The 112,197-nt window shown below is 36.3% G+C and overlaps 1 protein-coding gene and 1 pseudogene across 1 annotated transcript; both read right to left on the bottom strand.

Moving 5' to 3' along the window:
* Nucleotides 1–17,262: 17,262 nt before the first annotated feature.
* Nucleotides 17,263–17,553, bottom strand: LOC107130809 (small nuclear ribonucleoprotein G pseudogene; annotated as a pseudogene).
* Nucleotides 17,554–17,987: 434 nt separating this feature from the next.
* Nucleotides 17,988–99,917, bottom strand: CCDC172 (coiled-coil domain containing 172). Its single transcript, XM_074000857.1, has 8 exons — nt 99,741–99,917; nt 99,391–99,534; nt 99,094–99,179; nt 83,015–83,131; nt 81,662–81,827; nt 66,284–66,385; nt 65,826–65,928; nt 17,988–18,063 (listed from the first exon to the last, which is right to left on the bottom strand). Exons 2-8 carry the CDS (start codon nt 99,467–99,469, stop codon nt 17,988–17,990), a joined length of 729 nt encoding a protein of 242 aa, XP_073856958.1. The 5' UTR covers nt 99,470–99,534; nt 99,741–99,917.
* Nucleotides 99,918–112,197: the final 12,280 nt, after the last annotated feature.

Genomic DNA, 112,197 nt, shown 5'->3' with positions numbered 1-112,197 from the left:
CTGCATCCCAAGTGACAAGCACAATGTCTGGGACTTAGTAGGTACTTAATAAGCATTTTTAAATTAAAAAGTACAAAGACCTACAATGATAATATAGGCTATTTTTTAAAAGCATGCCCTTTTTCTGTGTTTTTACAGCAATTTGTAATGAATCTCTTGTAACACTTAGGATATTTTATAGAATCACTAGGTATTTACATTTTACTCTCCTCTCCCAGATCGAACTACTCTGAGACAAACTGGGTTTTGTTCATCTCTGGGCCACCAGCACATAGCAATAGGGCTATCGTAGCAGGCACTTGGTCAATACTTGTTGAAAGAAAAAAATAGCATTAGATTTCATTGATCTCATATCATCTAAGGAAATTCTTACCCTAGAGAGATTATCATTCTGGGAGATGAAGACCCATACTTTAACCATTGTATTTAACGAGGATCAGATACTAGTGAATCCATAAATGCTTGCTGCAATCATTGTAGTTCTGCCTGAAAAATGTCACATACAGGAGTTAACAATAGCTTTTAAAAGTTCTTCACAAAATCCATTCTCTTTCCAAAGCTCCTAGCCCAGCATTGCCAATATCTTCCAGGCCTTTCAGATACTTTATCCAAAGCATAAAGTCATCATATCCAAATCTTAAGAAATGCTTTTCTCTCCAAAGAGCTTTTCTTCATGCCTTCCCTGTTCCTGTTATTAGAACTGCTATTATTTGAGTCACAAGCTGGAAACATTCACATCATCTTTGACACCCTTAAGGTCCCTGCCTCCCTCATGGAATGAGGCCCTCTTGATCCTCCCTCAATGGTGTCTCCTTTATTCATTCCCTCCTGTCAGGCTCAGTGTCAACATCCATACTCAGAACTTCCTCTTTTGCCTGAAACATTGTTGCTGGCCCAGGCTTCTCTCTTCCTGATGAGGCATCACAGACATTGTTCCCAGGTAAACCATCTGGAATCGTATCTCTGATCACACTCTCCTCGAATGTCCCTATTGAATAAAGCTCAAAGTACTTAACTTAGATCAAGGACTGTTTGTCTTCTCCTTGGTCTACCATCTGAGCTGTAAAGTCCATGCTCTTCACCCATGTTGCTCCTGTCCCCCTGCTGAGCATTGGGGATGCTGTTTCTTCTACTTTGATGGTCCTTCCACACCTTTATGTATCTACACCCCCCTCATAAATTTCAAGCCCCAGTTCAAATGTGAACAATCTCTTTCTTAAATATTTTTTTCTGATCATCCTCAGTCTGATAAGATTTCTCTAGTTTCTGAACACTCACTGCATTTTATTTTTAATGTTTTGTAACTTAAGTAATGTTACGTTACTTATTTTTTTATCCCCTTTATTAAATTGTAAGCTTGAAAGCCAAGAGTATACATTTGTATGCTTGTTAGTACAGGTTTTTTTCTAAAACACAGATCGGATCATTTTTCTAGGAGATAAAATCTAAACTCCTTAGCATTCCTGCATGGCCTTTAGGAAACTGCCCCCACGCGCTGCTTTTACCACTTCCCCACTTTAAGCACCCTTCAAGCTGAACCACGTAGAACAGCAGTCCCCAACCATTTTGGCACCAGGGATTAGTTTTATGGAAGGCAGTTTTTCCAAGGGATGGGGTGGGAGGATGGCTTTGGGATGATTCAAGCACATTACATTTATTGTGTACTTTATTTATATTATTATTACATTGTAATATATAATGAAATAATTTATTTATTTATTTATTTTTTTGAGATGGAGTCTCACTGTGTCGCCAGGCTGGAGCGTGGTGGTGCAATCTCGGCTCACTGCCAGCTCCGCCTCTCGGGTTCACGCTATTCTCCTGCCTCACCCTGCTGAGTAGCTGGGACTATAGGCACCCGCCACCATGCCCAGCTTTTTTTTGTGTGTGTTACTTTTTAAGTAGAGACGGGGTTTCACCGTGTTAGCCAGGAGGGTCTCGATCTCCTGACCTCGTGATCCACCTGCATTGGCCTCCCAAAGTGCTGGGATTACAGGTGTGAGCCACTGCGCCTGGGCATAATGAAATAATTCTACAACTCGCATTAATTTAGAATCAGTGGGAGCCCTGAGCTTGTTTTCTTGCAACTAGAGGGTCCCATCTAGGGGTAACGGGAAACAGTGACAGATCATCTGGCATTAGATTCTCATAGGATAGGCAACCTAGATCCCTCACATGCGCAGTTCACAGTAGGGTCTGTGCTCCTGTGAAAACCTAACGCGGCCGGTGATCTGACAGGAGGCGGAGATCGGGCAGTAATGCAAGCGATGGGGAGCATCTGTAAATAAAGATGAAGCTTTGCTCGCTCCCCTGCTGTCCACCTCCTGCTATGCAGCCCAGTTCCTAACAGGCTACAGACCAGTACCGGTAGTACAAATGAAGCTTGCGTTCATTTATTACCTACTCCGTCAAATCATCATCCCCAACTCCTAAACTGGAAATTATCACTTACTCTTGGCTCACCCACACTTAAGACATATGTCTCACTCTGACCCTATCGCAAGATAATCAGTCACATGATGGACTGTTCCAAGGAGGATTTGCCTCCTTGAGATTAAGGATCTCATAGTCATGTTTATATTACTTAGTACCAGGTAAGGGGCCTGTCACATGGACATTTTAGTACTTTTTGAACAAATACTGTAACAAATAAATGAGTGGGAGAGAGAAAAGGAAAGAAACCTAAATAAATATTAATAAATAAACATACTGATTTGGTGAAACATTTCAAAATATAAAAGTACTTGTCTGTGAGTCCAAATTTCTATAATACAACCCTTAACGATTCATGGGAAAGGAAGAAGTCATCCTACGAGTTTATTCATTTCATTCTTCATGTTTCTAGTATATCTAGGCACCTTTTAAAAAATTAACTTCAGTCCTGGTCCCTTTTTCTGAACTCCAAGGATTACTATGTATTGTTCTCTCTGATATATTAAAATATTAATATATAATAAATATATAATATACTTTGCATTATATATTATATTCAACTATAATATATTATAATGTAATATAATATACATATTGCATTACCTATTTAATTATGTTAAGTATATATTATGTGTTTAGTATATAACACATTAAAATTTATTATATCCCAATATAATAAATAAATATTCCCATAACAAATAATGCCAAGTATTTAATGTTGGAACTGACAAATATTTACCTTTAATCAGGCCAAATATTGGATTATCTCATCAGCTAGTTCAGTAGTGTTTATTTATGCTTCTGTATTTCCAAAATGGCCAGTTCAATTTAAAAGAATTTAAATTTTCTGAAGAAAAGACTTGAGGGTATGATATGCTTTAGCTGTGTGTCCCCATTCAAATCTCATGTTGAATTACGATCCTCAGTGTTGGAGGAGGCACCTGGTGGGAGGTGATTGGATCATGAGGATAGATTTCCCCCTTGCTCACTCTGATAGTGAGTGAGTTCTCACGAGATCTAGCTGTTTAAAGTGTGTAGCACTTCCTCCTTTGCTTTCTCTCTCTTGTTGCATGTGAATATGGATGTGCTTGTTTCCACGTCGTCCTCCTGACATGATTTTAAGTTTCCTGAGGCCTCCCCAGTCATGTTTCCTGTACAGCCTGTGGAACTGTGAGTCAATTAAACCTAGTTTCTTCATTAATTACCCAGTCTCGGGTAGTTCTTTATAGCAGTGTGGGAATGGACTAACACAGGGTAATTTGAAGACAACTAGGTTTTCTCTTTTCACGAGAGAGGGCTGTAATAGAATGACAAGTTATTGCAGGTTTATTTAATACATATCCTTAAGTTCTTTACATGATAAATCACAAAATACCTTTGAAAGCACTTATTTCCCTCTGGCAGATTTTTATATTTACATTTTACATGACAGGACATGACATAGAAAACACAATCCAATTTGACATCTGAGAAGAGTGGTGTGAGAAAAGAGCCCTGTGGAGATAGAGATAAAGAGAAATAAAGGGTCTTGGGCTCCATTTCTGATACTTCCAGTACTCCCATGATCTAGGACAATACACTATTTTTTAAAGTTTATCTTTAACAGACAGAGTCTCACTATGTTGCCTAGTCTGGACCTGAACTCCTGAACTCCAAAGAGCTCTTCTTCTTCATGCCTTCTCTGTTCCTGTTATTAGAACTGCTATTATTTGAGTCACGAACTGGAAACATTCGCATCATTGTTGACACCCTTAAGGTCCCTGCCGCCCTCGTTCTATGAGTCGAGCCAGGCCCTGTTGATCCTCCCTCAATGGTGTCTCCCTCATTCATTCCCTCCTGTCAGACTCACTGTCAACATCCACACTCAGAACTTCCTCTTTTGCCTGAAACATCATTGCTGGCCCAGGCTTCTCTCTTCCCAATGAGGCATCACAGATGTTGTTCACAGGTCCTCCCGCCTCAGCCTCCTGAGTAGCTGAGACTACAGGTGCATGCCACCATGCCTGGCTTAGAACAAACACTCTGAGTTTTGACTCCCTTGTCTACAAAGTGAGGAAGTGGAAATTGGTGGTATATAGTCTTTCGTGGTTGTCAAACAGTCTATGCTTTAAATTTTAACGATATCTTTCATAGATATTCGAGTAAGCTTTTCTGAGAAAAAGAAATTGGCCATTTTGGCTTCTTACCTCACAATGAGGCTGATGCCATAACCATAAAACTACCCGAAAGTGGGATTATTTCCTGCAACCTGCGCTGTCTCAGTGCTCATCATAGTCAGGTGGCGACTCTTGGAACCACCCAGAAAGAAGTTCCTCTCTCAGAGTAGGATATCCTCAGGCAATTTTAGGAATAGAGACTGACTTGAATTGCAACTAAATTAACTAAAGAATCAGTGTGTCTTGCTGAGTAAAGGGATGATTTATGTTCAGTAAAATCTAAGACCTTGCCGTGTCATGAACATCAGTTATTTTGAAACGATGGAAGCAGATCAGCTCCTTCCCACATTGTGAAAGGGATAATGAAAGCAATACCAAGGAGCCAAAGATTGTAAGCTTCACCTTAAAGGAGGAAGTCCCACCCTTGGGCTGAGAGACTCCTAAGAATGGAATTGGATCCACTGACAGAAGATAAAGGGCTCAATTTAAAAAGAAATCTTCTAATAGCAAGAATGTTCCCAAACTAGAGCTTATTATTTCAGTAATAATATCATAGGGACATCACTGGTTATAAACAGGGCTTTAGGGATTTAAATATAGATTCCTCCCTCAGGGAGACTACAGTCTAGTAGAAGTTGTATGGCACATATTAATAAATAAAGAACTCTAAAGCCAGATAGAAGGTAAAATTTACAAACCAAGTAGAAAGGTAATAAATCCAATGTCATAGGCAATGTTCAAGGAGAGGGTGTATGACTATTTGGGATGATGTAAGAGAGATTTATTCATCAGGTAGAAAGCTAAACTACATGACCTTCAAGATTCAATTCTTCCCAACAAATGCTTTGTGGTTTTATTAAGACTACCACTACAGTAAGGAGTTTTTAAAAAGACTGTCTGATTTTCTCGTTCATTGACATCTCAGTTTAATGTTTGTTTTTTCTTGCAGAAATGTATCTCTATTATATACTATCATTTCCCAACAGTAGTTCTTAGAACAAACACTCTTAATTAATTTGCTTAAAACATGTCTGTGGATTCAATCAGTTAGAAAAAGCCAATAGAGTATATTTAAAATTATTTCTAAAAGGCAGACACAAACATTTTTTTCAATATAATCATGATGGACTTTTTTAAAGGAAATTTGAATTATTAGATGAATATAATAAACTTACATACATCTATAATTTCTATTCACTCTTCACACTGTTTTAGCCTTAAGATTAATTTTTCAGAATCTTATTTCACAGTCACTCAACTTTTATTGACTTCAATATTGACGGACTTGGTACAAGTTATAAAGCCTTATGTGGCATGGTATATAATTAAAATACTTTGTCTCATAACTTATATTAATGGGTGCGTGTCAGTGAATGCCTATTCACCTCTGAGAAGAATGTAAACCCACATTAATTAATTTATTGTGAAAAAGTCTATCAGGGCCATTAACCACTTTGTCTTTGCCTTATCTAGCAAAGCCCTAGCAGCCAAAGGCCAAGGTTGAAAGCATGAGCACTCCAGGCTTGGCCTAATCTGCTCTCATGTAGATGCCTATTAAATATTCAGCTAGCCTACTGGGTAAATTTTTCAAGATGGGATGCCGCTGGATTCGATTAAAATAAAAGAAAAAAAATTCATCAGTAGAAACTATCTTTTCCTTGAATTACCTACTAGCAACTTTGATGAGCACTTTGAAGAGTCCCCAAATTTCTCCAAATGTAATCACCATTGCTTAAGTTAACTTATTTTATTCACATAAAAAAATATTTTTTACTTCCAAAGTAAAAGTAAGAGTAATTTTATTTCTAAATTATTGTAGTAAGGGAGCCTCTCACTATTATTCCCAAATACTCATACATCATTTCAGTTGAACAGTAGTGGGTATGGTCTAACTGTCTTTAGAACACTGAGTTATAAATATAAACAAATAGCAAGATTTCGTCCATTGTTTAGAGGTCAAGATACTTTGTTAGGATGCCCAAGAGTGATAAGGCTCCAGCAACTGATTTAGTTACCCAAACTGATAAGAAGCTGCTACATAAGGCAGAAAGAAAATGTAACAATGTGTAAGGAAAAAATTCGCTTCTGAAGAGACAAGATACTCTGGTGCCCGGTAATTATGGTCTCTCCTAAGGCCAGATCACTAATGTTCCTGTTGCTTGGTGAGTGTCTCATCTGATCAAGGACAGCTAGTTGAATGATATTTATGGTCAATGCTATCAGTCTAGGAAAAGACAATGCATCTCTCTCCACAGTAACAATATCCTTGAGGCCCTTGGTCTGGGTACATTTTTCCTCTAGACAGTGCTGGAGACACTCTGACAAATTCTTGCTCTTTGGACTCTCTATTTATAAAAATCATATAGATTATTCTCTTTAATATAGTCCTTCATCACAGGATGACAGAGCACCATATAGAGGCTTAGGTCAAGGCAGAGGTCATTCATTCAAATGCCTACAGAAGCCAGCCAGTCACGTAAATGAGTGGGGCAGATTAGATGTCAGTCTAGTCAAGTGCCAGAAAACAACCGAAATTACTTTATGATCTGTATGTTCTCATTTATAAATGGCAGCTAAGCTATGAATATGTGAAGACATACAGAGTGGTATAATGGCCCTTGGAGCCTCAGAAGTGGGAGGGTAGGAAGGGAGTATGGGATAAAAGTACTAGATATTGGGTACAATATACACAATCCAGGTGACAGGTACACTAAAATCTCCGAATGCACCATTATATAATTCATGCAACTCAAAACCACTTACCCCAAAAGCTATTGAAATTTTTTAAAATACTGTATGTTTTTTGAATAATGATACACGCATGTAACATAGCACAAACAAACATATATGACAGAGATATTGGAAATGTTAAAGTAAAAACAATATTGAAAAAATAGAAGTATTTCATTATTGAAGTTTTCTTTCACAATTTGTTACTCCTTATTATTGTAATCTATCATTAGACATCAAGGTCAGGCCATGAAACCTAAACCACAAATTATTCAGCTTGGAAGAATAATTTGATTGGCCTAGTTTCATGTGCAAAAACAAAGTAGACTAACATTGATGCTATTTAACATGTATAGACTCTGTTTGTACAATCATCATTATCTAGAGAACATGTATAGACTCTGTTTGTACAATCATCATTATCTAGAGATATATGTTCAATTCTGGCATTTCAACATCAGTGTATTTAGTTTTTAGTTATTCATTGCTTTGCAGTTTAAAAAGTTCAGTTTGTAGCCCATTTGTTCATAGTATCAATAACAAACTAGAAAGGTAAACTTAAGCAACGTTAATGTATTTTCGTAAAGCTGAAAGTCAGAGAAACCTTTTGGAATTTTGTTTTAATCTCTACAGTTTTGGTAATGTAGTTCAGGCTATGACTTTCATTTCAGGAAAATGATTGTAGTATAGGCTAGTGGGCCAAGTTATTTCTTGCCAAATTAGTTTCTCTAAAGGTGTATATTAGTCTGCTCTCACCCGAGACTAGGTAATTTATAAAGAAAAGAGGTTTAATTGACTCACAGTTCCAAATGGCGGGGAAGCCTCAGGAAACTTACGATCATGGTAGAAGGCACCTCTTCACAGGGCAGCAGGAGAGAGAATGAGTGCCAGCAGTGGAAAAGGCAGATGCTTGTAAAACCATCAGATCTCCTGAGAACTCAGTCACTATCATGAGAACAGTAAGGGGGAACTGCCCTCATGATCCAATTGCCTCCCACTGGGTCCCTCGCATGACACATGGGGATTATGGGGCTTACAATTCAAGATGAGATTTGGGTGGGGACACAGCCAAACCGTATCAAAAGGCATTATCTGTTTGTGAATTCAAAGTGCATAGGTTCTAATATCTGCAAAAAATCAAATACTTTGATTCACTTTTCATTGTTAGGGATAGCTTAGGGATTTTCTCTTGAATGATATAAAAGTGCCCAGAAACATCCCACAGCATTCAGCCACAGAAGTTCATGTACTATAACAGGGCAACCATACATGTAATTCATAAAAAGAAGTCCTGGAGTATCTGGATTTCAGCCATGGGATTTTATTCTGTTCACATAGTCAATTACTACACATTCATAGTATATTACCTCTTAAATTCTTTGGCACAAGGCACGTCCTGGAAAATGGCATAATCAGGAGACCTAAATTCTATGTCTCTTGGATAATGGAGGCTTCTTGAATTTAGGTTTTCACATTAACACTGTTCATTGCAGGAGTTGAGTCACAGCGACCGGTTTTGACCAATTTATGTTGCATTTTGCAAAATGTTTCTAGCAACAGAGATAAGTCATTTGCTGAGTTCAGGTTAGGGCCTCTCACTTTCTGACACACAAAAATTCTGGTCAATGTCACCAATTACATATTGCTGACTAGGTGATATTATTTATATCTGTGCTTTCATCATCTGCCATGGAAATGCTGCAACCAATTTAATTGTTTTCATATGACTTGTCTGTAAGTGTTCAGACATAACTTCAATGTACTTGTCAACAGTATTTCCAGTAAGACTGAAATTTACAAATGCTTATCTCAGTGTAAGACACACGATTTCTGGTGTATTCTATGATGCTCTTTCATAAACTTGCTATGTGTTTTTGATATCTGAGGAATTTTTTCACTTAACATATAACCTAATTTATATTAGCATCAGATATTTCATTCATAGTTAAAAACAATTGCTTGCTGAAATTTCAGTCCTTTTTTCAGTCTAAGTTCTTCATTCCCTCATTTTCTCCATATCCTAGACATATTATTATGGTTTAATCACACTGGCCTCTTAAACTGTGGTTCTTTCAGTACAGTCATCTTTTATTTGCATATTACACATGGAGGAATATTCTTTACTTCATCCAAGAAAGATGCCCTTTTCCACTGTGCCTGAATCAAGCTTCTTTTTTCCACATCCAGTAGATATATGAGTATACAGAAACAATTCTCTATTCTAGGAGAAAGAAGTGCAAGGGGCAAGTGAAATCAGCCTCAGCATTAGAGACAATAGGGAGTGATGGTGCTTGTGGCTAAAGAGAGAGCAAATGAACCATCGAAGGGAATAGCTGCTGCTGCTCCACATAAAAGAGATGGCTGATAGTTTCCATGCAGGAATGTAGTTTCAGTACTGTCAGAATTGATTTTTTTAAAAAGAGAAGATAAAAAGTAGTTCAATTAAAAAAAGTGATAGGTCAGGTGCAGTGGCTCACACCTGTAATCCCAGCACTTTGAAAGGCCAAGGCAGGCAGATCACCTGAGGTCAGAAGTTCGAGAGTCACTTGAACCCGGGAGGCGGAGGTTGAAGTGAACTGAGATGGTGCCATTGCACTCCAGCCTGGGCAAAAAGAGCAAAACTCCATCAAAAAACAAAAACAAAAGAAAACAAGCAAACAGAAAACAGTACAGATCAATAGGACAGATTGAACAGGTCGGCAAGTTAGATTAGCCTTATTAGGCAATCAGTATGCACTCTCTGTATTAAAAAATTCCAAAATTTCATAGAATTTTATTTTTCTAAAATTATGCCAATCTATGTATTGCCCAACACTTCAAATATTTGCAAAAATTTTTATAGAAGGCATAACATAAATTTCTTATTTTTATTATCCCAACAGGCTCTCCCTACTGATAGAGATGTCAGTGGCATAACCCTACATCCACTATCATAGAGATGATGTTATGTGGATGCTGCCTTGCCACAGATCTGGGACATATGGATGGGCATATGACCTAGGTCAGGCCAGTCAGAATCCTCCTCAGGTTTTTGTTTAAACACTTGAGGGACACTGTCTTAAGACTCACTACCTGAAAGTACAATGAAGTCTAGAATTGTTCATAGTCATTTTCGCCAACACACGGGAAGAATTTACCTTAAAATGGTGCCAACATGGAGGAAGAGAGCAAAGCCAAAAACCAGAGAAAAAGGTCATAGTAACATTCAAGCTGCACAATCCAGACATTTCTAAAGCCAGAATTTTCCTTGATCTTCCTTGTTACATAAACCAATATATTTTCTTTTTGGCTGAGGCTGCCTGCCCATTAGTCATGTAATAGCCACCTAGATGATCAGGTCTGCTGTCATGGTATCACAGCACTTGTGTTTGAGTAACCTTTAGTGTACTTAATAATGACCCCACATCACAAGATACTATTCTTAATTTGTGGATTAAACTATCTTAGGTGTGTTTGTATAGGAAAAATCATAGTATGCATAAAGTTCACTACTAGCCAAGGTTTCAGGCATCCAGTGGTGGTCTTAGAATATATCCTTGCAGATAAGGGAGTGGCTACTGTATTCAGAAGCACAGAGGGTTCTACTCTACAGGTTGGGTGACCAACTCGTCCAGTTCTATTATTGACATTCTCAGTGAGTAGTCTCAGGCAACTCATTGAACCGCTCATTTTTTTTCACACATAAAATGGAGAAAACATTACCTATCAAACCAATTTCACATTTTTTGAAGTATCACATGAAATAGTGAATATGTAGGGTACATAAGCTCTTAAAATTCCTTAACAAATTTGACACATGATTAATAAAGCTTTTAGTAGTTTTTACAATGATCAATGTTTGGAAGACATTAGTCTACTTAACAAAATAGGCCAAATTTGTTTTAGAAGAGTAATCACTGTAATGGAATTTATCATCTTAAAAATAAACTAGCTTAAAGGATTTCTAGGGGAAAAAAAAACAACTAAAACCACGATAATGTTTATACTATATATTTTCTTAATTGATAGCCTCATAGTGAACTAATTTTAAACAACTAATGCGTGAAAATGAAAAATGATAACATATAAATGTTCATTGTGTGAAGACAAAGGTACTTATTCAATCTAAGCTAAAAAAATATGAAAATTTACACTTTCAGTATGTTCCGCTCTAGAGAAACAGGAGTATTTTTGATTTCTGAACATCTTTTAAAATGATCTTTTTTTCTAATAGGATCTTTTTCCCTTTCATTAACCTCAAGGATAAACTTAGACTTTTAGGTAAAATAAGTACCAAATGAATAAAACAGTGATGTATCATCAATATATAACACACTTATCTTAAATAATAGTATTCTAAAATTTTTAAGTCTTTCATACAACAATGAACAGGTCTGTTTTTCTCAATATCAGTGTGCTCTGTAATATGTTGCTTAGCTACCATTGCCAAGTATTTTTCTATTTTATTTTTCTTGAAAAGGAATATTGTATCATATAATCTTTGGGTTTCTCTTTCCCTATCTTAACTTCTGTTCTGTCTATATAAATCTAAGAATCTACACATATATATTTTTATTTTAAATAAAGAATTATATATGAAAGTGGTTAGAATTTAAATTGATTCAAATGTTTACATTATGTTTCAAATTCTCACAAATGAAAAGTTTGGGTTTATAGCCCATAGTATTCAGTTATCCTCTCCACTTTTGCATTTATGGCTATTTATAAAATGTATAAGTAAAACATGAAATACCAAAGGCTAAGCAAAGGTGATTTCATCATTTAAGAAATACATGATGAAAATATATTCCATTATTTTAAAAATACATGATGAAAATATATCCCATTATTTAAAAAATACAGAACTGTAATAACTTTCCCCATTATCTTCTTCTGACTCTTCAAAATCAAGTGTGGACCTAAAATGGAACAGTCTTTCCTCAACTCTATTACTGTAAAAGAAAATGATTTTCCTCCACTTATTTAAAAAAACAATAATGTGTTCTGGTCACCTCTCAGTTGTTGGCTCCTAAGTGTTAGAAAACAAGGTTGTGCACAAGGCTAACTCCGCTATTACACTATGAGTTCTTCAAGGGCAGGGCCTTGTTTTGCTCATTCTGTTACCTGCAGCACCTAGCACAGTACTTGAGAATGAGGAGGAGGAGCTCAGTAAGATTGTCAAAGGAATTAATGGATGATGAAAGGCCAGTGGTTAAGATTCTATTTGTAGAAAAGGACAGAAATCCTCTAAGAAGGTAAATACAGACACCATCTCATCAGCTAGGACTGCAGTGTAACCCCTAAGGAAAACATAAGAGGAAACATTGTTACCAATTATTTTAAATACAGAAAATAAGTAGTAAAAATCACCCTAAACGCTAAAATGTTCATCCATCTATTGAGATCTCACATGTTGGGTATGTATGACTGACTACAGGATAGGATGAAAGAAATACCATGAGATTAGAAACTAAAAAGAATTTTGCATGTCAAGGACCATTTTGATCAATGTTTGGAATTTTTCTTCCTTTTGAATTCCTGTGTTGTGTATATGGATATTCAATATTTTGGAACACGTTAGGGTTAGAATTGTTTTCTCTCCGGTGAAGGGCTACATGGAAACATAGGCTTATCTTCCATCTGTTTTCCAGAGCCAAAGGTGGGACTGTACTGAAAAGAAAAGTGGGCCAGAAAGGGCGGATAAACTCATTTTCAGTACTCCTGACCTTCGTGCTGGTGCTCACATAGATCCTTTGGTTTAAAATGAGCACTTCAGTGAGTGCTGTGACACACTGATGAGTGTGATGTTGATCAGTATATGTCCCAGGATTTCCCTGACGACTTTCCTTTGTGCAAAAGAAATGGCGGCCCTGAGCAGTTTACAAAACCCACTCATATATTTTAATAAGTAGGCCTTTCATCATCAGTGATGACTGATGACACCATCTATCTATGACTATCACAGCCATAATATCAGACATTGCTGAGAGCATGTTTCTTCAAAAATGGAACCAAGAGCTGTGTTGCTTATGTTAAAGACCTGTATATCTCTTTCAGCATTTCATTTTTTTTTCCATTTCTTAGATGACACAGGGCAAAGTCTGACGTGAAATTACCAATAAAATCTTCCTGACTGAAGTAGTATCCCCAGCCAGTGAAACTGCACAATAACTAATACATCACAATAACAAAGAGAATTGTCATACTGATTTTGTCCATGTTACACCGGCAGACGGCTGTTGCCAACAGTCAGCAGACTGCAGAAAATGTATGCATCAGAATACAAGCAGATGAACCAAATCTGGCTCTGGCTGTGTGGTATCTAAAGTTTTATCTATAAATAAGTGTACAATGTGTACATTTTCTCAGGAACTGCTACTTTAAGTGAAGCTGCCATTAGGGTGAGGACTCAGCAATATTATAATGTCCCTGACTGGATGTGAATATTCATGTGATCTTGCCTATAAAATTATCTTACTCAAGGGGTCTAGGCTTCAGGGTAGCGGAACATTGCAGTAGTCCTCAGAGATGGTCATGCCTGAGCTAGGAATACTACAGTCATTGAGAGTCAGTCAACAGTGAACACTTCCTCACATGGTCTATTGCAATGATCAACACCATAGCTGATATTGTTAGAAATGGTGTAGAGAACAATAGCAACCTAGTCAGAGGGACAGCTTAGAAAAGTGTCTTGGGAAAAAAGTGACTCATACTATTAAGAATCCAGATCCAATAAACTGGTAATAATGCAAGTTCAATAAGCAAGTTGTCAACAAATTTTCTAAAACATAATCTGAGAAACTAGGAGTTTATACGTAGAAGTCAGTCTAATTTTACCTGGATTCAGACGTTACACAGTTTACTTGAAAGCTAGAAAGTGTATGTCTAGTTATAAGGAGAAAAAACTGAAAACCAACCAAAGTAATAAACAAATGAGGGCCTCACACTAGTGGGACAACCCCAGTTGTGCCAACAGCTATGCCAACTCCCTTCAAAAAGGTTCCAAACCTAAAACTGCAGGAACATGTTGAGAGGCCACCAGTGACCCGTCAAATAAGAACCTAAGCACCCATATTTACTGCTTACAAGCTACTCAGTTTTTACTATATTTTTGTCCAATAAATGTGAACTACGGCTGAATTATTTTATAGCTCACTAGAAAAAATTTGTTCCATGATTTTAAATTCACCATCACAGAGATGCCTTCTGGAATATCAAGCAGGTACTGAGTTCTGAATTTGTGCCAGAACATTAAAAACACAAACCACACTTTCTTCTGCTTCACATTAAGAAATCAGTGCTGAGAAAGCAAATACTTATCCTTAAAGGACAATGTCATCTACAAAACATGCAACCCCAAAGGAAGCCCTTGAGTCTATCTTAGAGTCAAGAAATTGTAGATGTGTGTCTATAATTATGTCTGTATAATTTATATTGATTACAATCTTCTTTCTGGACTATAAGAAGGATATACATGTTTTGGACTTATGGACAGAGTGAAGTTATGTGAGAGGTTTAGTCTGAATGGTTGAGCCCAATGGGAAGTAAGAAAAGGGTGACTGGATAGATAGGACTTGACCTTTCTGACAGGAATGGCAAGGAGAACCTCAGTCTTATTCACATGGAATCAGACGCCAGTGCCTTACTGGAAAGGAGGGATCCAGAAGAGAATGTCTAAGTTCAGGGATACATCCCTTAGTGGCCTGGATTTCAGGACAGAACCCAGTGTCCTCCCTCCCCTCAACTAGAGAGGTGACAAGGGAGAGGCAAGAGAACCAAACTCGAGAGATTTACGGGGAAAAACATTAAAAAAACAGCAAACAGAGATATAGCAGTGTAATCCATACCTTCCTACAAGAGTGCAATCCAAAGGTGTGAAAAATAAAATAATTTTCTCTGGCTCTGAGTAATCAGCAACAAAATAGATCTTTATGGCACAATCATACTTGCTTGCAATTGACAGATCACTAGATAAAATAGTTTCTGATGCTGTGTGCTAATGAAAGAATCAGTTTTTCTCACTTGATATTCGGCAGTCAGTGAACTAACAGGTTATCTGAATTGCCCTCGCAATTGCCTCCAGCAGATGGTCAAGCTCAAAGGATGATGCAGACAACAAAGATTATCACGTGGAAGAACACTGGCATTGACACCAGCTTTCTCGTCACTCCACGGGCACATGTGTTCCATATTAAGCATCACAATCTGTCCAGTAAAGGCAAGTGGAATGATGCTTCATTCCTACTTCAGCTCCAAACAAACTTAGAGAATTCACAAGACATTCTGAAGGCTGCTTTGCCTGTAGCTACCCTTCACTCATTTTTAACAAGTTGGTCTTTGAAAAGAAGCCTGGATTGAGACTATATACTCAATGAAACTCCTGGATTGAGACTATATACTCAATGAAACTCCTTTTAAAATACTACCAGGGCTTTTTGTTTTCTGCAACAAATATCGAGGAATTCCACTCTGAAAAACACAATACCATGTGCAGATGGGCAACAGCTCTGAAATGGCCAACTCAAAAATGTCTTTCCCAAGGAACTCAATAATACCAGAACCATTAAGAGTATTTCTCAGCTTTAGCTGACTTCTGGAATTACTTGGGGAGCTTCAGTGCTTTAGCAGCAGTTTTTGGTTGCTTGTTTGTTTTGTTTCATTTTAGCTTTTGTTAAAAATGTACATGAAGATGTTTGAAGATGGAATAAAATATATAAGGATTCAGATCCTTAGAATGCTAACATTCGCCTAACTAGAAATAGACGGGAGCTTCCTCAATTTGATAAAAGGCATTACAAAACAAGCTACAGTTAGCATCATCCTTAATGGTGAAACATTAAATCCTTTCCCTGGGAACAGGGAAAGGATGTTTGCTCTCACCACTTGGGTTCGACAGTGAACTAGAAGCTCTTGCCAGCCCATTTAGGCAAGAAGAAACAAATGGCATCTAAATTGGAAAAGAAGTTGCAAATTTGTCACTATTTACAGATGACGTCAGTGAGTATGTAAAAAAAAATCCTATGGAATCTTTATAAAAATCTAGTAGAATTAGATTTCTACTAGAATTTAGCAAGATCACAAGGTACACAAGCAATATTAAAAATTAAATGTATTTGTATACACTGGCAATGAACAATTATAAAATTAAATTTAAAGTGATACTAAGTATAAAGGCACCAAAATCACAAAATATTTTAGAAAATATCTTACAAAAAAGATCTATAAGACTTCTACAATGAAAAGTACAAAATGTTACTAAAATTAAAAAAACATCTAAATAAATGCAGATATGTATTATGTTCATAGATTGGAATGTCCAGTAATGAATGTTGATTTTTCTCTAGCTTAATCTATATACTCAATGAAACTCCTATTAAAATACTATCAGGGCTTTTTGTGAAGAAATACACACGCAGATTCTAAAATTTATATGAAAATGCAAAGGATTCAGAATAGCCAAAACGGTTTTGAAAGATAGGCAGAGTTGGTAGAATTGCACTGCCTGATTTCAAGGCTTACTCCTTAAAGCTACAGTAATCAAAACACCAAGGTATTGACACAAAGACAGACATATAGAGGCCGGGCACCGTGGCTCACGCCTGTAATCCCAGCACTTCGGGAGGCCGAGATGGGCAGATCACCTGAGGTCAGAAGTTCAAGACAAGCCATGGCGAAACCCCGTCTCTACTAAAAGTACAAAAAGTAGCCGGGCGTGATGGTGGGCGCCTGTAATCCCAGCTGCTCAGGAGGCTGAGGCAGGAGAATTGCTTGAACCTGGGAGACGGAGGTTGCAGTGAGCTGAGATTGTGCCACTGCACTCCAGCCTGGGTGACAAAAGCGAGACTCCATCTCAAAAAAAAAAAAAAAAAAAAAAAAGACATATAGATCACTGGAACAGAAGAAAGAGGCAGGGAATATATATGACTAACTGATTTGTTTTACTATTACAAAACTATATTTAACAAAAAAGCTTAATATAAAAACATACATGACCCAGTTTTTACATAAAAATAAAACAGGCCCCTTGGAGAGGGGGCATGGATTTCCCTGCTGAACAGCCATTGTTTATACTCATCACAAGGCTTCTAACATGATGATACTATTTCCATATTACTACCTTTCCAATTTTGTTCTGTTGACCACTAGTTGCCATCTCCACACATTCATCTATCACAAGATTCGTAAAGTGATCAAATCCCTGCAATATTCCTTTGACATGTCTGCCACCCTTTAATTTCAATAACTTCTTGTCCATAAGTTGTTTCAACTTGGGAGAGTGAGGTTTGCTGACTGATTTTTGACCAAAGCAATCTAATGGAGAACAGGAAAGTCTTTCTTAAAAAAAAAAAATTGCTCAAAAAAATTGGATATTCACATGAAAAAAATAATAAACCCCTTTCTTACTACATACACAAAAATTAATTTTAGATGGATTATAGACCTTGATATAGTTTGGATGTTTGTCCCTCCAAATCTCATGTTGAAAAGTGATTCCCAATATTGGAGCTGGAGCATGGTGGGAGGTGTTGGGGTCATGGAGACAGGTCCCTCATGAATGGCTTGGTGCCATCCTCATGTTAATGAGTAAGATCTCGCTCTGAGTTCACAAGAGATCTGGTTATTTAAAGAACCTGGCACTTCCTGCCTCTCTCACTTCTTCTCTCACCATGTGACATACTGGTTCTGCCTTCATCGTCCACCATGATTGTAAGCTTCCAAACACCCTCGCCAGAAGTAGATGCTGATATCATGCTTCCCATACAGCCTGCAGAAACATGAACCAAAATAAACCACTTTTTAAAAAATAAATTACCCAGCCACAGGTATTTCTTTGACCCATGGGTTATTTAAAAGTGTATTGTTTAAGTATTTGGGGGATTATCTCGATATTTTATTGTTACTTGATTCTAATTCAATACCCTTGTGGTTAGAGAACATACTTTGTATGATTTCAATTCTTTGATAACTCATTGCAATTTGCTTTTATGTCCCATCAAATGTTCTATTCCCTCTGCATTTGAAAATAAAGTGTACTCTGATGTGGTTGGGTGCATAGTTCTACACATTTTTAACCAGATGAAGTTGGTTGAAAGTGTTGATCAAATAATCTATTTCCTACCTGATTTTTGTCTCCTTGTTCTGTCAATCACTGAGATGTTAAAATCTTCAACTATGATTGTAGATTTATCTATTTCCTTCTTTAGTGTCATAAATCAGAAGAGACACATTTGTTTTTAATTCCTCTGATATTATTCTTCGATGGATATACTGCCACTAAGTGACAAGTTTAATTTACAATATTACATTACTTATATATTGAATAACTATTAATACTTAACACATATATGGTATATAATTTTCAAGCTGCATTCAAATACAGCCTCTCAGAGGAAATCACTTTTCAATGTATATACATCCAGACTTTTTTGGATACTTACACAAATATATGTGCATATGTGTGATAGGAAGAGCAATGCTCTCCCCACCAAAAGGTATCTACATCCTAATTCCCAGAACCAGTCAATCTGTTGTTACATCGCCAAGGGGAACTCAGGTTGCAGATGGAATTCAATTTGCTGATCAGTTAATCTTGAGATAACAAGATTATCCTGGGTTTCCATGTGGGCTCAGTGTAATTGCAAGGGTCCTTGCAAATAGAAGAGGGAGGCAAGAGAGGGAGAACCAAAAAGATGGAGCATGAGGACTCAGCCTGACATTACAGGCTTTGCAGATGGAGAAATGGGACACTAGCCAAGACATGCACGCAGCCTTTAGAAGCTGGGAAAGGCCAGGAAATGGATTCTCCCTTGGAGCCTCCAGGAGGGGCACAGCCCTACCAGCACCTGGATTTTAACCCACTGAGGACTATTTCTTACTTCTGCCTGTAGAACTGTAATATATGCGTGTATATGTGTGTTGCTCTAAGCTATTAAGTTTGTGGTAATTTGTCATAATAGCAATAGAAAACTAATATATCATTATCTGGCCATCTATATGTAATATATATGCACACATATACAACTTTCAAATTACAGGTTTTTTTTTTTTTTTTTTTTTTGAGAGGGAGTCTCACTCTGTTGCCCAGGCTGCAGTGCAGTGGCGCGATCTTGGCTCACTGCAAGCTCCACTTCCCAGGTTCATGCCATTCTCCTGCCCCATCCTCCCAAGTAGCTGGGACTACAGGTGCCCGCCACCACACCCAGCTAATTTTTTGTATCAAATTACAGGTTTTAAAAAATGTTATTATTTAAAATGTTAATATATTTTCTAAATTACTTTTTCACATAACAATATATCACAGCCATCTCCCAAAATGGGTAATAGATACTTCTCAATGTTTTGTTTTGTTTTTGAGACAGGATCTCACTCTGTCACCCACACTGGAGTGCAGTGGTGCAATCATAGCTCATTGAAGCCTTGAACTCCTGGGCTCAAACAATCATTCTGCTTCAATCTCTCAAGTAACTGGGACTACAGGCATGAGCCACTGTGCCCACCCTTAATTTTTAATAGTTGCATTATATGCTCCTGGTTCCATATTTAGGCCATTTCCAATTTTTAAAAAAACTACAAATAACGGTACGTTCTTGTTCACAAACATTCATACAACCTATGCTGGTACCTAGTAGTACCTATCAGGTTATAATGTTGATAGAATTTAAAATGTTTATAGAGTTTATGTTTAAAATATTTAAAATGTTGATAGAATCTCTCAAAATGTTGTAACATAAGTGTGCCCTCTTGCCCTAATGTCACCAATGCTGGCATAATCCTTCTGTTTAATTTTTGTCAATTTATAGGAAAGATTGTATCTTGTTTTTATTTGCATTTTTAAATTATAAATGAGTAAGAGCATCTCTTTATATGAATATTAGCCTTTGTACCTTTTTCTATTAATTATTGATATCCCTTGCCCATTTTTTTATTTCCTGTTTTTATTGTTTTTAAAGTTTTCTTTACATTATTAGTGTTAACCTTTCATTTATCACTTGTTGCAAATACATTTTCTCAGTTTTCCATGTGTGGTGCTGGATGAATTTTGTTGTATTAGAATTAGATGAATGTTTGTAAAATATCTGACACAGTGTGCAGCCCCTAGTAGGCATCCAATGCCTGAAGTCATTGTTATCAGTCCTGTCCTGTGGATAAAGGAGGTGGTTGATACTCTGGGCAGGCTCATCTGCCTGTACCTATGAGGTTGTTTAGGGAAAAGAAAATAAAATGCTTTTTTCTTTTTTTTTTTTAAGACAGGATCTTGTTCTGTCATCCAGGCTGGAGTGCAGTGGTGCAATCATGGCTCACTGCATCCTCAACCTCCTAGGTTCAAGCCATCCTCCCACCTCAGTCTCCTCAGTAGCTGGGACTACAGGTGCATGGCACCACACTCAGCTAATTTTTAAATTGCTTTGTAGAGATGGGGTTTGCCATATTGCCTAGGCTGGTCTTGAACTGCTGGGCTCAAGCAATCCTCCCACCTTGACATCCCAATGTACTGGGACTACAGGCCTGAGCCACAGTGTCCAGCCTCATTTTTTGATAGATTTCTGATTTATATGAGACCCTCACTCCCACTACCCCCACTAGTCCTGGAGAGCTACTTCTTAGTCCTATATTCTGTGAACAAAACAGTCAAATTTAAGCCTTCTAAATGAAGTTGCGTTTTAATTAAAGTAATTCACAATAAAACATTATACCATTTTTCATGACAAGCAGCAGAAAATAATATAATGACCCATCCTTGAGAACAAAACTTCCTCAGCCAATGGAACTCCGGTATAACAGGTGCCAGTCAGCCTTGTAGTCATTGTCTCATGCTCCCAAGATGAGAAATAATGAACCGTGGACAAGAAATAAAGATGTTTAATAAAGATTCATTTGACAAATGAATATATGAATGCAGTCAGGTTCTGTGCTGGGGAGTATGGACATGTGTTAGTCCTCACATTTCTTGATGACATTTTAAAGAGTTTGTCCATTCCTTCCTTCTTAAAAGCTGTATTCCCAGAATTATTCCTCAGTGTCATGCTCACCTGTTTTTTCTTCTAATCTCTTTGGGCAATCTGCACAGTTCTTTGATGGCTTTTTTTTTTTCTTTCTTTTTTTTTTTTTTTCGAGACAGAGTTTCACTCTGTCACCCAGGCTGGAGTGCAATGGCACCATCTCAGCTCACTGCAAGCTCCGCCTCCTGGGTTCACGCCATTCTGTTCTCCTGCCTCAGCCTTCCAAGTAGCTGGGACTACAGGCGCCCACCACCACACCTGGCTAGTTTTTTGTATTTTTAGTAGAGATGGGGTTTCACTGTGTTAGCCAGGATGGTCTCGATCTCCTGACATTGTGATCTGCCCACCTTGGCCTCCCAAAGTGCTGGGATTACAGGCATGAGCCACTATGCCCAGCCTTTGCTGGCCCTTTCTCCTCTACTTGACTCTTTGTTTTTGGTTGTTCCTCTGGAGTATGTCGTAGGCCTTCTTCATTCTCTCCAGGCCATTTCATATCCAAGTCTTTAATTAATGTCTACAAGTGGATTAAAAAAAAATCCTTATTTCCAACTCAGGGCTTCATCTTGAATGACAGATCATATATCCAATTACCGTTGGGTTTCTCCATTTGTCTGTCTTGCAGATACCTCATATTCATCATAATGAAATTAGAGCTCATTGCTTCCCCACCTTCACTTCCCTTTGACCTGCCACTGCTTCACAGTACCTGATCTCAAGAAATCATTCTGCTGTGCAATCTAGTGCTATGCAATCTAGTGTTCAAGCTAGAAACCCAGGAGTCATGTTTTATTCCTCAGTCTCTTTCATTTCCCTCTTCCACTTTCTCCCTTCCAATCCATCATGAATTTCTCTTACTTTTAGGGCTTATGTTTTCCCAAATCTGTCTTTTTTTCCCTATCCTCTCCATAGAACCTTGGTCCAAGCCACTACCGATTCTCACTTCTTACTACTGTAGTATCCTCTGGTGTCCCTGCCTTTAATCTTGCTCCTCTTCCATTTCCTTCCCATACTGTACCCAGGATAATCCAAATATAAATATGATCATGTTATTCCCTTATTTAAAACCCTTTGTTCATTGTCCTTAAGGTAAAATCCAAACAGCCTACACAGTTTATAGTGGATTCCAAGGTCTGGCCTATATTTACTGTTTCTGCACTATATGAGATTCAGTTCCTTGAAAACTCTTGGTATCATCTCTTGCCTCAGGGGTTTCACAAAGGCCCTTTTGTTGCAGGAAGTCAGGGACCCCAAACGGAGGGACCAGCTGAATCCATGGCAGAAGAACATAAATTGTGAAGATTTCATGGACATTTATTAGTTCCCCAAATTAATACTTTTATAATTTCTTACACCCGTCTTTACTGCAATCTCTGGACATAAATTGTGAAGATTTCATGGACACTTATCACTTCCCCAATCAATACCCTTGTGATTTCCTATGCCTGTCTTTACTTTAATCTCTTAATCCCATCATCTTTGTAAGCTGAGGAGGATATATGTCACCTCTGGACCCTGTGATGATTGTGTTAACTGCACAAATTGTTTGTAGAGCATATGTGTTTGAACAATATGAAATCTGGGCACCTTGAAAAAAGAACAAGATAACAGCAATGTTCAAGGAAAAAGGCAGATAACCTTAAACTCTGACTGCCGGGAGCCGGGTGGTACAGGGCCATATTTCTCTTCTTTCAAAAGCAAATAGGAGAAACATCGCTGAATTCTTTTTCTCAGCAAGGGACATCCCTGAGAAAGGGAATGTGCCCCTGAGGGTAGGCCTATGAATGGCCCCCCTGCGGGTGGCTGTCTTTTATGGTCTTAGCCAAAGGGAAGAAATAAGCCCCGGTCTCCTGTAGCACTCCCAGGCTTATTAGGACAAGGAAATTCCCACCTAATAAATTTTGGTCAGACAGGTTATGTGCTGGCAAACCCTGTCTCCTGATAAGATGTTATCAATGACAATGCGTGCCCGAAACTTCATTAGCAATTTTAAATTCGCCCCATCCTGTGGTCCTGTGATCTTGCCTTGCCTCCATTTGCTTTGTGATATTTTATTACCTTGTGAAGTATGTGATCTCTGTGACCCACACCCTATTCGTACACTCCCTCCCCTTTTGAAAATCACTAATAAAAACTTGCTGGTTTTACGGCTCAGGGGCATGATGGAACCTGCTGATATGTGATGTCTCCCCCGGACACTCAGCCTTAAATTTCTCTCTTTTGTACTCTTTCCCTTTATTTCCCAAACCAGCCGACACTTAGGGAAATAGAAAAGAACCCACATTAACTATTGGGGGCGGGTTCCCCCAATACCCTTTGTTCTTCCTGAAACAGCCACCACCTACCTCCAGTCCTCCTTCATCATGCTAACTCATTCATTCCTCAGGTGTCAACTTAAACACCACTCCCTTCAGGAATCATTCCATCCCACAGTACCCTTTTAAAATATGTATTATAACATTCAACACACACTTTGTAATTCCTTCTTTATTATCTTCCCCCCTAAAAATAAACCTGTTAGTACACGGACAATGTGTATGTATATTGGACTCTACCTTCTTTCTAGCCTTAGCATAATGACTGGTACATAATAAACACTCAAACACAGTCATCCACTACATAAAGACATTTTGGTCAGTGATGAACCACATGGACAATGATGGTCTCATAAAATCGTAACAGAGCTGAAAAATTTCTATTGCCTAGTGAGGACCTGCCATCATAACATTTTGGTGCAAAGCGTTATTCACATGTTTGTGATGATGTTGGTGTAAACAAACCTACTGCTCTGCCAGTCCTAAAATAGTATAGCACATACAATTAGGTACAATTGCTACACAAAGCAGGTGGCTGGAGTGGGAGTGTGCCAGGAGGTTAAGCCAGAAGAACCAGCCTAGGTACAGTACATAGTACTTGATACTGGTAACAAACATCTCTGTCACTGGTTTATATATTTACTATACTATACTTTTATTGTTATTTTAGAGTACACTCCTTCTACTTGTACATATATGAAAGTTAACTGTAAAACATCCCCAGCCAGGTCCTTCAGAGGATATTCCAGAAGATGTCATTGTTATCATAGCTGATGACATCCATGGTATGTTATTTGTATTTGTAACATCCATGAATGTTATTGCCCCTGAAAACCTTACAAGATGTAGAGGTGGAAGTCAGTGATATTGGTGATTCTGACCCTATGTAGGCCTAGGCTAATGTGTGTGCTTGTGTCTTAGTTTTTAACAGAAAAGGTTAAAACAAATTTAATAGGAAAAAGCTTACAGAATAAGGATATAAAGAAATATTTTTATACAGCTGTACAATGTATTTGTAAGTTAAGGTAAGTGTTATTTAAAAGAGTCCAGAAGTTTCAAGAAGTTAAAAAAGTTTATAAAGTAAAAATGTTACAGCATGCTAAGGTTAATCTATTATGTGAAGAAAGAAAAATATTTTTAAATAAATTGAGTGTGGTCTAAGTGTACAGTGTTTCTAAAGTCTATAGCAGTGTTCAGTCATATCTTACACCTTCACATTCACTCACTACTCACTCACCGACTCATCCAGAGCAACTTCCAGTCCTGCAAGCTCCATTCATGGCAAGTGCCCTATACAGATATACTTTTTAAAATCTTTTATACCAGGCCGGGTGCGGTGGCTCATGCCTGTAATTCCAGCACTTTGGGAGGCCGAGGTGGCTGGATCACGAGGTCAGGAGTTCAACACCGGCCTGGCCAAGATGGTGAAACCCCAGCTCTATGAAAAATACAAAAAAATTAGCCGGGTGTGGTGGCAAGTGCCTGTAGTCCCAGCTACTCGGGAGGCTGAGGCAGAGAATTGCTTGAACTCGGGAGGCAGAGGTTGCAGTGAGCTGAGATTGCGCCACTGCACTCCAGCCTGAGAGACAAAGCGAGACTCCATCTCAAAAAAATTTTTTTTACTTCATGTATTATGTAATTTTTCTATGTTTAGACAAATACTTATCATTTTGTTACCATTGCCTATAGTTTCAGTACAGTAACAAACATATTGCTCCTAGGTTTGTAGCCTAGAAGCAGTAGGCTATACCATATAACCTAGGTATGTAGGATGCTATACCATCAAGGTTTACACTCTACAATGTTTGCACAAAAATGAAATTGCCTAATGGTGAGTTTCTCAGAATGTATCCCTGTCATTAAGTGACCCAAGACAGTATTTGTTAACTAAATGAATGAATAAATGAATTCAAACTTAAATCAAATACTCTTTGCCCTCAAGGAGCCTGAAGGAAACAGAAAGGTGAAATACGATACTGATTATAATAAAAGACGAATGATTTGTTGTAAGACAGATATACTGAAAAGTTAAAACTGAATTAAAAGATTGATTAATGATGTCTGTAGTTGAGTAGGACACAACAAGGCTTTATAGAGAAAATGACCCTTGAACTAAACCTTGAGAGTGCTTGGAATATAGTAAGTACTTTTGCTGGTAATGCCCAACATTCACTCTTCCTTCTGGTGGTCATAGCACTCCCATTTTCTTTTGGAAAAGTATGCCTCCGCTTGCTACACGAGGGTTTTATTAAGCTGGTCTCATTCCTTGCCCCCTCCCCCCGAGCCTGGACTGGCCAATTAGAATCCCAGAGATTGTTCAGGCATAGGCACCTAGTCCAAGGCAGGCCAGTGAAAGCTAGTTCAGATATTTGCTAGAACTATTGAATAAAGGTGCTCTCTTTCCCTGGGGATAGTTAAACTGACACAAGAAAAGCTGCAGCTGCCAGTAGCCATCGTTGCCACTATGTGGGCAGAGTGTGCCTGGAGGTTAAGCCAGAAGAATCAGGCTAGGAGTGGAGAGAGAGACCGGTCTAATGCCTTTGTTTGGATCCAGCTGTGCTTAAGGTCAGGTTACAGGTTAAAGAGTCAAATCATCCTACATTATTCTACAATTCATTTTCCTGTCACGACAGAGTAATTGGCACTGGACTTCTTCTCACACTGGAAACGACAAGGAAATGGACATATGTGAGGCAAGTGTTTTCAAGCACTGAGGGCAGGAAGTGCAGGACTGTGATCCCTAAGACACAGAAGCCATGTGGGGTGGTCCTGGGTCAGTTTTCTTCCCATTGCACAGGGCAGTGAGACCCAGGCTGCCATAGGTGAGACAGGTGTGCTTCCTAAGCAGAGAAGGCAGAAACCCACGTTTCACGAAGCTGAAGCAGCTGGAATTGTGGGGCAGGGACAGAAAAGGGTGATAAAGACTCTCTGCTTTGACTAAGACTGACTAAGTCAGGCTCCTGAGCCCTTTCTGACTAAGCCTATCCTTGGGCTCCCCTCTCTGTCCTTGATGAATGCAGTGTGAGCAAAAATGCTGCTAAATTAAACTAGTGAAAATCTCCACTCTTTGACTCTGACCACCCTCAATCTTTAAGCCCCCTGGCCGGTCTTCAGCAATAATCCTATCAAGTCTGTTTAGCCAGAAACCCCTGTCATTGATAGTTCCTTTCAGTAATTTTCCATCGACTGACTCCCCCCGTTCACCATCACCACTCACACACACTCTGATTCCTCATTATAAATCTCCACCTGTCCTTGTTGGAGTTAAAGTTGATTCTAGTATCTCCCTAAGTACAAGATCTTGTTGCAGTGGTCCCTATACCTATGGCCATGGTAGCCCATGAATAAAGTGTGTCTTACCATCTTTAACAAGTATCATTCATTACTTTTTCTTTAACAAGCGGTTGCTACACAAAGCAGGTGGCTGGGGTGGGAGTAAAGACTTCAGTGGGAGTGGGGAGAGAGGCAGGACTGCAGGTCCTTGCCTGAGGGCTGTACCAGGAGGCCCAGATCACTTGTTGTAGGGCTGAGAGCAGAATGAGAACACCAGAGGCTGTGCTGGGCTGGAATACAGTGGTTCCAGCCCAGCCAGAGTGAAGAGACCTTGCTGAACACGGTAGGCATTTAGCTGAGATTTCCAGAAAGGTCACACCTTAGGATAGGAACTACACCCTAGAGTAAGGACCCTCCCCTAAGACTATGTTCAGAATAAAACCAGAACTGCCCCAACAGAGAATAAAACCAAGACTAACAGGATCAAAAGGATTCTCCAGTAATCTAAATGCCTGTCAGTCCAAAACTAAATGCTCTTTAAAGGAAGGTTGCCTAATCCAAAGTCATTACAAGGTATCCTCCACAATATCCAACATAAAATCATAAACACCGAGGTCTGCACTGAGTGAAATACTCAGCTCAGTCAACTGCTGGTCCACACAACAACACAGGTGGATCTCACAGACATTACATTAGGTGAAAGATGGTAGATTGAAGTGAGTACACCCTGTTTGATTCACTTACATGAAGTTCAAGTACAGGGAAAACTAGTCTACAGTAAAAAAAATCAAAACTGTGGCTACCTGAGGCAGCTGCTCTGGTGAGAGTGGGGAGTGGCTGGACAGAGGCATGGGAAACTTTCTGGAGTAAAGGAAATGTTCTAGTCCTTGGTTTGCATGGTGGTTACATGAGTGTACACTTTTGTCAAAGCTCATCAAACTGTCCACTTAAAAATCTGTGCATTTTATTGTATGTAATTTACATCTCAATAAACATGGTTTACATTTAAAGAAACAAAACACAGAGGACTTTTTAACTAAAAAAAATCCATGTAATAATATTGGAGTTGTCAACCTAAAAGGAAGAAGCATAGGCAAAATTAATATAAGCAGAGTTTATTTGGGCCAAGTTTGAGGGCTGCAACCTGGGAGCATAGATGCAAGTTGCCCTGAATACACACTCTGATTAGCAACAATTACAAGTAGGTTTTTTGTTTTTGTTTTTGAGACAGGGTCTTGCTCTGTTGCCCAGACTGGCATGCAGTGCTGTGATCATAGCTCACTGCAGCCTGGAACTCATGGGTTCAAGTCATCCTCCCACTTCAGCCTTCTGAGTAGCTGGTACTATAGGCACATGGCACCACAGCTGGCTAATCTTTTAATTTTTGTTGTTGTTGTTGAGATGTGGATCTCCCTATGTTGCCCAGGCTGGTCTCGAACTTTTGGACTCAAGTGATCCTTCCACCTCAGCTTCCCAAAGTACTGGGGTTATAGGAGTGAGCCACTGTGCCCAGCCTACAAGTAGACTTTTAAAGGGAAAAAAGAGGCAGTTCCAAAATGGTTTACCAGAAATTCACATTAAAGTAACACAAGCTATTCATCGCCTATATCTTATTCTTTGTATCACAAATTCCAGGAACATGAAGATAATAGGTATAGCAACTAGTCAGGAAAAAAATGACTTTAAATTATTTCCTCCAGGCATGGGAGTAGGGACACAACTAAAGTTCCATACTCATGTCTCTTGGAACCTTGCGATCCAGCTGTTAAACCACTGTTAGCTTGAAACTGGCCATGGCAGGAGTCTTTGTAACACATTACAAATAACGACTTCCCCTGACTCCTTGCTCCAAGAGATGGTTTACTAACATACCACTGGATTTATATTAAAATGAGGACCTGCTTTTTATGTCATGTTTAAAGTTATTGCTAATAAACCAGCAAACATTCCAAAAAGAGTTCTACACAGATTATTTGTATTAATGAACACTATCAGTACCTCCTTTTCTACTCCCCTTTTCTCTCCATCACCCCTACTCCCAAGCAATAATTTCAACCCTTTACCTGTTTATATTTAAATTTGTCTTCATGTCACTAAATAGCATGCTCACGCTACTACTTATTTTTTTCAGTTTTGGCATTATCTACTAATTTCCCATTATGAAAGATAAGAATTTAGTTTCCTTTCCCATAAAACATATGCCACCATCACACACACCTCTCATGCAACTCTATCTTTCCAATATAGTGTTATGCTTTTAGTTAAATCCATAGTCAGTATGCAATATTATGATGATGAAAATGAAATCAGGGGCTAACCTGATTAAGTCCGCCAAACTTAACCTGCCTTGCTTGCTTTTAAGTGCTTACTTCTAGTTGATCTTAAAACCTAGATAGCTAAAAGTCATGTAGCCAAGTAAAACCTAACTAATCTCCCACTAGCTTCCTTACAGATAACAGCTCTGACTGTGGGTCACTATAGTAATGGTTGCTTAAAGTTGTTTTCAGGAACTAGGGGGCAGCTCTTGTCCGGTTCAAACCAGTTGCGACTACCAACCCTCCAATTGGACCTGCGAGGGTGCCTAAAGAAGAGTGACCTTTTGATGCCAGAAACTCCTCCCTCTGATCATGCTGATGTGCCATTATAAAGAGCCATGTAGCTAGATTACACTTGTGCAGAACCCCGACTACCTTACCTTTCCTACACGCTAAGCACCTTTCCCAACGCTTTACACCACTCCTTTATCCCATAAGTCCCCCCAAGCCCTATTTTCAGGGAGGCAGATTTGAAATTTGTTCTTCTATCTCCTTGCTCGGCAGCCTTGTGATTAAAATACTTTCTTTTGCAAACCTGTCATCACAGTGATTGACTTACTGTGCACAGGAAGGAAGAACCTGGTTCGGTATCAAAAAAATTAGCAGCTGAGCCATCCTAATATTAGGATTACTTTTCTTTCCTTGCACAACTTTTTGTTTCCTCTGGAGTTGATATTCTTATTTATTTATTTTTCATTTCCTTAGTTTGCTATGTACTTATAACAGAGTCATACCAAAACGCTATCCCAATTGTTCAAAATTCCTCTCAATAGTTCAAACATATCATGTATTCTAGCTATTTGACCTTCTCAAAAACGTCTCCCTTGAAGCTGCTCTTGTTTGGATTGGTTGCTCTCTAGGCCTGGTGCCAAGCTATGATCCTGGGATTTATCTGCCCCATATCTAGGAGATTCTCATCACCTCCCTTGTGAATTGGTAAACCAATTGTTGGACTGCTCATCCAAGTACTGCTATTGGAAAGACCAAAGCTATTCTGATTCCTGATCCTTTAGAGGTGACCTACTTTCAGACGCTTATAGGATCTTATTGATACAGAAGTGAAGTGCTGGGAAGGGCATGGTCCCTTAAATGATACGGAAGGGGAAGGGAAGGGCGTGGTCCCTGGATAGGGCTCCACTTCCCAGCCTGTGCCCACGGACCTAAGTGAGGACAGGCATTTTTGTTTTCCTGCCCAAATGTTGCATTTCCCAAGACCTCCACTGGCCTGCCACGCCACCATCCTGTGCCCATAAAAGCCCCTGAGATCCTAGCAGGCAGACACACAAGTGGCTGGATATCAAGGGGAATACATCGTCTGAAGAAGACACAAGCGGCTGGATGTGGAGAGGACGTCCAGGGGAGCACACCAGCAGAAGAGCACACAGACAGACTCCTGCAGGCCACTGACCAGGAGAGCAATGCAGTTTGGCGGGGGCAGTCAGAGAGAGTCCAGACGCTGAGCAGCCCGACTCTAGGAGAAAACCATCTCCCTCTGTCTCCCCCATCTGCTGAGAGCTAATCCCACTCAATAAAACCTTGCACTCATTCTCCAAGTCCCGATGTGATCCGATTCTTCTGGTACACCGAGGCAAGAACCTGGGATACGGAAAGTCCTCTGTCCTTGAGGCAAGGTAGAGGGTATGATTGAGCTGGTTAACACAAGTTGCCTATGGACAGTTAAACTAAAAGAGCAACGTGTAACACACGCCCACTGGGGCTTCAGCTGTAAACATTCACCCCTAGACAATGCCATGGGGTCAGAGCCCCACAGCCTGCCCATCTGTATGCTCTTCTAGAGGTTTGAGCAGTGGGGCACTGAAGAAGCGAGTCACATCCCCATCACATGCTCTGAAAGGCGGACGAAGGAACTTTTCCCATTGTCTTCCACATTCTAAAATTGTGTGATGATGTCACTTGGACAGAGGACCAATGCATCAGTGCCACTGGGTCCTTAATGGTTTTTCTGAATCTAAAAACCTCTGTCCTTTAATTCTCGAAAATGTTCTCTTCTCTGCTTTTTCTGCTATATCTTTCTAAACTAGTATTATTCAAACATTGGGCAGAATGAGCTAATTCTTTTATCTTTTTCTCCGATTTTTACTCTTGTCTTTTTGCTCTACTTTGTGGGAGATTCCCTCAACTTTTTAAGTCTTTTACGGATTTTTAAAAAAACTTCTACTAACATATTTTAGTTTATTAACAACCTATAATGGCAAGTACTTTCTGTTATCCTTCTGAGGACATCAATGATTGTTTTTCCAAAGTTTTAATTTCCCTGCAAAATGTCTTTCTTCTAAGTTGCTTCCCCCACCCCGCCTTTTCTTTTGGATAGGTCTTCTTCATGCTAAAGGCATGTCTTATCAATGTTGACTGCCTCTATTTAAGAATGAGGCTAAGTGAAAAGTTCCACATGGATGATACTTGTCAGTTCTGGGCTTCACTCTGGCTGGACTGCTTCATTGAAAACTCCCTTTTCATAAGTCGTTTCTTTTCAGCTTGTGAGCCTCTTCAGAGAAGGGTATGTCTGGAGGGCTTGTTAAAACAGATTGCTGGGCCCTACCCATAGAGTTTCTGATTCCGTAGGTCTTGGATAAGGCCCTAAAATTTGCATTTCTAACTAGTTCCTAGATGATACTAATTTGAGAGGCCTTGAGGATATAAATGTGATTGCCCCAAATGAGACCTGAGTACAGTTGGGATTGCAACATTCAGAATATAAATTTTTCTTAATTTCTCTATTTTCTTACCATCCTCAGCAGTACCTGCTGTTCTCTGTCCAGAGACCTTCTGTTTTATATTCTATGGAAAATAAACATAAAATCTTCTGCCAAGGTTAGGAAGAGGCTGTTCCCCAGCTGGAGTGGGGAATAGGGCCTGAGGATCTGAATGTTTATTTTTATTTTTTCGAGACAGTCTCGCTCTGTCGCCCAGGCTGGAGTGCAGTGGCACGCTCTTGGCTCACTGCAACCTTCGCACCTCCAGGTTTAAGCAATTCTCTGCCTCAGCCTCCGGAGTAGCTGGGATTACAGGTGCGTGCCACCATGCCCGGCTAATTTTTTGTATATTTAGTAGAGACGGGGTTTCACCATCTTGGCCAGTTGGTCTTGAACTCCTGACCTCGTTATCCACCTGCCTCGGCCTCCCAAAGTGCTGGGATTACAAGTGTGAGCCATCTTGCCTGGCCTGAATGTTTCTTAAATTCACATCCAACCAGTCCCTTAGTCTTCATTCCCATCTTCATCTTTACTTCTAGAGGTTCTAGTACTGCCAATTCCTGTAATTTTCAGGGTTCTATAGGGGCAAATCAAAATTTTTTTTCTTTTTCCCTCTGCCAGTTTGGGATCCACATTTTTTTTTTTTTTGAGACAGAATCTCACTCTGTCGCCCAGGCTGGAATGCAGAGGCGCAATCTCGGCTCACTGCAAACTCCGCCTCCCAGGTTCATGCCATTCTTCTGCCTCAGCCTCCCAAGTAGCTGGGACTACAGGCGCCCGCCACCATGCCTGGCTTATTTTTTATATTTTTAGTAGAGACAGGGTTTCACCATGTTACCCAGGATGGTCTCAATCTCCTGACCTTGTGATCCGCCCACCTCGGCCTCCCAAAGTGCTGCGATTACAGGTGTAAGTCACTGCGCCCTGCCTGGGATCCACTTTTTTAAGTTTGCTAAGTCATTCCCCATTCATCCCTCTACTACTCAGCTTTCAAAATTGTATTGCTATCAACTCCTCTATATCATTTTCTCTTTGCACTCTAGGTCTTTAAAATGAAATAATTTTACTACCATAGTGGGCTTTGAGGAAAGGAGTTGAGGTAAAGATTTCTGCCACCTTCAACTAGAATTTAGAAGAGCATCTAGTTTCCAAGAACCCATGTTCCCAGATTCTGATTATATCTCAGAATATAAAACAAATAGGATTGTCTTGAAAGAAAATTGAACCATTTCTAAAAGTTCCTCTAGGCTGGTCAGTTCAGTTGTTTTATGCTTGGCAAAATATGCCAATTATGTTTGCATAGGAAACTCTGTTTCACAGCTGAAGACTGCACCTCCACCACAGCCAAATATATCATGGGTCTAGGAAACAAGCCACACATATGAAATTCTGGTGATTCAAAGCAAGAAATCAAAGTACATGAACTAGTAAGTTCATTTTGTATACAAAGTGCAACACTAAAAAGCTAATAGTATGCTAAGGTACTTTATCTATTCCATACTGTCTTTGCCCAACAATAATTAAAACGGTCATGATTCACCGAGCATATGTACACCTTCAGAATTATGCAACAGCTGTTACAGCCCAACACAATGGGTGTAATTTTATTTTATTTTTTTTGTTAGCCATTAGAAAACTGAAATCCAAGAGTTAAGTAACCAGCCCAAGGCCACACAGGAAAGGCAGAGCCAGAATAGAATTGTATGTCTGCCTCATTCGAAAGCCACCATATGACCATTTTGAATAAGGTGAAGCAAGAGCAAATAAATATATTAACTTTGAATGCAAAACTCAAGATGATTTCATAATACAATCTAAGCTTTTTACAGATATGGACAACTTCTTTCCTCCTCCTCTTCTCCTTCCTTCTCCTTCTTCTTTTCCTCCTCCTCCTTTTTCCCTCCTTCCCCTTCTTCTTCTCCTCCTCCTCTTCTCCTTCCTTCTCCTCCTTTTCTCCTTCCTTCTCTTCTTCTCCTCTTCCTCCTCTTCTCCTTCCTTCTCCTTCTGCTCCCTCTTCTCCTTCTGCTCCCCCTTCTCCTTCTTCTTGTTCCTCCTTTCTCTTCCTCCTCCTCTTCCTTTCTCCTTCCTCCTACTCCTTCCTCTTCCTCCTCTCTTCTCCTTTCTCTTCGCTTCTTCTCCTCCTCCTCCTTTGTCCTCCTCCCTCCTCCTTCTTCTTCCTCCTCCTCTTTCCTCCTCCTCCTTCTTTCCCCTTCTTCCTTCTTCCTCCTCCACTCCCTCCTCCTCCTCTTCCTCCTCCTTCCTCCTCCCCCTCCCTCCTCATGCCTCTTCCAAAGATGTCTACATCCTAATCTCCAAAACTACGAATATGTTATATTGCATGGCAATGAAATTAAAGTTGCAGGTGGAATTACTGTTGCTCATCAGCTGACCTAGAGATGGAGAGAGTGTCCTGGATTAGCTGGGTGGGCTCGATAATTACAAGGGTCCTTGTAAGTGGAAGAGGGAGGCAGAAGATAAAGAATCAGAAAGATGAAACATGGGCAGACTCAGCTCTGGAAATGCATGAAGGAGCATTAAAGAGTGCTTGTAGCCTGCAGAAGCTGGGAAAGGCAAGATACAGATTCTACCCTAGAGCTTCCAGAAGGAATCCAGCCCTGAGAACACCTTGCTTGTAGCCCAGTGAGACCTACCTCAGACTTCTAGCCTTCAGAAGTGTAAGATAACATGTGTTGTTTTAAGCCACTAGGTTTGTGATAACTTGTCATAGCAGCAATAGGAAACTAATACCCTCAGCCAAACGTATGTATTCATAAATTTATTGTTGGTCTTATCTTACTCTTTAAAGCAAGTTATTCACTGAACTAAGTGAATAGTTGAGCCTATTCACTTAAGAGTTCAAATAAAAATAAAGTCATCACACTTTTTTCTTAGAACAAAAACTGATTCAGTTTTCTACTATTTCAAATAAGTATAGTCTCATATTCTCAGTTGAATCTAATGAGGTTTTAGAAAACAGAAATTAAAACTGAATTAAACAAGGATATAATCCATTTAGCACACATCACCACAGTGTTGTTTTAGCCAAGTCAGCTTCTTTCTGCAGTTGCAGGGTGGAGTTAACCAAAGCATCCTTTCATAAGATGACCTAAATGTGTGTATTAATTATTTCATTCTGGCCATCTGTCATCAGCTATTCTTTCTAGACTCTTCTTCCGTTCCTGTTGAAATGTTCTCACACTAGTATTTCCATTTCCCCTTTTAACACTATCAAGATGCTACTGTGAATCTCAAATAGCAAATGGTTGTATTGAGTGCAAATTTGAATTTAAGAAGGGAGTGGAAATCGCCAGAACAAGCATTTGAAGAAGAAATAAAGGCAGGCCCTTGGTCTTCAAAAGTTAATGGGAGTTCGGTTATTTAAATCTTAGAATATACCTCCTCTCACCAGAGGTATTGAAAATAATTAGGTTCCAGGCCAGTCTAGAAAACCTGTTCAACCCATTAAGTATATGATGTGTAAGGGAATCATATTCATGAAGTCTTCTACATTTATTGGGTACCTGCTATGTACAAGGCATTTTGATATAGACTAGAAATGCAAAGATAAATGAGAATTCTTACTCCCTATAGTTCACAATCCAGAGGAGATTAATAATTGTACCACCGCTGGATAATACTACAATGCACATTCTGAAACAGTTCTGCGGGACACAGAAGGCATGATGAATTTGCCTGGTGGTACCAGGAGACACTTGGCACTATGTGTGTAAAATAGGAAAGATGGATATTCCCATTCCAATTATTTACACCTTCCTGATAGGAAGGAGTAAGCAGTGGCTTTCACTTGGGAAGAATGGAGATTAAACATCCCTGGTACCTAGCAAACTTTTCTTTACATCTGTGAAAGAAATGAACTTTCATTGCATTTCTAAACCCAGAGAAATCAGTCCCTAGGTATTCTGAATTGGGAAATATAGCATATATTAGAGAGTACTGAGTTCAGATAATCCTAGTTTCAAATCTACTTTGAAACTGACAGTGTATTATCTTGGTAGTTTCTTAGCCTTACGACCTCTATTTCCTTGGCTACAAAGTAGTCATCAATATTCCCATCTTTTAGGTTAAGGATGAACATATGAGATGATTTACATACAGCACCTAGCATGAGAGACTCAAGGATGGAATTCTGAATTTGGACTGTCTAGTTACAAACATACATGTACTAATAGGTACATAGTGTTCACATGTCAGAAAACACACACAACTTCTCCAGAATCACTGCCAAGTTTAACTGATGCCCTTTGGAAAAATGAAGCCAAATGCAACAAAACTAATCCCACCTCTGGCTTCACTGAAGAATAAATCTAGTACTCTGTGTCTGAATTGTTCTGTCATTTTGCAATTTCTTAACAGTCTTCAGGAAGAATAACGGAATGTTCCATAAGCACAAGAACCATGTCTTAGTCACCTTTGGTCCCATATCACAATTATCATGATATCCTGTTTAGTAGATGCTCATTTTTCACCTTAAAATATAGCGGGCCATAATCAAACAGGGTAAATATAAAAAGATTTTACTTATTTGGACATTATAGAGTTCATAAAAGCACCAAGAGTATGTTCTTACTAATATAGTTTAAAATATTTTATTTGAGAAAGAGGAAAATCACTCAAAGATAAACTATTCATTTAAGAAATGAACTCTTTGAGCACATACTATGGGTAAGGCACTGTTCTAGGCACTAGGGATACAGCAATGAAAAAGATACAAAAATCCCTGCCCTCGTGAAGCTTACATTCTAGTCTGAAAGACAGACAGCAAATATGACAAAACTGATAAATAAGATGAAAGTAATAAGTACTAAGAAGAAAAAGCAGAAAAGGAAGACAGGAAGTATCAGAGGGCCTACCCCAGGGTGGTGGTTCACGACACGATGAGAAGTCCCAGATTCTGCACCTATTTTGAAAGCAGAAACAACAGGATTTGCCGATGGGTTGAACATATGAAGTACGGTCAATTATTCAATGACTAGGAATTCTTAGAGTAAACAGAGTCCCAATTTCCCTTCATCAACATAATTGCCCTAGGAAATAATTCAGCCACTTAACTCATGAAACAATATGAATTCCGCAGATGTTAAGTGATAAAGAGATGGAAATTTTTAAATACAGTTTTAAAGGGAACAAATATCTTGTGATAAAGCTGAGTGGCAAATCACCTATCAAAGATCCTAAGTAGAGTGACTTCACTTCATTTGATGGACCAATAGCTCACGAATGAATCTTCGAAAATTGAAGACTAACACTTAAAAACAAACTGAAAGTCTATTACTTATAGTTTTTATTCAAAAATAAAGGAAAGGTATTGATTAAATCAATTAGGCTCCTTTAAGGTTCTCAAAAGAGGAAACTACTGTAATATTACAAAAATTTCATTTTTAGATCCCTTACACTATATTTCTCTAGGATGCATGTGATATTAATTTGAAAGTTAGCATCATATACATATTTAAAAATTATATATGTACATATATTTGAACAATTGAAAACTATATACAATTATTTAAATTTTATATTTACATAAATGAAGGAAGAAAGGGAGGGAGGAAGGACAGAAGAAGCGAAGGAGGGAGGGAGAGAGAAAGGAAGGAAGGAGGGAAGGAAGGAGGGAAGGAAGGAAGGAAGGGAGGAAGGAAGGAAGGGTGGGTCACATTTTTATAAGGATTTGTCAATCTCTTCAGTGTGGTACCAGAGAAATCCACAAGATGGCACTCATATATTTTTCTACCTATGATGTTGAATTAAAAACAGGATTGCTTACACTTTGTATTTCAGACCAGAAAGACTGAATAAATCACAGAAGAAAACACATTTCAAAATTTTCTGTTACCATGGAGAGATAATGCTTTTAAGGTACTCTAACGCACATTCATAGCTCGCAAGTAACTTACAATTGTCACTTCCTATTCTAGCAGGTGGTGGAAAGTTAGCATTCATAACCATTATCTGCCAATCAACAGTTTGATAATAGAAAGCTGTAAGTGACCATTGAGAGACCTACAAACTTTTCTATGATGGGATGTGGGATCATTACTTGCTTCTGGTTTATTTCCAATGTTTTTATTGTTTGTTCAACATAGAGAGGTTCCGAAATTAGCAAACATAACTACCATTTTTCAGCTAAGTAAACACGCTCAGAAAGAGTAAGAAATAAGACAGGGTAATTCGCCCAAGAAAGATAAACAACGATAAATGAATCCAGTTTCTTTAACTAGAGAATCAATAATTTATACTTAAATCCTTAAGCAATAAATATAGGTTAAATGAACAAGTTATTTCAAGTCATATTTCAACACATATTTATTGGACACTTCCCATATACCACACACTGTTCCAGGCTCTAAGGGATAAGCGATGTGCAAGATAAAGAATATCCTGCTCTCATGGAACTTGTGTTAGTGGTGATGAGTAGAAAAGAAAAACAAGAAAGGTGTCCGAAATTATAAGAAGTATGAAGAGAATTTATAACTAGGATATGTGATAGTGTGACTGCATGACTACTTTACATTGATTGTTTAAAGGAAAGCCTCTCTGAGGAGGTGACATTTCACTTGACATTTGAATGACAGAAGCTGACAACCATACAGCGATCAGGGGGTGGAGTGATCAAGGCAGAGGGAACATAGCTCATGAAATGATCTTAAGACCAGAACAAGTCGGGCCTATTTGGGGGGCAGAAAGATCTGTATGACTGGAGATGAGTCTACAAGGAGGAGAGCGGGTATGGCATGAGTGTCGAGAGGTAGGCATGAGCCAGGATGGATGGAGAGACGGATGAAAGAATGGATAGAAAGAAGAATACAAGGAGAAAGGAAATGAGCAAGAGCGCTAAGTTCAGGTTAATCAGAGATTCTTTTACATGTTGATCTTTCTGGGTGTTTTCTATTAGTCTTCAGTACCTGCCTTAGCAAGTACTGAAGAATGAATATAACCTTTATTATTTGATATTGTAAAAAGGTGCCATTCCTCAGATTATCACTTTAAATATCAATGACCACAGGGTAGTGCTGGAAACAAACAAACAAACAAACACATCTGTAGAAAGTGTAATAAAGCAGGATGAATAGGTGTTACTTTCAAGAGATAGCCAGAAGGTGAATTTTCAATAACACTTGATTTGAGTCTGTTTTATTCTGATGTGCCCCTTTATTCTCAAGGAGTGTAGAAAGATATTCTTAGTTAATTAAAGATTCATATTTGCTGATTCTGATTAATCAATGTTTTCTGGTACCAAAGGGTGATTTAAATAATTCTTAAATTTCTCTTATCTTCTAATATTTACCTGTTGTGTAAGATTTTATTGTAAGCAAGTTTTCAAAAGCAATACATATTTAAGCTATGTTAGAAATGAAACCCAAGCAATTAAACTGTAAATTAAGAGGCCCTCTGCTCTATGTGACCTCACACAAATCAGATCATCAATCAAAACCTCAGTTCCCCCTCTAAAAATGGCATATCTGATTGGTCTACAACTAGAATCTTGACAAAGAGCTTGGATTTTATTGAATAAAAGACTTCTATAAATATAATCTTGATATTTTACTAATGTTAATTGGCTCCAGATTGTAGAGCTGACATTATGCTGACCCTAGGACTACCCTCAGGTCACCCATTCCCAATCAGGAGCTTCTTTGTCTACAAAACTGTTTCAACAACCGCATCACTTAATGGTGGCTTAAATTTGTAAATACTTTCTCTCAGTAATCACAAAGCCATATCCAGAAATATCATTAGTAGCTGTATTTGCATCTATTAAATGTAGATTAAGAGGATTTTATTTTAACAAGGTTTTATTTACCAACTAATTAGAATTACAATTTATTACAAGTATGAAAATAATTAACTTAGAATTATTCAAGTAGTGCAGTTCTTCTGGTTGTAAGATAAAAATAAAATCATTCTCCCACTCAATCAATGGGCCTTGTTTGGAACAGGTACTTATCAGACATTGTTATTAATTTCACATATTCACCTACTCTTTATTTTCCCAGACATTTGAATTCTAGTGCTGTTTATTTCATAAAGGCCTTTTAAAGACAAATTCACTCTGTATCAAAAGCAGTTGTTTAAATCAGCATTCAATTCTGACTGCTTTGCTCTTGATACTTTTCATAGCAGCAGCTGGGAGAGCACTTTACCATCAGTCATGGCTTTTTTTTGTTTGTTTCCTCTAATCAAAGTATATGTTCTACAATAAGCATTGCCCTGCAAATTTTTTTCCTCATGTTTGATAAATGTGATCTACATATAATTAACAACAAACAGATAAAATCCTGTTTCTCCCTTTTAAAGCAGGGGAAAGTTATTACTTGATTTCCGTCGTGTAGCAGTCAATGCTGTCTTGATATTAGTCTTTTGCCAAGTGTCAGTAAAATAACAAATAAAGCTTCTTTACTGCTATGATGATTTGACCATTAGCAAACCAAGAAGAAACTTACTTAACTTGAAAATATAATGTTTAGAAAGCACAACAGAAACTGACTATACATTCCAACCTCAAATGTTTTCAAAGATAACTTCATCCTTTTCATTCTTACATTTAAAAATATCTATTGTCTTAAGATAAAAGAGCCACAAAACCCCAAGATGTAATCCCTGCTTCGGGCTAATGACAAAAAATATTTTTTATTTTTAGTTCACATCCTGAAAAAAATTCCCTTGACAGAAAATGTTCTGAACTAGATTCTGAGAGGCAAACATTTCCTTTACTAAAGTTTTTCCGGATGACAAAAGGAGAGAAGAGGGGTCAAAAAAGAAACATAAAAGTTCACCTAAAATAGATCAGCTTCAAATGTTAAAAAATACTTTTTAGTACATTAAACAGCTTTTAAATTTCAAATTTTATACTATAAATACTTGAATCACAGAACACCTTACCCTGATACACCCGGCATTAAAATAGTCTCATATTTATTTCTAATCATGTCACTGAACTGCTACTGTTTCCTGGGCTGCAAATAAATGATTTATTCATTATAGTGTGACACAGTTATGTATGATTGATTGGTATAAAATAGAAAGGGACTTTGTCCTCCACAGGAGTTTTGAACAGGGCCTGTCCAGTGCATGCTGTCTGTCCATCTGGAGCTACCCAGCTAAATTACTGCTTGCCCTTCTGGTAATGGACTCAGTGGATTTTTCACAGCATAATTTCCATTCTGCAAAAAATTACTAATCCCAATTGATTCTGTTTTAAGGCATTTCTAGATTCCAATTCATTATAATACAACGACCTCTACCTTACCTTAGCCTTTTCAGAATCTCATCACGGTTTTTCAAGTTCCAAGAAAAAAAAGGCAGGCAGGCAATTTTTGTTTGTTTGTTTGTTTCTTTTAAAAAAGAAACTACTACTATTGACAAAACAATGATAGAATAGAAATCATTCTGACTGTAAATACCTTAAAGCTTTTCTTTACTTTTCCTCCCATTTCAATAATTAGGCCAGGGAAGGAAGAAAGGAATTTCTAGGCCAGTGGTCATGCTCCACATCCTATGATTTTGTTGCTGTTTTTCCCTTAGCGTAATAGCTCCATTAATCAGCAGAAAATTTTGCAGCAAACTATCTATACATTTTAATATTATCCTCAGTGGAGTACTGAGAGTTATAAAGTTGCTTCTCAAAGAACTTGAGTTACATTAAAGAACTATGGTGGCAAGCCACAAACCTCAGAGCAGTATCAGTGTTACTTTGGGTTAGTTTGCATTTTGATCATAGTTAAGTATACGGAAAATTTAATGACTTTACTTAATGAATGGACATTCGTTGAAAAATTGCCTTTCTGTATAGCCAAAGTCTTACTTCCAGAGTAACTGAATTCAGTCTGAGACATATTTTTACCCAGATAAGTTCAGTTAATTTTCCTACTTATGAGTTTTATGACTAATTCTTAAAAAAAAACCTAAAAAAAGACTTAATCTACTCCTAATATTTTATCTTGATGTGCAGTTTAGTTTCACACACTGTGATTTCTATCGATTGCTGTATTTCCTTTGTTTCAGATAACTTGTTCCTTTAATTACATTGATTCTAATAGTTCAGTTATTTTGGCTGGTATCATACGGATACTGCTTTCTATTATTCTACTATGCAGTGCTAAAATAATTATTTGATTATACGAAAATGAGTTTAAATCTTAAATTATGCATTTTAAGCATTTTAAAATAATAAATGTACTGAACCTTCAGTTTTATTCTCAAATTCAATGCATTTGAATACTGATTCTGTTACTGAATATTTAATCTAGATATTCTATATGACACACATGTGAAAGAACAGTTGTATCGGTAGCAGTTTATTCTGCATATATGCCATTGTGTTAGTAATTCAAATAGGTGCCCGATCTCTAGTTTGCATTAATATTTTAGCTACGAAACCAATAATGGGCAAAAATTACTGGTAAGTGGAAAAGGCTTTATGTGTAAATTCTGCATATTAAATATATATAACAATAGAGATTCATAGGACTTAGAATGCGGGTAGACAAATAGACTAAAATAAGACAGAACTGAGGTCATGACAAATCCCAATAACCATTTCCCACTCTGTATTTGCATATAAAATAGATTGCAAATTCTCTGCCACCATTCATTTTTTTCTTCCTAAGCAAAAATAATTGATTACTAATTTCAATATTAAAAAAATAAAATTAGAAATTACCTTTGAAAATTGCAAATTATTTAAACACATGGCAATTGCTATATATCCTGAAGGAGAGTGTTTCAACTTTGCTAATTTCTGAAAAATGAGGGTGTTAACATATACAAAAAAAGCTATGTCTAAATAAGACTTGCTCTGAAATAAGACTTGCTGAGGCTCTGCTCTGAGATTTAGATAAACCTAAGTATTCTACCTTAACATTAATAGATAAATGAATTCAACTACAACCACAAAAGAAAGCATGGTTCTAACATTAGCCCTCAGTATTTTGAAATATATCCCCAAGTAAGTTTTCTTCCTTTCCCTAACCTACTCCAATCTAGGGCCTTGTTGAATTGTTGCAATACACTTTTATTTTTATTTGTGATTTTTAAAAATTTCCAGAGGTTATTGGGGAACAGGTGGTATTTGGTTATAAGTTCTTCAGTGGTGATTTGTGAGATTTTTGTGCACCCATCACCTAAGCAGTATACACTGCACCCAATTTGTAGGCTTTTATCCCTCACCCCCTTCCTACTCTTTCCCCGAGTCCCCAAAGTCCATTGTGTTACTCTTATGCCTTTGCATTCTCATAGCTTAGCTCCCACTTATGAGTGAGAACATACTGTGCTTGGTTTTCCATTCCTGAGTTACTTCACTTAGAATAATATTCTCCAGTCTCATCCAGGTCATTGTGAATGGCATTAATTCATTCCTTTTTAGGCTGAGTAGTATTCCATCATATATATATATATATATATATATATATATATATATATATATTCCACAGTTTCTTTATCCACTTGTTGACTGATGGGCTGGTTCCACATTTTTGCAATTGCGAATTGTGCTGCTATAAACATGCATGTGCAAGTATCTTTTTCATATAATGACTTCAGGAGTAGCTATTCTTATATCAGTCAATACACTTTTAGACAATAGACTTTCTGTCTAGTCAGAAATGGTAACAGCAGAAAGATAAGTGATGTTGGAAATTTGGTAGCAACACTAAGTATGATCTAACCCTAACTACACTGTTTGCAGTTGCAGTGTTTCAGGCGACCAGAGAAAATGAATCCTGATGGCTGTTAAGGAGATTATATACCTCATTATCCACTGGGGATTCATATCTCCATGGATAATTTGTTTCCTTATAACCAACATTGGCATTAACCAGAAAATGGCTTCAGGTGCCCCAGACTTTATGGGCACACAGTGAAAAGTAGGAAAACTTTTACACATGAAGGTCCTCAGAGGAACTCTGTCAACAGACATTTTATGATTAGAGAAGAATTACAATGAAAGCAAGCACCTTTGTTAGTGGAAGAGGCACCAACATAACTGGGCCAATAAACTGAATGTTTCTTCCTATGTGTGTTTCATTGGACCCAAGGTAAGCTACAATAAAAAAATGAAAAGTATAGTGTATCAGTCCGTTCTTGCATTGCTATGAAGAAATACCTGAGACTGGGTGATTTATAAAGAACGCAGGTTTATTTGTCCCATGGTTCCGCAGGCTGTACAGGAAGCATACTGACTTCTACTTTTAGAGAGGCCTCAGGAAGTTTCCAATCATGACTGAAGGCAAAGCGGGTGTGAGACATCTCATATGGTGGCAGCAGGAGCAAAGTGGATTAAGTGCTATACACTAATAACCAGATCTCAGGAGAACTCACTCACTATGGCAAGGACAGTACCAAGAAGAATGGTGCTAAGGTATTCATGAGAAACCCACCCCCGTGATCCAGTCAATTCCTATTAGGGCCCACCTCCAACAGTGCGGATCACAATTCAACGTGAGATTTGGGCGTGGACACAGATCCAAACCTAATCATATAGATTAGAAAGAACAGGACAGCTTGAGGTTCAGGGGCATATAAGAAGCCTGGGAGCACGGTATCTACTTCTTCTCCTTTTCCTTCCTTTTAGAAACAAAATCAAACCACAGAAGAACTCTTAAAATTTGAGTAACAAGACAAAAATTACCTTAAAGGGCTAACACACCATTTCTAGATATTAACAATTTGAATATTTTAAACCTCGTATTTTCCACAAGGATCTGTTGTAACATGTACCATTCACATATGTATCACTAAGATTTGATTCTAAGATATTCTGATCAAATCTCAAATGGCTGATCAATTCTCTGTAAGTTATTTGCTTTCCTGAAGATATTTCTGTGCCAATGTCTGAAAAGAAAACATAGTAATTACTCACGAGGAAAAGTAACTTCTTAATAAAAGAACTACATAAAATGTACCTAAATTTAATATGACAGTAAATTCTGGGCATTTCTTAATTATATTTTTGAATGCTTCTATAAAAAATATAAATTCGAACATAACTTATTGAAACATTTTTGAACAAGAAAATGGTTACATAAAATAAACACGTAACAACATGCAATATATCAAATTAAAACTACATTTTAAGACAGTTTAAAGCTATTCGTGCCTTTCACTAAAATAGAGTATAGCAAATACTGTGTTCATTTTATAAACAACCAAAGTAAGAGGTTAAAGCAATTTAAAGTGCTCCTACACAATCTGAAAATACGTTTCCAATAATTGAATTCAAGGTTTTTGAGATCATACAAATATGCAATAAGAAAGTTTTAGGATCAAATATAGTAAAAGTATAATTTATGCCTATCAAAAACAAAAAGCTTTTAAGGCATTATGATAGTTAAATTTCCTTCAGTGCATTAATCCTCTAATAACAGTTTCAGTCAAGGAAATGTTATGAGGTCAGATCTGAAGTTTTTTTAACTTAGTTTGAAATCATACATATTCTCTTTGAATATAATTTGCTTCGTGTAGCACCTAACTCTCCAGGAACTCAAAACACTTCATAGATTTATATCCTGATCTTAGTTATCTTCATTACTGCTTTTTTGTTTTTTGTAGCGGGATGAAACACTAGTTCAGTGATTTGTACACCAGTAAAACCAGTCTTACCAGTAGGTAAAAAAATGCTGAACAAAAGTTAAACAATCAATGATAACTTACCAACTCTAAAAATTCTATTTCTGTTTGGAGAGCTTCATAAACACTTTCCATGTCATCTTCCTTATAAAGTTCTAATTCTTTTTTAAGTCTATTTTAAAAGAAAATTTCACCTATTAGTTTAATAATAAACTGTAATTTTATTACTGTACAGAGAGGGACAAGCTTATAGCTTCTATAATCAGAATTTCAAGACTAAATAATTTGCATATTTTAATTGTCTATAATTCCATGAAGACTATATAAAATTTTGTGGTAAAAATTTTCATAAAGAAATTAAGGTAGACTGACTAATAGACATTTAATATTTTTGTTGTTGTTGTTTTTTGAGAAGGAGTCTTGCTCTGTCATCCACACTGGAGTACAGTGGTGTGACCTCTACTCACTGCAACCTCTGCCTCCTGGGTTCAAGCACTTCTCCTGCCTCAGCCTCCCGAGTAGCTAGGATTACAGGCACCTGCCACCACACTCAGCTAATTTTTGTACTTTTAGTAGAGATGGGGTTTTGCCATGTTGGCTAGGCTAGTCTTGAACTCCTGACCTCAAGTGATCCACCTGCCTGAACCTCCCAAAGTGCTGGGATTACAAGCATGAGCCACCATGCTCAGCCGACATTTAATAATTTTATCATAACTAAAAGAGCAACATGAGCTGGTGGATAGCAAATATATAGTACTATGTCTTAACATCTGTTTGAGTCCTGGCCACTAGCAAACTGAATAAGCTTAGTTGAAACATTTAGCTTCTCTGAACCTCACCTGAAAACTTTTAAGTGTAGGAAAACAAATGACCCTTGAGCTTTCTTCTTGATGTAAAATTAAACTATAACTTTATAATATACATGCATAATTAAAATATACCTTAATTTGGGAGTGAGAAAGCAACATCTTTCTTTTCCCCAATTAAGTTTCCTTTCTCCAATTAAGTCTTTAATTTTTTGAATATTTTGAATTTTTTAACATGAAAAAGCACATAAATTTTATTAACATGCATTGGGAATCACAAAAGAAAAGGTTGGTTAGAACTGAAGAGGTTAGATTCAGGTTTATTACCCTCTTAATGAAGGAAAGAGGGTTTGGAGTTGGTAAAGTTTACGAGAGACTGTCGTTTGACATGATCAAACCAAAATGGAGTTTCTGGAGCTAGGTGCCACGTGATCTATCTTGAAAATGGGTCAGTTTCCCAAAAAATAGGAGATTCATAGCAAACAATCTAAAGGGCTTGAACCAACATAAGGCAGTCTCCTCTGAATTATGACTGTAAGAAATGAACTTTGAAATGATTCTAGAAAAATCCAATTAAATGTTTATACTGTTTTTTTTGTATCTTTGGTTTTTCTTTTTTATCAGACTTTTAAAGGAACTACACTATATGGAAATATATGGGTGTAGTAATGGAAGATAAGGGCAATTTTTATTAAAATCTATTTATGCATACTCATCTTGGTATTGGCTCTGTCTTCAATGGTAACAGTAATTCCTCTCTCCCTGGTATTAGAGTGTCACCCTTCTCATGCCTTACTTTTAAGCAGATAGAGCCTAAAAGGGTAGATAATTTTTCCTGTATTTATTGAATATCAATTGCCAAGATAATCCTTAAGAAAATGTGGCATAATTTCAGGGTGGTATATTCTGGTCCCTTCAAAGCAGCTCCGATAGGCAATAGAAACAATAAGTTTAAACAAAGAGTCAACAATTGTACTAATATCATACAAGTTTGATGAGTACAAATGTGCTCTGGAAATTTATTGCCAAATCAGCATGGACTTTGAGGAATTTTTTAAAAATTATTTTATGCCTGTATTTAATGTGGAAAATAGTAAAAATAAGTCTTCCATTTTTGCCATTATGACTAATGTTTTTTCCTGAAAAGAAAAACATAAAAGCTAGGAGCTGTGATTGAAGAGGTACAAAGCTAGAGGCTGGAATTGGGCAGCTAGGAGGTTAAAGCTGCCCTGAGAGGAGATATGAGGAACATTGCTCTCCCAAACCTAAGCAACTCCTGGGCCAGCAACAAGGTGAGAAATATAGATCGACTTGAACCTTTGCTGAGCCCTGACCCTCAAGGGGAAGCGGAAGGAATTGTAAGATCAGTGGCATTTCCTGGATACCAGCAGATGCAAAAGAAAAATCTCTATGACTGCACAGTATTCCATGGTGTATATATGCCACATTTTCTTTATCCAGCCTATCATTGATGGGCATTTGGGTTGGTTCCAAGTCTTTGCTATTGTAAAGAGTGCCGCAATAAACATATGTGTGATGTGTCCTTATAATAGAATTATTTATAATCATTTATAATCCTTTGAGTATATACCCAGTAATGGGATTGCTGGGTCAAATGGTATTTCTAGTTCTAGATCCTTGAGGAATCGCCATACTGTCTTCCACAATGGTTGAACTAATTTACACTCCCACTGACAGTGTAAAAGTGTTCCTATTTCTCCACATCCTCTCCAGCATCTGTTTCCTGACTTTTAATGATCACCATTCTAACTGGTGTGAGATAGTATCCCGTTGTGGTTTTGATTTGCATTTCTGTAATGACCAGTGATAATGAGCTTTTTTTAATATGTTTCTTGGCTGCATAAATGTCTTCTTTTGAGAAGTATCTGTTCATATCCTTGGCCCACTTTTTGATGGGGTTGTTTTTTTCTTCTAAATTTAAGTTCTTTATAGATTCTGGATATTAGCCCTTTGTCAGCTGGGATGAGTTCATGTCCTTTGCAGGGACATGGATGAAGCTGGAAACCATCATTCTCAGCACACTAGCACAAGAACAGAAAACCAAACACCACATGTTCTCACCCATAAGTGGGAGCTGAACAATGAGAACATGTGGACACAGGGAGGCGAACATCACACACCAGGGCCTGTCAGGGGTTAGGGGGCTAGGGGAGAGACAGCATTAGGGGAAACACCTAATGTAGATGACGGGTTGATGGATGCAGCAAACCACCATGGCACGTGTATACTTATATAACAAACCTGCATGTTCTGCACATGTACCCCAGAACCTAAAAGTATAATAATAATAAGAAAATATTCTCTAAAGGAAACCTTAACAAATTTAGACCCACAGGCCTCTCATAGATTGAGAACAATGAGTTTGCAGCAAAATTTCGTGAAGCACCCAACAAGGAAAGCCATTATAAAGTAAAAGCAGAGACACGAAGCAATAGATTACACCCAGGTTATTCACAAAACTACAGATTATTCACAAAATAAAATGTCCAATGGCTAATAAAAATAGGAAATGGTATTAAATTTCACTCTAAATCCAGGAAATACAAAGAAAAGCATAAGGAAATACCATTAAACATTCACCAGAATAACTAAAATGAAAGATAGGCAATATCAGGTATTGATAAGGATATGAAGAAACTACAACTTCCAGACCACTAGCACAGGATATTGCTTTCCATTCTTTTTTAACCTATCTACATCTTTATATTTAAAGTGGGTTTCTTGTGGAAACCATATATTTGTGTCTTACTCTTTTATCTAATGTAATAATCTTTTACTTGGTATATTTAGACCATTTTCATTTACTATAGTTATTCATATGGCTGAATTTAAAATATAAGACTTTTCTAATCATTTTCTATTTGTTCTATCTGTGCTTTGCTCTTTTCATTCCCTCTCTTTCTACCTGCTTTTGGATTTAATAATTGCATTTTATCTCCTCTACTGACTTATTATTTATACTTACTGTAGTCCCCCTTTATCCATGGGGGCTACATGCTCCAATACTCTCAGTGGATACCTGAAACTGTAGACAGTACTGAACCCTCTATATGCTATGATTTTGCCTATACATCTATACCTATGATAAACTGTAATTTATAAATTAGGCACAGAAAGGGATTATTAATACCTAATAATAAAATAGAACAATTATGACAATATACTATACTAAAAGCTATATGAATGTAGTCTCTTTCTCTCAAGATATCTTATTGCAATGTAGATCTTAGCAACCTCAGCATACAGTTTTTTTCCTTTCCTTATTAAGTCAAAAACTTTCATCTTTTCACTTACAGGAAGCGCTTTACACCTTCTTTTGGGCATATATGCATTGCCAGCATCACTACTCCTGTGATTTGGGCCCATCATTAAGTGCAATAAGGGTTACCACAAAGACTGTGATTGCACAACAGTCGATATGATAACTCAGATGGCTACGAAGTGACTAGCATGCAGGTAGCATATACAGTGCAGATACACTGGACAAAGGGATGATTTACGTCCACGGCAGAATGGAGCAGAACTGCACAGGAGTTCATCATGCTACTCAGAATGGTGTGCAATTTAGAATTGTTTATTTATGAAATTTTTCATTTAATATTTTGGAACCATGGGTGAATGTGGGTAACTGGAACTGCGGAAAGAAACTGCAAATAAGGCGGGACTACTGTATTTTTTAAAAGTTGTAATGCTTGCATTTGGGTTAACACACATCTTCACTTTATTGCTGTATACTTTCAAATAGTATAACACTGCTTTACTTGGCCGGACCACAGTGGCTCATGCCTGTAATATCAGGACTTTGGGAGGCCAAGGTGGGCAGATCACTTGAAGCCAGGAGTTCAAGACTGACCTGGCCAACATGGGGAAAACCCGTCTCTACTAAAAATTCAAAAATTAGCCGGGTGTGGTGGCACACGCCTGTAATCCCAGCTACTAAGGTGGCTGAGGCATGAGAATAGCTTGAACCCCACAGGCGGAGGTTGCAGTGAGCCAAGGTCGTGCCACTGCACTCCAGTCTGGGTGACAAAGAGAGACTCTGCCTCAAAAAAATAAAAATAAAATAACACTTGCTACACTTACAGGATAAGAAACTTAAAACAGTTTATTTCCAATTTCTCCCTCCCATTTTTTGTTCGGTCACCATCACACATTTTTCTTTTTACATATGCTATAAACCTAAAATATATTCCTTTTTGCTTTTATCATTTATTTGTTACATCAATTAAAAGTGAAAAAGGGGCCTTTATATTTACCTTTTCATTTTCAATTTTATATTTATCTTCATTATCTTTAATTAATTTATTTATTTTTAAGTAGAGATGGGGTCTCTCTATGTTGCCTAGGGTGTTCTCAAACTCCGGAGCTCGAACTCCTGAGCTCAAGCTATCTGCCCACTTCAGCCTCTCAAAGTACAGGGATGAGAGGTGTGAGCCACCATGCCCAGCCTATTTGAACCATTTCTGAAGTTTTATTATTTCTTTGCATAGCTCCAAATTTCTATCTGGTATAGTCCTTCTTTCTGAAAAACTTACACAGCCCTTTTTTGTAATGTAGTCCGTTGGCAAGAAATTCAATCAACTTGAGTTTGTCTAAAAATATCTGTATTTGCCTCCATTTGTGAAGGAGATTTCACTGACAATTCTGAACTGGCAGCTCTTACTTTCACTCTTTAGGATGTCATTCCCTTGTCTTTTGGTTTTCATGATTTCTGATGAGAAGTCTTCTATATTTATTATCTTCATTCCTTTGTATATATAATGTGTCTTTTTGTCTTTTCTCCTTCTGCCTTCCTTCCAGATTTTCTCTTTATCTTTGTTTTTCAGAGGTTCGAATGTGATGTGTATAGATGTTTGCCTTTTTTCTTTAATGCTGCTTAGGGCTCTCTGAGCTTCTTGTATCTGTGCTCTAAAGTATTTCATTATTTTTGCAGAATTCTCTAACATTATTTCTGACATATGAAACAATATAATCTCAAATACATTATGCTAAACCTAAAAAGCCAGACTGAAGAGGATACATAGCATATTATTCCATTTGTATGACATATTGGAAAAAGCAAAACTAGGAAAACAGATCAGGGGCTGGGGCTGGAACGCAGGCACTGAGTATAAATAGGCAGGAATGCAGGCACTGAGTATAAATAGGCAGGAGGGTACATTCTGGGGTCATCAAAGTATTCTATATCTTGATTACAGTGGTGGCTACATAACTGAATATTTTTGCCAATTCACTGTATACTAAAAGGTAAATTTACTGTATGTAAATTTTTAAAAAGGCAATGACAGAAGTCAAAGTTCTTATAAAATAACAATTAAATTTTTTAATTTAAAATTTTTTAATTAAAAATTTTTAAGTTTCCAAAAGGAAAAATAATGTAAAAAAGACCTCTCAATACGAAAACCAAATAAAACCACCTATACCTTATGTATACAAGCTAAGAAGGAAATAGAGAATTTTGCAAAACTTGAAATTACATGTAAGTAGGGAAATAAACATCCAACTTCAGCTCTGAAGCCTACACCAACGCAGAAAGAGTTAAGTAACAATTCAATGGTAGAGAGAAGAACCGAAAAAGGGTGCCTAAGGGTGATGAAATACAGATTAAATGACCTTCAGAAAGTGAAAGTCCTTCCCCGTGTGGGGAAACACTGAGAAAAGGTCGGAGGCCTCACAGTTGAAAGTAATGGCTTCTGCAGGGCGGAAGAAGTTTGTTTCAATCAATGGCTCTCTTATCTTTTGGGGAGAGACAGTTGTGGTGTTTTGTGGTTTAATGATGTTCTTTTTGTCTTTCCAGTGCTTTTCGTTTCCATTTCTTGATTCCTCCTTGTCTTTAAATGTCACAGCCCCTGCAAATTTGTCTATTTCTCACCCAATAACCATATCTGAAATGAAGAAAGTTTTTGTTCTGTTTTGCTGATGAAGTTTTTTAAAAACGGTATTATGAACAAAAAGCAAAACTACTCTGAGACACCAGATAATCCAAAAACTATATAAATTGATCTAAAATGTAAAGATACAAGGAAAACAGTGAATTTCTTTTCCTGAAGCATGCATAACATTGATACCAAACTTGATCAAGTTAGTGAATACATATACACACACATGTACATGTCTATGAATACTAATGCAAAAATTATAAATAAAATATTAGTAAAAAGAATCCAATACCACATTAAGTAAATAATATACTGAGATCTATTAGGATTTGTTCCAGGAATTAATGTATGGTTAAATATTAGAAATTCATTAATATAATTGGCCATATTAATATTTCCAAGGGAAAAATAATATGATTATCTTCAGAGGTGCTGAAAGGGTGTTTAAAATATTAAAACTTATCCCTGATAAAAAAAACTTTCAATAAAATTAGAATTAATAGATACGTTTTTACCCAATAAAAAAATACATATGTCAATCCCAAAGTAAGCATCTTATTGCTGGGGAAACACTAGAGTCAATCTCTTTAAGGTCAGGAATAAGGATGCCCATTACCTTTATTACTTTTTAGTATTAAGTTGGAAGAACTGGCCATTAAAATTAGTCTAGAGAAAATAATTAGAGGCACAACAGTTTGAGAGACAAAATAAAGTTATTTTAATTTTCAGGTAATATGACAATATAACTGAAAACTCAAAAATATCAATGAAAGAAAGCAATTCAAATAAAATAATTTAGCAAGGTGACAAGATATAAAATTAGCATACAAACATAGCCTTAATTTTCATCAATAATAACTAACATGACTTTTTGTTTCATAGGACATCATAAAAATGTTAATTATTTCTACATTATATCAGACTAAATATGATCCTGATAAAAATACAAATTTTTTCCTTGGTGCTAGGCAAATTGATCCTAAAGTTTATATGGAAAAAATAAACATTCAAGTAAGGTTCTTTAACATTTTTCTTTTTAGAAAAGCCCTGAGAAAGAAAAAACAAAAAGGAGTGACTAGCCCCACCAACCACTAAATCCTACTATTTATCTTTTATAATTAAAATAGTGCAATACTGGCATATAAATAGAACAGTGGGATATAGTAGAAGGCAGACAGAGTCAAGTATAAATGGAAATATAGTAGATAATAGAGGTGACACCTCAAACCACTGGGAAAAAGAGATAGACTTTTCATTAAGTTGGGTTGAGAAAACTGGATAGTCATTTGCAAATGGATGTAAATGGATTGCCAAAGCTAAAATTGGATCTACATTACACAGCATATATAAGAATACCCTAGAAACGGATCAAAGATTTAAATGTAAAAAATGAAACCATAGAAGGTCAAAGTGAAAGCATCAATAAATTATTTGATAAACTGGGTGTAGGTAAAGACTTTTAAACTATGGCTCAAAACACAAATGCAATAAAAGAAAAGAGTATTAAATTCAATTATGTTTAAAAGGTTGTGTAGCAAAAACCACCATAAGTAAAGTTCAAAGATAAATGACAAGCCATAAGAAAATATTTGCCACATATGTCACAGATAAAGGACTAACCTCCATAATATATAAATAAATTTTCTAATCAGGTACAAAAAAAGGCCAAAAGCCTGATAGAAAAATAGGAAAAAATCATACAGAGGTAGTTAAAAAATTTTTTACAAATAGTCCTTAAAGGCATAAAGAAACACTCAAATTCACTCATAATAAAGAGCTGCAAATATACTACATGGGAATATTGTTTCTAATCTATCACACTGGCAAAACTTCAAAAACTTGACAACAAACGCTTTCGGCAAGATTATGGGAAAAAATTGTGCTCAAACATTGCTAGAGGAAATTCAAATGGTAAGACCTCAATGGAGGAGAATGTGGCAAGATCCAACAAAACTACATTTGCATTTTCCCTTTGACACTGCCACTCCATATCCAGTAAGATGCTGTATAAATACAAAACAACATATACACAAGATTATTTATTGCAGCATTATTTGTAATCACAAAATATTGGAAACAATGTGTCTGGTTGCATAAACTGTAGTACATCTATTACAATGAAGTATTATATAGCTATAAAAGTGAAGATAATCTCTTTTAACTATTATAAATGAATTACAGGATATATTGTTAAATAAAAAACAGAAAGATACAAAAGACTATATACAATGTGTTGATGTTTGTGAAAGAGAAAGGGATATGAGAATATATTATTAAATATCGGTTTATTTTTGGAAAAAGAAACACAGGAAGGATGAATCAAAAACTAGCAAAAACGGTAACCTACAGCAGTGAGTGAAAATGCAGCAGGATAGAGAATGGAATGAAACGTCTCTGGACATATCTCTTTATATACTTTTGCTCTTGAATTATGCTGATGTTTTACTTATTTATCAAATAAAATTCAATCAATAAAGCTGAGAAAAAGAGCCCTAAAGTTAGATGAAAAGAACACTTGAGTTAAACACAAATAGAAAAGCATAAACCTAACTGCATTTCAAATTTGTAATCACAGGAAAAAATAAAAAAGAATTAAAGTAATTTTTTGAACACAATAGTCTATACACCCTCAGTGGGATGTGTAGTAAGGCACTAAGAATTACAGAGGAATCTCATATTTTATTTAGTAGGCTTGTTGTTAGTGGGGGTACACGGCTAGTAATTCTAAAATTATTTTGTGATATTTGTAGGAGTCAGGATATTAATAATTACATTGATATAATTGAGAACCAGAGTTTTAACTAGAAAGAAGATACACACACAGAATGGAGGGAGGAGAAGAAAAATCAGTCATTGTGGATTTGAGTTGGAGGAGACTGTGTAAATTTACCATTTAAAAATGGTAATTTTAGTTGTGTCCACTTAAATTGCTCAGAAGCAATGACATCCAGTAGCAATGAGCACATCTAGTACGAAGAAGAGCCTGGAACCCCTTCTTGCACCAGAAAGAAAGTGGTTTTTAAAAAATCACACAGAAATCAATTTCAGAGGGATTGCCTCTGGCCAAACTTGGGACAATTGGGGTATCAAAAATAATAATAACAGTAATGTTACAGTTACACATGTAACTTTAAAAGGTGCATGAGTACATAATTTTTTTAAAAGGAGAAATAAAAAGAGTGGGGGAAGGAGGGGAAAAGGAAACCTCTTTTTAAAAGAATTTTACCAATAAATAAATAAATAAAGAATGCCATGAGTAGAAATTACCATTTTGCAGTCACCATTGTAATAACTGATTCAAGGAGGAATCATTAGTGGATAATAAATGATAGAGAGAAGGGTTATTGGGGAAAGGATATGTACAAGGTATCAAAGGGTCATCCTATATATTACTTAGCACTACCAATGGAAAAATAGTGCTTTCTCACCAGAGAAATCTGGCAGACACAATCTCAACTAAGGGATCAAACTTAGCATTACCAAAAATGAAACTAACTGACATTATGTGCCTCCTGATATAACGCTCTGAAAAAGACACAATATCACTTACATGATATTCTTGCCAAAAAAATTTAACTTGCATATAATCTCAAAGGAACAAATAAGTACAAATTGAAGAACATTGTATAGAACAACCAGCCTTGACACCTCAGAAAAAGTGTCAATTTAATGAAAGGAGAGGAATTGTTCTTGAATAAAAGAGCTTAGAAGAAAACATAATTTGTAATCCTCAATTGGTTCCCAGGTATAAGAAGGAGAGAGAGAGGAGGAAGGGAAAGAAGACAAGAAAGAGACAGAAAAGAAGTGAAAAAGAAAGAAGAAGAGTAACTACAATGAACACTATTAAGATAACAGAGGAAATACTAATATAGACTATTAGGTAACAGTACTGTACCAATGTTAAATTTCCTGTTTGTTAATTTTCTAATTTTTTTTTTTTTTTGAGACACAATCTCGCTCTGTCGCCGAGGCAGCAAGCTCCACTTCCTGGGTTCACACCATTCTCCTGCCTCAGCCTCCCCATAGCTGGGACTACAGACGCCTGCCACCACGCCCAGCTAATTTTTTTGTATTTTTAGTAGAGATGGGGTTTCACTGTGTTAACCAGGATGGTCTCGATCTCCTGACCTCATGATCCACCTGTCTCGGCCTCCCAAACTGCTGGGATTATGGGCATGAGCCACCGTGCCCAGCCTCTAATTTTGTTTTTAATTGACATAATAATTGCACATATTTTTGGGATACAGTATGATGTTTTGATACATGTATACAATGTAAAACAGTCAAATCAGGGTATTTTGCATATCCCCATCACCTCATACATTTATCATTACTTTATCATGAGAACATTCAAAATCGTCTCTTGTGGCTATTTTGAAATATACAATAGAATATTGTTAACCAAGAAACAAAAATGCTAACTATAAAAAATGATTAAAAATGTCAACCACAGCGAAAGTAGGAACTCTTCAACTAGAACAGCCTAAAGCAAACAACAAAACCCCATCAACTTGGAGAAGATATTTTTAATTTGTTACCAGGCAAAATTCACAACTATTGAAAGACCAAATATTTAAAACTTCTGGAAATTAATAGGAAAAAGACAAATTACTCAAACAATCTAGTAGAGAAATAAGAGTTACTTTCCAGAAAAAAAGATGCATGGGTCATAAACAAACACAAAAGATGCTCGATCACATACGTAGTCAGGGCAAGGCCATTAGAGACCATGAAATACCATCTTATGTCCACAAGATTGGCAAAAACTAAAAGTCTTTAAAAAGCATTGACAAGGGAGGAGATCAACAGGAAATTTCATAACGTGCTAATGAAAATATAAACTGGCTTAATCACACTCGAAAATAGTCTGTCATCATCTCGTGAAGTTCAACATTCACATGCCCTACACTCAGCAATTCCAACAGGCATCTATCCTGGAACAACTCTTGCATATGTGCACCAGCATGTACACAGCAGCATGTACACAGCTCTGGGCACACATCTACACTCACCAACGTGGGTAAATCTTAGAAAAAACATTGAATAAACTACAAGTCCCAGATAGTATAATTTTTACACAACTCAAAAACAAATAAAAATAACCAATAGATTGTGCATGTATATACAGATGATAAATGCACGCTGTAAACTAAAGTTAGTTATATAATACAATAAAGTATACATACACAATAATTCAAATTATATAATGAATCACATTATAGAACGACATGCACAAGAAAATGAAATACAATATAGGACATCAACTATATCTGGGGTAATGAAGGGAGTATGGGATAAAGGAGAAGCCATAGCTAATGCAAGTTATTGGTAATATTCTAGTTTATTTCACGGATGATCATTTTTAGCTCATATTTAGCTCATATTTAGTTCACAGGCGCTCATTATATTAGTATACTTTAGAAATTACATATAGTTTACATATATTATTTTGAGGACCACTGGGGAATAAAAACATAATATTTATAATAAGGGTGGATGGTGAAATACCCTATTCAGTCATAATCGCTAAACAACAGGAATATATTGTGAGAAATGCATAGTTGGTGATTTTGTCATTGTATAAACATCATAGAGTGAACTTACACAAACCTAGATTGGATAGCACACCAGACACCTAGGCTATAGGGTATAGCTTATGCTCATAGGTTACAAACCTGTACCGCATGTTACTGTACTGAATACTGTAGGCAACTGGAACACAATGGCAAGTATATGTGTATCTAAACATAGAAAAGGTGGAATAAAAAGTGCAGTCTTATAATCTTATGGGACCACTGTTAGATATGTGATATGCTGCTGACTGAAATATCACTATGCAGCACATATGTATATTGAAGTTCATTGTGTTCTGTCTGAACTTTTAGGAATTTAATAGTAAATGAGAAATCTAAAGGAATGCTTAATAAGGAAAGATAACAAGTAACTAATTTTAAGCATCAGATATTTACACATGTATAAAAACCCTTGTAATAAATATTTTTAAAGAGTAAGTGGAAAATTAAATGGATACAATACACTATGGATGCTGCTATTGAAATGTACATAAGCCTTCATTTTAATAAATTTATTTTTCAAATAAAATGGTAGAGATATTCCCACCATTCCATCAACACGTGCTCATCCACCTCTTCAGTTCAAATGGACTACAGGTTCTGTGTGACTTCTCATGCCTATCAGAATTAGGTGGTGACCACTCACCCATTTAGTTAACTAAAAATAAGAATGAGAGACTGCTGAAATTAAGGAGGGCATTCAGAGCAAATTATAGGAAGTATTTCCCGATTTAGCATATAATCAAGCTGTAGAATTTAGATCTGCACTTAAAGAAAAGATTGCTGTTGCTAGCTTCAAAAGAGGCCAGATGATAATAGCATGAATATTAATACATTTGCAGCTAGCCAAAGCAATATAATGGTAAGTAGATCTCACGCTTCAGTGCATAGACTGATTGCCTACAGGAGTCAAGAAGGACTTCCCTCACTCACCGAACTAAGGGCACTTTGCGCTGGTTATTGTCACCTTTCTCTGAGTCATCAAATAATGACCATGATAGGCCAACGTTGCTAATTAGTTTAGAAAAACTTGTGTTCCATGTATTTTTATAATTTCCTGCATGATTATAATTTTTTTTTCAGTTACCTCTCAGAGATATAGAAAACCCTTAACTAACAACATACTCATTTTAGCTACAGAATTGTACACACTACTATTTAAAGTAGAAAGGACAGATTTTACCCAAAGTCCTAGTGCTCAAATGCAATACTGTTAAAATTTACGTATATTTCATTGCAGTCTCTAGTTTTCATAGAAGTGATTATACAATTTTGCTTCCTAGTTTTGCTTTTGTGTGTGTGTATTTGTGTGTGTGCTCAATGCTATTCTATAGATTTCCCCCAGTTAAATATTAATTGCATACCAATTAATACTATTTAAGATAAATATGTAGTAATCCCAGTGGTTACACCATTAATTAACAATAATCATTTCTTATAGTAGGGCATTTCAGTTGTTCCTTTTTTTTTTTAACCATAAATAACATCACTATGAACACCTTTGTGAGCATAAAGCTTCTTCTGTACTTAGCATTGTCTTCCTTAGAATAGAGCTCATAAAAGGAATCATTGGGTCAAATGGCATAAACATTTTAAGATGCTTATAATAATTTGTATGTATTAAATTTCATTCCAAATACATCTAAGCATGTATACTGCTACCAGCCATGTATAAGTCATCTCTGTAGCACACACTTGCCAGTTTTGATTATGATCATTTGGTCTTTCAAAAACTGACAGAATAAATAATATTTAGTGGTTTTAATTTGCATTTCATTAATCATATAGCTCAATTACATTGTCTTACTCATTTTGGTATCCCCAGCAACTAGCATATTGTATGGTACAAAGTAGGTGTTTAATGCATGTTTGATAAATGCATGGATAAAGAACCATTACTTTAACGTTTTCTAATGGATTTTTATCAGTTGATTTTTTTAACAAACTGTTATCCTTTATCATAATGACTATAATTTTATTTCAGTTTACCATTTAATCTTGATGACTTTTATTGACACATGAAACTTTAAATCTTTTATTATTATTATTATTATTATTATTATTATTTTTGAGACCGAGTCTTGCTCCTGTCGCCCAGGCTGGAGTGCAATGGCGTGATCTCTCCTCATTGCAACCTCCGCCTCCTGGGTTCAAGAGATTCTCCTGCCTCAGCCTCCTGAGTAGCTGGGATTACAGGTGTCCGCCCCCAGCTAATTTTTTTTTTTTTTTCTTTTGAGACAGAGTCTCGCTGTGTTGCCCAGGCGAGAGTGCAGTGGCACCATCTTGGCTCACTGCGAACTCTGCCTCCCGGGTTCTCGCCATTCTCCTGCCTCAGCCTCCCGAGTACGTGGGACTACAGGTGCCCACCACCACGCCCGGCTAATTTTTTGTATTTTTAGTAGAGACGGAGTTTCACTGTGTTAGCCCAGATGGTTTCGATCTCCTGACCTCGTGATCCGCCTGCCTCGGCCTCCCAAGTGCTGGGATTACAGGTGTGAGTCACTGCGTCCAGCCGAAATTTTAAATCTTATATGTTAAATTTATTAATCTTGTCCTTTTTGGTTTTCTTAATCACACTAGAGGTTTAATAAGTAGTTCTTTCTACTTTCCACTGGTTTTTCCATGGATTGACTTTTTACATATTATTTCTCTATCTCTATATTAATTCGTATAAATTATTTTAGTGGCATTTAAACACAAAATTACTCTTTTTAAAGTACTATCAGTAATCCAATTTCATATATAATTTATTCTGAAAGTGGGTATAAAAGTTGAATGTGTGATAGTAGAATTATCAGTTTTCTAATTCTGCTCTCCTTCAGTCCAGGCCACCAGCCGATAGGTAAGAGCCTTCACAGGTGTGTAAGGCTAGACCAGAGGAATCTGCGGAAAAATGGCTAGAAGAGGGAGCGGTCCTGCGAGCATCTCCCTTCCTCCGAATCCTGTGTTGGTTGGGGTAGGCATCTCCTTTTACCACATATTTTCTGTCATCTTCCCAAACCCACACCAAAAGGGGTTGATTTATAAAGACAAACACAAGAAAATGAAAAAAGAAATCTGTATGATATTAAAGATACCAATGAATTTAGAAAATAATCACTGTAACATTTTGTATGGCTTGTATCATAAAATTATTTCACAATTTAGGGGAAAAGTTCCATTTATATCAGAATATAACTTTTAAAATAATCAATTGAGTCTACCATAAAAATTTCCTCTGTATTTGCTTTGAAGCTTAATAACTCTAGTATGTGCCAAGGATTCACAAAACAGGGGATCTCTATTAGCTTGAAGGCTACATAATCAATGCTGCAGAGACACTTCTGTTAGTGAATAAATGATGAAGTTTTACCAGAAAAGATGCAGAGTCAACAGAAATATTCAGCAAAATATAGAGCTAAAAAATAATCCTGGAATTAAATGGGGATTCTCATATTTTATAAATGTTAAAAAAGTTGGAGATAATACAGGTAGGGCACAGATACACAACTATTTGACTAATATTTTGAAGACACTGTAGAACTGAGATCTTGTTACTCGTCTACTTTGAGCTTTTTTGTTGTTGAAAACAAAGAGCAAAGATAATGTAGACTATTTTACAAATGGAGCCTGGATAACAATTCGTATTACTCTACTAAATGCTGCTTATTCTAAATAATGTTACAGAAAGACTCTTGCAAGTATTTAAGGATACATTTATAAAAGTGTGCCTAATTATGAATATTTAGAAACTATCTTGTACATCCATTAATGAGAGACTGGTTATATAAATATGGCATCTCCATATAATAGCATTAAAAAGAATGAAGATTAGTACAAACTAAAATGAAAACGTTTACATTTTGATAAATAATCAAGCAAACTGCAGACCAGTAAGTGTGATCCATAATCCCATTTTTGCTAAACACACACAGACATATCTATGTACATGTGTTTACACACACAAACAGAAATAAATTCTGACAGTATACACATCAAACTTTTAACAGTGGTCACACTTACGGGTGTCAGAGCAAGGGTATGAAAAGGGAGATTTTGACACTTCATATCTCTGGAGTGTTTAAATTTTTATTCAATCAACATAGGCTATTCTCATAATTTAAATATATATATATTTTGTAAAATAAAAAATATATACATGTGTAAACATACATATTTATCTATGTATCCTTGAAAGAGTTTGAAAACATGTTAATACCATACTGAGTTTATGCCTTCTTACAAGTCTAAGGACCAACAGTGTGACCTCTATGACCAACTTAACTAGATGACTTTTTCACTGAAGAGGTCACTGCATTGCTTTACCACATGACATTAATGCATTTAGAGTCTCTTGTAGCAGGGGTATATTAACTTTTGTGCAGCTTACATTGCAAACATGCTCTTCACAAACCATACTATTTTTTTTTATTTTCTTTTTGTTGTTGTTGCCCTGTCTTGTGGTGCTGAAACAAAACCACACTACCTTTAAGTGCTCAGAAAGAAAATCTCATGCTGTTGCCTATGCAGATTTATTCCCAAAACAAGCTTCCTAATTGCATTAAACAAACACAAATATCAGTAATACAAGATATACAAGCATTCTAGAAAGAAGTTTTGTGGTGAAAGAAAATTCCTGAAATGTTTAAAGTTGTCTGTTATGCTATAATTTGGAGTAAATAAAAAAAAAATCATGATGAAGAACTGTGCATTTTGGTAACCCTGGTGTTGGGTAATAATAAAAAATAATAGGTTTGTGGCCAGGCGCGGTGGCTCACGCCTATAATCTTAACACTTGGGAGGCCGAGGCAGGTGTATCACTTGAGGTCAGGAGTTCGAGACCAGTCTGGCCAACATGGTGAAACTCTGTCTTTACTAAAAATACAAAAATTAGTCAGGTGTGGTGGTGCATGCCTGTAATCCCTTGCTCTAGGATACACAGCAACACTTTGTCACAAATAATAATAATAAGAATAATAGGTTTGGGGGTTTACAGAGGCCTAATATATAACACTCTTCTTTCCTGCCTGAAATCTGCCCAATCAAAAAATAAGAAAGGCAGAAAGCATGCAAAAATTCCACATGTATTACTGATATAGCAGACACTGGAAAATGTGGCTTAAATATGTAGGAAAGGGTTTGCTAATATCAAACTCCAATGTTAGACTAACTTAACTCACACCATTAAACGTAGCAGTGGACTCCACAGGCTTTCTCTTGTGGAGTCCAGCAACGATAAAACTTAAGAGATGGAGAAGCAGAGTGGGAAAACACGCTCTCTGAGGCAGGCCATGTTCCAAAGAGACAGGGAAAAGAAAGGGGCTGGGCTCCACGTTTTCCAGTTTGCCTTTCCAAATTCACCGATCAGACTGTGTCACTCCTCTACACATTAGGATAAGAGAATGAGGGACTAAGGGGAGGTCAGCATGATTAAACTTGTAAAGCTTTTTCCACATTGAAGAAAAACATAGGAGTGAAAACAATCCCTTTGAAAGTGGCACTATCCCAGTGGTTGGAATACATCATGTCTTTGCAAATAACACTGAAAATATATGAAGAGAACTTTAATCTTTTCATAGTGAAAATTCAATTATATGTAGACTCAATTACCGGAACAAATATTTATTGAACACCATGTGCCCTGGACTGTGCAAGATGCAAAGACTGAAAGAAAGATGAACCAGAAGTGGAGGGAGACCTGGGATTCAAAAGGGTTTAACCACTATGCTTACTGCCTCTGAAGACTCTGATCTTTATTATTTCTGTTCTCCCTACACTATATGAAAAAAAACAGATCAGTCATAATCAATCAGTCACACCTCTTTGGGAGGTTTCTGATGAATTAACCTAACCTATGGCTTAAGTGTTAATCATAGCAATATTCTGTAAGTTAGCTGCTTAAATGTGTGTTACACATTTACTCTTCAAAACAGAATTTTTAAATAAACAAACATCTTGATACTTATAAATAAAGACAGATTATCTAAAGCAGAGACTATTAAATCATTCTGAATGTGAACCATTAAACCATTGTGAATGCAGAGGTTACCTAAAGCAGAGACCACTAAACTGTGAAACACTGGTTCTCTACACTAATACTAATGGATAACATCAAGATAGAGTCCAACAAATAACCTGAACATGGCATACTAAGCTTTAAAATATGAACCATAATCATTATAAAAGAATTTCAATATACACAAAATAAAACATATATTAAAGTTGTCTAATTATTAAAACTGGAAACAATAAGCTCATAGAGATTAACTAATATTACAGATTTCCTCTGTAATTGCTGTCTTACTGGTTAAAGTTAATGAACATAGAAGTCATAATAACCTTAAAATAAAGCTGGTTCTCAGGTTGGGGGGACTTTGCCACCCCCTCCCCCAGCGGACATTTTGCAATGTCTGGAGACTTTTTTGGTTGCCACAACTGGTGAATGCAGAGTGCTACTGCATCTAGCGGGTAGAGGACAGGGTTGCTACTAAACATCTCACAATGCATAGAACAGCCCCTGACAACAAAGAATAATCTGGTCTAAAATGTCAACAAGACAAAGTTTGAGAAATCCTGCTATAAAAATAACATCTACTCCATTAGAAGTCAAACCTGAGAAATTAAGAGAAATGCAACTATTATGGAATTCCATATACATTTGAACACAGAGATGAAAAAGACTATTCTATCCCAAAATTCACTAACAAAGTCAACTTAATTTTGGCCTTCATGATGAAGCTGAATGTCTTATTGTTTTTTGACATCATTAGTTTCTTGTTATTGCATTAATTGTAAGACTGATAGTCTTCTTTCCTAAAATATTTATACTCAGTACTTTGACTTCACTCTTCACACTTGGGAAAACTTATGAAACATGCTAATTGGGAAACTAAGTACACATATCAATAAATGAAAAGTAGGAATTCATAAATATTGGCATTTAATTTAATAACTGCTAAAATGCAATTAATGGACTAAATACATGCACTGATACTTCTTTCTATCCAAATTTCCTAAGTCATCATTTGTGAAGGAAAAAGCATTCTCTAACAGACTTTGTGTGTTTAATTTTAACCCAGAGCACATTTTTATGACTGAGTGATAAACCCGCAAAACTGGAGTTCAGATTGGAAGCCCTCACACTACTAACTTGAATGATACCAGTGGGCATCACCATTTTTAAAAGTGCAAAAAAAATCAATGAGCAGATTGTCATTATTGAAACCCATTTTGCATCACACATATCACCCAAGAGATTGATAGTTTATGCTTATAAAACTTAATATAAAATTAAATTGCAAATATTTTCTCACAATCTACTAAAATTATTGCCTAAGGTAATACACTGCTAATATGAAGCATTTGTTCGGCTCTAGTGGACATATTTCCTATACAATTTATGTGAAAGAAGCCTTCTTTTGCTTCTTCATAGATCCAGTAATGAGGTTTCTTTTCTTATATGAAACCTAGAAAGTACAGGAACTTCTTTAAAATTAAGCCAGCAAAGGTAACACTAAATTGTTAATTAATGAGAGTCAAATTTTAAAACTTGAGGTCTTTTCTCCTTGTGTTTATGACTATGTCATTTCAAATATCATATATTTATTATCTAAATGCACAAAAATCATCTAAATAATTCATACAGAAAATACATTTTCACTTTTTCAGAACAAAACCAGAGAAACAAATGTCAAGTAAAATAGCAGTCTGATTTCCTCACACCGCTGGAATCTAGAAAGATGAAAAGTAATTTCAATCATTTGCCGCCAAAAGTTAGGAATAACAGAAAGGAGAGTTGTCTTATCTCTTGGGATGTGAAAAATACTGAGTCTCAAGAAAAGATAAAATTAATTTCACTATTATCAACCATCAACCCAATGCGTCATGAACTTATGTGTAGCACTTTCTAGCCCCGAAGTGTTTCCTTATTAGCATGCGTCAGAATACACAGAGAAAAAAATAATGTCTTCATCTGGAACTTTAAATTAATAATTGATGCACTTAGCTTTATACTGAAATCTATTTAACTTGAAAAATTACCTGATTTATGCCAAATATAATAGGAAACTCTTACCTTAAGCATTCTGCATCATTTTGAGGCTTTTCATTGATTTTTATTTTTTCTGCCTCTAGATATTTGGTAGTACAAATGGATTCATTCTTTTCATCTTCAAAAACTAAACAAATTAAAAAATAGTTGCAATCTTTTGAAAATTAAACATAAAGATTATCTTTATTCACTCATAAGAAAAATACCCTAATTTTTGGTGCTTGCATATAAAATTTATATACTAATGATTTTTATTTTCTACGTTAATATAGCAATTACATGCACAAAAAAGATCTTTAAAAGATTTGCAACATTAAAAATACCAGATCTCACACTGATGACTGTTTTATCTATTTCTTTTTTAGTACCAATAATAGCACTATATCACAACAGGTTAATATATTTTAAAAGAATAATATGCCCTTACCATGTGTATATAACTATATTTATCAGCAAAATAAGCTAACTCATGAAGGTAATACCTTTAAGTTTTCTTTGGAGAGTAAATAATTCTTGTATCAATTCACTCTTTTGTTTTTGAAGTTCATTTAGCTGGCTACTATCATGTTCCATTGACTTCATTTCTAGAAACAGATACAAAAGCATCAAAAATAAAATACTTAGAAATAAATTTAACCAAGAAAGTAAAAGACCTGTACACTAAAATCTATAAAACATAGATGAAAGAAAGTGAAGGCAACACAAATAAGTGAAAAGATATTCATGTCTATGGATTGGAAGAATTAACATTGTTAAAATATCCATACTACCCAAAGTAATATACAGAGTCAATGCAATCCTCATGAAAATTCCAATGGTATTCTTCACAGAAATAGAAAAAAATCAATCCTAAAAACTCTAAAAAGAAATATAAAAATAAACAAATGCAAAAAATCTATTTTAAGCATTTAGGCTTTGCCTTACATGTCAGCAATTATTAACATTTTCTCATGTAGTAAAAATCTAAGCAGTGTATGGTTAATTTTAAGCCCCAACTAGCTTCCCCTGGCCAACTAGTAACTCTTTTTAAGAAACTGACCAGAACTTATTAATCACCAGCTGGATACAAAAAAGTTAGCAGATGGTTAATCTACCAAAAGAGAATTCAAAAACATGTAGTATCACTTAGTGAAATAAAGTTCCAAATAAGAAAATTATCCTTCATAACTAAAACACATTTAAAATGACATTGCATAGTACTCACAATATGGCTACAAGCTTTCACAATATTGCTAATATTGTTTATTCTACCTAAAACGCCCTTGCTCCCTTTATTCTCATGACAAATCCCAATTCATCCTTTAAGACTCATCTCCTAAATTTTCAAATATTATTTCTCTTCTGCCATAATTTCTGGAACTCCACTTACACATTTATTAGATTCTTTTATATTGTTCCACATGTCTCTGAGGACCTTTGTAGTTTTTTGAAGTCTTTTGTTTCCCTCTGTTTCAATTTTTTAAGTTATCTGTAAATTCACTGGTCTCTTCTTCTGCAGCCTCTGATCTGCCCTTAATCTCTTCCAGGAAATTTTTCATATCAGATTGATTTCCTTCCTTCCTTCTTTCCTTCCTTCCTTCCCTTCCTTCCTTCCTTCCTTCCTTCCTTCCTTCCTTCCTTCCTTCCTTCCTTCCTTCCTCCCTCCCTCCCTCCCTCCCCCCCCTCCTCCTCCCCCCCTCCTCCTCCCCCCTTCCTTTCTCTTTCTTTTCTTTTTTTCTGAGATGGAGTCTTGCTCTGTTGCCCAGGCTGGAGTGCAGTGGCACCATCTCGGCTAACTGCAACCTTTGCCTCCCGGGTTCAGGCAGTTCTCCTGCCACAGCCTCCTAAGTAGCTGGGATTACATGTGCTCGCCACCATGTCTGGCTAATTTTTGTATTTTTATAGGCATGTGGTTTCACCATGTTGGCCAGGCTGGTCTCGAACTCCTGACCTCGTGTTCTGCCTGCCTTGGCCTCCCAAAGTGCTGGGATTACAGGTGTGAGCCACTGCATCTGGCCCAGATATTGTATTTTCTAACTTTTAGAGCCCCTTTGGTTCCTTTTACAAACAATTTTTATTGATATAATTCACATACCACATAATTCATCCTTTTAAAGTGTACAATTCATTGGGATTTAGTATTTTCACAGATATGTGCATCCAATTGCCATTATATAATTTTGGAACATTTCACTCCCCCCACCAAAGAAACCCCATACCTGTTAGCAGTCACTCCAAATTTCCCCTAGCTCTGCCATCCCTAGGCAACCACCAATCTATTTTCTGTCTACACAGATTTGCCTATTCTGGACATTTCACAACAATGGAATCATACAATATGTGGTCTTTTGCGTCTGGCTTCTATCACTTAGCATAATGATTGCAAGGTCTACCCTTTTGTACCATGCGTCAGTGTTTCATTTATTTGATGCCTGAATATAATTCCACTGCATAGATATGCCCATGTTTTGTTTTTGGATTCCTTAGGTGATTGACATTTGGGTTGTTTCCACTTTTTCGCTACAATGAATAATGCTATGAACATTCATGTACAGCCATGTGTTGTCTGACAACAGGGACATGTTCTGAGAAGTAAGTCCTTAGGTGATTATGTTGTTGTGAGAACAACATCAAGTGTACTCACACACACTTAGATGGGATAGCCTACTACACACATAGGCTATACTGTATAGCCTATTGCTCCTAGGTTACAAACCTATACAGCATGTTACTGTACTGAACACTAGAGGCGACTGGAACACAGTAATAAGCATTTGTGTATCTAAACATATCTAAGCCTAGAAAAGGTACAGCACAAATACAGTATAAAAGATAAAAAATGGTACTCCTGTGTAAGATACTTACCATGAATGGAGCTTGTAGTACTGGAAGTTGCTTTGAGTGAGTCAATAAGTGAGTGGTGAGTGAATGCACAGGCCCACGACATTACTGTACACTGCCCTAGACTTTACCAACACTATGCTTAGGCTACACTACTTTAAAAATATTTTTCTTTTTTCAATAATAAATTAACTTTCACTTTAACTTTTTAAAGAAACTTTTTAAAAACATTCTGACTTGTAATAACACTTAGCTTAAAACAAATATACAGTACAGGTGTAAAATATAGTATTTCTTACTTCTGAAACTTTTGTTTTGTAAAAAACTAAGACACAAATACACACAATTAGCTTAGGCCAACACAAGGTCAGGATCATCAATACCACTATCTTTCACCTCCACATCATCTTGTCCTGGAAGACAAGCCCCTACTGGAAGGTCCTCGGGGGCAATAACATGGGGCTGTCATTTTCTTTTATTTATTATTATTATTCTTTTTTTGACATGGAGTCTCACTCTGTCACCCAGGCTGGAGTGCAGTGGCACGATCTCGGCTCACTGCAACCTCTGCCTCCTGGGTTCAAGCAATTCTCCTGCCTTGGCCTTCCAAGTAGCTGGGAGTACAGGTGCATGCCACCATGCCTGGCTAATTTTTTGTATTTTAGTAGAAACGGGGTTTCACCATGTTGCCCAGGCTGGTCTCGAACTCCTGAGTTCAGGCAATCTGCCTGCCTTGGCCTCCCAAAGTGCTTGGATTTCAGTCATGAGCCACCAAACCTGGCCCGGAGCTGTCATCTTCTACGATAACGATGCCTTCTAGAATAATTCTTACAGGACCTGCCTGAGGCTGTTTTACAGTTAACGTTTTTTTAATAAGTAGGAGGAATATACTCTAATAACTATAAAAAGTATAATAATACATAAACCAAATACAATAACATAGTAGTTTATTATCTTTATCAAGTATTATGTACTGTTCATAATTGTATGTGCTATACTTTTATATGACTGGCAGCACAATAGGTTTGTTTACACTACAATCACAAAAACATGTAATATGTTGTGCCACAATGTCACTAGGCAATAGGAATTTTTTCAGCTCCATTATAATCTTATTGCACCACTGTCATACATGGTCTTTTATTGACTGAAATGCCGTTATGTGGTGCACGACTGTACAAGGTCTTGTGTGGACATGTTTGCAATTGTCTTAAATACCTAGAAGTGGAATCACTGAATCAGATAGTAACTCTAGGTTTAATGCTTTGAGAAATGGCCAAACTGTTTCCAAAGCAGTTGCATCATTTTACATTTCTCCAATTTCTCCATATTCTTGCCAACACTATTACTGTCCACCTTTATTATAGTCACACTAGTGGGATCTCACTGCGGTCTTGATTTGCCTTTCCCTCATAACTAATAATGTGAGCAACTTTTCATGTTGCTCAAAAAAATATGTCATACAGTTGTATAAAAATATTGTTTTCTTTTTAAACTTTGTTGTAAATAAGACTCAAACACATATAATTAGGCTAGGCCCACACAAGGTCAGGATTATCAATGCCACTGTCTTTCTCCTCCACATACTGTCCTGGAAGACAAGCCCCTACTGGAAGGGGCTTTGTATAGCTTTTTTGGGAAATGTCTATTAAATTCCTTTGTCCATTTTTAAATTGGGTTATCTTTTTATTAAGTTATAAGAGTTTTTAGTATGTTCTGGATACAAGTCCCTTCTATATGATTTGCAAATATTTTCTCCCATTTTGTGGTCGTCTTTTTACTTCCTTGATAGTATCCTTTGAAACACAAGAGTTTTTAACTTTAATGAAGTCCAATTTATCTATACTTTATTGCTTGTGCATATCTAAAATAAACCATTCCCTAATCCAAGCTCATGAAAAGTTACACCTGTATTTTCTTGTAAGAGTTTTTCATTTTTAGCTCTTATATTTAGGTGTCTGATCCATTTTGAGTTAATTTTTGTGTATGGTATGAGGTGGATGTACACATTCACTCTGTTGCCCAGGCTGGAGTGCAGTGGCGTGATCTTGGCTCACTGCAAGCTCCACCTCCCAGGTTCATGCCATTCTCCTGCCTCAGCCTCCTGACTAGCTGGGACTACAGGTGCCCGCCACCATGCCTGGCTAATTTTTTTATTTTTAGTAGAGATGGGATTTCACTAGGTTAGCCAGGACGGTCTCAATCTCCTGACCTAGTGATCCACCCACCTCGGTCTCCCAAAGTGCTGGGATTACAGGCATGAGTCACCATGCCTGGCCTTGTTTATTAGCTCTAATAGTTTTCCAGTAGATTCCTTATGGTTTCTATATACAAGATCATGTTATCTTTGAATAGAGATAGTTTTACCTCTTCCTTTCCAACATGGATTTTTTTTCTTTTTTGATTCCTAATTGCTCTGCCTAAAACCCCCCATTATAATGTTGATTAGAAGTTTTAAGAGTAGATATCCTTGTCTTGTTTCTGATCTTAGAGGTGAAACATTCATTCCATTGTCATTAAGAACGACATCAGCTGTGGGTTTTTCTATAGATGCCATCTATCAGGTTGACGAAAGTTCCTTCTATCCCTAGTTTACTGAGTGGTTTTATTATGAAAGTTATTGAATTTTGTCAAATGTTTCTTCTGTGTCTTTGGTTATTTTTATATCTTCCATTTAGTTCCTCATTATGCTCACGTCCTTGAGTACATTTAGAATATTTCTAGAAGTTTTAATTATTTTTCCTTCTAATTGCATCATCTATATCATTTCTAGGTATGTTACTATTGAACAAATTTCCTCCTTGCTCTGAGTTATAATTTGTGGCTTTTTTACATGTCTAGTAATTTTTGACTGTATACCAGACATTGTGTTTACTATTTTGTTAAATGAGTTTTGTTATCTTCCCATAAAGGATGTTGATGTAAGCTACTTATGGGTCATGTGCAAGTCTTGTTTATAAGAGTTTTTTAGGGTAGGTCTAGAAGAATATTTAATTTAATTTAATCCTGCTATTAAGGCAGAGCTCTTCTGTTTAATGAAATATTTCTATTATGACAAGATGGAACATGAATGTCTTCCATTCCCATATGAGCTCTTAGAATTGTCCACCGTATTGCTCCCCAGTAGTTTTTCTTTACTCAGCTCAGTGGAGTTTCCCATCTGTATACGCAGGTTCAAGTACATCCAAAGACTCAAGAGGATCTCAATCCAGACTTCCGGAGCTTTTTCTCTGTGTAGATCTGTCCTCTCAAGTACATTGTCCTGAAAATTCTAGCTAACTTGGCCTCCCTAAATTCCAGTCTTTGTTTCCACAACTCAGACCATTTTGCATTGCTTAAGTTCCTCCTCCCAGTGCTACTATCCAAAAACTGTATCCAGTGAGAAGGCTTGCACAATTAGGGCTTACCTCATTTGTTTCCCTTCTCTCAGGGATCATGCTCCTGTACTCTCTTGTCCTCAATATCTAAAAGTAATTTTTCATATTATTTTCTTCAGTCTTTTAGTTATAACAGAAGGGAAAATTCCATAAAATTATTCCTCATGACGATAAGTAAAAGTTCTCCACATAATATTTAAATTATCCTTTTACTTGTCTCTCTTCCACACTAGATCACAAGCTCCCTGAAAACAGGAACTATGCCTCATTCAACTTTAAATCCCAATTTCTGTACAGTGCCTGATGTAGTATATACAGTAGATGCTCAAGAAAGCATGTTGAACAACACTAAAATAAATCATTTAATTGACTTTAAATATTTTTGATTATTCACAATGTTTTTGTCCACTAGTATAGGTAACTGAAAGTGGACAATTCAATGAAAAGAAAATACATTCACATTTATGCTTCTGCTCCCTTAATAAACAAAAGTTTAAAATATAAATATAACTACACACTAATATTTAATAGAGGGAATCCAGAATACCATAACACAATATTCAACAGATTAAAAAAGATACAATATTTTATTCATTATTAATCGATTTATCAGACATTCTATGACAAAAATATCTTTCTAAAACTTAGGCAAGAATAATGGAGAAATACTGGATTTAAATGTTTCTGAAATATATTTTTCTTAATCCTGACACTTTAGGCTAAATGAAAAAGGTAAGTCTAAAGACTAACCCTTTAAAGAAAAAAAATAAAACAAATATGCCAATTTCTTATGAGGCTTACAGAACAGAAAAGAATAAACACTGTGTTTGTGCTGATAACTTTTTTCCCACTTGTTTATTGTCTCACTATTATTTTGTTGTTATTTTTATTTACAGCTTTATTTAGGTATAATTGATGTGGTAATCACGTTTTAATTTCTTCCACGGCCTAAAACCCACAACGTTCTAATCAACAGCTAGCTTTTATGGTTATGAATATTAAACCAACTAAGACAATCAAAATTAATTTACATCTTTTAACATGTAAGTTGTTTTTCTCATATGTACATTGCCAATCATTAAAGGATATTGCCAAGCAAGGAAAAAGTGTCATATATTGCTTATCTCACATCTAAGAAAAATGAATTCAACAACTGGGAGAAACGAGTAAGAGGAACATTTTGAGAAAAACATTATGACCAACATTATTTCGAAGCCAAAAGTGATGAACTTTTATCTATGAATTACCAGATGTTTAAAATAAATATTCAGTCATTTTACAAACAGATATATTGAATATCAATTATTCCACCTTTCTAGTTTCTCAGGTCAAAAACCTTAAAGTCAGCCTTAACACTTCTTTCTCTCATGTTCCACATCAAGTGCGTCTTGAAATCCTGCTTGCTACCTTCAAAACATATTTCGAACCTGAATACCACTTACCACTTCTATGCTGCATCCCTGATCCAGCTACTCATCATCTCTCAACTGGATTATGGCCACCGTTTTCTAGGTTTCTGTTTCTGCTTTTACCTCCCTTAAGTGTGTTCTCAATAGCAGTCAAAGTAATCCTATTCAAATGTGAGACCCTTCGCTCCTTTGCTTGAGTCCTCCAATGGCTTCTGATCTCACTTCAGTTAAAGTCTTTAGAATGACCCACAAGGTTTTAAAATATCTGGATTCCTGTCACCTCTCTGATCTCATGACCTCTCTTTTTACTCTAAATGTCTTAGGCTCTGCCTTTCCTCAAAAACGATTAGGCACAATCTCCCTTCAGGTGATTTGCATCAGATATTCCTTCTCTGTGAAATGCTCTTCCCCCAGGTATTCACTTGGTTTATTCTATTACCTCTTTCAGGTCTTATTCAAAACTTGCCTTATCAATGAGGCTTTTCCTGGACATCTATGTAAAACTGTACCACACACCCCACTGCACCCCACCCCTTATCTATCCATCCCTCTTCCCTCCCTTATTTTTCTCCTCTCCCTCTCTTTCTTCCATCTCTCATACTGGACAAGGGCAGGGATTTTTTTCTTCTTTTCTTGGTCACTACAGTAACACCAGGTTCTATAAAAATGCCTGATACACAAGAAGTGCACAAGTATTACCGAATGAGTGAATAAACTAAGCACGTTTCAGAAATACATTTGTAAGCAAATGTAGTTCCTCTCTCTGTGAAAGTTTATACTTTAGTGGAAGAAACAGACAGGAATAATCATACAAGTGTGTAATTACAATGCTTTGAAGAAAAAGCACAGAGGGCAATGAGAGAATATAACCAGAGGAGCTGACCTAATATGGAATTGGGAGGGTGGAGTATCACAGAAGTATTTCCTGAGGATGTAACATTTGAGATGAGATCAGAATGATGAAGTTAACTAGATCACCAGTCCCCAACCTTTTTTGGCACCAGGGACTGTTTTCGTGGAAGACAATTTTTCCATGCACTGGGGGAAGGGGAGGGGGTGGCTTCAGGATGATTCAATTGCATTACATTATTGTGCACTTTATTTCTATTTTTATTATATTATAATCTATAATGAAATAATCACACAACTCACCATAATGTAGAATCAGTGGGATCCCTGAGCTTGTTTCACTGCAACTAGACCATCCCATCTGGGGGTGATGGGAGACAGTGGCAAATCATCAGCCATTAGATTATCATAAGGAGCATGCAACCTACATTCCTCACATGCACAGTTCATGAGAGGGTTTATGCTCAAGAATCTAATGCCACTGCTGATCTGACAGGAGGCAGAGCTCAGGTGGTAATGTGAGTGATGGGGAGTTGCTGTAAATACAGATGAAGCTTTGCTCACTCACCCACCACTCACCTCCTGCTATGTGGCTTGCTTCGTAACAGGCCATGGACCAGTACTGGCCCAGGGGTTGGGAACCCATAAACTAGATAAAGGATTAAAAAAGTATTCCAAATAGAACACAGTCAACGGTCCTGAGGCAGGAAGAAGCAGCGTACAATCTAGGAACACAAAAGAGGGCAGCATGCCTTTAGCACAAAGAAGCTGCTGCGTGAGGCTGGAAGGTGGAGATGCTGCAGGGATGGCAAAACAGATTGAAAAGCTTGGTTTGCCATATTTAAACAGAACATAACCTAAGAGGCTTAATACAATAGTACAGTATTAATATCTTCATAAAAAATGGATGTTCACATTTTGGCAACCTCAAGGAGTAAGAACAGGCACTAATCCTGTAGTTAAAAAATAGTAAATCAAAGATAACATCTGGCAGTGGGAAAAACTACTGAGTAGCAGAAAATAGTATTAATATAAAAATAGCTATGAAGTTAAAAATGGAGATTATTCAAAACCAATGAAACTGGCTGACTAATAATCACAGTTGTGGGCCTCAGTGGGCAAGGTCAGAATGAAGGAAGAAAGAGGAGAAAAGTCAAGTGTCAGAAAATAACAGATGTGGCACAAATTAGAAGTGGGAATGGAAGAGCAAACACTGACAGGTAAGAAGACAAATGGAAGCTAAACTGCTCTGGGAAGTCAACAGCTCTAATATCTGCTTAAAATTTGAACAACTTATTTCTCCACCACCACCAGCACCACCACCACCACCACCACCACCAAGAAGGGTTGCCACAAACAGTTTCACAGGTTAATTTTTTTGAACTTTGAAGGAATAGGTAATTATAGTATGTGCATTTTTCCAAGCAGAGAAAGAAGGAAGCATCAGTATGCTTTTTGTGAAATCAACATAATATACACACAAAGATTAATCTCACATATACTGATGCAAAATCTTAAAGAAGATATTATCAAATAAAATTTAGTAATACATTAGAAGACTAAGAGTGCACAGCTAAGTAAGGTTAGTGATAGGATATATCTAAATAAAATTCATTACATTAATAGATGACAGTTGGAAATACGAACGTCTCAAAAAGGAGATGTAGTGGGAGGGAGGGAAGAATGGTGGAGGATACAACTACACATACAAAAACCCAGTGAAATCAAGTTATATCAGCTTCAACTAATGGCAATTTTGTCTTTGTTTTCCAATATTTACTGTGTATCTAATTTTATAGTCTGATACTTTTAGAACACTGTTATATAACAGTGATGATATTGGATACCCTCCCTTATTACTGTTATGGAAATACTTCTAGAGTTTCACTGTTAATCATGATGCCAGTTTGAAGCTCGCTCTCTCTCCTTCTTCCTCTCCCTTCACCTCTCCTCCACCATTTTTCCCTAGTTCCCCCTACATCGCCTTTTTTAAAACAATCACAAGCTTTTCCAATGGTAATCTATTAATATAATGAATTTTATTAATAGATATCCCATTTCTGCTCTTCCTTCTGCTCAACTCCTTATAATTTGTCTTTTGCCCTGCTTATTATCTCAATCTGCTCCTTTTCCTGAAGGCCACCAGTGACTTCCGATTGCTGCTTCTTAGTCCTTATTCTAGTTGACAGTTCAGCAGCAATCAACATGGGCTGATCATGCCTTCAAATACTCTCTCTCTAGGTAACGTCAGCTCCCGCCCATCTTTCATGAAGCTTTCTTAGACTCTTCACTCACGTTTTTGAAAATCCTGAGGTTCTGCAGTGTACTGTCCATTTTCTTTCAATAAATTCTCTCTAGGTGAGTCCCAAAATGTAATAGCTCTAGCCCAGAACTATCTCTGAGCTCTTGACTTAAATTACAACTATCTAACTGACATCTATACTCAAATCTCTCACTTGGCTAATCAGTATCATTCTTCAGACCTCAGTCTGAAGGCAACTTGTTCAGGGAAATCTTCCTTAACTTCCTAGCCAGTTTTAAGTCTACTTATATGTGTTCTCATATCATCTTGTGCTTCTCCTTTTGAAGCAGTCATCGATTTATTATTATCTCATTCATATTGTTGGGGCCAGCACATTAATCAAAATAAAGTCCCTGCTATTAAGGAGATTAAAGTTTTATATGAAAATGTTATGAAATATCTAGAAACAGACTTTCTGAAAGAATAAAAAACCAACAATATCAGGTACTCTGAAAACAAATTCTTTTAAAATAAATCCGTATTTCTGGAAAAAGGGAACCAAACTAGAGGGCTCCTATAGTATTTGTGATATCAGGGACTTTTTTTTTCTTAATTTTATAGAGGAATAACTTACATAAAGTATATTCATTTAGAGCATACAATTTCATGACTTTTGACAATCACTGACACCTATGAAATGCCCACAAGCAAGGAACTGTACATTTCTATCAACCCCAAAGATTCTTTGTGACCCTTCACATTCATCCATTTTGACCCAGGCAACCACTGTTCCGCTTGCTATTACTGTAGATTAGTTTGCACGTGTCTAGCTCCTTTTAATCACCATATTATTTTGAAATGGGTCCATGTAGTGTGCCAGTAGAATTAGTCATTTTTACTGCCAAGTATTTCGTTCCACAGGTATGTCAATTTTGTTTAACCATTCACTTCTGGTTTTTTTTTTTTTTTTCTTTTTTGAGATGGAGTCTGACTCTGTCGCCCAGGCTGGAGTGCAATGGAACGATCTTGGCTCACTGCAACGTCCGCCTCCCAGGTTCATGCCATTCTCCTGCCTCAGCCTCCCGAGTAGCTGGGATTACAGGCACCTGCCACCATGCCTGGCTAATTTTTTTTTAGTTTTAGTAGAGACGGGGTTTCACTATGTTGGCGAGGCTGGTCTTGAACTCCTGACCTTGTGATCTGCCCGCCTCAGCCTCCCAAACCATTCACTTCTTAATGGACATTTAAGTTATGTTCAGGTTTTGACTACTGTGAATGAAACTGTAAAAATGTTAGGATATAGGTTTCATTTCTCTGGAGTATCTCATTGTGGAGTGGCTGGGTTGTTTGGTAAATGTACATCTAGCTTGTTAAGAAACTGCAAAACAATCTTCTAAAGTGATTGTACCATTCATTTTACATTCCCATCACTGCCATATGAGTATCAGATGCTCCACATTCTCATCAGCATTTGGTATGGTCAGTCTTTTTAACTTTAATTAAGTGGATATACAGTGATATATCACTGTCGTTTTAATTTGTATTTTCCAAATCACTAAAGATGTTATCTTTTCACATGTTCATTGGTCATTAGTACTCTATTGTGAAGTTCAACTTTTTTCCCTTTTATAATTGGCTTTTTGCCCTTCTTGTTTTTTAAGTTGTTAGAGTTCATTATGTTCTGGGTAACAGTACATTGGAAGATATATTAGTGCAAATATTCTCTCCAAGACTGTTGTTTGTCTTCTAATTTTCTTAAGTGTCTGTTTTTCTTTTTACGGTTCATGATTCTTGTGTCCCATCTAAGAAATCATTGCCTATTCCAAGATGGAAAAGATTTTCTCCTATGTTTTCTTCTAGGAAATTCATAATTTTAGCTTTTGTGTTTAGGTGTATGCCTATTTTGAGTTAATTTACAATATGGTGTGAAGAGTTAAGGATCATTGTTTTGGAATGGATGTCCAATTCTTCTAGCACCACTTATTGAAAAGACTTTCCTTTTCCCACTGAACTGTCTTTCCATCTTTGTTGAAAACCAGTTGACAACATGCATTTCTATTTCTGGACTCTCTTCTGTTCCAGCTATTTATATGCCTGTTTTTAAGGCAGTGACATGTTATCTTGATTACTATAGAATTTTAGTCTATTTTGAAATCACAGAATATAAATCCTTAAATTTTATTCTTTTAAAAATTGTTTTGACTTTTGTAAGTCATTTGTATTTCCATATACAAAGGCATTGTTCTCATAGGAGATAATAGTTCCATGTCCCTGAAGACCTTCCAGTGGGACAAGATGTAGAGGTGGAAGACAGTGATATTAATGATCCTGACTCTGTGTAGGCTTAATGTGCATGTTTGTGTTTCAGGTTTTTTTTTTTTTTAATTTTAAGTAAAAAAATAATTTCTAAGATAGAAGAAAGTTATAGAATAGGATATAAAGAAAAAATTTTTTGTATATTCATACAATATGTGTTTTAAACTAAGTGTTATTAGAAGAGTCAAAAATAATAAAAGGTTTGTAAAGTAAAAAAGTTACAGTAAGCTGAAGTTAATTTACTTTTGAAGAAAAATTCTTTCTACAAATTTAGTGTAGCCTAAATACACAGTGTTTATAAAGTTTACAGTAGTGTACAGTAATGTTCTAAGCCTCTACATTCACACACCATTCACTCACTGGCTCGCCCAGAGCAACTTCCAGTTCTACAAGCTCCATTCATGGTAAACACCCTATAAAGGTGCCCTACAGAGATTTAAAAAATCTTATACTGCATTTTTGCTGTACCTTTTCTAGACTTATATATGTTTAGGTAGACAAATACTTGCCATTGTGTTCCAACTGCCTACAGTCTTCAGTATAAGTAACATTGTGTACAGGCTTATAGCCTAGGAGCAATATGCTATACCATATAGCCCAGGTGTGTAATAGGTCATCCCATCCAGGTTTGTATAAGTACAATCTATGATGTTAACACGATGATAGTGACTAAGAATGCATTTCTCAGAACATATCCCCATTATTAAAGTGATGCACTATTGTAAATGGATTCAACTGTATCATTTTATTATTAGTTTTCTGTCTGTTCTCTGTGTTTTTGTTCCTCTCTTTCCCTTTCCCACTGTCTTTCAGATTAAATGTATTATTTTAGGCTGTCTTTCTAATTTCTATATTGTCCTTTTAGCTATTTGTTTTTGGATTATTTCCTTAATGGTTGTTTTGGAATTAAAATAAACAACTTTGGTAGCTTTTCTACAAGATGCCCTCCCTGCCTTCATTCTCACGACTAAGAAATGTCTTGAGGGTAAAGAAAAAATCCAATATTCTTAAGAAATCATAAAGACTAAATCTAGCATGTAAATTAAAAACCCTTTCCTAAGACCTCAGAAAAATCCAAGGTGATGCCTCAGAGAACCATTCAGTCAAACTATAGGGCCATTCAGTCAAACTACAGAGCCATATAGGGCCAAGAAGTTTAAGAATATTGTCTCAGTAGTTTTAGCAGAAGGCCAAAGTATAAAAGGGCTTATCTCAAAGAGATTTGTAGTTGTGGCTTTTCCCTAATGAAATGAGCCTCAGTAGGATTCATGTGAGACCCACAAAGTTTTTAAGAGAACCGTATTTACATAAACACAGTGAGCTTGGACTGAAATGGACAGAGGCAGTAAAAAAAAGAATGATACCCAACTTTTACAGAATGGAAGTAGGCAGAGAAGGACAATTGCAAACACAAGCTATCTTTTATATATATATTTAATATATATATTAAAAACACAAGCTATCTTTTATATATATATATTTAATATGTATATTAAAAAAAAAAAAAGGAATGACAAGAGAAGGGAAATAGGAGCACAAAGAGTGGTACCAAAAGTAATGGGGAATCATTCCCAGGTGGGAGGATGACTGAGTCCTAATCAAAGAATGTCCAGTACTTGCTTGGCTCAATTTCAGAATTGCTATGTAACAATGACTCCAGTTTTTCCGCTTTCTGAACAGAAGTATTGCTAGTGATTATCCTATGCCTATCTCACCATAGTATATTGGGAATGTGAAGGGCAACTGTTTCTTTGGCTAAGGTCTTCAGATCAAGAGGACATGTTCTCAAGGAGTTACATAAAGAACTACATCCAAGGAGCCTCATGTGCAATTGAACCTAGTTTAGATGAGGAAATACTAGACGTTAAACTAAAGCTATAATAGAATCTCTGAGGTTTGAAAACTGATTTATCCTTGACTTTCCCTATTTGGCAACTGCTTTTATTCAGGATCTCATCAAAGACTGCAATAACCCACATACTAGTTGTATGTTATATTAGTCCATTCTTGCACTACTATAAAGAACTACCTGAGACTGGGTAATTCATAAAAAAAAATAAAAATAATAAAAAAAAAAGAAGTAGAAAGATTTACTTAGCTTATGGTTCTGCAAGCTACAGAGGAAGCATGGCTGGGGAGGCCTCAGAAAACTTAAAATCATGGTGGAAGGCGGTGGGGAAGCAAGAACATCTTACATGGCCAGAGTAGGAAGAACACAGAGAGGCAGGAGGTGCTACATGCTTCCAAAGAACCAAATCTCATGACAACTCACTCAATCTTATGAGAATAGCACCAAAGGGGAAATCTGTCCCCATGAGTCAATCACCTCCCACCAGGCCCAACCTCCAACATTAAGGATTACAATTTGACATGACATTTGCTTGGGGACACAGACCCAAACCTTACCACTAGTGTTCCTGAAATAAAACTCTCTGCACTCCACTGTGTAAACTTATTTCCTAGCTTATAATGGATTGTTGGAGGATTATGGCGCCAATCCTAACCCCTACTGTAGCTTCCATCACAATGTGCTGTAAATGTCTGCTTATGACATATTTTCTTCCTCCACTGTTTACTTTTATATCTTCAAGACCTAGAACAGTGCCTATCACATAATAGATATTTATTAAATGAATGACCAAATGCTCATGTCACATTTACTTCTAAATCATTTGAAACTGCTCACAATAGAAGATACATTCTTCATTAGATCAATTAAAGTAAAAGAATCGCTATGCAGTAACCCAATTTGCTCATGAAAAAGTTAAATTTTTGGAAAATTCATTCATTCGAAATAAATTATTTTCATTAATGCAAGACAAATGAGGTGATAATATTTATTCATACCACTTTTCAAAGTGTTTGCTTGGTTTTCTAAGTCAGATATTTCAATCTTGATATTTTCTTTCATCAAAAGCTCTCTTTTCTTTGTTAGTTCATACTCATTATTAAAGTCTGTAATTTCCTTAAAAAATTTGTCTTCCTCCTCTATCATTTGTTTCTTTATAGCCTCCTTAAAAACATAAATAAAAGATCAAATATAGGTGTTAGTTGTAATAATATTTTTCCTGAATTATTTAAAATATAATCTTTTGGAATTATTAACAATGAAAGTATATAATTATACTTCCTGGTATTATGGCAAAAATGTTTTTTTCTCATAGTAATATTAATAAAAAACTGAAGCTATTATATAGTAACAACTATCTTCAGATGAAAGATTTAACCTTAAAGTTTGGGGAGATTTATTGAGGTAGATATCCTACCACTCTTCATTATATCTGTTATTTGTATATTAAAATTCAGAATAATATTACATTTTATAATTATAACATAAAACTGGAGAGTAAAGTAATTAAATGGCCAAACTGAAAATTTAAAATCTACACTTAAAGGAATTACTGCCTTACAGGAAAACAAACAAACAAATAAGGATAGCCAAGAAAACCTTTTAAAATGTGGATGATGAAGGCAAAATTATATATTCACTTCAAAATCAGTTTTAAATAATAGTTTACATTTTATGAAGTATCAACATGGTGGAGAAATAAGAATTTTCAAAAACTGTGGACAATGCAAAAACCTAAACTCTTTGACAATGCTAGAATCTAAACATCACCATATTTTTCTAAGCTATGTCAATCAATTTTAAGCCACATTTTCAAAGTGGCCATGTCATTTCAAACCACCAAGTGTTGGTTCTGACTTCAGATATGTATTTTTAATATCTTTAAATGTATTTTCTTTAAAATGTCAATTAATCACAAGTCATATTTCTAAATTGGCACTGTCATTCAAAACTATTGCTCAGGCTGTTGGCTCTGAGTTAATAAAAAAATATTAACAATATCCATCCTTTTAGCCACATCCATAAATATGCCTAAAGTGTGAAACTTTCTGCCTTTCAAAAGGATTTTATCCAAAGTCTCAATGCTTGAGCAATTCAAATCAGTTCCACTGTTTCTTTTGTGCTTATTACAACTGCAAATAATTGCTATATTACATCCCTGCCCATACACTTCTTTCAAACTGTATTACTCTACCAACTGGTTTTAAATAGCACTCAATACTTTCCTGTATCTGAGCAGGACTACCTGCTAATATGCACACGGATAATTTTCTAAAAGCATACTTAAGTATATTTGAAAACTTTTTTACATAATTAGTGTAATAGATTTTTCTAGGTGGCTGGAAACTTACAAAGGTTTGAAGAAGCATATTCCTGTGGTTTGTAATTTCACTGTACTGTTTTTCTAAGGCATTTTCATGAGTTTTCAAAAGCTGTAAGAGGAAGGATTTTTCAAAAAACTGTTGAACCTTCGAAGTACAAAAATAGAAATCAGAATAAAACAATTAATTAGACATTTTAGAGTGCCTTAGGTAACAGATTTGTCTAGTATAAAATATATTCTGTATTAATCTTTAAAATGCAAAATAAAATCAGCATCAAACATCTTATTTTATATATACTATCTTGTATTATTTTGTAAGTACTTTATAGTTACAATTTTATAATCTTTTCCCCCAATAAGACTATAGGCTCCTCAAGGGCAGAGAATGTGCTTTCTTTTTCCTCTCAATACCTAGAAAAATTCTTAGCTTAGGTACTAAAACTTTTTCAATATACACATTGAAATCTGCTTTAAGACTGTTTGTTTTTAAATAACAAGTTTCTATTTTCACAGATTATAAGGAATATATGAATGAATAAATCATGTACATAATATGACTAATAAAATAATAAGATAAAATCTAGAAAGCAGAGGCAAAAACCCAGTCCCATTATTATAGTTATATCAAATGGGTTTTGAGAACTCATTTTTTATTTTAATACTTCATTTGGTTCTAAGTAGCAAAGGGTATAATAAACATTAATGTTAGACATGCAACTGTTATTTCATTTGGACCTTAAAAAGTAACATCTCCTGAGAGATGAATATTGAAACGAAGTCAGGAAGCTTTAATATATAAAAACTAAAAATGATGCTGGACTGGAAATACTGTAATTTTTCTACTATGTTCAGTGCTAGCCCTCATAAGAAAGCATCATTTCCAGTTTGGGTCTGTTCCCATCTCTATAGAGAAAAGAAAAAGGATAGAAATTCAACTTAAATTGCAGAAAGCAAGATTTATGGTAGTTATAAGAACTTCCTCAAGGTGAGAGACAGGTTGTGAAATCTCTGTCCCAGAAGATATTGAATAGTAAAGAGCTTAGAAATAGTCTAGTCCAGAGGCAAAAGGGTTGGCTTAAGAGACAGTTTGAAATATTATGGCTAAAACGTCCTAGAAATATTGACATTTAAAAAGTAGCTGAAATAAAACAGAAAATATGATCTTACATTTATGTAAGATCGTAGCCCATCTGCCCATGTCTTCAGTACTTGGTACTGTTTTCATTAACCCGATTTTAAGAAAGGCATCAACAGAGAAAGATTAGAGAGGTACAATTCACATAATCAAAGGAACTGAGATCATATTTTAAAGATTAGGGGAAGGAATAATAGGGTGGTTAGTATTTTCTGTCTCAGAAGACAGAAATTAGAAAACATATGTCCAAATCTATAAAATAATGTAGAAATTTATAACAAGGGTAAACTACAGTATGATCTTGAAATCCACCACATTTATTTAGAATAAAATATATTTCGTGACTATTTAATACTTATTAAGTAAATGAGAATAAAATGAGGTCCAGAGAAGTTAAACACCTTAACAAAGGCTGTATAACTAATTAGAGGCAAATCTAGGATTAAAATCCAGGTCTTCTGCCTTTCTTTCTTCTAAATCATGATGTTAACATGGAAATGTCAGAACTATTTCAAAGTAATGAAAAGGTATTTCTAGAGCTAAAAAGGGACTTCAAGGTGTGATAATGAGTTGAAAATATATAAGTTTAATAAACATTTAAGGAAATTACCAAATCCTAGATCCACCCGAGCTTACTGAGAAGGGTGTTCGCAGTATATACCTAACTCTGAGTTACTGTTGTGGACATTGCCCAGGGATGTCCACAAAAAATGCTTTAAAGACCAAATAATGAGCTGGATAAACGCGGGTTTAATCTACTAAGGTATTTCAAGTATGATGCCCTTTAGAAACACAATTCATGAATTGTAAGTCCATGTATACCACTGGTCTGTTGTAAAAGACCTATGCCAAACCTAGAACTCAAAAACTAGGAAAATATTACTTATTAAACTAACAAATTTCTAAATCAGACTTAAGCAAATCTATTATTCAAATTCAGAAAAGCCTTACGTTAAGGACTCAGAAATTAAGGTGCTATGTTTCAGCTATCAATGATTAAGAGCTTAAATTACCACTGAGCCCATATCTTCTTTCTTAAAAGGGAGAATAACCAATATTAAGAAGAGCTAGGTAACATATTGGCACTTAACCAGAATATTTTACCATTACCTAAAAAATGAAATCTATATACCAAAAGCTAAAAAGTAGACAGCTGTTCTAAAGATTTATAAAAAGGGCATATCCATAATTTTCCTCTTCCCTAAAATTTTATATAAATCATCCATTTTAAGTTCTCTGCTTGTTTTTATTTTTAGTATTAGTTTATCTCCTCTTCATTCCCTTTTTGTCTTACCTTCCGTCTTTATCATTTACTTCCATATTTGCCTCTTTTAATCCAGATCTAAAGAGGCCCAGAGAGTCAATAATTACAGAAAGATTATGGTACATTAATCTTCAAATTTACATAGGATCTATGGTTAAAAACTGTTAATACAAAAAGTCTTGGTAAGTATGAGAAGTAGAATGATGGAGAAAGCGGAAGGAGTTTGGGAAAGTTAAAGTCAGGAAGGACAAGAATAGAGGCCTATAATATACTGCTTCACATTGTTAAGGACATCAATAGATCAAGGTTGCAGAAGCTAGATAAGGCCTATATTGTTAATACATTGCCTTTATATTTTAGTGGAACTAAGAAAAAAAAAAAACAAAACTTGAATCTGCCCAGTTCCTCCTTGTTAAGTATAAGTTACTAACTCTTCAGAAATAAAAGAGCTTTTCATAGTCTCCTATTCGTAGAATGTTTCAGATGGTTCTTTTTGTTCTTATTGTTGTCCCAACTGATTTATTTTTTATGTTCCTGTGTTTGAAAACTAAATCTACTGATATGTAAAATTTAAGTAAATATTCCAAATATAACCCTGAATGTATTGATAGGATCAAAAGATGAATAAATAATCATCAGAAAATCCTCTTACCTCTTTTTTGTTATAAAGGTAATGGGTGGAGATCAGAGTTGGGGAGATAATACATAAAATGTTAGAGTGTGATATAAAAATATTTCTAAACATATCTGAGTCAGGTTTGAACTAAGGCATATTTTATGTCTATGTAGCTTGAACCATTTATTTTATAGTAAATAAAAACTTAAAAATCCATTGCTTCTGTGTCCTAAGTTATCCACTAAGATCCCAAAAGAATACAGACAATATAAAGAAAAGGGTGGGAAGTTCCTAATGACAGTGATAAAATTTTCTCTTTTTCATTTCTATCTGATCTCCTACTAGAAATGAAAAAATATATTTGCGTATAGCCTTAAAGTGATAGGCCGGGTGCGGTGGCTCACACCTCTAATCCCAGCACTTTGGGAGGCTGAGACGGGCGGATCACCTGGTCAGGAGTTTTGAGACCAGCCTGGCCAACATGGTGAAACCTCCCTCTACAAATCAGCCAGGTCGGTGGGGGCACCCGTAATCCCAGCTACTCAGGAGGCTGAGGCAGGAGAATCTCTTGAACTTAGGAGGCAGAGGTTGCAATGAGCCAAGATTGTGCCATTGCACTCCAGCCTGGGCAATGTGAGTGAAACTGTCTAAAAAGAGAAAAAAAAAAAAAAAGTTATATTCTAGAATCTGGAATCAAATAGCCAAGCTTTGTCAGAAAATATTACTGTTTTGGGAAATTCTAATTTACAGTAGTGCCAACTCCCTGGTTAATTCTGCTTCTCTCAGCAATAAAGACTGTTTTTCCTTTCCTTGTTTTATTCCTCTTGGGATATTTAATTTTTTAATGGCACTTATAGTTTTCCCAGTGAGCTGACTTATCTGGTCAACTAGGTCAGTTTCCAGCAAAGCCATGATTTGTGACTTTTCACTACTCTTGCTGCCTGGGTGCCTTTAGGTATTTTTCTGCCAGGAGAACTTAAAAATTGAAAATGACTGAGGATTTAAAATTAATGTTAGGGTCCAAGCTAGCAAAGTACATAGGTCCTCTTTGTTGTGGTTGGTGTTGTTAAAAATAACCTCAGCCTTGAGGAACTGACATTTTGCTGATTAAATACTCTGCCCCATAGCATAATAGGCAACTTTACATTTTAAAAAACTAAGAGTTATGTAGAAAATTTCACATTCCTAAAATCACAACAATTGGGAAAAATATATCATTATTATGACTATATGATAAAAGACATTCTAAATACTAAGGTACATTAATGAATATTGTATTGATAGCAGACATTAAGGTTTTTATAAAAAAGATCTCTCTTTATACTTTTCCAAATCACAGAGGCAATGCTTAAAGAATAACTTACTATGACATAGTAATCCTAATATAGTTAGTAAGGAAGGAAATAACCGCTTGACAATGGCTTATAAGGCTTTACCTGATTTTCACCTCCTCACTCCCCCTCCAGCCACCTCTCCTGTCACCTCCTCACTTGCCCCATTCCAGCCACAGTGGCCTTATTATTATTACATATGTACCATATATAATATATATAATATCACATATAATATATACCACATACTATTATATATAACATAAACTATAATACATATATTTATACATATTAAATATTATATACAAATAAATATTTTTGTTGTTGTTGAAATGGAGTCTTACTCTGTCACCCAGGCTGGAGTGCAGTGGCATGATCTTGGCTCACTGCAACCTCTACCTCATAGATTCAAGCAATTCTCCTGCCTCAGCCTCCAGGGTAGCTGGGATTACAGGGGCACACCACCATGCCTGGCTGATTTTTCTATTTTTAGTAGAGACAGGGTTTCACCATGTTGGCCAGGCTGGTCTCGAACTCCAGACCTCAGGTGATCCACCCACCTAGGCTTCTCAAGGTGCTGGGATTACAGGCGTTAGCCACCACACCTGGCCCCATTATTATATATTAATCCAAGAAAATATATAGATAAACTGTGAAGAAATAAAAAAAGGGTTTAGTAAAGAAGCTATTAACAAAATAAATACCAAAATCTATTCTAGTTACCAACAACAAACAGAAAAAAGCATGGAAAATATCCCATTCGTGACAGCAAAACCAAGACAAAATACACAAATAAGAAATATCTGAGACCTGTATGAAAAACTTCTACTGAGGAACATAAAAGAAAATTGGAATAAACAGAAAAATATGTTATATTCTTAAATGTGACTCAGACTTATAAAGACATCAATTCTTCATAAATTACAACATGAAATTAGTGCAATCTTAATGAAAATTCCAATGATTTTGGTTCTTTTTTAATTTGACAAAATGATTTTCAAATTTATCCAGAAATATAAACCACGAAAAGAATCAGGAAAATTCTGAAAAAGAAATTACCCTTCCAGAGAGTCAAAGATATTTTAAAGCTAATATATTTAAGCCAATAATACACTGGTGCCAAAACAAATAGATTAATAAAGTAGTATAGAATATATAACACAGATACAAGTATAGACATACACATGCACATGCATACCATTGTATCATAAAGACAGTGTATGTCTGATCAATGGGGAACATGTGACATTTACTCAGGTGACAACATTTTTCTTTAAAATATTTAAAAAAAGAAAACCACTATAAAAGTATTAGAAAAAGATACTGTTTAAAATCTTGGAATGGGACAGGCTTTCCCAAGCCTAGAATGGATTCAGAAACTAAAACATTAAAAATTCTAGCAACACAAAACTCTAAACTTTAATAGAAATCATGTCATAAAAAGCCAAGATACAAATAATAAAGTTTGCAACAAATGATAAAGAAAGAATATCTGTAATAAAAAGCTAGATGCCAACCAGAAAAGACTAGAACAGGATAGAAATAGGTAAATATACATACAAATTAAAAATACTAAGTTAAAAAATTCAAATTAAAACTAAAAAGATGTCATTTTTATATTTATAAAACATATTAATTTCTAGTGTATGAGTAGTAAAACTGTGAGAATAACACTGGAACAACTTTTCTGGAGGACAATTTAAAAATAATCAAAGCCTTAAAAATTACAGACCCATTGACAGAGCAATTTGATTTCTAAGGCTTCACCCTAAAAAGCTAGGATAAGTGCACAAAGATGTACGTATACAATTATCACTGCAATGATGACAGAAAGAAATAGTAATTTATTAATACAATAGTAAATACTTATCACTAGGAAATTAGTTAAATATAGTATACCATATAATGGAATACTATGCAGCAATTAAAATTGCTTATATATATATATATTTGCTCAAATGTCTAGGTTACAGTAAATAGAAAAAAGCAAATTATTTAAGAAAAATATAAATGCATTTAAACAATTTTGAAAGAAAGCCTATGAAAATGTTAACTGTGTGGTGGAATTATAGGTGATTTTCACTCTGCTTTTTGCCAATTTCTATTTTTGGAATAATTTGCAATAAATAAACACTACTTTTATAAAGAGTTAAAACAATAAAACTATTTTAATTTTGAAAAGTAATCTACTGCATGTTTACCAAATACAATGGTAGAAGGTCTCAGAATTTTGCAGGAATAAAACCCACTCTTCCAGTAGGAACATAAGCAAGAAATCTCAGTAAAGATGGGGAGAAGCAGGACCTCAGAATGAAAGGAATATTTTAGAGTAATAATCTGATCCATTTGCTCACTGTGGTGGTCACATCTCTCCCTTTCCTTCCTCTGTCTCTTTTGGGAGGAATTTTTAAGCAGAAGAAATTAGACTATATTTGAAATCATGGAACTCATCTGAACAAAGGGAAGTGAGGTATACAGCCTTTCAACTTATCTTGAAATATTAATTCAGGCAGTAACAATCCATGAGACCATATATGCAGCAAAGCCTACATGAGAAAGTCTTCCTATCAGCATGAGCTCACAGGCACAACTGTTAAGTCGCCAGTTGCCTTTGATCCTTTCCACTCACCTTTTCAGAACTCACCTCTTGTTCCAAAGTCCAAAGTCAACTCTTTTCAAAATAACCCCTAAACTGCAAAAATTATTATTCCTCTTTTCCTCAAATAAAACTCCTATTCCTCCAAAGCTGCCCATCTCAGTGAAAGAGTAATCTGATTAGGGAAAGATGAGCAAAGCACAAATACTGACCGGTCAAGAACATTTTGTAATACTTTTTAATCTGAAAGACTCTTCCTGGGGAGCAACTTTAAAGTAACATAACTTCTGTGTATTTGGCAAGTCAGGTGGCAGTACCTTACCTTACCTATCACCACACATTTTAGGATATAAAACAAAGGGATGCTGAGGTAGAACATGTTTATTCATGCACTTCTTTTAACGGAAGAACTATACAATGTCGCACATTCTTTAAACCATACATCTTCCTCAACAAATAAGAAAACCTGGCACATGTGCAAGAAATAATCATATCTCAGTCAAGTAAAGCTATACTACAACAACACTAGAAATTGGGCTGGGGGTACTCACATCAGCTTGTCAATCAGCTTTAGCTCTAAGAAAGTAGTTGATTCTTCCAGTATTCAAGAAAATGAAAACAGGACGAAAAACAATTTATACATTGCATTTATGGGCAAATTGCAGGTCTGAACAAATCTCACAGAATAACAACATGAACCCTATGAAAAACACTGTTAATAGAAGAGATAAAGAGAATTATCCAAAAGATTACAGTGAAGAGTACAGGATGAAAAAAAAATTGTAATCAATTACTTACTGTTCTTAAGAGGATGCAAACAAAGACATGTCCACTAGTAAACAAGAGCAAGGAAGGACATAGCAGAAAAAGATAAAACAAAACAAGCTGAGACTTTTTAAAAGGCAGAAAATTAAAGTGTTAAAAAAAGAGAAGACAACACATGATTTAAATTTGCAGAGAGCATTAAATAACTAAACTAATACTGCAAAAGATAGAATCAGGGATATAAAGTATACAAAGTTTTCCCAGACTTCGGAGGACTCAACTCAGAGAAAAGAGAAAAAAGACCTTCTAAATTATAAGAAATGGGTATATTGAAAACAAACTCTATGTGGCCAGGCGCGGTGGCTCATGCCTGTAATCCCAGCACTTTGGGAGGCCGAGGTGGGCAGATCACAAAGTCAGGAGATCGAGACCATCCTGGCTAACACAGTGAAACCCCATCTCTACTAAAAATACAAAAGTATTAGCTGGGCATGGTGGTGGGTGCCTGTAGTCCCAGCTACTCGGGAGGCTGAGGCAGGAGAATGGTGTGAACCTGGGAGGCAGAACTTGCAGTGAGCCAAGATCGCGCCACTGCACTCCAGCCTGGGTGCCAGAGCAAGACTCCGTCTCAGAAAAAAAAAAAAAAAAAAAAAAGGAAAACAAATCTATGAAATAATAGCTGAGGTTAAAATGGAAGGCTCACCCTTGTTCCAAAAAAAAAAAAAAATAGATATGTCTGTATCAAATTTGGAATTACAGATTGTTTAAAATCATAAAAGCAATCAGGGAAGAAAACGAAACCTAACAGGTTACCTTAAAAAAGGATTTTTAAAAACGAGGTTGACTTCAATACTTCTGCATTAACAAATTTCAGAATATGATAGTGCTAGATCCACAAAATGTTGCAAAAAAAAAGGTTTGACTCAGTAATTCTGTATAGACAAGTTTTCATGCAAGTGTGAGGATAACAGAAATTTCAGATATTAATACCTTAGAAGATATATTATTCACAAATTCCTCCTACAAAATTACTTAAACAATTACATAGACTCATCAAAACACACAAAAAAAAATAAGAACTCAAGAATGACAATGTGAGGCATTGAAGAATTTTATAGTGCAGAATTATGGTTAATATGGCAGTAAAAGTGAAAGTAGAAAGGACTTACTTTTTACCCCAAACACAGAGAAATGCTAGATAAAATCTAACTACATTTAAAATATTATTTACATAGCTAAACAAAAAGGAAGAGAGGGAAATCTTCATGCAAGAAACAAAGAGACAGCTCAGGGTAAGGATGGTGTGTTAAAATTCAAGCTCACAGGAGCATCTTTCAGAAAGGATACAGGCATTAGGGATTAGGCTTTAAATGCCCACATAAGAACAAAAATCACAGGCAAAGAGAGCCAGGGCTGGACTCACTGTACTGTCAGGAATTGAGAAATACCTATGCCAGTTACGAAAGATGGATAGCAAAACTCCACCTATTGCCCTAGAGATGCAGCGTATAAGTGAGCTATATCCCATTGAGCCGTGAGTGGAAAAGGACTCACATCCTGTGAATCTGAACCCTGAGCCTAATCTGTGGATGGGTGTAAGATTCAAAATCTCTTATCTATACAGTGCAGAAATCCTGAGCTCAGAATTTAACATAAAAACTGGTCCTTAACAGGGAAAACTTGCGAGGCCCTGGCAGCAGGGGTGAAACTGCTTCTTAACGACATCTTTTCTATCAAAGGAATAGGTCGAACAGCCACGAAAGATAAGTTCTTCTAAAGATAGGTTCAATAAAATAAAATCAATAAATTCTTAAAGTTAATAAGAAAATCTACCACCATATAAGAAAGGCATCAAATCAAACAAGTAGAATTCAAGGCAGAGGAAAACAGAAAATAGAATTCTTTTTTTTGTTTGTTTGTTTTTTTTGTTTTTTGTTTTGTTTTTGTTTTTTTTTTTTTTTTTTTTTTTGAGACGGAGTCTCGCTCTGCCGCCCAGGCTGGAGTGCAGTGGCCGGATCTCAGCTCACTGCAAGCTCCTCCTCCCGGGTTTACGCCATTCTCCTGCCTCAGCCTCCCGTGTAGCTGGGACTACAGGCGCCCGCCACCTCGCCCGGCTAGTTTTTTGTATTTTTTAGTAGAGACGGGGTTTCACCATGTTAGCCAGGATGGTCTCGATCTCCCGACCTCGTGATCCGCCCGTCTCGGCCTCCCAAAGTGCTGGGATTACAGGCCTGAGCCACCGCGCCCGGCCCTTTGAAAATAGAATTCTATGAGAAAAATTTTAAATTAATTTGTTCATTCACTAAATGTCTGTTTAATACCTACTATTATTCAGGCACTGTTCTAGACACTGGGAATAACAGCAGTGAACAAAATAGATTAATTTCTATCCCTTGTGGAGCTTACATTCCACTGGAGGGAGACAAATAATAAGTAGATCAATATAAAACATGCCAAGAGGTGGTACGTATTACACAGCATAGAGATAGGGAGAGATGGTAATGCTATTTTACATAGGAAGGTCAGAGAAGGGCCTCTACAGAGAGGGGGACTCAAATTTTTGGTCTTTTGACCTCTTCATAGTCTAAAACATTATTGAGAATTTCTTTTTGTTTTCATGAATTATATCTAGAAATATTTTCTGTATCAAAATTAAAATTGAAAAATTTTTAAACATTAATTTAAGAATAACAATAATCCTATTGCATTTTAAATACCACATTTGTATTTAAAAATGACTTTCCAAAACAAAAGCAAATTAGAAAAAGGAGTTGCACGTAGATTTTTTACAAATCTCATTAACATCTGGCTTAATAGAAGACAGCTGGGACCAGGTTTGGTGGTTCACGCCTGTAATTTCAGAACTTTGAGAGACCGAAGTGGGAGGATCACTTGAGGCCAAGAGTTCAAGACAAGACTGGGCAAAATAGCAAGACCCTGTCTCTAGAAAATAATTTTTTTTAAATTAGCGAGGTAGGGTGGCAGAGGCCTGTAGTCCCAGCTACTCAGGAGGCTGAAGCAGAAGGATCACTTGAGACCAGGAGTTTGAGGTTGCAGTGAACTGTTACTGTGCCGTGGAGCTCCAATCTGGGTGACAGAGTGACACTCTGTCTCTTAAAAATAAATAAATAAAAACAAATTAAAAATTAAAAAAGAAGATAGCTGGACTCTCATATCTACTTCTACTCAATCTTTTGTAGTATGTTTTTCAATTGCAGAATAGGGAGTGCACAGATACGTAGTTGGAAATGATTGTGCATATTCTTCTTTGATACTATATCAAAATTTACCATGTGGCGGCTCCTTAAAGGTTAGTGCAATGTGGAATCTGAAACCATTTCAATGAACTTTTCATTCTATGTTATAATAAAATCCATTGGTCTAGATTGCACTTTGAGTCTACCTTTTCTCTATGCACAGTTTTGTAACTATGCATTACTTACTGCTTCCCTGAATTATGCAGATCCTCCAAATGTTGATATATTTCATAATATGCTTTCAAAAGTAACATTCTAAAACATTTTGAAACATACTGTTTCAAAAGTAACATTCATATTCATTAATATCACTAACCAAGTCACCAGAAAAATCTTTAAGTACCAGGAAGCTGCCAAGCTTATGGTGACAGATAGATAGGAATCCTCCAAAATTCTAATTTTTGTTTGAAAGCTTGCATATTATCATTGGCAAAATAATAAGAACAATGTCAGATGTTTGCCTTGACATTTTAGGCTTACTTCATTTATTTTTGAGAAAATTTTTGCCAAACACCCAAATCTAAATAACTACAACTTGACTGTCAATTATTTAAGTAAAAATGATGTTTCAGAAAAAGAATAGCTAGCTCATACTGCATCTCGAACAACTGCACACATGCTCTCCCTTGAGACAATCGTAGCACTTTGGAATATAAAAGTACTTTAGGTATACTTCCCATGTAATCGTACACAGTATTGAAAATGAATATACTCAATGATCAGTTTCAATAAAATATCTTTGACAATTCAATCAAAGCATTAAGTAAAACTAGCGGTTTTTGTTTTCTTACTGAGGGTGTACGGCAGTGAAGAATACAATGACTACTAGTACTGTTTGGTGCCACTGCCTCGATTTGTGTTAAGGCGCTAGCAGTTTTACTCACCACTGTTTTTGCACTGTCAATGTGTGCATTAGCACAGTGAAAATGGCAAATGGTACCTTTGTATAGTATTATCATAAAAATAGCTTGACCTTACAAACTCCCTCAAAGTGTCTTGGGGACCCCTTTAAACTCAGAGATCACACTTTAAGAATAATACTCTAAGGTGACAACTGAGCAGAGACTTAGGCTAACCAACCATCAAGATTTGCATGGGGCTGTCCTAATGTTAGCACTAAAAGTTCCACATGATTCTACTGGGAGAGATCTAAATGAAGCGAGCGTGCATGACAGAATAACAGCTAAGGGAATCAGCATTTCAAGCAGACGAAACAGCTAGTGCAAAGGCCTTGGGGTCAAAGAATGATTGGCATATTCAAGAAATAAACAGCCCAGTACTAAGGTTCACACCCCTATAAACCTGACTGTCCTGAGGCAGGTGAGCTACTGGACAATGCCTAATACAATAGTCAAAGGACACTCAGTGACCTCTTTTGCCTATTTCCAAGTTTTGGATAATTACTCATGACAAACGTGATAAGGCTTTCTCTATAGAATTTCATAGAGAAAATGGAAACAAGTTTTTTCTTTAAATGAAAACATCAAAAATTTTGAGTTTACAGTTAGGTTTATATAGTTGAAGTTGCTTGATGTTAATCCTGAAATTCAGGAAGACAGATGTTATATAATTTATTTGCCAAGTACTCATACTGTGATTTAGCAGTTGCTCAATGAACGTCTGTTGAATGAGTAACTGCCGACAATAAAATTAAATTTAGGTAGGATCTAAATTTTTTTATTAAGTTTAAAGAAAGAAAAAAGTACTTCAATTACAAAACTCCATTTCAATATTATAAATGATAATAATCTGTGATTTTGTTCTTTCTCTAGGTAATACGGTACTAAAGGATATGACTTTGCCTGCTGTTCTGGAGGTTTCCTAACTTTTACCAATTAAAAAAAAAAGAACACATACATATTGAGGTTAAGAAGTAGAAGTAAATGGGGCCAGCTTAAGTTACTTTTTTATTTCAATACAATTTTCCTTTAAAATTTCATGAAATTTTTTTTATTATTGTTATGGTGTTTACACAACAAGTGAAAATTGGAAACAGAAAAAGTAAACAAAATATTCACAAAATAACCTCAGATTTTTCTCCATTTACTCCCTGCTAAGGGAATATGGCATTATATTGAGTTTTATGTAATATGTTTATACAAACTAAATGTCAAAATTTTAACTATATGCCATTTTTAAAAATAGAAGAACCTCTTTTAGACGTTTAAAAGAAACTACCAATGTTCTGTGAGTCCTTAATTTTGGTTTGCCCTGTCATCAATACTATACAACTTCTCCTTAACTATCAGAAGTTTTATGTGTATTGGTAAGCACAAATGCAAATCCAGGGCATGTTCTCATTTTTTTGTTTTCATATTACCAAACCTAACCAGGCATAGTGTAGCTGTCCAATTCATAAAGTACTCATACTATATAACCTGAGATTTTTGCAACCATATATTTTAAAAGACTCACTGAGCCCTGCAAGGCAAATGCTATCATTCAAGTTCTAATTACATGCTATCCAGGTTTTACATAAAAGAAAAAAAATGAATACTGTACTTCCAAAATGCATTTATTGACCAGAAGCAACATCCAAAATAAATGCCCCCCAAATTTTCTGAATGTATCACTGTACAATAGCACAAGCACTACTCTATTCAAATTATGTTCTATTAATAGCTTCTCCTTGTGCTGCTACTGTTTGATAAATGGATCAATAAATGCCAAGTCAAATATTCAAGTAAATATATTTTCATTGTTATTGGCAGACATATAATTAACTCAGAATAAAAGAATCAATTTAGGATTAGTTCTTCAGTTCTTCCCATTAGTCATTTGCATTATAATTGTGATTCCACTTTTAAAATCTTTATGCACATATACATACCATCTTGACTATAATATAAATCAAACTATTTCAATTATAAATCAGTATTGTATGAACAGTAACTCTCATATGTTAATTTTATTAGTAAGATACAAATGTATTATTACCCACATATATGAGCTGGTTAAAAAGCAATGCATGCTTATGAAACTATATTAATTAGTAAGTTCAACAAATGTTTCTAAACAATGGTAGGCCTTTTCTCTGTCTTCTTTCTATCAAAAACAACTGAATCAACATTTTTTAATGTATGTGTATATATCAACGAATTATATTTCCATTTGCAGACAAAACTTTGCTAACAAAGAAAATACTACAGAGTAACATTAAAAAATATGTTATATCAGGTCAATATCCTCACCAATCCAGGAAAAGTGCATTTTGTACAAAAACTTGTACAAGCAACATTTTAAAAATATTAACCTAAACAAGATACAAAACTTCAGATATATTATTATACATGAATATCACGAAGAAAAATGTTTAAAATGAGCTTAAGAAATCTACTTTAATAAAATATGCTGTTATTGTTACTTTCATTATGGTAGTTTGTTTCTGAATTATATATCGTGGACAAGTCATTTACCTCTCAGTTTCCTCACTCATAAAAAGGGGATAATGATGGGGTCTCATCACAAGATTGCCGTTAGGATTAAAGGAGTTAACAGGAGAAGCATTTAGAACAGTGCCCCTGCATACAGTAAGTGTTTTGCCCATTTTGCCCATTACTTCTATTAGCTTCTAGGTACCAATCCTGAAAGTGTCTTAATTCTTTTTCAAGAAAAAGAAAATTGCACCATAACATTCTTAGTGTTTTGCCCATACCACCAGCTTTCAGCATTGCTGGTAGCAGCTAGTTTACCTGCTATTCACAGGCAAAACAGGTAGGATCTCACTGAACAAGTTACAAATCCTATTTCAAAAGACTCTCCTTATTATCTATCAAACTATTAGTACTCATTAATTCATTCAACACACTGCTGTATACTATATACTGTTAGATAACAGGCAGTGGGAATAAAAGATGGATAAGGAAAAAATTCCAGATACGTTGCTCACAAAATAGTGGGGTACACAAACACAAATCAAGTATGTATCATTGTTTAATTTTAAAATTTTACCAAGATGTCTATGGGAAGGCTTTATTGGTGATGTTTTAGCAACACCTCGAAAGAAGAGCTGAAATTTGCCGGATGGAGAAATGTTCTCTGTTTCAGTCCCAAAAACTGAAAATTCCTCACAGTGATAAGTTAAAATAGACATATTTGAAGCAAACAGACTTCATATTACATAGTGTTTGTTTAGTCCATCATTGAGTACTTAATAAATATTTTTGAATAACTCTGTCCCCACTCATAGCGAGGCCTTCACTGTGGCACACTTAAATAACGTTCTTAGCTTTCTAATTGTCTATTCCCATCTTCCCAATCAGCGCTCAGAAAGATCCTCCTAAAGCTACCTTTTTTTTAAGGACAGGGTCTGGCTATGTTGCCCAGGCTGGCATTAAACTGAACAACTGTCTTCTCACCTTAGCCTCCTGAGTAACTGGAACTGGAAGCATGTGCCACCATGCTAGGCTACCTAAACCCACTTTTACTGCTCCCTGATCAGAAACTTGCAATGGTTTCCTGCTATTCCCAGATATCAGCCCTTGGCTTTGACTAGATTCCTTTCCCAATATGCGTTGCACATATTTGCCTCCTCCCTCTGTCTGGAATGCTTTTCTCCTGCTACTTCCTTCTGTTTGCCTCTTCAAAATTCTACCCATCCTTCAAGAAGCCATTAAGACTCTCCTGCTTCTTTTTACAATAACAGAACATTACAAACGCTGCAGGAAAAAGAAACGCTAATGGAAAAGGTATACTTTGGACGCAAAGCATGTCTAAAATGTGGTGGAGAATTTTAAAACGAAAGGCAGGGGCTTGTTTGAAATTTACATACCATTGTCCTATCAACATAGCACACAAATTATTTATCATTCAAAATGTATATACTGCACCAACTACTTATTAAATAAGTACAATAATGATTTTTCTAATGACATTGTGCTCTTTTAAAACCTTAACCATCCCACAAATGGACAATTAATTCTTCATTACCTTAGTTTATTTAGGGCAAATTCATATTAGAACTGAAGGTGTCACTGGATTCAGAACTCTAAACATCACCAGGCACCATGGAACCAAAACAGCCAGCACAGAGTAATGTGCTTCCTACTTGAAGGACAACTGGTTAAACAGTGAAATATCCCCCAAAAGTCAAGTTAAGGCAGGCTTTTTCAAGTGATAGTTTGTATGCTCTACATTTCCATACCTTAGATTCCAGCTTGATTTTCTCTTCATTCAGCTCCTCCGTTGCTTTCTTTATTTTTTCACGACATCTGGTTATTTCCGACCTCACTGTAATAAAAATTAAATCTTTAAACACATCAATCTTTCTAAAGTCCCCATTTTGGTGGCGTCTGACAAACCACCTTTCAGCTGTCTTTCCCTCAGCATGGCAAGCAAGCTCCCCTAACGGCTCTGACCACTGCCTTCGGGATTTCCTTCTCCTCCAAGCACCCAGCACCAGAAGACAAAAGCCCCGTGCAAAGTACAGAAATACCCCGACCTTCTCGCATTAAACGGCGACTCTCCTCCGCCTGATGCTCGGTGAAGATGATGTGCTGAAACAGGGACTCCAAACTCATCTCAAGGCCTGGCTCCTGCGATCCTTTTCTCGCCCTTAAATATTTTATAACCAACCCTGAGGATCCTGGAAAGCAGAATAAAGAAGATGGCTTCTTCTAGAACTATTCCCAGCTAGACCTGTCTCTAACTCTCTGTCGCCAGCCCAGCGAGAAGATGGAGGCCGACGCCGGACGGGGTCTGAGAAGTCTGAGGGGTCTGAGAGTCTAGGAACGCTGGCCGCGGCTGCCCCTTCCTGCCCTCAGCCTTTGATTCCCGTTACAGTTTACAAACCCGGCTTTTCTCCTTCACGCCCTAAGAGGGCAGTTTCAAGGTCTGCCTTTTTCCCAGGCGGAACCCCTGACCCAGGCCTCTGTCCCTCCGTGGGTTTGTTTTTTGCTTTGGCGGCAAATAAAAATGGCGGCCAAGGCCTTGGCTTTTGAGGGCGTCTGGGCAGCAGCCATTTCTGTAGTTAGCCTTTCAATCCGAGTCCGCTCTCATTTTAGGGATAATGTCCTCAGGGTGCTCTGTCTTTCAACAAAATGGTACGTGCCAAGAAAACCCAGGGCCAAAACCTTCCCTACGGCTAGAGGCAGTGCTTCAGGGCGGGTCTTACCTGTGAGAACTTAAACTACGGCGGCTCATTGGGACCATCCTGTGGTGGGCAGGTTTGCCCTGGGCACGTGAGCCCCAAAGGTCTTAGGCCCAATTGGAGTTGGGATGCCCAGTAGCCAAGGCGCAAACACTGAATATTATAAAGTACAAAGTAACTGTGATTCTAAATATAAACTTTTACAAAGTCTTATCCTTTGACGATGGCAAAGACTGCTATAAATGTGCAATGTCTGACATTCCGCCTTAATCATTCCTTTGTAATCAGGGCATATCTTTTTTGTCTGCTTTAAAATTAATCATTGCCTTTTGTAATCAAGCTGCAGTAATATTAACGCTTCAATATCTGCGCAATATGTGTCAGAGACCAAAGTGGTTGCTAATTAAAGCTTAAACATGAAAGGCACCTTTGGGACTTTTGCGTGGGATTTTTTAAATCAAAAATTAAAATATTTTTAGTTTTAGTAGGTTGAAATATTGACATTATAATAAACATTTGACTTTATTTCTGAATGTAAAATTGGCATTGGTTGAACTTTTAAAAGTAATTTGTTATTAGAATGTTTTTAAAATTAAATAAAATAAACATTTGACTTTATTTCTGAATGTAAAATTGACATTGGTTGAACTTTAAAAAGTAACTTGTTAGAATGGATTTAAAATTAAGTGAAATAAGGTAAATGTTAATTCTGTCACATCACAATAGGCTTGATTAATATTTCATTAATGCTGCAGTCTAATCAGTTATACATTTTAACCTATTTCAAATTTCTGCCTTAATTTCCATCAAGCCGTTGATGCATAAAACTTAATTCTTTGACTTTATTTTAAAAGAATAAATACTGAAAAGTAACAAAGAAGAAAAGAACTGCCCATAATCATGTCATTTAGAAGTACATATTAGCATTTTACCAATTCCCTTCCAGGTAACCCTCCTCACTCTTCATTTTTCCTTTATAAACTTGAAATTATTGTGAATCAGTAATAATAATTTGTTATTGATTATTTGCTAGGCACTATTTTGAACACTCCTTTTGAGATGACTTTTGCTGTCACCTTCATAGCATAGTTGAGGAAACTGAGGCACAGAACAATTAAGCATATTGCCATAGTTGCGTACCTCATATATGGCAGTGAGAACTGAAACCAAGAAATCTGGAATCAGAAGCCACGAATTTAATTTGGGATTCTGCTCTTTTTTCCTCTTATTACATCCCAGACATTTTACCATTTCATTAAAAACTCTTCATAAATATATTTTTATAACTTCATAATCCTCCATCATAGAGAGGCATGTGTAAAATTTAGATGTACCAAAATAAATTTTACTGTTTATCTGTTCAAGGGTGAAAACAAAGCTTAAATTGTGGTTTGAACCATTTTCTTTGAGCACTTGTTTAGAGGCTTATAAACTGTATCACAGCGGCCATCAAAAGAAAGGGCTTCCAGAAGATAAATTATATTACTAATTAATATCACTCCCTTCAGAATTATTTCCCATGGACTTGCACAAGGAACGTCCTCACAAGGAGGCTGGTTTTCAAAAGCATGCTTCTATTTAACATTCTAATTTTATTAGTTACACTCAAATTCACATGTATTATTTAACATGCTCTTTCTGTGCTGAAACTTGGCAGAGTAAAATTTGGGCCGGTCTTTGGGGAGTTCAGTTGCCTCACTTACACAGGAGTATGAAAGAAAGAGCTGCTGGAAATTCAAGAAAGCGGGTATGGGGAGAAATGGCTTCTTCATCTTCTGCAGTCATCTTGGCATACCAGAATATTCTGGTGCTTTTAAATCCAAAGCTACACTCTTCTTAGAGGTATCATAATCATACATGTTACCAGGAATTTTACATTTTATTTTGTTTGTTGAAGCAAATAGGATTTATATGAGCTTACAACGCAAAGTTTAAGTGTCCTATAATAATAAAAGTGACATATTAAGATAATTAAAAATACTGTCATTATGTATCTAGGTTTATTTATACATTTTCTGTAGTGTTAAGATAGTTTTTCTTATAGATATCCATGCTCATTACATTTTATAATGTTCAGGGCAAGAGTAGCATTACTTAAATTTATGCCAAATAAAAATGGTATACAATGTGGTAAAACTTGGGCATACAGTTTTCTGAAAATGTGCCTTATAAGTCTAAAAAAAAGAGATGATTCATTCAACAACTGTTTAATGAGTTTCTGCTATTCATTCAACATATATTATTGAGCATCTCCTATGTGCCATATTAGAGAAAAAACAACAAGATTTAATAAAACAGAGCTACATAAAAAAGTATTTTTCTTCCCCCGGATATTTCTAACCTCACTGGAGAATTATTATATTTTTTAGCGTTTTGGCAGCCGTATAAACAACTGCTTTCAGATGTTTCAACAGATGTTCTTTAGAAGGAAGGCCAATTATTTGCATTATAATACACAGATATGATTCTCAGATCTACAGCTTCCATCTGTACATGTTTCATTGAATTGCATACCTATGGAATATAAAAGCTGATATCACTCATTGTTTCTCACCTTTAGACTTTTGTTCATAATAACACTAGCACCTGGGTTATTGAGCCATTGATAATTGCTTTGCTAGAAGGCCTGATATAAGACTATACTGCTCTTGTGATTTAAAATGTATTTCCTCTCCTTTCCTAGATTGATGACTTCCCTAAGTTCTAAACCAGGCTTGCAAATACACACTAGCCCAGGGCATATATATTGCAATGGAAATAAGAAAAGTAATTCATTTATTTTATGTTTTGTCTTAGGGCATCTGCCATAAAGAAAAAAAAATTATGTGTGTTCAACCAAGTTTAACAACCATTTATTGAGGATCTACTAAGTGTAAAATTCTCTGCTGGGTACTATGGGGGATACAAAGTTGAAAAGATACAGACCCTACTCTCCTGGAGGTGATAGTCTACCAAATGGGACATAGTGCACACAAATAACTCCAAGGCATGCTGTGTTTAAGAGACACAGTATGCACAAATAACTCCAAGGCATGCTGTGTTTAAGAGACACAGTATGCACAAATAAAGCCAAGGCATGCTGTGTTTAAGAGCATCACCCTTGTGCTTTGGGAATATAGGGGATGGAGTGAGAAGAAGTCTGACGTGGGTGATCTAGGAAGACTATCAGTAGGATATAAAATATGAGCTGAGTTTTAAAGGAGGGTGGTACTTCAACAAATATAAAGTAATGGAGAAAAATAGCAGAATGTTGGATGGGGTCAACAGTTGGATGATGTTTAACATGTTTATATATGTGTTGGAGGACTACTTAATGTTTGTGATCAGGTAAGTGATGGGTCAGAGTTGTTTTATGCAGTCTATTCATGGCAGGAAGTTAGAAGCACTAAAAGGAAAGAGACTAATGGGTTGATGGGTGCAGCAAACCACCATGGCACATGTATACCTATGTAACAAACCTGCATTTTCTGCACATGTATCCCAGAACTTACAGTATAATTTTTAAAAAAGAGACTAACATGTAGCATGTGTTGAATAGCTCACTGGCAAAGTCCATTCAGGATGCTATAACAAAATGCCATAAACTAAACAGCTTAAAAACAATGGAAATGTATTACTTATAGTTCAGGGGGCTATGAAGTCTAAGATCAAGGTGCCAATGAATTCAGTGTCTGGGGAGGGCCCATTTCCTTGTCCATAGAAAGGGTTTTACTGTGTCTTCACATGGTGGGAGGAGCTAGCTAGCATTTTGCTATCCCTTTTATAAGGACACCAATCCTAATCATGAGGTCCCTGCCCTCACAACCTAATCACCTTCCAAAAGCCTCACCCCTGAATACCATCACCTTAAGAGTTGGGATTTCAGCATATGAGTTTGGTGTGGGGGTGACACAAACATTCAGGCTATAGCCCTTGCTATGAGACAATAACCATCTGAGACTTTGACGTGTATTAATTCTTTTAATTGACCCAACAACCATAAGAGATTAATGCTTTTATTATTTTGGAGACTGAGGAGACATAGCCAAGTAACTTCTCTAAGGTCACATATAGTAGCTAGGAAGCAGCAGAATGAGAACTTGAATCCTGATGGTCTCTTAAAGCAAAGGCCTTAACCACCTCCCTTTACTGCCTCTAAAAACTAGAGGCAGGAGAAAATAAGACAATTTAAGTAGCTGTGTTTTGTTTCAAGGTAGATACATTTTCAAAAAAATGCCTATTACCAACAAATTAATATTTTTTCTAAAGAAATTTCAGACTTCTAGAATTTGGATTAGTAATGCAGTATATTCGTAATGAATTAAAATAAGATGTGATTTAAGGAAAAATAATTGAAACTAGGTTATGCCTTGTTATAAATGCTTATTCCACCAACCGTATATCTAATACATAAAGCAAAAAATGCAATTCATATGCAAAATATTATATTTGTTTCCTAATATTTATATTTGTTTCCTGAGGCTGCTATAACAAAGTACCACAACTGAGTGTTTTAGAACAGAAATTTATTCTCTTACAGCTCTGGAGACTGAAAGTCTAAAATCAAGGTGTCAGCTCAGTTGGTTCTCAGTGGGTGCTCTTAAGGAGAATATTCCTTGCCTCTTCCCAGCTTCCGGTGCTTGCTGGTCAACCCTAGCATTCTTTGGCTTATAGACAGTCACTCCAATCTTAGCGTCTGTTGTCATTTGGAATTCTCCCTGTATGTCTCTGTCTCTTTCTCTCTTCTCCTCTCTTTATAAGGACGCCAGTCACATTGGATAAAGGGCCTGCACTAATCCAGCATGACCTCATGTTAACTAATTATATCTGAAAATGAACCTATTTCCAAATACAGTCGTGTTTGGATGTACAGGGACTGTTCAAGTTAGGACTTCAACATTTCCTTTGGAGAACATAAGTCAATCCATAACCAACCTTAAAAGATAAGTTGCAGGAAATAGATATGATTTTAAACAAAATTTTAAGCAAGACTGATTTATTTCTATTATGGTCAAAGCATTTTTAGTGATTTAAGGGACTGTAGAAAACATCTTGCACAATTATTTTCTTTTATAGGTGTTAACATAAACCCAGGGAGGTTGATAAATTTCCCCAGTGTTGTACATGCAGTTAATATCAGAGCTAGGTCTAGAACCCCCCACCTATAATTTTTCCGTTCCAATGAAAGATATTTGTTGTTCACCAGTGGCTTTGAACCACTTCAATTAAAGTAACTCCTCTTTAGTCTGTTTTCTATACTGAATTTTCTTATAAGAGTTTGAAGAAATGGTATATAACCAGGGTAAAGGGCTGGCCTGGAGCAATTCATCCTCCACAGGGACCCTTCCCCATTAAGGAGATTAGGGAGATGATAATATTACTAGACAGACAGATAGATAGAGATATTAAGAAAAACACATGAATGCATACACATATACATATACATACATATATACATACAAACATGTATGATAAAAGCATCCATTTTATCTTCAGTATTATACTTCTACATAAAAATGAAGGTAAATGGCCAATTCTTAATCACTGATTAAGAAATGCAATCTCTTTTTGGTCATGAAATGCATTGCAGGAAGACATTCCATTCACTTTAGGAATCATTAAGTATCAAAATATTTGGAAGAAAAATCTGCAGTGTACCTGGTGAACTTGGATTTTTACATTGTCAGAGCCCAGAGCCCAGCACAGGAGCCAGGAAGGCTATCTCAGGTACTGTAGCCAAGACAGTAGATTGTCAGCCCCAGAAAACAAAAATAAAACAAAACTTGGAAAATAAAATTATCTACCATGTGTAATTCATTTATGTATTCAATAAATGTTTATTGAGTATATACTGTATGTACAGCAAGTAAGAATTTGGCATTACAAGGATGAATAAGACAAGGGGCTTAAAATCTAGTTGTTATGAAGTTGTAGTTTACATGGCTTAAACTCTAGTTGTTATCAAGTTGTAGTTTACGTGACAATGGAATGGTTTGAGATTATTATATAAGAATAATTAAAAGATAATTGTAAGACAGTATTTTAGTCATTAAATAAGTAATGACATTTAATCATTATTTGTCTACCTAATTAACACATGATTACTTACCCAGTAAATAATTGACTCTTAGTTGTTGAGTAGGTCTAAACTTAAACCAACAGTTAACATATTCTACTCTGTCTAATCACGTATCACAATTTCTATGAATGAAGATTTCTCTTAATTTAAGTGAATTAGTCATACCAACTATTTGGAAATTTGGGATAAATTGCAATATTTCTGTTACTTTCTATGAATTATTTACAGTGACCGGAAAGCTTGAAAAATATTTAATGTACATATACACATATATGCACAGATAGAGTGAACCATAATTCTGTTTCTTAAAACACTTTGCTAAATTGCTCATTTATCAGGATAAAACTACTTTATGCTGTCAATGTTTGAAATGACTTTAGTGGCCTTAGTACAATAGCATTGCATTATAAAAACCAGACACTGCCATTATTTTCCCGCCAGGATGTCATAGACAGTTCAAAATGTTTTATCATAGTTTACATGGCTCATAAACCTTATCTTTTATTTGACATTGCAGGTGTGCTGTTAATAGAATGCAGAAAACCCCTTAAGAAGCTTAAAGAAAATAATTAATTAGCATTTAGATAAAAGAGCTCACTAAGAAACATTTTAAACAGAAAATAAGCTGATTATTTCATAGGTAATAGTAAGCAGTTCTGGAAAAGAACTAAATGGAATGAATAAAAAGTGGAAGGAATTGAAATTATCTGAAGACATATAACAAAATATTGCAAAATTCTAGAATTACTGAATAAATGTATATGTCATCATTTGAAATTTGACCATCTTATAATTTTGTGCTCGTTATATCTCATTATTTTGCTTACAAAATGTGTACATGCACAGGTTTCATAAGCCATTAGACAATCTATCCTTTCCTTTTTCAAGGTGTTAAGACAGAGAAAAAAGCAGGAAATGGGCTGAGATCCCACACTGTTTTGTACCATAGCCTCAAGTGAATAAATGCAAGGATTGTGCATGAAAGATCCAAACACTCATAAAAAAGATTCATGGTGATATTCTTAGAAGAAATTAATAAAACCTAAGAGAACTTGTCAGAAAAATATCCTGAAGATGATTTTATTTCAGTAATTGTTGTATTTTAAATGCTTCCATTTTCTTTTGTGATGTCTTTCATCTTACTTACAGTTATTATTACTCAAAAAATATGATATTTTGGTCCAGAAGGCTGTAACTGTAAATGAGACATAATATTCTCATCTAGGAGTAGATAAGGGGATTCAAATCTCCTGCTTCACCATGTAAGCTGATTACCACAGAGGTCAGAAAGCTAGTTTCCACTTCCTTTAAGTGCCAGCTGTGATATTTAATGTAACTAACCAGACACCCGTTTTTCTTTTTTTCAGTCCCAGCCTCTGATTGGCAGCCTGTCTCAGTGGTTTGTAAGATGGATTAGGAATTCCGTGCTTTGACAGTTGTGTTAGGGCTTGAGGGTGAGTCTGTGAGGAGTGACCACAAACATCTTTTAGTGTTTATTGGAGATCTACTGTGTGCCAGGTCCTGTGCCTCAACAATGAACAAGATAAATGAGCTCTCAGAACTCAAAGAGCCTGCAGGAGCAACAGGAAACAAGGCTTATTAGTTCATTCTCACGCTGCTAATAAAAACATACCCGAGACTGGGTAATTTATAAGGGAATGAAGTTTAAGTAACTCACAGTTCAGCATGACTAGAAAGACCTCAGGAAACTTACAATCGTGGTGGAAGGGGAAGCAAACACATCCTTCTTCATATGGTGGCAGGGAGAAGAAGAATGAGTGACCAGCCTAGGGGGAAGCCCCTTATAAAACCATCAGGTCTGCTGAGAACTCACTCACTATCACGAGAACAACTTGAGAGTAACCGCCCCCATGATTCAATTATCTCTACCTGGTCCTTCCCATGACACATGGGGATTGTGGGAACTATAATTCAGGATGATATTTGGGTGGGGACACAGCCAAACCACATCATTCTGCCCTTGGCCCCTCCCAAATCTCATAACTTCACATTCATTAATTCACACTCATTAATTCAATACAAATGGAGTAAGTGTAGGTATAAATATAACAGCATAGAACGGAGACCTGCTGTGAATGATGTGAACAACACACTTATGCTTCACAGTCTCTCAGGCTGGAAGAACTTGGCATCTGCAGAGCAGAGAGGAAGCCAGTGGAATTGGGGCACAGATGGGGTTGTCAAAAGGGTCAGATCATGCAGGACCTTGAAGGCAAAAGAAGGAGTTTGGATTTTATTCAAATGCAGTGGAGGGCCATAAAAGGGTTACGTGGGAGGAACGGTTGCATTTTAAGAATAAGAAGATGACAACTGTGCACTGCTCCCTTGGTGGAAGAATGGCTGCACATCACAGTGGACTGGCTGGAGTGTGTCTACCTGGGTCCGGGGCTCATCCTTGGTGGAAGAGTGGCCGCACATCACAGTGGACTGGCTGGAGTGTGTCTACCTGGGTCCGGGGCTTATCCTTGGTGGAAGAGTGGCCGCACATCACAGTGGACTGGCTGGAGTGTGTCTACCTGGGTCCGGGGCTCATCCTTGGTGGAAGAGTGGCCGCACATCACAGTGAACTGACTGGAATGTGTGCACCTGGGTCCAGGGCTCATTTGGCTGATAACTAGCTATGTGACCTAAAACAAGTCATTGACTCTCTTTCTCCCTTATTTTACTTGTTTTCAAATGGGGATAGGAGAAGCAGAGTAAAAGAAAGGGAATAAATGGGAGAGAGGAAAGAAAAAAAATAAAAACAATACTTACAGATGGAAATTTCAGATAGTAAATTGGAAAAGAAAATCCAGAAACTAAGAATTTAGTAATACAATCCTTTAAGCAAAAAGGAGTCATCTCACTTCACTCTTTGGAAAAGCCCCAGACAGGACACATGGAAAAGAATCTAGAAATGTATCGGGATCATTGCCTTTGGTTAAGAATGAATATCACGGTCTTAGGGAAGAAAAATTCAAGATTTCTGCCAGAATTCTCTCTATATCTTTCAGATTTCATCGTGTGTAAGTGTGTACACAATAGAAATTCACTGTACTCCCATTCTATCTGTAAATATATTGAAATGCTCTCACACAGATTGGCAAATAATTGCTTCCCAGTCCTCCAAGACCAACCCTCATCACTCTGGCTGTTCATTAGTGTCTTACGGCTGCTGTAACAAATCACCAACTTAATGGCTTAAAATAATACAAATGTGTGATCTCACAGTTATGCAGGTCAGAAGTCTGAAATAGGTTCTTGTAAGCTAAAATCAAACTGCTACTAGTCTTTCTGGAGGCTCTGACAGGCAATTCCTTTCCTTGCCTTTTCCAGATTGTAAAAGCTGCCCACATCCCTTAGCTCCTGGCCTCTTCCTTCTTTAAGCCAGTAATGTAGCATTCTCAAATCTCTCTGCTGCTCTGACACTTCCACTTCCCTCTTAGAAAGATCCTAATGATCCCATTGGGCCCACCCAGATAATCCAGGACAATCTCGCCATCTCAAAATCCTTAATTTAATCACATCTTCAAAGTCCCTCTTGCTAGGTAAGGTGACATGTTCACAGGTTCCAGGGATTAAGATGTAGATATCTTTGGGGACCATTATTCTGTCTACCACAGTGGTTACACACTTTAAATATTGTATTTGAGTATATACAATAAACTACATAGAATTCTCATAAAAGTTTGTCACAGTCAAAAGGTGAAATATGAAAGGAAAGAATCTGAGTCATATAGAAAAAACATTAAAAATAGGTCCATGTCTCAAGAACTTTCTGGAACACTATAGACCTTTAATTCCCTCCTCTACTTTAATAGTTACCAGTACCAAATGGATGAAATAGTTCAAAGGAGAAAAGAGTTTGGACAAGACAGAAAAGAGGAAGAAAGCATGGAAGTATCACTTGTAAGTCCCAATCTTCTGTCAGTACTCCAGAGAAGAGGATACAGGATATAGATCCTGGCAAGGACAAGAAGAGATTTCAGAATCTATCCAAATGATCCCAGTGAGGACAAGAAAACACTCTAGAAACTGATAGTGAGTTTGTATTAGGTAATCACTAAACATTCCAGAGTCAACTGTCTCCTAATCTAGAATATTAAAGGAAAAGAATGTGGAAAAATAATGATCAAAGGAATTAATGACAGTTTGAATGTCCTCTGCAATTAAATGCCCATGGGATTGATTTGATGAGGTTTGGAGATAGCTAATCTAACATAGTTTATCAGCTCTTGGAGGGCAGTGAGTTCTCTGCTGAGACTCATCATATTTGATGGGTCTTTGTATATCAAACAGTGGTGTGTATGTAATGGGAGTAAATATCCTGAAATAAAATCCAGGAGCCACCATCAAATGGTAGCTTCATGAGGCAGTCTTGGGCACACCAGTGATTCCCAGCCCCTAGAACAGTATCAGGGAAATAGCAATTTCCCAATAACTCTGTGTTGAATGAATGAATAAAGGAAAACGAACGTATGAAAGGGTTGGCATGAACAATAGTTTTTGGTCTAACAATGAACATTTAAGTGTTCATTTTAATAACTAGAAAATGCTAGAAACCAATACTGAATTCAGTGTATTGGCATTGTGATACGCTGTATCAAATCCTAAGTGATCCAAAGAATTTAAAAGCCTATATTCCTGTCTGTAAATACGATTGCCAAGATTTAGCAAATAAAAATATAGAATTTCCAGTTAAATTTGAATGTCAGGTCTACAATGAATAAGTTTTTAGTGTAAGTTTGTCCCAAATACTACATGGCAACCTATCTATAATGTCATATTGTATTGTATTTTAGATAAATTATAATTTCATAAAGATACTAGCTTTGTAATGATGGCATTCTTAAGGAAGATAAAAGAGGTGCTTTCACTAGCTTGTGTTCAAGGTGGGGGTATGAGAAGGTGGAGACCTGCTGTGTTGTATTGTGCTGTTTTAAAAGCATGCTTTTCTGTGAGCCAGGGCCCATGGAGGAGGAACTGAAATTTAGCTTCTCATAAATTCTGCAGAGCTACCAGGGAACAGTAATCAGCAAGGATAAAATCTGCAGGGAAGGTCAGTGAGGCAGGTAAGAGCTGCTGCATCCATATTACCTAAAACACACAAAACTCCACAAAACAGGACTAGAAAAGCAAGCAAGGGTGGAAGGCAAGAATCAACCCATGACAGTAGTGTTAGATTGCCTGTAGGAAAAAACAAAAAAACCCTTGTCAGCCCCAACAGCTACTTTAATTGTATGTGCATGTTGTATTAGCTTAGTCAGTAAAATAAGAGTTGAGCATGTTCTATGTACTTTGTGGTCTCTCTTCATAATATACTGCTGCTGTCAAAGTAATTTACTATTTTTCCTAGGAAAGGCATGGTGTTGTTGTGTTCATTTGTGCCTGATCCAAAGAACCAGTATTGTTGCTTTTTTCTTCTCTTAGGCATTTACATGCTACCTGGTTGTTAGGCCGAAAAATACCAGATGGAGCTTGGAAGCAGAGCAGATACTGTTGTCATAGAAACGAGATGCTATCCCAGCTCTACACAGCTGCCATCTTTTTTTTTTTCTTTTTTTTCGCCATGAGGAGTTCTGATAGGAGCAAATGCTGATAAAATATAGAGATTCCCAACCCCCAACCCCCCGCTACTCATATATCCCACCCACCTTGGAATACAGGCACCATGAGTATATCCCTCAGCTTATTGAGAACCTAAAACTACAGGAAAATGATTTGATTTCCAGGTCTTTTGGTCAGAGTGTCACGGGTAAGCCCATGCTTTGACATCATCTTCTTCCCTTAAACTGCAATGATGTATTTATCCTGTCCCAAGATGAGACAATATCCTTTGTAGCCAGGGAAGCCTCAGCTTTGATATTGCTGGAAATGCAATCTAAGTGTTTGTAATCACTGTGCAATGTCAGTACTCAGCAGGAGAGAGGGCAATGGCCTCTTCTGATTCTCCAAATTCCCCACAGTGGCTAGCAGAATGCTGATCACACAGGAGGGATATGATGAATTCTGTGGCTTGATGTTCAAACTTGAGGGATGCAGTTATTGGCCATGGTCCCACACTGCTGCCCTGCCTCTTCTGGTAGCTGTGGGGCATTCCC

Source organism: Macaca fascicularis, chromosome 9 (assembly GCF_037993035.2).
Source record: "Macaca fascicularis isolate 582-1 chromosome 9, T2T-MFA8v1.1".
NCBI lineage: Eukaryota > Metazoa > Chordata > Mammalia > Primates > Cercopithecidae > Macaca > Macaca fascicularis.
Note: the sequence above shows the minus strand (reverse complement) of the source record. Positions and strands in the feature narration are given on the sequence as shown.

Excerpts from the sequence above, each read along its gene's own strand:
- CCDC172 (XM_074000857.1), bottom strand. The coding sequence starts at position 99,469 with ATGAGTTTGGAGTCCCTGTTTCAGCACATCATCTTCACCGAGCATCAG. Across the intron at positions 99,180-99,390 it reads TCGCCGTTTAATGCGAGAAG|TGAGGTCGGAAATAACCAGA; the intron begins GTCGGGGTATTT and ends TTTTTATTACAG. Across the intron at positions 83,132-99,093 it reads AAATCAAGCTGGAATCTAAG|GTTCAACAGTTTTTTGAAAA; the intron begins GTATGGAAATGT and ends TGTACTTCGAAG.